This window comes from Nomascus leucogenys, chromosome 2 (assembly GCF_006542625.1).
Source record: "Nomascus leucogenys isolate Asia chromosome 2, Asia_NLE_v1, whole genome shotgun sequence".
NCBI classification, from domain to species: domain Eukaryota; kingdom Metazoa; phylum Chordata; class Mammalia; order Primates; family Hylobatidae; genus Nomascus; species Nomascus leucogenys.
In genome coordinates this window covers 5,492,906-5,614,801 of record NC_044382.1, presented here as the reverse complement: position 1 = coordinate 5,614,801, position 121,896 = coordinate 5,492,906, and the positions used below count along the sequence as shown (strand labels likewise).

The 121,896-nt window shown below is 43.0% G+C and overlaps 2 protein-coding genes and 1 pseudogene across 3 annotated transcripts; 2 read left to right on the top strand and 1 right to left on the bottom strand.

The window, feature by feature from the left end:
• The first annotated feature begins 814 nt into the window (after positions 1-814).
• CREBRF (CREB3 regulatory factor) lies at positions 815-86,549 on the top strand. 2 transcript variants are annotated; one of them, XM_030825010.1, is made up of 9 exons: positions 815-942; positions 26,674-26,878; positions 32,862-32,987; positions 37,093-38,179; positions 55,383-55,577; positions 57,593-57,782; positions 59,363-59,436; positions 69,510-69,632; positions 80,928-86,549. In XM_030825010.1, exons 2-9 carry the CDS (start codon positions 26,870-26,872, stop codon positions 81,041-81,043), a joined length of 1,920 nt encoding a protein of 639 aa, XP_030680870.1. In that variant the 5' UTR covers positions 815-942; positions 26,674-26,869; the 3' UTR covers positions 81,044-86,549. The 2 variants fall into 2 exon arrangements, with proteins under 2 accessions (XP_030680870.1, XP_030680874.1); XM_030825014.1 differs by having other exon boundaries at positions 850-942; positions 26,674-26,892.
• On the bottom strand, positions 31,395-32,847 carry LOC105739269 (annotated as a pseudogene).
• A 5,574-nt stretch (positions 86,550-92,123) lies between the features above and the next one.
• On the top strand, positions 92,124-111,688 carry BNIP1 (BCL2 interacting protein 1). The gene is made up of 6 exons (XM_030825002.1): positions 92,124-92,232; positions 94,479-94,571; positions 102,115-102,206; positions 106,032-106,133; positions 107,243-107,361; positions 111,028-111,688. The coding sequence occupies exons 1-6, from the start codon at positions 92,149-92,151 to the stop codon at positions 111,222-111,224; spliced, it is 687 nt and encodes a 228-aa protein (XP_030680862.1). The 5' UTR covers positions 92,124-92,148; the 3' UTR covers positions 111,225-111,688.
• The last annotated feature ends 10,208 nt before the right edge of the window (positions 111,689-121,896 follow it).

Here is a 121,896-nt window from a genome sequence, read left to right as displayed (position 1 = left end):
TGACCTCGGGCAAGTAACTTAACTCCTCTCAGCCTTAATTTTCCTGACTGAAAAATGGATATATTACTACTGCATGTGCTTGCAGGGAAAACTAATTGAGACGATAAGCCCACCATATAGTACTCGTTCAATAAAGGGACGCTGTTGTTATTAAGAGGATCAGGAAGTGCAAGAAAACGACCATGTGTCACGGAGGTTTGTTTGTCTAGGCGCTTCTGTAATAGTGGCATTCTGGTTGTACCGTATACGGGTCTCTCTCTCAAAGGTGCACGCAGTCTGACTGATCCCTGTGTCTCGGAATCCGTGCTAAATAAATATTGAGTCGGTGAATGAATGAACGAACGACAAAAGGCAAGGTTTGTCTCTCAATTAAGACGTTCAGATGGGGAGGCGGTCCATTACCCAGGACATGGATACAATCCCCCTACTAATCAAGTTAGCCACTTCAAGTTTCAGTGAACTTAAACTACAAAATGGGCAAACGGACACCTTATGCCTCACAGCGCAGTTCTGAGATCTGATAAAACGCTGGATTTGAAGCCTCTGTAAAAAGGAACACCCTCTCCCAACCTGGGCGTGCTGCCGGGTATCGCAGACTGCCCACGCCCACACTGCAGAGGCCGGCGCCGAGCCCCCGCCCCGCCCTCTCTTCCTGGTTTTTCCCGGCAACCCGCCCCTCCGGCGACACGTGACAGGGGTGCCCGGCCGGACTCAGCCCCTGATTGGCCGGGCTGTGGAACGCCTCGCGATTGGCCCGAGGCCGGCGGGCCCCCGCCTCCCTCCTCCTCCTCGCCGCGGCCCACGTGAGGGGGGCGAGTCACGCGATTTCCGGGAACCCGTCAGGAAGGACATAAACAAAACAAACCCGAGGCAGCATGGAGAGGGGCCGTGGCCCCTGCAGCGGAACCGGACCCAGTCCCTGAGCCGCCCCTACACCCACAGGTGAGAGCCGCCACCCGCTGCCCGGAGCCCCCAGGGGCCTGGGCTGGGGGACGAGCGGAGCGGGGGGCGGAGGGCCGCTTGCCTAGGAGGCAGCAGCGGTGGGGCTCTGGGCCGGGCCGGCGCGGGGCGGGGGCCGGGACCACGGCTGAGTGCTAGGGCGCGCGGGCCTTGGGCCACCGCCTGCAGGTCACGGGGGCTCCGCTCCCCTCCCCCACCCCCGGCCCGGGACGGTTACATAAAAGCGCGGGGCGGCGGTAGATGGGACTCGCGGGCGGGCAGTAGGCTAGGCCGGGGATGGGCAGCGCCGGGCGTCCGTCCTGCCGGGCCGCCCGGCCCTTCCCTGCTGCCTCCGAGCCCGGGGCCGCTGCTGCCGGCAGTCGGCCTGTCAGAGAAGAGAGCGGGTGGGAGGGGCCCGGGAGGGGAGGGGAGGCGAGACTGGCGGGGGAGGAGGGGAGAGAGGGGCGTGTGAGGAAGGGCCGGGGCCGCGGAGGTTGGAGCCAGGCTGGCAGGAGACGAAGAGGCGCGGGCTGGGGCTAGGGGGGTCCGAGCAGGGCGTCTCGGGTGTAGCCGCTCCCCCTTCTGTCCCCGCCTCAGAGGCGACAGGCGAGGGGCCTCCCTCCCGGGATTTGTTTATATGTCTTCTCAAAGCAGCTTGAAGCGGCTTAGGGGCGGAGCCGTCAGAGCTGAGTGGCAGGTTCTGGCGTCCAATGGAGCGGGCGGATGGAGACTTTTGCACCAATGGGCGTGGGGGAGGCGGTGCCGCGGGGGCCACTAATTGGTTAGGCTGTGCCGGAGGTGGGCCGGGCGGGGCAGCCATGTTAGATGGGAGGGGACCAGTGGTAGTGGGTCACTGAGGGGAGGAGACAGGGCAAAGGGCGAGGGAGCCGGGCCGGGGGTGTTTCGGGTGTCCGAAGGCGAGTCCGATCGGACCAGGAAGTAGCTCAGGGGAGCCTGACCTCGACCCGCCTTTCTCCTCACACGAGCTGAGGAGGCAGGGAAGTACCGAGGGCAGTCAAGCCTCCCCTGGGGGTGGTTCCTGGGACTAGATGGAGCTCAGTCTCTGGATTCTCCCTCTTTCTCGGCCCTATGCTTCCTGACAAACCTGGCCGCCAAACCCTGTAATCGCCCTCCTTTAACCCAAGAAAGCAAACCTTTCTGCCGTTTCTGAGCTGGCTTGAGCCTTAAGACTACCTTAAGGAGGTACTTGGATAAATAGCGGTCCGAATTTCTGTACCAGGCCTCAGATAAGAGACAGGCAGTGAAGGGGAAGTTTTGCTTTTCTGAATTTTGTAAAAGAAAACGGGACTAGAAAAGCCGAGAAAGTTGAGGGCTGGGCGGGGTTTCTCTTTTTTTTTTTTCTCATCAGGATGCCTTTTAAAGATTAGGCTCCGTGCTTGTCCTAGTCTTAGTAATAATTTGCCCCTCTTGCTAACATAAGTTGGTAGTCCACATTAATCAGCTTCTTGAGGAAACTGAGCCCAGAGGAAGTTATTTAGTTTCGAAGCTTCTTTGGGACTTTTCTTGCGAATACCGTGCAGGTGAAAAATAGGATCAAGGCCTGGAATTTCTTTTTTTTTTTTAAAAAAAAAGCAGAAAACAAGACTTCTGTGTAAATCTTGTGATCTGTCGTAAACTAGTTGTCACTTGATTGTACTTTTAAATATCTTTAATTTTTTAATCCAAGATACGATATACACCAGAGGCAAGGAAAAATGGTATGAATAATTCGAAAATAACTTATTTTAATCTAATTGTGTTATGATTATTTTGGCATCCTTTTGGCCTTGTTAAATGCTTAATTTAGGTTTGTGTTTACACCGGATTACAACCTGTGGCTACGTTGGTATTGTCAAGGATACCAAGCTATTGATGCATCTTTGGTTAAGTACTTAGGCGTAGGAACATGCCTTAGATAGATCAAGCAGGGGCTAATCAGAGTTAGCTGTATTAAGAATTTGCATTATCTTCTATTTTATTAGCTGGAGAAAAAGAATAATTGGTAAATGATTCATCATTTTTTTTTTTTTTTTTGAGACGGAGTCTCGCTCTGTCACCCAGGCTGGAGTGCAGTGTCGAGATCTCGACTCACTGCAAGCTCCGCCTCCCAGGTTCACGCCATTCTCCTGCCTCAGCCTCCCGAGTAGCTGGGACTACAGGCGCCCGCCACCACGCCCGGCTAATTTTTTGTATTTTTAGTAGAGACGGGGTTTCACCATGTTAGCCAGGATGGTCTCGATCTCCTGACTTCGTGATCCGCCTGCCTCGGCCTCCCAAACTGCTGGGATTACAGGCGTGAGCCACCGCGCCCAGCCTCTTTTTTTTAAGATGGAGTCTCCCTCTGTCGCCCAGGCTAGAGTGCAGTGGCACGATCTCGGCTCACTGCAACCTCCGCCTGCCAGGTTCAAGCAGTTTTCCTGCCTCAGCCTCTCGAGTAGCTGGGACTACAGGCGCGTGCCACCATGCCCGGCTAATTTTTTGTGTTTTTAATAGAGACGGGGTTTCACCATGCTGGTCAGGCTGGTCTCGAACTTCTGGCCTCAGGTGGTCCACCCACCTCAGCTTCCAAAGTGCTGGGATCACAGGCGTGAGCTACTGCGCCCGGCCTGATTCATCAATTTTTGTAGTACTTTGGCATGACTGACTCAGTTCTGTTAATAATCATACATAAAAACATAATCCCTGATTATTTGATAAACTTGAATTCTTACATATAACTTTTGCGGTAAATAAGGGTATTAGCTTATTTATCAGTTCTTATTTTTCTTTTCTTTTCTTTTTTTTTTTTTTTTAGGCAGAGATTTGTTCTTGTCGCCCAGGCTGGAGTGCAATGGGAAGATCTTGGCTCACTGCAATCTCCGCCTCCCGGGTTCAAGCAATTCTCCTGCCTGAGCCTCCCGAGTAGCTGGGATTACAGGCGCCCACCGCCACGCCCGGCTAATTTTGTATTTTTAGTAGAGACGGGGTTTCACCGTGTTGGCCAGGCTGGTCTTGAACTCCTGACCTCAGGTGATCTGCCCGCCTTGGCCTCCCAAAGTGCTGGGATTACAGGCGTGAAAAAATTCTTTTTTTTTTTTTTTTTTTTTTTTTATGAGACGGAGTCTTGCTCTGTCGCCCAGGCTGGAGTGCAGTGGCGCAATCTCGGCTCACTGCAAGCTCCGCCTCCCGAATTCATGCCATTCTCCTGCCTCAGCCTCTCCGAGTAGCTGGGACTACAGGCACTCGCCACCACGCCTGGGTAATTTTTTTTTTTTTTTTTTTTTTTAGTAGAGACGGGGTTTCACCGTGGTCTCGATCTGCTGACCTCGTGATCTGCCCGCCTCGGCCTCCCAAAGTGCTGGGATTACAAGCGTGAGCCACCGCGCCCGGCCGAAAAAATTCTTATTTTATCAGGTGGCATTGTGTTTCTTTTGAAACCCTAGCCCTTACAATGCCTTAATTAGTTTAACAGAGAAGTAGAGTGAAAATTAAAATAAAAACTTTTCATTGATACCTAGAATATTCCAGGCAGTTTTCATTGTTGCATCGGTTGATAAAGTCAATCAGCATTGCTTATATAATGCTTTCTTATTCTAAGAATGGCAAATAGATGCAATAGAACTTATTTGGGTATAATTCCTTCATATGACTGGTATATCAGCTTTGGGGTTTTTATATTCAAAAACATAGAAGAGGCTAAATACCTCCCGAAGAGAGTCTGGATGCTCCGTTTACCATCATTCTCTGTCTGTCATGGCAGGTGAAAGCAAGCTTTTATACAGACAATGTTCTACTTAGTTTACAGGGTGGATGTGTGTGGGTTCTAGGATACTAGTGTAAGAAGTAAAGGAATAGCTAGCATGGTTCCTGGTGGTGGTTAACTAAATACAAGTGACAGTGAAGTATAGTAAGTTTGTGTGTTGATTCTATTAATTCAGTTTTTAAAAGATAAAGAGAACTAAAATCACTGTTTGCTTTTAAAGCTTAATTTTCAGTCAAGATCGGCATTTATATATTTATTTTAAAAATACATATATATATATATATATATTTTTTGAGACGGAGTCTAACTGCGTCGCCCAGGCTGGAGTCCGGTGGCGTGATCCTGGCGCACTGCAACCTCCATTTCCTGGGTTCAAGCAATTATCCTGCCTCAGCCTCCCGAGTAGCTAGGATTACAGGCATGCACCATTATGTCCAGCTAATTTTTGTATTTTCAGTAGGGACAAGGTTTCACCAAGTTGGCCAGGCTGGTCTTGAACTCCTAATCTTAAATGATCCGCCCGCATTGGCCTCCCGAAGAGCTGGGATTACAGGTATGAGCCACCGTGCCCCCACTAGTTATGTGATTTTGAAATGAATTAGCAGTCGCTTGTTTCCATGTAGGGTTGAATTTGGATTTTTTTGAGGAACAATTCACTGACACTTTCACCATATTCAGTAGCTCATTTCGGGATAGATAAACTCTTAGACTAGACATAAATTTTTCAGATAATTGGTTCTGATTATTTTAAGACAAGGGTTGACAGCCTTTTTTTTTTTTTTTTTTTGGTACAGGATCAAATTGTTAATATTTAGGCTTTTTCAGCCTTATAATATCTGCCACAACTACTCAACTTTGCAATCTGTAGCATGAAAACAGCTGTAGAAAATATGTTCTACATATTTTTGGGCTGTATTCCAATAAAACTTTATTTACAAGATCAGGCTGTTCCTCTATTTGTGCTTCCACGGCTACAGTTTGTAGCCCCTGTTGTAAGACATCAGTCAGTGAGGTTTTTTGTTTGTTTGTTTGTTTTTTGAGACGGAGTCTAGTTCTGTCCCCCGGGCTGGAGTGCAGTGGCACGATCTCGGCTCACTGCAACCTCCGCTTCCCGGGTTCAAGCGATTCTCCTGCCTCAGCCTTCCGAGTAGCTGGGATTACAGGCGCCTGCCACTGTACCCAGCTAAGTTTTGTAGTTTTAGTAGAGACGGAGTTTCACTGTGTTGGCCAGGCTGGTCCCAATCTCCTGACCTCGTGATCTGCCCGCCTCGGCCTCCCAATGTGCTGGGATTACAGGCGTGAGCCACCGCACCTGGCCCAGTCACTGAGTTTTAAGTACTTAGATGTTAAGGTATTTCAGAATATACAAATAGACACTTTAGGTAAATTTGAGCATTTGCAGAGTGTACACATCTCCTGCCTTGAAGAATTTTTAGTACAAGAGCATATGGCAACATTGTATTTTGTATTTTTACTTCACTTACATATAAATGTTTTCTTGAAAAGCTGTTTAAAGCAAATATTGGTACAAATCCTGTTGATTTTAGAGATGCATTCTGATTGAAAAAACTTTGGCCCTAAGATATATTCAGGATATGGTCCTCCTGAAGTTTCAAAGCACATTTAGCATATAATCCTTAACAAAACTGTATAGCTGTTTCAAGAAATGATAGTCACGTGAATAGTCAACACATGTAGTTCTTATATTCAAATATACAGTTAATTTAGAAGCTATTAAGACATTGAGTGCTCATTGCCTGAGATGCTTGAAGAATTAAAGAGAGTAGGATGCTTTTTCCAGGCCCAAAAAGATACAGGTTACCTCCTCTCTTTTTCCGGTGAAAATGTCAAGTGGTGCTAAGTGCCTAGTGAAGCAGAGATGCCATAATCTAAAAATATAACTGAGAAATACTTAATTTTTTTGATAGCTTTTGCTTTGTTTTTAATGTAATATTTCACCATTTTTGTTGACTTGGACTGGATTTCAAGTGGAAGCATAAAAGTTTAGAAAAGAGAATATATTGACCTTTATGAACTGAGAAACGTGGCCTGCAATCTTGTTTCTAGTTCTAGCTAGCCTAGGGTCTGGCTGGATGACTACAGATAATCTCAGTTTATTAATTTGTAGTGGTAGGGATTAATGATGTTTTCCATCACACAAGGGGATACTGGGAAATTTTTAGTTACCGTATTCTTAAACTCTTGTACTTTGAATATGCTAATATTTCGGGCTGCTTGAAATCACTTCTCAAATCTGGATTCGATTTTCTTCTGGCTTATTTGTCTTCTCATTAAACTGTGAGCTCCTTGAGGTCAGAGTCTGTGTTTTATTTCTATATATTCACTGCCTCACACTGTGCCTGATACCTTTTAGTGCTCTTGAACTGTTTAAATGAATGCATGCATTGCTGAGAACTGCTTATCTGGAAAGTAATAAAGTCTACTATTAGAGATGTTGGGCTTTTCTTAGTTAGAAAGGAGGAATTAATCACCATCTGTTCAAACAAAAAGCCTTCATTCTAAAATTGATCTGTTCTTTTAAGAAAGTTTTTAGAGAAGCTATTTTGATGATGTTTAAAAATCTTCCTTTGTTAATTTGTTTTCAGATGAACTCCATTAGTTAGACTTGTTGAATATTCCTTGCAGGTATTCAAAAAAAAAAGTTGTACTTTGTTCTTTGGATTTGTCCTATTTGTCAAATATGGATGGAATCTCTTATTTCATTTAGGTTTGGGATAATTTTTCGTCTGCATAGTAGGGTCTTTTTTTTAGGAGGGCACTGTAAAATCATTCTTTTTGAGTCTTGCTCTGTCGCCCAGGCTGGAGTGCAGTGGCGTGATCCTGGCTCACTGCAAGCTCTGCCTCCTGGGTTCACGCCATTCTCCTGCCTCAGCCTCCCATAATAGCTGGGACTACAGGCACCCACCACTACGCCCGGCTAATTTTTTGTATTTTTAGTAGAGACGGGGTTTCACCGTGTTAGCCAGGATGGTCTCGATCTTCTGACCTCGTGATCCGCCCGCCTCGGCCTCCAAAAGTGCTGGGATTACAGACGTGAGCCACCGCGCCCGGCCTATAAAATAATTCTTGCTAATAAGTCTGACTCACCTCTGTGTGGTAGGCTAGGATTTGGAGCGAGTTTGATGCAGGGTGCGGCAATAGTATCACCAGCCAAGCCTTATATGCATTTTCACCAATTTATGACTTTTCCTCCAAAATCTATATTGTAACTCTCCTTCCTAAACAGCTTTCTAAACTACTGCTTTCCCTACTTACCCTTGGCAACTTAAATCATCCTACATTCTGTCCTTTCAACCCCAAAACCACTTTTATATCTTTTGGATATTAGTGATTTTGAGAATTTCCTATGAAAGCCTCACAAATTTGCTGATTTCTTTTTCTCTTTTTTTTTTGAGACTGAGTCTCACGCTGTTGCCCAGGCTGGAGTGCAGTGGCGCAATCTCGGCTCACTGCAACCTCCGCCTCCTGGGTTCAAGCGATTTTCCTGTCTCACCCTCCTGAGTAGCTGGTATTACAGGAGCACGTCACCACACTCAGCTAATTTTTTGTATTTTTAGTAGAGATGGGGTTTCGCCATGTTGGCCGGGCTGGTCTTGAACTCCTGACCTCGGGTGATCCACCCGCCTTGGCCTCTCAAAGTGCTGGGATTATAGGCGTGAGCCACCACGCCTGGCCTGCTGATTTCTTTTTCTTAATTTTTAATTTCTTAATTAAAAACAATTTTTGTTCTTTTTGATTTTTTTTTTGAGGCAAGTCTCGCTCTGTCACCCAGGCTGGAGTGCAGTGGTGTGATCTCTGCTCACTGCGACCTTCGCATCCTGGGTTCAAGCTATTCTGCTGCCTCAGCCTCCCAAGTAGCTGGGACTACAGGCACCTGCCACCATTCCCGGCTGATTTTTATATTTTTAGTAGAGACAGAGTTTCACCATGTTGGCCAGGCTGGTCCCGAACTCCTGACCTCAAGCAATCTGCCCACCTCGGCCTCCCAAAGTGCTGAGATTACAGGCATGAGCCAATGCACTGGCCTAAAATTTTTTTCTTAAAGACTAGTGTGGGCCGGGCGCAGTGGCTCACGCTTGTAATCCCAGCACTTTGGGAGGCCGAGGCGGGCGGATCACGAGGTCAGGAGATGGAGACCACGGTGAAACCCGGTCTCTACTAAAAAATACAAAAAATTAGCTGGGCGTGGTGGCGGGCGCCTGTAGTCCTAGCTACTCGGAGAGGCTGAGGCAGGAGAATGGCTTGAACCCGGGAGGCAGAGCTTGCAGTGAGCCGAGATTGCGCCACTGCACTCCAGCCTGGGCAACAGAGCAAGACTCCTTCTCAAAAAAAAAAAAAAAAAAAAAAAAAAAAAAAAAAAAGACTAGTGTAATAGTAAAGCTTGCTATTTTTTTTGTCCTCCAGTTTTTTTTTAGATTCTTGTTGTACATATGTTTTCTTCAGTATAATGTTTTGTCCTGAGGGTTTGAGGTGCTCCTTTTATAAAAGCAGTTTCTTTTTTGGCTGCTGATGGAATTGCTGCCTTTTCTATTATAGGTTAGTCATTTACTGAGAAATTTAAAGCATTACAAAAATAAAACGATATGGGGAGGAATTAGGGGTAGGGTGGGTGTACTTTTGAAAAGATTCACTGTAGAATTCCTTAAAACAGCAAGGCTTCTAGCATCCTAGTGGTATGGTATAAATGAGGTGGACTCATGCAGTTTTTGTTGTTGTTGTTTGAGACAGGGTCTTGCTCTGTCACCCAGGCTGAAGTGCAGGGGCACGATCATGGCTCACTGTAGCCTTGACTTTCCAGGCTCAAGCAATCCTCCTGCCTCAGCCTCCTGAGCCTCCTGAGTATCTGGGACTACAGGTGCACACCACCACACCTGGCTAATTTTTTTTTTTTTTTTGAGACAGAGTCTCGCTCTGTCGCCCAGGCTGGAGTGCCATGGCACAATCTCGGCTTACTGCAGTCTCCACCTCCCGGGTTCAAGCGATTCCCTTGCCTCAGCCTTCCGAGTAGCTGGGATTACAGGGATGCGCCACCATGCCCAGCTAATTTTGTATTTTTAGTAGAGTCGAGGTTTCTCCATGTTGGTCAGGCGGGTCTTGAACTCCCCACCGCAGGTGATCTGCCTGCTTTGGCCTCCCGAAGTGCTGGGATTACAGGTGTGAGCCACTGCGCCTGGCCCACCTGGCTAATTTAAAAAATTATTTGTAGGGCGAGAGTTTTACTATGTTGCCCAGGCTGGTCTTGAACTCCTGAACTCAAGTGACCCTCCTGCCTCAGCCTCCCAAAGTGTTGGGGTTACAGGTGTGAGCCACTGTACCTAGCTGTACAGTTTTTAAACTGCTTTTTAGTAAGGTTTTCATCTTTACCTTTGAATCCTCTACTAGAGTTGCCCATAGACTAGGAGAGGAGATACACATTGCAGCCCAATGTTACGATGGTTTTTCAGAACAAAATGTTCTGAAATATGGAAGAAGGACTGCTAACTCTGCCTCGGGAAAGTTGAATATTCATTGAAAAAGTGGTGTTTGAACTTAGTTTTGAAGATTAGTGAAGGAGGCATTCTAGTACAGTTGAAGTATAAAAGATGTGTAGTGTGGGGTTGGCTATGAGATGGTTTGAGCTAAGGCAGAGGTGGGAGGGAGAATGGAAGAGGAGGAAACTGATTTCTAAGATTTAGGAGGAAATAGCTTTTTTTGCTTTCACTTTGTCCTCTAATTCTCTTCAGTCTGTTCTATGCTGTCAGGCCTCCAGTCTCTTTTCTCTGTAGCTCCCTGTACCTCTCTGACTTTGGTTGATTGTTTTTTTTCCCCTAGTATTTCATTTTTCTTTTAGTCCCACCTTTTCTAATGTGTTGGTACTAAGGTACCTTTCATTCTGACTCTATTGGTCTCTTGTGTTTATTTCACCTCCCACCGTGCCTCCCTCTCTCTCTTTATTCTCTTTGGGTTATATTTCTTTTCTTTTCCTTCTTCTTCTTCTTCTTTCCTTTTCTTTTCCTTCTTCTTCTTCTTTTTTTTTTTTTTTAGACAGGATCGTGCAGTGGCACAGTCGTGGCTCACTGCAGCCTTGACCTTAGGCTCAAGTGATCCTCCCACCTCAGCCTCACGAGTAGCTGAGACTACAGGTGTGTGCCACCATCCCCTGCTAATTTTTTTTGTAGAGGCAGGGTTTCCCCACATTGCCCGGGCTGGTCTTAAACTCCAGGGCTCAAGCCATCCACCCGCCTTGACATCCCAAAATGTGCGATTACAGGCGTGACTAACCGCACCTGGCCCCTTTGGGTTTCTCTTTGCCCCTACCTTTCCTTTTTATTTGCTTTTATTTATTTATTTATTTTTTTGTGATGGGGTTTTGCTGTGTTGCCCAAGCTGGCCTCAAACTCCCAGTGTCAAACAATCCCATCTCAGCCTCCTGAGTACCTCAGGCTACAGGTGTGTGCCACCTCTCATTATCTTTTATTTAAAAGCAAAACAAAATAAATTCTTCCACACTATCTGCTTATTTTACATATAAATAGCAAAATAAGTTGATTCCCTCTTGGGAAATCTTGTAAGATCAACTAGCTTTTGATACCTGTTCAAAGACTAATTATCCATTTTTGTGAATTTCTTTTTATGAAACATTTTCCTTTGTATTCAAAGATGCTACTTCTTAAAAGGCCACAGTGTAGAATATGACTGCCTATGTGCCCTGTTTTCTATTTCTTATGCACCTACAAATTGTTCGATAACAAAAGTCCAATTCACCTTTTTCCTAAAGCTTTTCCAAACTTTCCCAGGTAGTAATATTCTCGGTAGTTGTCTATTATTTTGTAAACACCTCTTTTTAAAATTCAGCTTTATTGAATTATAATTTATGTAAAAGAAAATTCAACCAATTTTGAGTTTTGACAAATACATGCTGTCATCTAACCACTGTTATATCTCTAACATTTTTATCACCGCAGAAAGTTCCTCATGCCCCTTTCGTTCAGTTCTCCTGCCCTCGCCCTTGGCTGCAGTCACTGATTTGCTTTGTATCACTATTGTTTTGTATTCTCTGGAATTTCATATAAATCTTTTGGTAGAATGTGTTGTCTTTTGAGTCTGACTTCTTTTAGTTAACATTGATTTTGAGATACTCATATTGTGTTGTACATTCATTGAATCTTTTTGTTTTTTTGAGACAGGGTGTCATTCTGTTGCCCAGGCTGAGTGCAGTAGCGTGATAATGGCTCATTGTATCCTTGATCTCCTGGGCTAGAGTGATCCTCCTTCCTCAGCCTCATGAGTATCTGGGACTACAGGTGCCATCATCATGCCTGATTAATTTTTGATTTTTTGTGGAGATGGGGTTTTGTCATGTTTCCCAGGCTGCTGGTCTGGAACTTTTGGTTGCAAGCAGTCCTCCTGCCTTAGCCTCCCAAAGTGCTGAGATTACAGGTGTGAGCCACCTTTCTCAGCCTGAGCCACCGTGCTCGGCCTGAGCCTTTGTCATTGTATGGACATACCACAATTTATCTGTTTACCAGTTGGTAGACATTTGCATTGCTTCCAGATTTTAGGCTATTATAAATAAAACGGCTTTGAATATTCATGTACAAGTCTTTTAGATACCTTTTTTAACATTCATTACATTTTATTTGGAAGTTGAGTTGCAGAGCTGTCAAGAGTGAACACCCAACGTTCATAAATAGGCATTTTGCTAGTTCTGTGGTTTTGAGCATCTTTCAGCTTAGATTCATAACCTGTAAAATGGGACTGGGTGGAGATTCAAGCAAGCTAGAGAGCACAGGCCAATTTAAAGAGGATACCTCTTTCTTTAGTTCCAGTGATCATCTTTCTGGGAATATATACCCAATGTCAGATCTAGTTTTTTCCCCCAAAAGAGTAGTATTTGAGATCAGACATCAAATTTTATATGAAATTTCATGTGAAATTTAAATACTGGTAGTTACAATTTCAAAAACACTAATGGAACTGATTTGCAACTGAACACAACTGATTTGTGGGCGTTGATTTCTTGCTGCAGTACAGTTTGAGACCTCGGCTTTAAATCTTCAGTTAATTGGCCGGGTGCCGTGGCTCACGCCTGTAATCCCAGCACTTTGGGAGGCCGAGGCGGGTGGATCAAGAGGTCAGGAGATCGAGACCATCTTGGCTAACGCGGTGAAACCCCGTCTCTACTAAAAATACAAAAAATAAGCCCGGTGTAGTGGTGGGCGCTGTAGTCCCAGCTACTCGTGAGGCTGAGGCAGGAGAATGGCGTGAACCCAGAAGGTGGAGCTTGCAGCGAGCCGAGATCGCTCCACTGCACTCCAGCCTGGGCGACAGAGCGAGACTCCACCTCAAAAAAAAAAAAAAAAAAATCTTCAGTTAATTTTGTCTTCTGTTTTAAAATGTATATCCTCCCAGTAGAGTGCACTTGTTAGGTCCTTTTTACCTTAGTTTTATAGCTTAGCATAATAACTTGCTGGTTGTCAAAATTCCCAAGTTAAAAACTAACGAGTTACTGTAAATTTTATTCTCTCGTCTGATTGGAAGGATATTAAGAATACTGACTGCCTGATGGAGGAGTGGAACTAGGTTCTGGTTACTCTATGTACTTCTCCTTCTCTGATAGCTGCTGATTATATTCAGTGCTATGTTTTCTCAGCAGTTGGAATAATCTGCCTCCCTTGTTTGATTTATCTCAACACTTTTGAGACAAGTATGGTATAGATTAAACTCTGCGTGTCTCTTTGTTAGAAACTATGCAAGGTGTTACAGATATACACATGAATTTTATATCATTCTATTTCCTCAAATTGTCCAGAACCATTTGGTGAAGCCAGTATAATGAACTATGAAAACGTGATAAATTATATGTAATTGTTTGAACAATAAAGAGCAATAATCTTTCTAAAGAGGCCTTTTCCCCTTTATCTGCCTTTTCTTTATTGTGTATATGACTAGTTTGCAGCTTTATGAATGACTTTGTGAGTCTAGAGATTCTTTTGCTGATTAAACCAGCATAATTGACATACACCCTCATAAGACTGGGGGCAAGGGTGTTAAGTGTCCTGTGTTGCCTGAGTATCCCATATTCACCCTGGTTCTAGCTTGGTGGAATGTGGAATTTAGACAATTTAGGATTTTGAGTGGGCCAGGCGCGGTGGCTCACGCCTGTAATTCCAGCACTTTGGGAGGCTGAGGCAGGCGGATTGCCCGAGCTCAGGAGTTCGAGACCGGCCTGGACAACGTGGTGAAACCCCATCAGTACTGAAAAAAAAAAAGATTGGCATGGCGGCGTGTGCCTGTAGTCCCAGCTACTTGGGAGGTTGAGGCAGGAGAATTGCTTGAACCTGGGAGGCGGAGGTTGCAGTGAGCTGAGATCACGCCACTGCACTCCAGCCTGGGCAACAGAGGAAGACTCCGTCTCAAAAAAAAAAAAAAAAAAAAAAAGGATTCTGAGTTGAGTTTGTTTATACTTTAATAGCAGCAACATCCCAGGAGTATCACATACCAAGGAATAGATCTGAGAATAAAAATAGGCACCATTTACTGAGTGTCTGCTTTGTGCTAGGGCTAGATACTTTATATGTTATTTTATTGTGAATCACAGTATCCCCACAAAGTAATAGGGAATTCTTGCATTTATACATAAAGTAAAGCAGATAAGAGTCTGGAATGAAATTTTTTTTTTTAATATATATTTTTTTGAGACAGAGTCTCACTCGGTCACCCAGGCTGGAGTGCAGTGCCGCAATCTCTACCTCCCAGTTTCAAGCAATTCCCCCATCTCAGCCTCCTGAATACCTGGGAGTACAAGTGTGCGCCACCACACGCGGCTAATTTTTGTATTGTTAATAGAGATGGGGTTTCACCATGTTGGCCAGGCTGGTCTCGAACTCCTAACCTCAAGTGATCCATCCACCTTGGCCTCCCAAAGTGCAGGGATTACAGGCCTAAGCCACCATGCCTGGCCTTGAAATTCAAAATATTCACTCACAATGCATTACCTTTTACCTAGAGTTTGTTCCTCATAAAACAAGCTTTTTAGGAATGTTAGAGCCAAAGAGGCACCGAGCTTTTTCAGTGTTAAAAGAGATGACTGCAAAACCATGTTCAAATAACCTCTGTACTGGCTATTATATAGTTTATGCTGCTGGTATAGCCTGTTTCACAGTAGGAAGGAATTTGAAAATTATCTCTAGTATATTTCATGCTGCTTTTGAAAAGGTGCCAACTCTGAGAAAGGAGGAAGGAAACTTTTTTTTTTGAGACAGAATCTCTCCTGTAGTCTAGGCTGGAATGCAGTGGCATGATCTCGGCTTACTGCAACCTGCACCTCCCTAGTTCAAGCAATTCTCATGCCTTAGCCTCCTGAGCAGCTGGGACTACAGGTGTGCGCCACCACGCCTAGCTAATTTTTGTCTTTTCAGTAGAGACAGGGTTTTGCCATGTTGGCCAGGCTGGTCTTGAACTCCTGACCTTAAGTGATCTGTCTGCCTTGGCCTCCCAAAGTGCTGGGATTATAGGCAGTGAACCACTGTGCCTTGCCCTTACAGTGAATTTTGAAGAAGAGCTCAAATCCTTGCTAACAACAGCATCAAAGTTGTTAGAGTGTGTGAAGAACGTCTGGTGTCACTGGAATCCTGCTGTGTGCTCCAGTGCATTCTCGCTTGCACCACTGCCTGTTTTTATGCCGCTGCCATTAATTGTACTGTTCTCTTTTTAACATTTTATAGATTTCTGCAGAACAGCTTAGAAAACAAAGTGATTCTTTAAAACTTAAATCTTTAACATCCTGCATAAAATATTTTGTTTTAATATGGTGAGTTTATCTTCCTGCTTTGTAGTTTAAAATATTAAAATAAAATAATGATGAGGCAAAGAACAATATAACATGTATTGGTCCAGTGCCTGAATTCAGTTGATTTAAATTAAATTTAATTCTACTTCTTCCTCTATCCTCTCTTCCCTAGATAATAATTATGTCAGGTCTTTAAAATGGACTAAAATTTAAATATCACTCTTCTTGGAAATTAAAAAAAATTCAGGAGTACAATTTTTCATATTTTTACTATATGATACCACAGTGCTTCAAGACTCAGTTTAACAAACTAAGATGCTTTGGAGCACATAAAAGATGCCCAATAAATCTATATTGAATAATTGACTTTTTTGTAATGTCCTCATTGTGAAGAGCACCACACCTTTGATTCCTTATCCAGAAGGACATATGGTCTTAGGGGATTTCCCATTCATTTTCAGCCATCTCTTGTGTGGATGACTGCTCGGAAAGGCATTGCTTTTGGCACTGTAGTGAAATAGATGTGAGATATGATGGTCATTCTCAAAGATGTCACAATCTGGTAGTGGAAGCAAGGGAATAGGAGAGAAGAGGAAAAATATGAGCTAAGACATGAAGGTCAGAGTCTCACTACTGGAAGTTCTTAGTGGAGTGAAGTGGGATTGTAACTATCTTGAGGATTAGGGGAAATGGTAAAATCAGTCTAATATTAGACTTAAGAGTAGTGGAAGACAGAGTTGGAAAGATAGTGTCATTGTGTATGAGTATTTTTGTTTGTTTGAGATGGAGTTTTGCTTTTGTTGCCCAGGCTGGAGAGCAGCGGCATGATCTCGCAGCACTGCAACCTCTGCCTCCTGGGTTCAAATGATTCTCCTGCCTCAGCCTTCTGAGTAGCTGGGATTACAGGTGTGAGCCACCACACCCAGCTAATTTTTTGTATTTTTTTTTTAGTAGAGATGGGGTTTCATCATGTTTGCCAGGCTGGTCTCACACTCCTAACCTCAGGTGATCCACCCGTCTTGGCCTCCCAAAGTGCAGGGATTACAGGCATGAGCCACCGTGCCCGGCCTTGTTTTTGTTTTTTTAAGAGTCTAGGTCTCTCACTTTGTGGGCCAGGCTGCTCTCAAACTCCTGGGCTCAAGTGATCCTCCTGCCTCAGCCTCCCAAAGTGCTGGGATTACAGGTATGAGCCGCTTGTGTCTGGCCTAAGGTCTGAGTAGTTTGGACATTATCCAAGAAACGTATGGGAGTTGCCGATGACTTTGGAGCACAATGTTAATATGACGTGTGGTAGGTTAGAAAGAATAATTTTATCTTATATTAATAATTATTTTAGGCTGGGCGTGGTGGCTCATGCCTGTAATCCCAGCACTTTGGGAGGCCAAAAACCCTCTCTACAAAAAAAAAAAAATGCAATAATTAGCCAGGCATGGTGGCATGTGCCTGTATTCCCAGCTACTCGGGAGGCAGAAGTGGGAGGGCTGCTTGAGCCTGGAACGTGGAAGTTGCAGTGAGCTGAGATCACTCCACATCACTCCAGTGTAGGTGGCAGAGCAAGACCCTGTCTCAAAAAATTTTTTAATAATTTTCATTAATTTTTAATAATTATTAAATTTAAAATTTTTCCTTTTTTTAAAGAGACAGAGTCACACACTGTTGCCCAGGCTGAAGTGCAGTGGCACAATCATAGCTCACTACAGTCTTGAACTCCTGAGCTCAAGCCATCCTCCTGCCTCAGCCTCCTGAGTAGCTGGGACTATAGGCACGTGCCACCATGCCTAATTTTTTTATCCTTTTTTTTTTTTTTTTTAAGACAGTGTCTTGCTCTGTCGCCCAGGCTGGAGTGCAGTGGCGCAATCTGGGCTCACTGCAAGCTCTGCCTCCCGGGTTCATGCCATTCTCTCGCCTCAGCCTCCCTAGTACAGGTGCCTGCCACCACACCCAGCTAATTTTATTTTTGTATTTTTAGTAGAGATGGGATTTCACCGTGTTAGCCAGGATGGTCTCAATCTCCTGACCTCGTGATTTGCCTGCCTCGGCCTCCCCAAGTGCTGAGATTACAGGTGTGAGCCACAGCGCCCGGGAGGCTCTGTCGCTCAGGCTGGAGTGCAGTGGTGCGATCACAGCTCACTGCAAGCTCTGCCTCCTGGGTTCACGCCATTCTCCTGCCTCAGCCTCCTGAGTAGCTGTGACTACAGGTGCTGGCCACCACGCCCGGCTAATTTTTTTTGTTTTTTAGTAGAGACGAGGTTTCACCGTGTTAGCCAGGATGGTCTCCATTTCCTGACCTTGTGATCTGCCTGCCTCAGCCTCCTAAAGTGCTGGGATTACAGGTGTGAGTCACCGCGCCCAGCCGCCTGGCTAATTTTTACTTTTTTTTTTTTTTTGTAGAGACGGGGTCTCATGATGTTTCCAAAACCGGTCTCGAACTCCTGGCCTCAATTCGTCCTCCCGCCTCGGCTTCCTAAAGTGCTAGGATTATTGGCATAAGAATAATTTTAAAATGGGGCATAAGAACTCAAGAGAGGGACAGGAGGATAGAGACAGGAAGACTGTAGGGCAAATATTAGAATGGTAAATATAAGATGATGAGGACCAAGTAAGGGTTGAAAAAGAGGGAAGGGCCCGAGGCGGGCGGATCACGAGGTCAGGAGATCGAGACCACGGTGAAACCCCGTCTCTACTAAAAATACAAAAAATTAGCCGGGCGTGGTGGTGGGCGCCTGTAGTCCCAGCTACTCGGAGAGGCTGAGGCAGGATAATGGCGTGAACCCGGGAGGCGGAGCTTGCAGTGAGCCGAGATTGTGCCACTGCACTCTAGCCTGGGCGACAGAGTGAGACTCCGTCTCAAAAAAAAAAAAAAAAAAAGAAAGAGGGAAGGGCAAAGTCAAACAAATGCATTTGTGCTCAGTACAAGGTAAGTGATTTGTATATCTTTGTTAAAAAGAATTGGTATGATTTAACAAAGTGAGTAGGGGAGGAGAATTTAAAGAGTGAAGGCTGAAATCAGCCTTCTATCCCGGAATGTCAGAGAGCGATAGTATTATTGACAGAATAGGAATGTTTGGATGGGGAGATGGCATGTTGTATCTGAGGTGATGGAATGTGAACATGGAGATATCCACATCTCAGATGATAGAGCTCATGCATGCCCATGTTTAGGTTCAAAATGTAGATTTGCGAGTCCTTTAGAAATGATCTCTGAGGCCCAAAGAGTAGAGATAGTTTTTGTGACAATAGGTTTGCGACAATAGGTTTGCTTGGAGGCATCCATTTACTCAATGACCTTGGACAAATCTCTTACCCTTGCTGTACTTTTTATTTATTAATGTAAAAAGGGTTGGACAGGGATTGGGGGAGAGTGGTTATCCTGATACCAAGACTATATTACCTAGATATTTTATCAAAATACTGGTCCTTGTTACTTCACCAAGTTGTTTTATCAAATGACAGGGTATAGAAATATACTTTAATCTGTAAACAGCTACACAGATACATACAAACTGAATATTTTGTTCCCAGTGGTAATCAAAGTTGGCTGGGATTAGAAATTCATCCTCTGGCCGGGCGCGGTGGCTCACGCTTGTAATCCCAGCACTTTGGGAGGCCGAGGCGGGCGGATCACGAGGTCAGGAGATCGAGACCACGGTGAAACCCCGTCTCTACTAAAAATACAAAAAATTAGCCGGGCGTGGTGGCGGGCGCCTGTAGTCCCAGCTACTCGGAGAGGCTGAGGCAGGAGAATGGTGTGAACCCGGGAGGCGGAGCTTGCAGTGAGCCGAGATTGCGCCACTGCACTCCAGCCTGGGCGACAGAGCGAGACTCCGTCTCAAAAAAAAAAAAAAAAAAAAAAAAAAAAAGGAAATTCATCCTTTGGTTCTGTCTAAAATTGTTCCGTGCTCTTATTCTTGTGCTCTGAACAACTTAATTGACAGATATCAAGGCTGCAGAAAGCCTCCAATACCTTGCAATTGATAGTTTTCAGAAATAAAAAGTAGTCCTTCCCATTCAACTCAGATTAATCCAGACACTTGCTTTCATAGTCTTTTTAGGGCCGGGTGCAGTGGCTTACACCTGTAATCCCAGCACTTTGGGAGGCCGAGGCGGGTAGATCACGAGGTCAGGAGATCGAGACCATCCTGGCTAATATGGTGAAACCCCGTCTCTACTAAAGATACAAAAAATTAGCCGGGCGTGGTGGTGGGCGCCTGTAGTCCCAGCTACTCGGGAGGCTAAGGCAGGAGAATTGCTTGAACCCGGGAGGCAGAGGTTGTAGTGAGCCGAGATCGTGCCACTGCACTCCAGCCTGGTGACAGAACGAGGCTCCGTCTAAAAAATAAAAAATAAAAATAAATAAATAAATACATGAATAAATAGTTTTCTTTTTGGCCGAGCGCAGTGGCTCATGCCTGCAATCCCATCCCTTTGGGAGGCTGAGGCGGGTAGATCACCTGAGGTCAGGAGTTCGAGACCAACGTGACCAACGGGAAAACCCATCTCTACTAAAAATACAAAATTAGCCGGGTGTTGTGGCACATGCCTGTAATCCCAGCTACTTGGGAGGCTGAGGCAGGAGAATGGCTTGAACCCTGGAGGTGGAGGTTGCAGTGAGCTGAGATCACACCATTGCACTCCAGCCTAGGCAACAAGAGCGAAACTGTCTCAAAAAAAAAAAAAAAAAAAGTCTTCCTTATTGGTTCCCAAAGAGCTTTGACTAAGCTCCCATATGTTGTCCCTGTAACCCAAAGATTAAAGTTGGATAGGAGCCTTTGGAAAGGAATTGAACAAAATTGTAACTGAGAGTTCTTCTGTCTTCCTCTAACATGGCATTCTAAGGAGAGATCACTTTTGAGATTTAGTATATCCTCTTTGCTTTTTAAGATTTTCAGTAAAAGGTGGTTTTTTAGTTATTTTGTTTAATTATATTTTTTGTGGCAGACCCAATTCACCTCCCATATTTTTTATTTTTTAAAATTTGTATTTTTTTTTATTTTTTTATTTTCCGAGACAGAGTCTCACTCTGTTGCCCAGGCTGGAATGCAGTGGTGTGATCTCAGCTCACTGCAACCTCCACCTCTGGGGTTCAAGTGATTCTCCTGCCTCAGCTGCCCAAGTAGCTGGGGCGACAAGTGCGCACCACCACGCCTGGCTAATTTTTGTATTTTTAGTAGAGAGGGGGTTTCACCATGTTGGCCAGGCTGGTCTCGAACTCCTGACCTGACGTGATCTGCCTGCCTCATCCTCCCAAAGTGTTGGGATTACAGGCGTGAGCCAGTATGCTGGCCACCTCCCATATTTTAAAAACTCTCTGAGTGCGAGGATAAAAAAGACTATTGGATTGATCAGGTATACAGAGTTTGCAAGGTGGTATCTAGGAAAATGATCTTTTTTCACCTAATCTGAGGGAAAAGGTACACCTTCTTCTTCCTTACTTTCCTCTTTTCCCGTTGTCCTTCCTTAAAGACTAGCAGCAGCAGAATTTGGAAAATAAATAATGGGCATGTTTTGCTAATAATCGTGACAAACTATAATAATCTGTTTTGAATTTTACTTGCCTATTTCTAAATTTTGGAGTCTAGAGAACTGCTATCAAAGGATAAAATATAGTGATTCACCTGTAGTTTTGGTTACAGGTTTCATATTACATAATAAAGGGAAAACTTGAGCTCCACCTTTCCTCCAGTGTATTCCTTGCATAGGCAACCTCTGCTGCTTAAATATTTTGGAGACTTTGGGATATCTGATTTCAACTGTACCGTGAAACAGGTAGTGGCTTGACTTAGTAAGCATCTGAAGGACTGTTTTGTTCTACTCTTGCAGAGTAGAGTAGTTTTCAAAAGGAAAGGAAAGGAATTGTTGAGTGGGACCTATGAAGTATAGCAGGATGGATAGAATATGAGGCAGATGGGTCCTAGTTTGCTAAAGAGCTTGGGTAGTCTGATAAGTTGTCTTTCTTGCCAAAGAAGGGAGTCACATGGAGTATACACATTGTATAACCTTTTTAGTCACCAAGGTTGCCTGTCCTTCCTGCCTCCCTGTTTCCTTGCCTCCTTGCCTCCCTTCTTGACTTCCCTTCCTTTCCCACCTCCCTGTCCACAGCCCTCCCTTCCCCTGCCTCTCTTCGTTTCCCTTTCCTTCATTCTTTCCTGCCCTCCTGCCTACTTCCCTGCCTCCTTTCCTTTACCTCCTGTCTTAGTCTGTTTTCTGTTGCTATAACCACAGATTGGATAATGGATAATTTTAAAGAAAAGAGATTTATCACTGGGCATGGTGGCTTATGCTTCAAATCCCAGCATTTTGGGAGGCCGAGGCAGGAGGATCGCTTGAGCCCATGAATTTGAGACCAACCTGGGCAACATAATAAGACTGCATCTCTCCAAAAAAAAAAAAAAAAAGTAATTAAGTAAAAAGTAAAAGAAAAGAGATTTATTTGGCTCATAATTCTGAAGACTGGAAAGTCCAAGAACATGACACTGGCATCTGTTGAGGGTCATCCCATAGTAAAAGGCGAGAGGGTGAGAGCACGTGAGACAGAGGAAGTTGAGCTGAATTCATTTTTTCTATCAAGAGCCCACTCCTGTGTCCAGTGGTAATGTCATTGATACCTACCTCTTAAAGGGTCCACCTTCCAATACTGTTAGGATGGCAATTAAATTTCAAACATGTTTTGGAGGGGACATTCAAACGTAGCATCTTCCTTGCCTGTCTTCCTTTCTCTCGTTTCTTCCTCTTTCAACTTTACTGAGGATTAAGCCTTAAGATAAATGATTTATTTATTTATTTATTTATTTATTTATTTATTTATTTTTGAGACGGAGTCTCGCTCTGTCGCCCAGGCTAGAGTGCAGTGGCACAATCTCGGCTCACTGCAAGCTCCGCCTCCCGGGTTCACGCCATTATCCTGCCTCAGCCTCTCCGAGTAGCTGGGACTACAGGTGCCTGCCACCACGCCCGGCTAATTTTTTGTATTTTTAGTAGAGACGGGGTTTCACTGTGGTCTCGATCTCCTGACCTCGGGATCCGCTTGCCTCGGCCTCCCAAAGTGCTGGGATTACAAGCGTGAGCCACCGCGCCCGGCCAGGAGAAATGACTTATTTAGCCAGGCATCAGTGGCTCACACCTGTAATCCCAAAACTTTAGGAGGCCAAGATGGGCGGATCACCTGAGGTCAGGAGTTCGAGACCAGCCTGGCCAACATGGTGAAAACCGGTCTCTACTAAAAATACAAAAAAATTAGCCAGGTGTGGTGGTACTGCATGCCTGTAATCCCAGCTACTCAGGAGGCTGAGGCACAGCAATTGCTTGAATCCAGGAGGTAGAGGTTGCAGTGAGCTGAAATTGCACCACTGCATTCCAGCCTGGGGGACAGAGTCAGTCTCAAAAAAAAAAAAAAAAAAAAAAAGATTAGTGTTTAGAACAGTTTCTGCCTCTTAGAATTGTGGATCTGGAACAATTTAAAGACAACAGAGAGAGGAACAAGACCTCTGGTCACATGAAAGAAATGAGCATGAACCAGCAAAGATTAGGAAAGATCAAAGTAGACCACAGTATATTAACTACATAGCAGTATAAATTTATTGGCTTTTTTTTTTTTTTTTGAGACAGTGTCTCACTCTGTAGCCCAGGCTACAGTGCAGTGGCATGATCTCGGCTCACTACAACCTCTGCCTCCCAGGTTCAAGCGATTCTCCTGCTCAGCCTCCTAAGTAACTGGGATTACAGGCGCCCGCCACCATGTCCAGCTAATTTTTTGTATTTTTAGTAGAGACAGGGTTTCACCATATTGGCCAGGCTAGTCTCGAACTCCTGAACTCAACTAATTCGCCCACCTTGGCTTCCCAAAGTGCTAGAATTACAGGATGGGCCACTGCGCCTGGCCTGTATTCAGGCATTTCTTACCTAAAAAACTTAAAAAAAATTTTTTGTGGTAAAATATACGTAAAATTTACTATTTTAACCATCTTTAGCTGTACAATTTTATGGCATTAAGTACATTGACAGTGTTGTGTAACCATCACCACTGTCTATTCCTGAACACTTTTTTTTTTTTTTTTTGAGACCGAGTCTCACTCTGTTGCCCAGGATAGAGTGCAGTGGCATGATCTCAGCTTCCTGCAACCTCTGCCTTCCAGGTTCAAGCGATTCTCCTGCCTCAGCCTTCCAAGTAGCTGGGACTACAGCTATGAGCCACCATGCCTGGCTAATTTTTGTATTTTTAGTAGAGACAGAGTTTCACCATGTTGGCCAGGCTGGTCTCGAATTCCTGACCTCAAATGACCCACCTGCCTCAGCCTCTCAAAGTGCTGGGATTACAGGTGTGAGCCACCACCCCCGGCCTCCAGAACACTTTTATCATCCCAAACAGAAACTGTGTACACTTATTAAACAAAAACTATCCCAGCCCTTAGTAACCTCCATTCTACTCTCTTTCTCTATTCTAAGCACTTCATAAAGCCTAATCATACAATATTTGTCCTTTTGTGTCTATTTTACTTACCATAATGTTTTTAAGGTTCATTTTTGTTGTAGTGTGTATCAGAATTTCATTCATTTTTATGGCTGAATAATATTCTGTTGTATTTGCCATATTTTGTTGATCCATTCATCTGTTTGTGGACACTTGAGTTGTGTTTACCTTTTGGCTTTTGTGCATAATGCTGCCATGAACATGAGTGTACACATACCTGTTTGAGGCCCTGCTTTCAGCTCTTTTAGGTATATACCTAGGAGTGGAATTGCTAGATCATATGGTAATTGGATTTCACTTTTTGAAGAAATACCAAACTGTTTCCCACACCAGCTGCAATCCTACCAGCAAATGCACGAGGGCTCTGATTTCTCTATATCCTTGCCAATATTTGTTATTTTCCACTTTTTGGATAATACTCATCCTAATTGGTGTGTCAAAAATGTTTTAACATTTACTCTGATGAATGTTAGATGACTTGGAAGAGCTACTTACTGTTGTGAGGAACCAGTTTCCTTAAGTTACTGAAAGGGGGCAATGGCTTAAGCCAGTTCCATATAAAAAGAGAGCTGCAGGGATTCTGGCCATCATATACAACATCTCCTTATTCATAAAATACTCTCATTTACAAAAAGGTTTATATATTATTAATGTATAATAGATATATATTTATTATTCATAAAATACTCTCATTTACAAAGAGGTTTATATATTTCTTGATGTGAAGTTTTTCTTTTCTTTTTTTTTTTTTTTTGAGACGGAGTCTCGCTCTGTGGCCCAGGCTGGAGTGCAGTGGTGCGATCTCGGCTCACTGCAAACTCCGCCTCCCGGGTTCACGCCATTCTCCTGCCTCAGCCTCCCAAAGTGCTGGTGAGTATTTTTAGGTAGAGATGGAGTTTTGCCATGTTGGCCAGGCTGGTCTTGAACTCCTGACCTCAAGTGATCCACCTGCCTCAGCCTCCCAAAGTGCTGGGGTTACAGGCGTGAGCCACTGCGCCAAGCCGACCCTATTGCTAGTAAGGTTAATTTTTCAGATTTTAAAGGATATCAAACTTTTCTCCCAGATCCAGGTTTTATGCCAAGGTTTTGGTCCACTTTGTTGAACACATGACATGAATTAGATGCCTTTTGGGAGGCCTAAGTCATAGGTCTAGAAAAAGTGACTGACCTTCTTTCTCATAGGAATCAGGGGAGAGAATTAGGGCAATGACTACATACCAGTTGGAGGACGATGGCATGAGGTCACATAAGGAGAAACTGCACAAGAACAGGCCTTTGGCAGGAACAGGGAGCAATCTAGTTATACTGTAGCACTGAATTGAAAAGCATAGTTAACTCTGTTTCTAGGTGGGCACTTGACATTGTTTCCTAGGTTAGAGCAGTGAGCTGGGAACGACAGCCTACTGGAGGGGAGAGTGCAGCAAAGATCCAGAAAATGGAAATTGTAGTCAGTTTATTAATCTAATCAAGTAGAACAATGATTGAGTCCCTGGGCGTGGTGTTGCTTGCCTGTAATCTCAGCTACTCGGGAGGCTGAGGCAGGAGAATCACTTGAACCCAGGAGATTGAGGTTGCAGTGAGCCAAGATTGGGCCACTGCATTCCAGCCTGGGTGACAGAGTGAGACTCTGTCTTTAAAAAAAAAAAAAAAGGAAATTAATATAATGTGCCACTCTAACCCTCTAGCCCAGACAATGTGCTGACCTCAGAAGGCAAATTCAGTGTAAATTGACTGTTTACCAATAAAAGAAGTGACACTGCTTCTAGACTGAATTAGATCAAGGATAGGACAGTGGTTCTCAAACTTTAGAGAGGACCAGAATCACCTGGGGGGCGTATTAAAAAACATTGCTGGTACCCATTCCTAGAGGTTCTGTTTTGATTCTGCATTTTAAACAAATTTTTAGGTTGATGCTGATGTTAGTACTGCTGATCCTTGGATCATACTTTGAGACCCACTGATCTTGGACAAGAAAATGAAGCGAGTATAACTGTTTAGTTCCTCCTGGTTAAAGTCTTCATGGAGAAGGGAAAAAACACTAACATTTTTCCTGTGCCAGATGATTTGTAGTCATTGTTTAACTTAACCCTTGAAACCACTCTGCAGAGCAGTCCCCAGGCCCATTTTTCCTCAAATATACACCTGTTAAAAACTTGCTGGAATAATTCTTCTGTCAATGACAGCTTATACTTCTAACTGAAAGAATAATTTTGGCATATACCATTACAAATGTGATTTTATTTAATGTAGAGGATATGTTAAGTTCCATTGCTGACTATTATGTATTCATTACTCTTCTGTTTACTTATGAGAGAGATAAAATGTAGATTAATTTAGCAGTAATGATTATACAATAGATGGAATTAAATTTTGAGATATGTTTTCTCATTAAGAACATAAAGTGAATGAGAGCTTGACTTTAAAAATCAATGTATTACATCTTTCAGATCACAGAAAAAATGAGCCTATGTTAATTTTGTGTGTGTTTTTTTTTAATGTTGCCAATTGGTTATTGACCAGCTCTATTTTAGAAAAATACAAGAGGAGGAATGGTAAATTTCCAAATAGTAAGTATTAAGATGTGACCAAATCCTTGATAACTCAACCATAAGACTTACTCATTTAAAGCACAGTATTCTCTGCTAATATTGTTTTTTCAAAAGTCAACTTTTTTTTTAAACATCAACTTGTTTTTCCTGGAACTCAGTGAAGTTACTTTGTGTTGTTTGACAGACAGCATCACACAGAATTATTAAAAAAAAAAAAAAAGCAGTGATCCAAGCAATTGAATTGGAAGCACTCTGGGGAAACCTGCTGTTTATTGTAAAAATCATCTTCGATCTCGGAATTGAAAGTAAAGCTGGAAAGGAATTTACAAACGAGAAAAAAAAGAAGTTTGGAATCGGATTCACAGGATCTGGGCTTGGAAATGCCTCAGGTAAATCATACAGAGTAGGTGCAAAGTTTTATATTTTCCCACTACAGAAAGTCAATACCATTGACTCTTAAATGAATCTTAACACAGCTTTGCATACTACCTTTTTGTGATATCTTATTTCTGATCTCAGCTAGTTTTGAGTACATGTTCTTCCTTCCATTGGCTTCTATTTCTTACTTTGCTATCACTTGAAGTTTAGTGAGTTCTACATAGGTAGTATGATGAATAGGTAGAAGGTGGACAGATCTGCTGGCTTTATGGGGCAAAACTAACTCACCTGAAAATTCGTCTGCCACAGCAATCCCATTTCTGTCTCCTCACTCTTCCTATTTCCCAATTCTTACCTTTCATTTATGCTAGCTGAATTTAGAAGTAATTAAGAGGAAACAGTGAGAGACTTCAGGCTCCCTCCCCCAACCCCTCTCATCTCTCTCTTTCTCAGACACACACACATACCTATGTGTGCACATGTAAATATCTCCCCACAAAATATATCTAAGAATGATTGTATCTGTTTATATTATGGCAGCTACTCTGAATTGATCAGTTTTGGTTTGAGGCAATCACTGAGACAATCAATGAAGCCCTGTTAGTCCCCATTCTGCTTATCTAAACTCCTTTTCTTCTCCAGTGTTTAGCTCTTGCCCCTCCCCTGTTTGTTTCAGTGCTGGGGAGAAACCTAGAAGTAATGAGTGGGCGGGGACTCTTGGGTGGCTTTTTGTGTTGCCATACTGAGCTATCCCTTGAGCACAGGGAATCAACAATTTGCTGGGATTGTCTGGTGACTCAGAGACAGGCAGAAGAGGCAAAGAAAGGGGACTTGGTAATGGATATTGAAAAGACCAGCGGCCGGCTGGGCACAGTGGCTCACGCCTGTAATCCCAGCACTTTGGGAGGCCGAGACAGGCGGATCACAGGTCAGGAGATCAAGACCAGCCTGGCCAACATCGTGAAACCCTGTCTTTACTAAAAATACAAAAATTAGCTGGGTGTGGTGGCACGCGCCTGTAATCCCAGCCACTCGGGAGGCTGAGACAGGAGAATTGCTTGAACCTGGGAGGTAGAGGTTGCAGTGAGCCAAGATTGTGCCATTGTACTCCAGCCTGGGGACAGAGCGAGCTCCGTCTCAAAAAAAAGAACAGCTGCCTACTGCCACCCCAACCTCTGTGACAGATGGACTGCATATACCCTTTTAGAGTGGTTGCCCTTTCGAGGTTTAGTTTTGTTTTGTTTTTTTGAGCCGGAGTCTCGCTCTGTCATCCAGGCTGGAGTGCAGTGGTGCAATCTCGGCTCACTGCAAGCTCCGCCTCCCGGGTTCACGCCATTCTCCTTCCTCAGCCTCCTAAAGTAGCTGGGACTACAGGTGCCCACCACCACGTCCGGCTAATTTTTTGTATTTTTAGTGGAGACGGGGTTTTACCGTGTTAGCCAGGATGGTCTCGATCTCCTGACCTCGTGATCCGCCCGCCTCAGCCTCCCAAAGTGCTGGGATTACAGGCGTGAGCCACCGTGCCCGGCCGAGGTTTAGTTTTATATTTATTGAGTACTTGAATTTGGGGCTTAAATTTTAAACTTATTTTCTCAAGCTAACTTTTTCTAGGAAGAAAGGTTCTGCAGGCCTGGAAATGTTGGGGGAAGATAAGAGAAAGAAAAAAAATAAGATGGGACTTACCAATGAAGAAAAATACGATGAGAGAGTCTATGAAAAGTCCAGTTTGTGAAAGATAGAAAGTATATGAAAAGAGTAAGCAAATAGATTACTACCATTGAAAAACATTTCTGCAGAAACTTGCAAAAAAAAAAAAAAGAAAAAACTGAAAAAGAGAAATTTTTGGCCGGTTGGCAGTGGCTCACTGTAATCCCAGAACTTTGGGAGGCCAAGGCGGGCGGATCACTTGAGGTCAGGAGTTTGAAACCAGCCTGACCAACATGGTGAAACCCCGTCTCTACTAAAAATGCAAAAATTAGGCCAGGCGTGGTGGCGCGCACCTGTAGTCCCAGCTACTCGGAAGGCTGAGGCAGGAGAATCGCATGAACCTGGGAGGCGGAGGTTGCAGTGAGCCAAGATCACGCCACTGCACTCCAGCCTGCACGACACAGCGAGACTCTGTCTCAAAAAAAAAAAAAAAAGCCGGGTGCGGTGGCTTGCACCTGTAATCCCAGCACTTTGGGAGGCCGAGATGGGCTGATCACTTGAGGTCAGGAGTTAGACCAGCCTGGCCAACATATAGTGAAACCCCATCTCTACTAAAAAATATAAAAATTAGCTGGACGTAGTGGCGCCTGCCTGTAGTCCCAGCTACTTAGGAAGCTGAGGCAGGAGAATCGCTTGAACACTGGAGGTGGAGGTTGCAGTGAGCTGAGATCATGCCAACAGAGCGAGACTCTGTCTCTCCAAAAAAAAAAAAAAAAGAAATTTTTTATTCTTTCTCGTTCTCTTTCTTCATCTCAGATTTCAAAGTGAGGCCTTTCTATTATTTAACCCACTTTAGGAGGGTGAGCCCAGACTTGACTCTGGAGGGATTTGTATAGATGTTAAAATGTAAAAAGAAGATAGAGAAAAAACAAGAAGGAGAATTAATGGTGGGTCCCAAGTCTTTTTTTTTTCCCCTTTACTTACTATTGAATGGACTGTGCCCTTTTCGGGAATCAGGATTAAGGCTACAGAGTTCATGCCCAAGTTACTGGTCTTACCAAGGAGATTTTTGGGTATTTAGTTGATTCTGTTTCCATTACCTTCCTGCAGGCATTGGTTGTACTAGACAGTGATGCCCAAATTGTCTTCCAGGTTGCTTTAGAAAATAAGACATGGGACTCACTTAGCAGCACAGAGTGAGAGTGATTTGCTGTATCTGCAGACCCCAGGAAAAGACAGGGAATTCTCTACTGATAGTTAAAATAGTGTTGTTAGACAAGGATTTGAAGAAATGTTATATAGCTAAGTGAAAGTACTCGATAGGTGCTGTATGGTGACTGGTGGCTAAATAAGCTTTACTTTCTAGAAGATATTAATTGCTGCTCTATATTTTTTCAATTTTTTTTGACAGGGAAAACATTTGTTTAAATTACAAACTCATTTATTTGGTGTATTTCAAAGGTGCAATACTTTTCTTCATGTATCAGTGAAAGAAGTTAGAAATTAACTTCCCAAAAAATCAGCAAATGGCAGACAAATGTCTGTGAAAGTCACAGTCACATATAGTGTGGCCTAGAAAACAGAGGGGCAAGACAGGTTCCACTCACTTTCATGAGTTTCATCAAATACTGGATCTACTCAAGGGTGGAAAGAAAAGGCAATTTTCAAAAAGGAGTATGTTATTAAATGAGGCATTTACTACACTCCTTCCTGAGAGCACCAGATGGGGAACATGTTTTCTAAACTAGATCTAGGAAGTGGATCCATCCTCCTCCCCTTAAGCGCTATCTACTGGTTAATGAATTAAAAAGCAAGACTGAAAAACAAACCGCACACACACTCCCCTCAAAAAAGAGGAGGAAAAAAACAACAACAACAACACACCAAGTTGTCCCAGATTACTCTCCAGGGTGGAACCAGGGAACAGCTTCAACAATTCCAATTAGTTTGTTACAGAGTCATCCATAAGCATGCCTTGCTTTTAAACAAATAATAAAAGAGTTTTAAAACAACAAAACAAAAACTAGTACTAATCACTTTTCTGACAATACACAATTACTCAAAATTAACTAGTACTGGGAGGCAGAAGGGGGGACCATACCTATGGGCCTTGTCCCACACAAGTGCATGTGGGTAGGTACACGGCCTTTGTCATTGTTGTAAAAACGAATTTTTTTTCATTTTTATTTTTATTTATTTATTTTTGAGACAGAGTCTCACTCAGTCGCCTAGGCTGGAGTGCAGTGGCACAATCTCGGCTCACTGCAAGCTCCACTTCCTGGGTTCACGCCATTCTCTTGCCTCAGTCTCCCGAGTAGCTAGGACAACAGGTGCCCACCACCACACCCAGCTAATTTTGTCTTTGTATTTTTAGTAGAGACGGGGTTTCACTGTGTTAGCTAGGATGGTCTTGATCTGCTGACCTCGTGATCCACCTGCCTTGGCCTCTCAAAGTGCTGGGATTACAGGTGTGAGCCACTGCGCCTGGCCTATTTTTTATTTTTTGAGATGGAGTTTTGCTCTTGTTGCCCAGGCTGGAGTGCGATGGCACAATCTCGGCTCACTGCAGCCTCCACCTCCTGGGTTCAAGCGATTCTCCTGCCTCAGCCTCCTGAATATCTGGGATTACAGGTACGTACCACCACACTTGACTAGTTTTCGTATTTTTAGTAGAGACAGGGTTTTGCCATATTGGCCAGCCTGATCTCGAACTCCTGACCTCAGGTGATCCGCCTGCCTTGGCTTCCCAAAATGCTGGGATTACAGGCTTGAGCCATTGCACCCAGCCTGAATTTTAATTTTTAATCTTTAGTTTGATTTAAACACTGCTTTTAGTATGATGTCGACACCAGCTGTGCAGAAAGGGCGCTAGAGAGATGTTCATAGCAGCACACACCTGTGGCTCTTCTTCGATTCGGGAGGCCCCAGGGCAGCCAATATTGCATCGTCAAATACGTTCTTTTTTTTTTGGAGACGGAGTTTTGCTCTTGTTGCCCAGGCTGGAGTGCAATGGCGAGATCTCAGCTCACTGCAACCTTCGCCTCCAAGGTTCAAGCGATTCTCCTGCCTCAGCCTCCCGAGTAGCTGGGATTACAGGTGCCCGCCACCACGCCTGGCTAATTTTTGTGTTTTTAGTAGAGACAAGGTTTCACCATGTTGGCCAGGCTGGTCTTGAACTCCTGACCTCAGGTGACCTGCCCACCTGAGCCTCCCAAAGTGCTGGGATTACAGGCGTGAGCCACCGCGCCTGGCTGTCAAATACATTCTTTAGGGCTTTCTGTGTGAGTGTAGAACACTCCACATACCTGATAGCCTTCAGGTCATGGGCCAGCTTTTTAGCAGTCTCCAGAGTGATAGGCTTCTGTTTGTTCTTGGCAAGTTTCTCAATGGTAGAGGGGTCATCTCTGAGATCAGTTTGGGTCCCAACAAGCAAGAAAGGAGTCTTTGGTACAGTTACCTCAGGCACCTACTTTTTTTCACATTTTCTTTTTTTTTTTTTTTTTTTTTTTGAGACGGAGTCTCGCTCTGTCGCCCAGGCTAGAGTGCAGTGGCGCAATCTCCGCTCACTGCAAGCTCCGCCTCCCGGGTTCACGCCATTCTCCTGCCTCAGCCTCTCCGAGTAGCTGGGACCACAGGCGCCCACCACTACGCCCGGCTAATTTTTTTGTATTTTTAGTAGAGACGGGGTTTCACCGTGGTCTCGATCTCCTGACCTTGTGATCCGCCCGCCTCGGCCTCCCAAAGTGCTGGGATTACAAGCGTGAGCCACCGCGCCCGGCCTTTTTCACATTTTCAAATGAAGATGGAGAGACCACTGAAAAACAGACTAGAAATACATCTGTTTGTGGATAACTCAGCGGTCATAATCTGTCATAATCCTTTGCCCTGCAGTATCAAAAATCCAAGAGTGTATGGTTCTCTACCAATCGTAACTGTGACTGCATAGTTGTCAAAAACTACATTATTCCGATGGAAATTTGTTTGTTGTGTAGGATATCAGGAGACATGTTTTACCAACAGCACCATCACCCATAACACACTTAATTGTCTGCATTGCTGAAATAGTTTTGTATCCACTTTAAATATTTCACATCTCATGTTGACCTCAGCTTCTCCACCAGGGCGTTAGCAGCAGTCTATTTTTTCTATTTTTAGGTATTTTCCTAATTTAAGTCTACAGTTCAGTGTTAGCCAAAGCTCTTAAATATTACTATACAGTAGAAAAAAAGTATAGAAATGTTTTCTGAAAAGAATAAGTTACTTAGTGGGGGTGGGGTTGGGGCTCATGTGATAAATTGGTCTCAAAGTAGTCTTTAACTTTCTAAAATAAAAATCACTCTGTTGTAGCCTAGTGTAAGCGGAATGGATCCGCCTTTCGGGGATGCCTTTCGAAGCCACACCTTTTCGGAACAAACTCTGATGAGCACAGATCTCTTAGCAAACAGTTCAGATCCAGATTTCATGTATGAACTGGTAAGCAGCATTTTCTTGGTTTTGGTCTTGATTGATTTGGGGTAAAAGTTTGTGGGAGAGTTTTTTATTTATAAATGCCTGAAGAAAAAAAAAAAGATGTGCTTGGGCCAAGTTTGATTCTTATGATTATACCTAGGGTAATTTTATTTACATTTATTTTTATTTTTATTTTTTTGAGACGGAGTCTCACTCTGTTTCTCAGGCTGTAGTGCAGTGGTGTGGTCTTGGCTTACTGCAATCTCCACCTCCCAGATTCAAATGATTCTTCTGCTTCAGCCTCCCAAGTAGGTAGGATTACAGGTGTGTGTCACTACATCCAACTAATTTTTTTTTTTTTTTTTTTTTGAGACAGAGTCTCGCTGTGTCGCCCAGGCTGGAGTGCAGTGGTGCGATCTTGGCTCACTGCAACCTCCATCTCCTGGGTTTAAGCAATTGTTCTACCTCAGCCTCCCAAGTAGCTAGGATCACAGCCACTTGGCACCATGCCCAGCTAATTTTTGCATTTTTAGTAGGGACAGGGTTTCACCACGTTGGCCAGGCTGGTCTCGAACTCCTGACCTCAGGCTATCCACCTGCTTCGGCCTCCCAAAGTCCTGGGATTACAGGCATGAGTCACTGCGCCCAGCTTAATTTTTGTATTTTTAGTGCAGACGGGGTTTCACCATGTCAGCCAGACAGGTCTTGAGCTCCTGACCTCAGGTGATCCACCCACCTCAGCCTCCCAAAATGCTGGGATTACAGGCATGAGCCATTGCACCTGGCCTACATCTAGTAATTTTAAAAGTATGCAGTTGTTGGCTGGGCACGGTGGCTCACACCTGTAATCCCAGCACTTTGGGAGGCCAAGGCGGGCGGATCATGAGGTCAGGAGATTGAGACTATCCTGGCCAACATGGTGAAACTCCGTCTCTGCTAAAAATACAAAAATTAGCTGGGCATGGTGGTGTGCACCTGTAGTCCTAGCTACTCGGGAGGCTGAGGCAGGAGAATTGCTTGAACCAGGGAGTCAGAGGTTGTGGTGAGCCAAGATCGCCCCATAGCATTCCAGTCTAGCAGACTGGAGTCTCAAAAAGAAAAAAAAGGATGCAGCCGGGTGTGGGCCTCATGCCTGTAATCCCAACACTTTGAGAGGCCGAGGCGGGTGGATCACCTGCCTGAATTTTAATTTTTAATCTTTAGTTTGATTTAAACATTGCTTTTATTTATTTATCTATTTATTTGGGACAGAGTCTCGCTCTGTACCCCAGGCTGGAGTGCAGTGGCACAATCTCGGCTCACTGCAACCTCTGCCTCCCGGGCTCAAGTGATTCTCCTGCCTCAGCCTTCCGAGTAGCTGGGATTACAGGCATGCACCACCACGCCTGGCTAATTTTTTGTGTTTTTAGTAGAGATGGGGTTTCACCATATTGGTCAGGCTGGTCTCAAACTCCTGACCTCGTGATCCACCCACCTCGGATTCCCAAAGTGCTGAGATTACAGGTGTAAGCCACTGCGCCCGGCCTTAAACATTGCTTTTAGTGTGATGCCGACAGCAGCTGTGCAGAAAGGGCTCTGGAGAGATGGTCATAGCCACACACACCTGCAGCTCTTCTTCGATTCTGGAGGCTCCAGGGCAGCCAATATTGCTTCATCAAATACATTCTTTTTTTTTTTTTGAGATGGAGTTTCGCTCTTGTTGCCCAGGCTGGAGTGCAATGGCGCAACCTAAAATTAGCTGGGTGTGGTGGTGGGTGCCTGTAATCCCAGCTACTCAGGAGGCTGAGGCAGGAGAATCGCTTGAACCTGGGAGACGGAGGTTGCAGTGAGTGGAGATTGCGCCACTGCACTCCAGCCTGGGCAACAAGAGCAAGACTCTGTCTCAAAAAAAAAAAAAAAAAAAAGAATGTATCAAAAATAGTAAGAGATTATCTAAATATCTTCAAATCTAGTTTTTGGTAAAGATAATGGGCTTTTCAGCTGGAAAACATTGAGCAAGGCATATGAATGACATAAAGAATGTGGCACAAAAATAGCAATTCCAAACAGGATCTGCATATACTTATCATTTATTCTTGAGGTAAATAGACACTGAAAATTCATAAGGAAAACATTTTAAAAACAGTTTTAATTACATAAAATTGAAATAACACAAAAATATATAAAAACTGGAAAAACTGAGTGCTCAAATGCATAAATCTACTAAAAATTATTGAATTATCTACTTAATATAGGTTGGTTTTACGGTATGTGAAATTATACTTCAGTAAAGCTGTTAAAACATACATAGACAGGCTGGCACAGTGGTCATGCCTGTAATCCCAGCACTTTGGGAGGCTGAGGCAGGTGGATCACGAGGTCAGGAGTTCAAGACCAGCCTGGCCAAGATGGTGAAACCTCATCTCTACTAAAAATACAAAAAAATTAGCTGGGCCTGGTGGCACGCACCTGTAATCTCAGCAATTTGGGAGAGTGAGGCAGAGAATTTCTTTTTTTTTTTTTTTTTTTTTTTTTTTTTTTGAGACGGAGACTCACTCTCTCACCCAGGCTGGAGTGCAGTGGCGCGATCTCGGCTCACTGCAAGCTCCGCCTCCCGGGTTCACGCCATGAGGCAGAGAATTTTTTAAACCCGGAGGAGGAGGTTGCAGTGAGCCAAGATCGCGCCACTGCATTCCAGCCTGGGTGACAGAGTGAGACTCCATCTCAAAAAAAAAAAAAAACCATACACAGACAACACGCACACACACACACCAAAAATTAAAGAAAAAAAAATAACTCTGGAAGACTGAAAACTTCCTCATTTTCTTCCTGTGCCTCCACCTTCCAAAACTTTTACCAAAACATAACTAACAGGTTCTTTTCTATGCATATGTAAACATATGTATATAGTTTTTTGTATATACTTTTTAATTGGATAATATAGATAACAGTTTTCTGTAACTTTCTCTTTTAAAAATAAAATATATGGTGGGCAGTCTTTCATATTTGTACATTAGAGCTATGCTGCATTCATTTCAATGGCTGCAGAGTCTTAACTGATACTTGAAATTGACATCTCCAGTGGCACACGCCTGTAATCCCAGCAATTTGGGAGGGCAAGGTGGGCGGATCACTTGAGGTCAAGAGTTTGAGACCAGCCTGGCCAACATGGTGAAACCCTGTCTCTACTAAAAAAAAAAAAAAAAAAATCATCTCTAAAATTCATGAGGAGTATTTTACTCTGCCTGCCCAAGTATTGTTATAAGGTCTTGCAAAAGATCATACCATTCTGTGGCTGAATTCCAACTCTCTTTGAATTGCTCTTTGCCTCTATATTTAAGTTCCCACTAAAAAGATATCTTCTTCTGTAATGAGGGTGTCTTTATTATTTTCATTGTTAATATTTTAAATTCTTCTCTCTCGCATAGCACATTATTTGCTTTTTAATTGAAGTGTCTCCCCCTGCCCCCACCCTACCACCGCTAAGGAGATCCCCAAATCCTTCTAAGATAAGGAAATGTAAACTTTTTTCAGGCAGAATTTTTTTTTTTTTTTTTTGGAGACGGAGTCTCGCTCTGTCACCCAGGCTGGAGTGCAGTGGCACGATCTCGGCTTACTGCAAGCTCTGCCTCCTGGGTTCACGCCATTCTTCTGCCTCAGCCTCCCGAGTAGCTGGGACTACAGGCACCCACCACCACACCCGGCTAATTTTTTGTATTTTTTTAGTAGAGACGGGGTTTCACCCTGTTAGCCAGGATGGTCTTGATCTCCTGACTTCGTGATCCACCCGCCTCGGCCTCCCAAAGTGCTGGGATTACAGGCGTGAGCCACCGTGCCCGGCCTCAGGCGGAATGTTTATGGTCAACTCAAGAGCCCTTGATATTTGGATCATACCTGAGCCTCTCAAGGGACACACTTTCCCTCTTTTTTTAATTTAATTTTTAATTGTTTTTTGTTTGTTTTATTTTCATTCTACTTTTTCTTGCCCAAGGAAATGATGGCATTATATGAAATGATAAAGCATCATGTCAGTAGCCTTTATGTTAAAACAGACCAAAAGTCAAGTATTGATTTATCAGTTTGACATATGGAGGCGAATATTTCCTTCCTGAAATATGATGTGCAATTTCTTTTTTAAAACCTTTCTCAGGATAGAGAGATGAACTACCAACAGAATCCTAGAGACAACTTTCTTTCTTTGGAGGACTGCAAAGACATTGAAAATCTGGAGTCTTTCACAGATGTCCTGGATAATGAGGGTGCTTTAACCTCAAACTGGGAACAGTGGGATACATACTGTGAAGACCTAACGAAATATACCAAACTAACCAGCTGTGACATCTGGGGAACAAAAGAAGTGGATTACTTGGGTCTTGATGACTTTTCTAGTCCTTACCAAGATGAAGAGGTTATAAGTAAAACTCCAACTTTAGCTCAACTTAATAGTGAGGACTCACAGTCTGTTTCTGATTCCCTTTATTATCCCGATTCACTTTTCAGTGTCAAACAAAATCCCTTACCCTCTTCATTCCCTGGTAAAAAGATCACAAGCAGAGCAGCTGCTCCTGTGTGTTCTTCTAAGACGCTGCAGGCTGAGGTCCCTTTGTCAGACTGTGTCCAAAAAGCAAGTAAACCCACTTCAAGCACACAGATCATGGTGAAGACCAACATGTATCATAATGAAAAGGTGAACTTTCATGTTGAATGTAAAGACTATGTAAAAAAGGCAAAGGTAAAGATCAACCCAGTGCAACAGAGCCGGCCCTTGTTGAGCCAGATTCACACAGATGCAGCAAAGGAGAACACCTGCTACTGTGGTGCAGTGGCAAAGAGACAGGAGAAAAAAGGGATGGAGCCTCTTCAAGGTCATGCCACTCCCGCTTTGCCTTTTAAAGAAACCCAGGAACTATTACTAAGTCCCCTGCCCCAGGAAGGTCCTGGGTCACTTGCAGCAGGAGAGAGCAGTAGTCTTTCTGCCAGTACATCAGTCTCAGATTCATCCCAGAAAAAAGAAGAGCACAATTATTCTCTTTTTGTCTCCGACAACTTGGGTGAACAGCCAACCAAATGCAGTCCTGAAGAAGATGAGGAGGACGAGGAGGATGTTGATGATGAGGACCATGATGAAGGATTTGGCAGTGAGCATGAACTGTCTGAAAATGAGGAGGAGGAAGAAGAGGAAGAGGATTATGAAGATGACAAGGATGATGATATTAGTGATACTTTCTCTGAACCAGGTATTATAATGCTTGCAAGCTTACCAGACCTTTGTATTACTATTTTGAAATAGAAAGGTTTTTGTTTCTATTTTGTTTGGATAATTTCTTTATTTTAGTTTGGGAATTAAATGACTTAAACCTTGACTTGTATATGTAATTGGTTTTTCTATTCAAATAGCTCTAAAATGATCGCTTTTGCTCACATAGGGATTCATAAGCTGATTCCTTGAGGGCTTATTTTTTATTATTTTATTTCTTATTTTTAAAATTAAAATAGAGATGGGAGCTTGCCACTGTGCCCAGCTGAGGACTTAATGTATCTTATGTTAAGTGACCTGTTTTGTCACTCTCTTGAGCATTTATGCAAAGACACCAGTAATTTATTGGTTTAAAAAATATTCCTGTTTAGGGCCAGGCGCAGTGCCTCACGCTAGTAATCCCAGCACTTTGGGAGGCCGAGGTGGGTGGATCACCTGAGGTCACGAGTTAAAGACCAGCCTGGCCAACACGGCGAAACCCTGTCTCTACTAAAAATACAAAAATTAGGTGTGGTGGCACGAACCTGTAATCCCAGCTACTCCGGAGGTTGAGGCAGGAGAATCACTTGAATCCAGGAGGCTGAGGTTGTGGTGAGCTAACATCGCGCCATTGCGCTCCAGCCTGGGCAACAAGAGTGAAAGTCTGTCTCAATAACAACAAAAAATAATAAATAAAAATATTACTGTTTATACATGTGTCTCTCTATTATAGTTGAGATAAGTTAGGAGTATATAGAATGTTGAACCAAGTGATGATGGTTTATACTACTCATGCCAATACCCAACAAAGTCTATTTATGAATAATGTAAAAGAGAGCATTTTCTTTGTGTCTGCTAACATTTTAATTTACATCATATTTTCCTATTTAAGAAAAATACATGCTGTAATTTGGTGAGCATGAAGGAGACTCTGCTTTATTTATATACAGCGCATATAAATAAAAGGGACAAAGAAAATGAAATCTCTGGGGGGAACTGGTTCACTTTAGCATTTACATGCTTGGGCTTTTGGCGCTGTTGGCTTGTGCAGTTTATTTATAAAAATAGTATTGCCAAGTGGCACATGGTTGAAAATGCACAAAGAAGTAAAGATCTTCAAATTTAAGCTAAAGTTATTTTCTTCAAAAATATTGTTGGTACTAACTCTGCATGAAAACTAAGTTATTATTATAAAAAAAACTATCAAAGAGAGCCCTTTTATAATGATGATTGCTGGAATTTCAGGCAGTATAAACATAGATATTTAATTTTCTGAAAGGCGTTTAAAGCATAATACCTATATTGTAACTAATGAAACATTATTATTACTAAAAGAATTTTTCCTTTGGTGAAATCTTTCTATTACACAAATGCTTAGATTTATGCATTTGACACAAACAAATTTTTTGATTTGGGTGGAGTTTCAGGTAAGTAAAAGGTACTTGAATATGGAAGAAAAGGGTTTGTGCCTTCTTCATTGGTTTACTGTACAACTCTATATGGTCTAGGTAGAATAATTGTCTTTTTACAATACATACAGGAAAATTTTTCTCTTGGCAAGTGAATAAAATCTGCTTTGAGATGTTTCAAGGAGACTTGACTTTGTAGGTAGGGGTAATTTATATAACTCCCTGCACTTGGAAGATCATAGTGCTGTTCATGAGTGGTCCTTAAAGCCTTGACAGGTCGGTCCTGTTGCTTTGAGTCTCGTATTTAGGAGTAGGGGAAGGGTGAGACAGAGAGGGTGAGTAATTAAGGGAAATGGCAAACGTGGGGAAGGAAATGCCTTTAGCAGCTGGTGCTTAAAGGAATATATAGATCAGAAGGAGTCAGTAAATCCTACCATCACCAAGGCAGCAAGGACTGTATTATCTACCTGACTTTTGATTGTAGTTTTGCTTTTCTTTGACTTTTTCCCCCCAACTTTATTGAGGTATGTTTGGCAAATAAAAATTGTATATGTTTAAAGTGTACAACATGTTTTTACATATGTATACGTTGTGAAATGACTACCAAAATCAGGCTAATTAACATACCCATCACTTCACATAGTAGGGTGGTAAGAACATTTAAGATCTACTCTCTTAACAAATTTGGCCTACACAATACAGTTGTTGTTGTTGTTTTTGAAACAAGATATGGCTCAATTGCCTAGGCTGGAGTGCAGTGGCACAATCTTGGTTCACTGCATCCTCTGCTTCCCTGGCTCAAGCCACCCTCCCACCACAGCCTTCCAAGTAGCTAGGACCACAGGCGTGCGCCATCATGCCCAGCTAATTTTTGTATCTTTTGTTGAGATGGGGTTTTGCCATGTTGCCCAGGCATGTCTTGAACTTGTGAACTCAAGCCACCTGCCGGTCTCAGCCTCCCCAAAGTGCTGGAATTACAGGCGTGAGCCACCACACCCAGCCCAGTATTGTTATCTGTAGTCACAATGCTATATGTTAGATCTCCAGAGCTTATTCATCCTGCATAACTGAAACTTTGTACCTTTTGGCCAACATCTTCCCATTTCCCCCACCCACCAGCCCCTGGCAACCTCCATTCTACTTTCTACCCTCTGATCCTGAGTTTGACTTTTTTTCTAAGATTTCGCATATAAATGAGATCATGCTGTATTTGTCTTTCTGTGCCTGGCTTATTTAACTTAGCATGGTGTCTTCCAGGTTCATCCATGTTGTCACAAAGACAGGATTTCCTTTCTTTTTAAGGCTGAATAATATTCCTGTGTTTGTGGGCATGTGTGTATAACTCTCACATTTTCTTTATGTATATATTCATTGTTGGCCCCTTTGTTGATTCCTTATCTTGGATTATGTGAATACTGTTGCAATGAACATGGGAATGCAGATATCTCTTCAAGATACTGACTTTATTTATTTTGGCTGTATCCCCAGAAGTGGGATTGTTGGATCATATGATCGTTCTATTTTTAATTTTTTGAGGAACTTCCATGCTGTTTTCCATAATGACTGTACCAATTTACATTCCCACCAATAGTTTACAAGAGTTCTCTTTTTTCCACATCCTCAACAACACTTGCTTTCATTTATCTTTTTGATAATAGCCATGCCGACAGGTATGAGGTGATATCTCATTGTGGCTTTCGTTTGTATTTCTCTGATGATTAGTGGTATTGAGCATGTTTTCATATACTTGTTGGCCATTTGGATGTCTTTTTAAAAATGTTTATTCAGGTCCTTTGCCCATTTTTTAATTGGATTGTTTTCTTGCTATTACATTGTTTGGGTTCCTTGTATATTTTGGATATTAACTCCTTATCAGATGTATGGTTTGCAGATATTTTTCTTTCATTTCATAGGTAGTCTCTTCACTCTGTTAATTGTTTATTTTGCTCTGTGGGAGCTTTTTGGTTTGATGCAATCTCATTTGTTTATTTTTGCTTTTGTTGCCAGTGCTTTTGGAGTTATATATTTAAAAAATCATTGCCCAGACCAATGTCAAGAATCCTTTTTCATGTTTTCTCCTAGTATTTTTATTGTTTAGTTCTTATGTTTAAGTCTTTAATCCATTTCAAGTTGATTTTTTAATATGGTATGAGATAAGGGTCTCCAATTTCATTATTTTGCCTTTGAATATCCAGTTTTCCCATAACCATTTATTGAAGAGACTATCCTTTACTTATTGTTGTTTCTGGCACCTTTGCCAAGGATTAATTAATTGGACATAATGTGGGAATTTATTTCTGGGCTCTCTGTTTCATTGGTGTATATGTCTGTTTTTATGCCAGTACCATATTGTTATAATTACTATAGCTTTTTTTTTTTTTTTTTTTTTTTTTTGAGACAGAGTCTCGCTCTGTTGCCCAGGCTGGAGTGCAGTGGCGCGATCTGGGCTCACTGCAAACTCCGCCTCCCGGGTTCACGCCATTCTCCTGCCTCAGCCTCCCGAGTAACTGGGACTACAGGCGCCAGCCACCATGCCCAGCTAATTTTTTTGTATTTTTAGTAGAGACGGGGTTTCACCGTGTTAGCCAGGATGGTCTCGATCTCCTGACCTCGTGATGTGCCTGCCTCGGCCTCCCAAAGTGCTGGGATTACAGGCGTGAGCCACCGTGCCCAGCCTATGGTGAAGTCTTTAGGGTTTTCTAGATACAAGATCATGTCATCTACTGAGACAATTTCTTTTCCTATTTGGATGCCTTTCCTTCTTTGTTTTCTTTTTTCTTTTCTTTTTTTTTGAGAAGGAGTCTCACTCTTTCACCCAGGCTGGAGTGCAGTGGCGCGATCTCGGCTCACTGCAGGCTCCGCCCCCCCGGGGTTCACGCCATTCTTCTGCCTCAGCCTCCCACGTAGCTGGGACTACAGGCACCCGCCACCTCGCCCGGCTAATTTTTTGTATTTTTAGTAGAGATGGGGTTTCACCGTGTTAGCCAGGATGGTCTCGATCTCCTGACCTCGTGATCCCCCCGCCTCGGCCTCCCAAAGTGCTGGGATTACAGGCATGAGCCACCGCACCCGGCCTCCTTGTTTGTTTTCTTTCTTTCCGTGCCTCCCTTCCCTCCCTTCCTCTCTTCCCTCCCTCCCTCCATTCCTTTTCTCTTTCCTTTTCCCTTCCCTTCCCTTCCCTCCCCTCCCCTTTTTCTGTCCAGTCCCTCCCCTGCCCTCCCCTCCCCTCTTCCCCCTTCTCCCTCCCCTCCCCTCTTCCCCCTTCTCCCTCCCCTCCCCTCTTCCCCCTTCTCCCTCCCCTCCCCTCTTCCCCCTTCTCCCTCCCCTCCCCTCCCCCCTCCCCTCCCCTCCCCTCCCCTCCCCTCCCCTCCCCTCCCCTCCCCTCTCCTCTCCTCTCCTCTCCTCTCCTCTCCTCTCCTCTCCTTTCCTCTCCTTTCCTTTCCTTTTGCATAATTTCTCTAGATAGGACTTCCAGTATTATCGATATATATGGAATAGTAGTTGAGAGAATGGGCATCCTTGTCTTGTTCCTGGTCTTAGAGGAAAAGCTTTCAGGTTATCATCACTGAGTATGATGTTAGCTATGCGTTTGTCATGTGTGGCCTTTATTATATTGAGGAATGTTCCTTTTATATGTAATTTGTTAAATTTTTTTTATCATGAAAGCATGTGGAATTTTTTAAAGCAAATTCTTTCAGATCTTGAAGCATGTTGAATTTTGTCACATGTTCTTTCCATATCTATCGAGATGATCATATTGTTTTTATCCTTCAGTCTGTTAATGTGGTATATCATTGATTGATTTGCATATATTGAATCATCCTTGCATCTCAAAGATAAATCCCACTTAATCATGATGTATGATCCTTTTAATGTGCTGTTGAATATGGCTTGCTAGTATTTTGTTGAGGATTTTTGCATCCATGTCCATCAGGGATACTGGCCTGTGATTTTCTTACCTCGTGTGTTCTTGTTTGGTTTTGGTATCATGGTAATACTGGCCTCATAAAATGAGTTTGGAAATGTTCTCTCCTCTACATTTCTTTGGAAGTATTAGAGAAGGATTGGTATTAATTCTTCCTTCAATATTTGGTAGAATTTACTAGTGAAGGTCGGGCGCGGTGGCTCACGCCTGTAATCGCAGCACTTTGGGAGACCAAGGCGGGCGGATCACGAGGTCAGGAGATCGAGACCATCCTGACTAACACGGTGAAACCCCGTCTCTACTAAAAACACAAAAAAATTAGCTGGGCGTGGTGGCGGGTGTCTGTAGTCCCAGCTACTCTGGAGGCTGAGGCAGGAGAATGGCGTGAACCTGGGAGGCGGAGCTTGTGGTGAGCCGAGACCGCGCCATTGCCCTCCAGCCTGGGCGACAGAGCGAGACTCCGTCTCAAAAAAAGAAAAAGAATTTACTAGTGAAGTCAGCAGGCCCTTGGCTTTAGTTCATTGAGAGTTTTTGTTTGTTTGAGATGGAGTCTTGCTCTGTCACCCAGGCTGGAGTGCAGTGGCATGATCTTGGCTCACTGCAATCTTCGCCTCCCGGGTTAAGTGATTCTCCTACCTCAGCCTCCCCAGCAGTTGGGACTACAGGCACTCACCACCATGCCTGGCTAATTTTTGTATTTTTGGTAGAGATGAGGTTTCGTCATGTTGGCCAGGCTAGTCTGGAACTCCTGACCTCAGGTGATCTGCCCGCCTCGGCCTCCCAAAGTGCTGGGATTACAGATGTGAGCCCTCGTGCCCGACCGACAGTTTTTGATTACTGATTCAGTATTCTTTCTTGTTATTGGTTTGTTCAGCTTTTCTATTTTTTTCATGATTCAGTCTTGGTATGTTTCTAGGAAGTTATCCATTTCTTCTAGGTTATTCAATTTGTTAGTGTATAATTGTTTACAGTAGTCCTTAATGATTCTTTGCATTTCTGTGGTATTAAATCTGATTTCTCCTCTTTCATTTATAATTTTATTGAGTCTTCTTTTTTCTTAATTTAGCTAAAAGTTTGTGAATTTTGTTTTCATTTCAACAAAAAACTCTTCATTGATCTTTTCTATTTTTTTTAGTGTCTAATTCATTTATTTCTGCTTTGATCTTTGTTATTTTCTTCCTTCTGCTAACTTTGGGTTAGTTTGTTCTTCTTTTTCTACTTCCTTGAGGTGTAAAGTTTGGTTGTTTATTTGAGATCTTTTTTTTTTCCTTGATGGTAGGTATTTATTACCGTAAGATTCCCTCTTGGATTTGCTTTTGCTTTATCCCGTAAGTTTTGATATGTTATGTTTCCATTTTTGTTTGTCTCAACATATTTTTGTATTCCTCTTTTGATTTCTTCTTTGACCCATTGGTTGTTCAGGAGTGTGTTGTTTAATTTCTATATATTTGTCAATTTTCCAATTTTCCTTTTTTTTCGGAGACGGAGTCTCGCTCTGTTGCCCAGGCTGGAGTGCAGTGGCGCGATCTCGACTCACTGCAAGCTCCGCCTCCCGGATTCAGCCATTCTCCTGCCTCGGCCTCCTGAGTATCTGGGACTACAGGCGCCCGCCACTACGCCCAGCTAATTTTTTGTATTTTTTAGTAGAGACGGGGTTTCATTGTGTTAGCCAGGATGGTGTCGATTTCCTTCTGATTTCCTTCTGATTTCTAGTTATACAATTGCCAAAATATCATACTTGGTATTATTTCAGTCTTCTTAAATTTGTTAAGTAAGACTTATTTTGTGGCCTAACATATGATCTAAACTAGAGAATGTTCTGTTTGTGCTTGAAAAGAGTATATATTCTGCTGCTGTCAGAGGGACTGTTCTATATATGTCTGTTAGGTCCATTTGGTCTGAAGTGTTATTCAAATCCATTGTTTTCTTAATTGATATTCTGATGACCTATCCATTGTTGAAAATGGAGTGTTGAAGTCCCCTATATTACTGTCTGTTTTTTCCTTTAGTTCTATTAATATTTGGTTCATTTACTTAGGCACTTTGATATGGGAGTACATATATTTACTATATAACCTCTTGATAAATCAACAAACCCTTTATTATTATATAAAGACCTTCTTTGTCTTGTGACAGTTGTTAATCTTTTTACTGTTTTTTTTTTTTGGAGACAGAATCTTACTCTGTTACCCAGGCTGCTGGTGTGCACCAGTACTATCACAGCTCACTGCAGTCTCAACTACTTGGGCTCCAGCAGTACCACTGCTTCAGCCTCCTGAGTAGCTGGGACTATAGGTGTGTGCCACCTCTTGTGACAGTTTTTGATTTAACATCTATTTTGTCTGATATAAGTATAGCCAGCTCTGTCCTTTTTGGTTGCCATTTCCATGGAATATCTCTTTTCATTTCTTCACTTATAGCTTACATGCATCCTTTTTATTTTTTTGAGACAGGGTCTTACTCTGTTGCCCAGGCTGGAGTGTAGTGGTACAATCACTGCTCACTACAGCCTTGACCTGCCAGACTCAAGCAGTCTTCCCACCTCAGCCTCCCGAGTAGTTAGGACTACAGGCATGCACCCCCATACCCAGCTAATTTTTGTATTGTTTATAGAGATGAGGTCTCCCTATGTTGCCTAGGCTGGTCTCGAACTTCTGGGCTCAAGTGATCTGCCTGCCTTGGCCTCTCAAAGTGTTGGGATTACAGATATGAGCCACTATGCTTGGCTATATGCATCCTTAAAGCTAAAGTGATTTTCTTGTGGGCAACATAGAGTTGGTTCTTGGTTTTCTATTCATTCAGCCACTCTGTATCTTTTTACTGGGTATTGATAGGTAAGGATTTACTGTTACCATTTTGTTAATGTTTTCTGACTGTTTTATAGTCCTTTTGTTACTTCCTCTCTTGCGCTCTTCCTCTGTGATTTGTTGTTTTTTTGTAGTGGTATGCTTTGATTCCTTTTTCTTTATCTTTTGTGTTATCTATACTACAGATTTTTCTTTGTGATTACCATGGGGCTTACATAAAACACAAGTCTTTTTTAAGCTGGTAATAGTTTAACTTCGGCTATGTATAAAATCTCTACACTTTACACTTTTTATTGATACCACAGTTAACATCTTTTCATATTGTGTATCCCTTAAGAAATTATTTTATATATAGCTTTTTTTTTTTTTTTTGAGACAGAGTCTTGCTCTGTCATCCAGGCTGGAGTGCACTGGCACAGTCTTGGCTCACTGCAACCTCCTCCTCCCAGGTTCGAATGATTCTCCTGCCTTAGCCTCCCAAGTAGCTGGGATTATAGGCACCTGCCACCACGTCTGGCTAATCTTGTGTGTGTGTGTGTGTGTGTGTGTGTGTGTGTGTGTGTGTGTGTGTATATTTTTTTTTTTTTTAGTAGAGACAGGGTTTCATCATGTTGGCCAGGCTGGTCTCGAACTCCTGACCTCAAGTGATCTGCCCACCTCAGCCTTCCAAAGTGCTGGGATTACTAGTGTGAGTCACCACGCATAGCCAAAATTATTTTATATGTAGTTATTTTTAATGCCCTTTTAACTTTTATACTAGCATTAAAAGTGTTTTGCATACCACCGTTACAGTCTTAGAGCATTCTGAATATGACTGTTCTTATTTTTACACAGTGAATTTTATACTTTCATGTTTTCTTTTTTTTTTTTGAGATGGAGTCTCACTCTCTCGCCCAGGCTGGAGTGCAGTGGCGTGATCTCGGTTCACTGCAACTCCACCTCCTGGGTTCAAGCGATTCTCCTGCCTCAGCCTTCTGAGTAGCTGAGATTACAGGCGACCACCACCATGCCCGGCTAATTTTTGTATTTTTAGTAAAGACAGGGTTTCACCATGTTGGCTCGGCTAGTCTCAAACTCCTGACCTCAGGTGATCCACCCACCTCGGCCTCGAAAAGTGCTGGGATTACAGGCGTGAGCCACCGCCGCCCCCTCCCCCACCATATGTTTTCATGCTGTTAGTTAGCATCCTTTCATTTCAACTTGAAGAACTCCTATTAACATTTCTTGTAAAACAGTCCTACTGGTGATGAACTCCCTCAGCTTTTGTTTTCTGGGAAAGTCTTTTTTGTTTTCCCTTGAGAGAGAGGGTCTCACTATGTTACTCAAGCTGGTCTTGAACTCCTGAGCTTAAGCAATCTTCCTAGTTCAGTCTCTTGAGTAGCTGGAACTACTGATGTGCATCATCATGCCCAACTTAGGAAAGCTTTTATTTATTTTTTTCGTTTGTGAAGGACAGCTTGCTTGCTGGATATGGTGTTCTTTGTAGGGTGTTTTTTTTTGTTTGTTTGTTTGTTTTTTTTCTTGAGACAGGGTCTTACTCTTGCTCAGGCTAGAGTGCAATGGCGTGATCCCAGCTCACTGCACCCTCAATATCCTGGGCTCAAGCAATCTTTCCACCTCAGCCTCCCAAGTAGCTGAGGTATATGCCACCACATCCAGCTAATTTTTGTATTTTTTTGTAGAGGTGGGGTTTTACCATGTTACCCAGGCTGGTCTTATACTCCTGGGCTGAAGCATTTTACCCGCCTTGGCCTCCCAGAGGGCTGGGATTACTTGCATGAGCCACCATGCCCAGCCTAGTGGTTTTTTTTCTTTCAGCACTTTGAATATGTTATCTCACTCTCTTCTAGCCTTTAAGGTTTCTGCTGAGAAAACCACTGACAGTCTTATGAGAGTTTCATTGTATATGACAAGTTGCTTTTCTCTTGCTGCTTTCAAAAGTCTCTTTGTCTTTGACTTTCCAGAATTTGATTATAATGTGTCTTAGTGAAGTCTTTTTTTTTTTTTAAGATGAAGTCTTATCACTCTGTCACCCAGGCTGGAGTGCACTGGCATCGTCTTGACTCACAGCAACCTCTGCCTCCTGGCTTCAAGTGATTCTCCTGCCTCAGCCTCCTGAGTAGCTGGGATTACAGGCGCCCACCACCATACCTAGCTAATTTTTGTATTTTTAGTAGAGATAGGGTTTCACCATGTTGGTCAGGCTGGTCTTGAACTCCTGACCTCAGGTGATCTGCCCCCATTGGCCTCCCAAAGTGCTGGGATTACAGGTGCGAGCCACCGTGCCCGGCCTGTCATTATTACTTTAAATAAGCTTTCTGCCCCTTTCTCTTTCTTTACTCTTTCACTATTCCTATAATGTGCATTTCATTTTGCTTGATGGTGTCCTATAAATCCTGTAGGCTTTCTTTATTCTTTTTCATTCCTTTTTCTTTTTGTTCCTCTAACTGGATAATTTCAAATGACCTGTCTTGGAGCTCACTGCTTCTTTCTTCTGTTCGATCAAGTCTTCTGTTGAATTGCCCTATGGAATTTTTCAGTTTAGTCCTTGTGTTCTTCAGCTCTAGATTGCATTTAGTTGTCTATGTTCTCTTGTTGCTCACTGAGCTTCTTTAATACAATTATTTTGAATTCTTTGTTAGGAAGTTCATAGATGTGCATTATTTTGGATCAGTTGCTGGTGCTTAATTTTCTTCCTTTGCTAGTGTCATTTGTCCCTGATTGTTTGTGATCCTTATGGCCTTGAATTGGTGTCTGTACATTTAAACATGTGGGCACCTCTTCCAGTCTTTATAGACTGGCTTTGCCAAGGAAAGCCCTTCACTTGTCAGGTCATCTAGAGGTTCTGGGTGGGCTTCCTGAAGGGCTTTGCAGGCAAGTTTGCTCCTGGAGTCCTTGGGTAGGCTAGCCTATTGCTGGAGTCAGTGGGCAGGTAGGCCTGAGGCTTGGGTCTGTGGAGGTCATCCTGGTGCCTGGAACTGTGGAAGCAGGCCTGGAGCCTGGATCATTTGGGGTCAGTCTGAAACCTGGGTCCATAGGAGCTGACCTGGCAGTGGGGTGGGCTTTGAGTCTGAATCCACAAGAACTTACTTGGCACCTGTATCTGTGGGAGTGGACTTGGTCCTGACTCCACAGGCACCAGCGTGGCTTGGGGGTCTATTGGGGCAGGCCTGTCAACTAGGACTGTGGGTGTGAGCCTGGAGTCCAGGACTCCAGGGATGGATGGGCCCTGAGTCTAGGTCTGCAGCTGCTGGCTTGGTGCTGGGGTAGACCTGTAACCAGGTTCTGTTGGGGCTAGCTTGGGTCCATGGGAACCATTTTGGAGCTTGGGGCCATACTTTTCTTTGACCTTTAACTCCACTCTAAATTCATCCTTGATCCCTTGACTTCATTCCCTCTGGATGTGTTGAGAGATAAGGAGGTCTGTGAAGGGAGATCACATGGTTAATTGATCGCCATTTTTATTTTCTCATCCCTTTGACTGTCACAGGGAGGCAGAACTAGTCACATGTCACATTTTCTTCCCTTGACCCTTGTAGGAGAAGCCTTATTTGTTAGCATGTTGCTCTTACATAACAAGACAGTGGCTTTATACATTAGCTGGCATTTGGCAGGGTCAAGTTCTCTTCTTGGACCTATTTGACAATTATCCCAAATTTGTGGATGGCATTTAATTAATTCACTTTCAGTTGACTTGAAGTAAAACCCTTTTGGTTAATGTTATTTGGACAGTTCTCACAAATGTTAATGAGCAGCATGCTTTCACCACAAAATTGTGTTAATTTTGTGGTATTATTTGGGCTTTATTCACATTTGCTAGTAAAATTTTCTCCTTTTCCTAGAAGAGCTAAACAAGTGACTTTCAAGATGCAAAAGTGAGTTACTGGTGAGAAACGGGAAGAAATTCTTTGTAGCAAAAGAGTAAGGATAGCTATAGTTTCTTCAGTGCTAGTTTAGGGTGGATTGATTGGTTTAATTTATAGCTGACAGTTTACAAAGGCCCTTTTGTGATGACTAGCTCCCTTGATGCTGTTTCTTGGCACTTGGCTACAACAGTTCATGAGCCTACAAAGTTTCAGGAAAGGTGCAAAATGGAGTTTTAGTCTATTTTCTGGATTGGCTCCCAAATTTTAATAGAGCCTTTTCTGTGGACAGGCTACAACTGTTTGGGGTCATGAAATTACATGATTGTAAGGCTAAGAATGGGCTCCCAGAATGAGAATTTGTTTTGTAATTTTCACTAAACATTTTCACAGTTAACTTTACCAGCTTATTGACAGTAGTCTGTACTAACCAGAGATGTGTGATTGAAATTTTAGGCAGTAAATGTGGTATTTGTTACTTTTTTTGGTAATCCTGTCAGATAGGAATGAGTTAGATCAGTATGATGATCTATCACATGAAAAGAAAAGGGAAAGATCTTAATGGGAAACGTTGCATTAAACAAAATCATGGATTTGTTTTAAAAAATTTTGAGTGCCTACTTTTGTGGCAAGCACTGTGTATATTAGGTATTGGCTATACAGAGATGAAAAAAGTAGACATCTTCATGGAACTTAGTGTTAAGTGGGTTTATTTACTGTGATGATTTCTTAGTCTTTTAACATGTCTATGTGTACTGTGATTTGGCAAGAGAGATATGCAGGATGAGAGATTTTAAAACTTACCTGACTGCAGAATTCACTTCAGGTAAAACCATATCTTATGGTAACAGTGTTCTTCAGAACCTAGTTTGAGAAATATTTAATGACCCTAAATTCAAGACCAGTGATCTTGGGGCATAATTTTTTTTCATTCTGTGTGATCATTGAATACAGTCTCTGTATTGAAAGGTGGGTGGTGGCTGGGTATGGTAATTCATGCCTGTAATCTTAGCACTTTGGGAGGCTGAAATGGGAAGATTGCTTGAGCCCGAGTTCGAGACCACCCTGGGCAACAAAGGGAGACTCCTGTCTCTACAAAAAATACAAAAATTAGCCCAGTGTAGTGGTGTGTGCCTGTAGCCTTAGCTACTCAGGAGGCTGAGGTGGGAGGATTGCTGGAGCCCAGGAGGTCGAGGCTGTAGTGAGTTGTGATCACACTGCTGCATTCCAGCCTGGGTGACAGAGCAAGTCACAGTCCGAAGAAAGGAAGATGGCTTTAGGCAACAAATTCAGAGAGAGAGAGAGAGAGTGTGTGTGTGTGTATATATGTTTGTGATGGTGAATTTATGGTGTATGCTATTAGAAAATATTATATTAAGTCAAAGAAAACTGATGGCTTTTAAATACTTCTGGGAAAAAGGCTGAAGACCTATAGGTAATAAAACTAGTAACTAATTTGGGTGGGACAGAAGAAATAAAAAAATCTTCATGATTCTTTAAACTTGAAATATATGCAGGAAAAAATCTATTCAGATCATTTAATTAGGCATAAGAAAAGTGGGAAGCCCTGAGACACCTTGAGTTGTGGGGCCTGACTTAGTCCCAGCTGTGCCAAATCATATTAAGTCTCCATGAGCATTGTAGTTCGTATAAATGGAGCTAACAACCTCCTTCCTAACCAGGGACAGTGATTTGCCAGAGATCCAGGCCCCCACAGAGAGGCAAAGGTAGTTACTATCTAAGGGAGTATATCAAATAAAGTATCCAGGAGGATGGTATGTGTATATATATGTGTGTGTGTGTGTGTGTGTGTGTGTGTGTACACACACAGCTGAAGAAGCTGTATATAAATTTTTTTTCTCTTATGCTTTGGGCTGGGATAGGCTTAAGTGTGGAACACCCAATTACTGACATTGATAGGAAGGTGGGAGTGTTTTGGTTGGTGCATCTGCCTGTGTTGAGGTGTTCACAGTCAAACTAGGGTAATCTTGTGAGCCAGTAATTTTTGCCTACTTAGTGTAACAAGGGCCTTTTTATTATTTATTTATTTACTGGGACAGAATCTTGCTGTTGTTGCCCAGGTTGGAGTGCAGTGGTATGATCTCGTCTCACTGCACTCCACCTCCTGGGTTCAAGTCTTCTCCTGCCTCAGCCTCCTGAGTAACTGGGATTACATGTGTACGCCACCATGCCCAGCTGATTTTTGTATGTTTAGTAGAGATGGTTTCGCCATGTTGGACAGGCTGGTCTTGAATTCCTGACCTCATGTGATCTACCCACCTCGGGCTCCCAAAGTGCTGGGATTACAGGTGTGAGCCACCATGCCTGGCCATGAGGGCCTTTTTATTTATTTATTTTTGTATTTTTAGTAGAGGTGGGGTTTCATCGTGTCAGCCAGGATGGTCTCGATCTCCTGACCTTGTGATCCGCCTGCCTCGGCCTCCCAGAGTGCTGGGATTACGGGCATGAGCCACCGTGCCTGGCCACAAGGGCCTTTTTAAAGTCCATTTCTGTCGGCAACATATGGCCCTTGCATCTTTTCCAAAACTAGGTTGATAACTAGAACAAAATAAATCCTACAATTTGAAAAGAAACATAAGCATAAATAAATAGGCCAAAGCCATTGCTTTATTCTAATATAGTTTTTAAAAATTAGACTTCTAGAAATGATTGTGTCACTCAACTTGTGCATCATTTTTTAAGAAGAGCCTAAGGGGCCTGGCGTGGTGGCTCACACCTGTAATCTCAGCACTTTGGGAGGCCGAGGCGGGTGGATCATGAGGTCAGGAGATCGAAACCATCCTGGCTAACACGATGAAACCCCGTCTGTACTAAAAAATAGAAAAAATTAGCCGGGCGTGGTGGTGGGCACCTGTAGTCCCAGCTACTCGGGAAGCTGAGGCAGGAGAATGGTGTGAACCTGGGAGGTGGAGCTTGCAGTGAGCCAAGATCGTGCCACTGCACTCCAGCCTGTGTGACGGAGCAAGACTCCATCTCAGAAAAAAAGAGCCTAAGGGTCACCATCACACTGCTTGCTGTTTTGTTTTAAACTACCACGTGTGTACTAATAAAATGCTGTTAACACCAGCAGTGCTACAAAAGCTTGTCTTAACTCTTGCTCAGAAATCATTCTGCTTTCCAAATTGATTCTGTTTTTTAAAGTCATGTTTATTGTGGTATAATTTTCACAGTAAAATTCACCCCTCTTACAGTGTACACGTCTATGAGTTTTGACAAATCATGTAATCATGTAACCACCACTAATACAGAATAGTTTGATCACCCCCCAAAATTCCCTATTTTATGTTATGTTATGTTATGTTATGTTATGTTATGTTATGTTATGTTATGTTATTGAGATGGAGTCTTGCTCTTGTTGTCCAGGCTGTAGTGCAATGGCACAATCTTGGCTCACTGCAACCTCTGCCTCCCGGATTCAAGCGATTCTCCTGCCTCAGCTTCCCGAGTAGCTGGGATTACAGGCACCCACCACCATGCCCGGCTAATTTTTGTATTTTTAGTAGAGATGAGGTTTCGCCATGTGGGCCAGGCTGGTCTCGAACTCCTGATCTCAGGTGATCCGCCCACCTTGGCCTCCCAAAGTCCTGGGATTACAGGCGTGAGCCACCGCACCCGGCCCCTTATGTTCTTTTATAGTCATCCCTTTCCTCCACTGCCAATCCCTGGCAACCACTGTGTCCATATAGTTTTGCCTTTTCCAGAGTAGTATATAAATGGAAGCATGCTCTTGATTCATTCTTTGTCTGGAGAAAACTTAGTTCCTCAAAGCAAACATATCATCACCTTCTTATGTTTTCAGGAAGGAAAAATGACCATTTTACTTATGGTCAATGCTGCCCAAGTTTTCCTGGTTACCTTAGGTTTGGATTGTGTACATTCTTTGCACAGCCCATTCCCTCTTGTTCATGTACCTAGCATTAATGATGTGGAGTACATCAGAGGTGGCCATTCTCTGAGGGTATTTTAGATTTATAGGTCATTCAATACTGGGTCTGACCAACAGTTCTAGCAACTCAGAATTAAGTATTTTCTGAAACTTCCTATTAGGAAAATCCCCCCTTCTTAAACAGTGATGTTAATACAAATAGCTTTCAATAAAATATTAACTGGAATAGGCATATAAGTTTTTTTATCTGATAGGCAGTGTGAGAACTGTCATCTTTTATACTTTTCCAAAAGAAGTAGGGTGACAGGTAAGAAGAAAACTAATGCTGCCACATAGAATTCTGCCCAGTAGAACACCATCATAGAAATGTATACAGCCGGGCTAGGCATGGTGGCTCATGCCTGTAATCCCAGCACTTTCAGAGGCTGAGGCCAGAGGACTGCTTGTGAACCCAGGAGTTTGAGACCAGCCTGGCAACATAGTGAGACCTCTGTCTCTACAAAATTTTTTTTTTTTTGGAGACAGAGTCAGAGTCTCATTCAGTTGCCCAGGCTGGAGTACTGTGGCACAATCTCGGCTCACTACAACCCCTGCCTCCTGGGTTCAAGTGATTCTCGTGCCTCTGCCTCCCAAGTAGCTGGGATTGCAGGCGTGCACCACCATGCCCTGGCTAATTTTTGTATTTTTTAGTGGAGACAGGGTTTTGCCATGTTGGCCAGGTTGGTCTCAAACTCCTGACCTCAGGTGATCTACCTATCTCGGCCTCCCAAAGTGCTGGGATTACAGGTGTGAGCCACCACGCCTGGCCTACAAAAAATTTTTTTAAAATTAAAAAAAAAAGAAAAAGAAAAAAGCGTATATAGCTTTCTGTCTGAGATGTTTCAGATACATAAATATTAGAAGGAAGACATTTAAAAGTCATAGTTTATGTATCTAAGTACCATTATCTGATGGTACTTTTGATATTCCTATAGCTATCCTGTAATTGTTCTCTTGATCCTGTTTGAAGGTAATAAAAATAGTATCGTATACTAACTTATAAAAACTAAAGAGAAACCCAAGGAAGATGAACAGTGTAGTTATCTATGTTTATTAATCTTGGAATGTTTTATGAGTTAGAGATTTACATATTAAAAGTTCTCTTATAGACCTGGTTTTTTATCTTTGACATACCAATGATGTTTTCAGATGCAAGGAAATTACCAAGTCACAAATAGAAGGGATCTTTTCGTTTGTTCTGATTGATTTATTGAAATTTATGGAGCTTATAAATTGCGGGACCTTTTTTTTAAGGCTATGAAAATGATTCTGTAGAAGACCTGAAGGAGGTGACTTCAGTATCTTCACGGAAGAGAGGTAAAAGAAGATACTTCTGGGAGTATAGTGAACAACTTACACCATCACAGCAAGAGAGGATGCTGAGACCATCTGAGTGGAACCGAGATACTTTGCCAAGTAATATGTATCAGAAAAATGGCTTACATCATGGTAAGAGGGTATTGGGTATTGCAGTCAGATATTTAGTGTCACTTTAATTAAGTTGAGATGCTAATCCATAATGCTTACTACCTGTACCTAGGCATTTAACCCTTCCTAGCAAACTGGAGATGGGGACTGTAGAGCTGCTACGTTTGCATGACTACTCACAAATAGCTTTTACCAGTGTTAAGAGTCCTTACATAAGCGGGGAGGAAGGACTGTCTAAACATTATTTCATTTCTAGTCCCTTCTTAATCTACTTACCCCATCCAGGAAATGACCAGGAGGCTGCTGGTTTCTGACCTGTCACAGTTGGTATAACCAGAAGGGTTGAGGAGAAAGTGAACGGGCTCTCTTGCATTCTTTTTTTTTTTTTTTTTTTTTTTGAGACAGAGTCTCACTCTGTCGCCCAGGCTGGAGTGCAGTGGCGCAATCTCGGCTCACTGCAAGCTCTGCCTCCCGGATTCACGCCATTCTCCTGCCTCAGCCTCTCCGAGTAGCTGGGACTACAGGCGCCCGCCACCACGCCCGGCTAATTTTTTTGTATTTTTTTACGGGGTTTCACCATAGTCTCGATCTCCTGACCTCGTGATCCGCCCGCCTCGGCCTCCCAAAGTGCTGGGATTACAAGCGTGAGCCACCGCGCCCGGCCATCTTGCATTCTTGTCTAATCCGCAGATGTAAATGGGGGGACTGGAATTCAAATGGTAATGGGGATAAAAGGGCAAGGAAAGAAAAGAAAGGGAGGATGGTTATGGAGAAAAGGAGTAGTAGAGAAGAGTCGAATACCTGTAGTAGGAATCAGAAGTTTATAATCTTAGGTAGGTCAGGCCGTGTGCTGCAGCTCATGCTTGTAATCCCAGCACTTTGGGAGGCTGACATGGGAGGATCACTTGAGTCCAGGAGTTAGAGTCTGCAATGAATTGTGATTATGCCACTGCACTCCATCCTGGGCGATAGAGTGAGACCCTGTCTCTAAAAAAAAATTTTTTAAATGACAGTCTTAGGTAGGTCAAATTTTTTATTGTGAACTCAGGAAGCTGTGATTAAGTAGAATTTATTCTGCACAAATGTTATTTTTTAATTAATCCATAGTTTCTAGTTCTTCTGCTCTGAATAAAAAAAATTAATACAAAGTCTTTACTGAAAAAAGTGGGGAGGGGAACTACTAGTAAGTGTGATGGTCAGTAAACAGGTTATTCACTCATCATACAGATGTGAGTTGCTAAGGATTTTTGAGGACAAGAATTCCATCTGATGTATGTTTGTGCCTCATTTTCCTTTTCCACTAGCAACCAGGTGTACTATATTGTCTCTCAGTAAATAATTACCAAGTTTTTGCCTTCAGATAAGTTTTCTACTAGAAATGAAACATTAAGTCCAGTCAATAATCCCAAGTAGCATATGAGTACTAGGGAAGTTGTAGGAGTTCGGAGGACAGAACCATCCCTTTTGCCTGGAGAGATAGACCAAGACCCCTTGAGTCTTCTATAATGTTATTTATCAAAGCAACAAAAGAAGAGCTTTTAAACAAGGTTATGCTTACTTGTTGGATTTTCAAGTTCAATACAAAAATGTGTACGTCTGACAATTTTCAGATGTAGTATCAGAAACATCTTGGTTTGGGTAAAATCTCCAACCTCTTTTCTAACTATATATTATACCCTAGTCCTGATTTTGGTGTTTAGTTGAACTCATACTCATCCTGAGATTTGAGATGCTTAGTATGCCATGCAAATAATGAAGAATCTGTCATGCTGGGACTAGAAGCCTAGGGTAGGGAATAACTTGGAAAAAGTTAGAACTCTGCCATATCACCCCCATTTCCTGCAGCCACAAGATGGGAAGGAGAGGAGGCCAGCCCTTCTAGGATAGATTGTTAAACATGCTAAGACTTCTGAAACATGCCAAGACTTCTGAAAAGAAAAGGTAGTGGTGGGAAGTGGTTAAAAATGTGGCCGTGAAAAATGTGTCTCTTGTTAATTAAAGTGATCTAACTTAAACTTATTTTAAACTGTTTATAGGAAAATATGCAGTAAAGAAGTCACGGAGAACTGATGTAGAAGACCTGACTCCAAATCCTAAAAAACTCCTCCAGATAGGCAATGAACTTCGGAAACTGAATAAGGTGATTAGTGACCTGACTCCAGTCAGTGAGCTTCCCTTAACAGCCCGACCAAGGTCAAGGAAGGAAAAAAATAAGCTGGCTTCCAGGTAAATGCTAATAATGTTCACTCGTGAAGAAAGTTTAGGAGGTGAGGTTAGGCCCTAAGTGAGTTTTTATAGAAGGACAACAAAGAAACTGTATTTTTCTTTTATAAATTCTACAATGAGAATATTATAATTTTTCTTTTGAAAGTAGAAGACGGTATTTTTGTTTTACGGAAAAAGTTTTTAAGAGGGGAGAGATGAATGGACTCTGGTGCATTATGTTGTAGTATAACAATAAAAAATTTTTTCATAGCTTTATTTTTTGTTTGCTTTTTTAGTAAGTCAGAGTTATTGAGCTATAACTTACAGTAAAATGTATACCTTTTAATGTATACTTTTATGAGTTTTGACAAACATATCCAATCATATAACCACCACCACAATCAAGATATTGAACATTTTCATCATCTTAAAAAGTTTCCTTATGTCTCTTTGTAAAAGCAAACCCCTTCCTGCACCCATCGCCCCTCAAAACCACTGATCTATTTTCTGTCTCCACAGTTTTGCCTTTTCCAGAATGTCATGTACATGGAATATATTGTATGTATGTAGCCTTTGATTGAACCTGTCTTCCTTTTTTTTTGGAGATAGAGTCTCACTCTGTCACACAGGCAGTGGCCTGATCTTAGCTCACTGCAACCTCTGCCTCCAGGGTTCAAGGGATCTTCCCACCTCAGTCCCCTAAGTAGCTGGGATTATAGATGTGACCCACCATGCCCAGCTAATTTTTGTATTTTTTGGAGAGATGGGGTTTCACCATGTTGCCCAGGCCTCCCAAAGTGCTGGGATTACAGGCGTGAGCCACTGCGCCCAGCTGAATCTGTATTCTTTCACTCAACATGACACATTTGAGATTCATCCATATTGTTGCCTGGAGTAATAATTTGTTCCTTTTGGTTGCTGAGTTGTATTCCTTTGGGTAGGGATATACTACAGTTTATCCATTCACCAGTTGAAGGGCATTTGGGTTGCCTCCAGTTTTTGGCAATTATGAATAAAACCACCATCAGCGTTCACTTACACATGTTTGTATGAATATATTTCCATCTCTCTTAGGTAAATATCCAAGCATATATGTTTAGAAGAAACTGACAATTCTCCAAAGTAGCTATATGTACTGTTTTACATTCCTACTAGCAACACATGAGGGTTCCACTTGCTTCACATCCTGTACAACTTTTGGTATTATCAGTTTTTGTTTGTTTTTATTTTTGTTTTTTAGCCACTTTAATAGGTGTTTGCTGATATAGCTTTATTTTTCAATGTGTGCTAAATTTTTAAAAATCGATTTGCATAAATGATTATGTTGTGTTTTCTGGTAACTCAGTTATTTGATAAACGTCAGTAGGCAGCGGTTTTGGATTGCTATTAGAAAATGAAAGATGAATATTCACTTAAGAAAGCAGACTGGGCGCAGTGCCTCATGCCTATAATCCCAGCACTTTAGGAGGCCAAAAAGGAAGGATCACTTGCAGCTAGGAGTTGGAGAGTAGCCTGGGCAACATAGCGAGACCCCTTCTCCACAATTAAAAATAATAAACTTAAGAAAAAGAAAGTGAACTAACTGCTCCTTCCTTTCACAGAGCTTGTCGGTTAAAGAAGAAAGCCCAGTATGAAGCTAATAAAGTGAAATTATGGGGCCTCAACACAGAATATGGTAAACCTAAAGTTTTAAGAAGTTGATTAACCACCTATTGATTTGCTGACCACTCTCTCTTTTCTTTGGTTTGTGATTTGCTTTCCCTGTATTCTGCCTAGTTTTTGGCTAGCCTCCTGTTATCTGTTCACTAAGCCACATGCTCGCTTTCCTTCAGTCTTGTCCTCCTTTTAATATAAGTTTCTGTACTGGTGACTTCCCAATCCACATCTCATCTTTACACTAACAAGCTGATCCACATTGTGACCATGGTAATTTATTTATTTATTTTTTTCTGTAAAAGATTTAGAAAGTTTTGGCTGGGCGTGGTGGCTCACGCTTGTAATCCCAGCACTTTGGGAGGCCGAGGCAGGTGGATCACGAGGTCAGGAGATCGAGACCACGGTGAAACCCCATCTCTACTAAAAAATACAAAAAATTAGCCAGGCGTGGTGGCGGGCGCCTGTAGTCCCAGCTACTCGGAGAGGCTGAGGCAGGAGAATGGCGTGAATCCGGGAGGCGGAGCTTGCAGTGAGCCGAGATTGCGCCACTGCACTCCAGCCTGGGCAACAGAGGGAGACTCCTTCTCAAAAAAAAAAAAAAAAAAAGAAAGTTTTACTAGTAAATTAAGAATAGGCAGCAAAAACAACCTGCACTTCTCGAAAGATCACGATAATTTCTTCCATTTTATAATGGTGTTACTGGATTAGCCAGTTTTGTTAACTGATTTTAATATTTTCCCTAAATTGAATAATGACATTTTAGGCTTCGTATGAATAATTTAGACCTGTGTTTTTCAGATTTGGTTGCTCATTGGAATTGTCTGTGTACTTGGTTAAAATACACATTTCTAGGCTTCTCTGCAGATCTTCTGAATTAGAAGTGTACAAGTAGAACTCAAGAATCCATATTTTTAACACTTATCAGATCATTCTCTTTTTGTGTGTGTGAGACAGGATCTTACTCTGTTGCCCAGGCTAGAGTGCAGTAGTGTGATCACAGTTCATTGCAGCCTCTACCTTCTGGGCTCAGGTGATCCTCCCACTGCAGCCTCCTGGGTATCTGGGAATACAGGAGTGCGCTACCACGCCTGGCTAATTTTTTGCATTTTTCATAGAGGTGGGGTTTCTACTGTGTTGCCCAGTCTGGTCCCAAATTCGTGGGCTCAAGCAATCTGCCTACCTCAACCTCCCAAAGTGCTGGGATTACAGGCATGAGCCACTTGGGATTACAGGCATGAGCCGCTGCACCCAGCCAAGATTATTCTTTTTTTTTTCTTTTTATTTTGAGACGGAGTCTCACCCTGTTGCCCAGGCTGGAGTGCAGTGGCGCGATCTCGGCTAACTGCAACCTCTGCTTCCCAGGTTCAAGCAGTTCTCCTGCCTCAGCCTCCCGAATAGCTGGGACTACAGGCCTGCGTGCTACACCCGGCTAATTTTTGTATTTTTAGTAGAGACAGGGTTTCACCATGTTGGCAAGGCTGGTTTTGAACTCCTGACCTCAGATGATCCACCTGCCTTGGCCTCCCAAAGTGCTGAGATTACAGGCATGAGCCACTGCACCCAGGCCAAGATTATTCTTAATGGAACCATTCTAGCACTTATTCAGGAACTGCTGGCTTTGATCTAAACCAAAGTGCTTCTCGGCATTTCACATTGTAGCACATGTAGAAAATTACCATCTCTGAGGCATCATGGAATATAAAAAGAGTAGGCTGCTCATGGGAGGAGGTCCCGATGAGCTGAGGGGATAATTATCTTAACACATCTAGAACCCTTTTACAGCACTTCAGGGGTATGGGAAGCTCTGGTTTTGATCTTCTGTGATAAGAACACCTCCCTTCTCCCTTATTTTGTTTAAGCCTGGTGTTATAAGAGTTAGTGTATTCCTTTGCCTCAAAAATTGTCCTCTTCAATGTGCAGTTCTTTTGGGCAAGTTGAATCTGAAAGTGAAGCAGTGTGAACAACGACCAATTATTTGTTTCTAGCGGTTTTCTTAAGTTTAGCATGTCTGGCACATAGGCGTTCAATAAACTGTGCAGTTTTTCTTAATCCTTTATCTTGATTATTTTGTTTCCTTTGGTGAGGGCAGAAAAAGAATTTCCAACTGTAAGGTTTTCAACTTATGAAATGAACTTGTGTTTTATTTAATAGCCACTCAGTAAATGAATTAGATAAAATAATTGTTGGTGTGTTGAAATGCAAAGCTATCCATTTTCCTATTGTTCTTTCTTACTATTGAAACATTGTGGCCTTGAGCTCTGTTAATGGTGCCCTGGCCTCCTCCTAGATATCTGGAAGTCACTCTGTTACTTCTTTGTGGAACACTTATTATCCATTACCTATCAGCCCAATAGTTTCTAGAATTTGTGATTTACAATTTGAAAAAGATTCTGAGACTTGAGAACGTAGGCTTACCAACTTTATATTTTGCCAAGTGGAAACATTAAAAAGAAAATCATCTACTGTTACTATAATTTCATATAAGGAAGGATATTTTAGTATTAAAAATTTGAGAAGGGCATAATCTCATAATAGAAAATAAATTTAGATTTATGAAAAATGTACTCTGTTGTCTTTATCATTTTTAATATGTCATGAACTGGCATTGTTCCAGGGACTAGCTTCAGGGGCCCACTATACTACTCATCTCATCCTATCCCACCAGACTTCCTTCTATTGATTCCTCCTGCCAAAGCTCACTGGAGACTGCTGTGTGAATCCTGTGGAAACTTGTTGACTCAGAATGAGAAATAGAACTGTTAGCTCTTCACCCTGACTGACGTATTTTGTCCCTAAGAAAAGCTATATGGAAACATTAAAACCAGAAAATCCCTTGATGAATATGGCATCAGAGGAGGAGGATCTGTTTATGAGTTGAATGTTTGGACTCAATTTCCGAGAGCCAGGTGCTTCTATTTCCTAAACCAGAGGTTTGTGGTAGCATGAGAGCCCTTTCCCTTTTCTCTCCCTGCCCCATAATGTGCTTGGACACTGTCAAGGCTTGAGAAGAGCTATTCTGCTCAGTTTTACTTTAGATTTTATAGTGTTTTTTCTTTTTCTTTTCTTTTCTTTTTTTTGGAGACAGAGTTTCACTCTTGTTGCCCAGGCTGGAGTGCAATGGCGTGATCTCGGCTCACCACAACCTCCACCTCCTGGGTTCAAGCGATTCTCTTGCCTCAAGCCTCCCGAGTAGCTGGAGTTACAGGCATGCACCACTACGCCTGGCTAATTTTGTATTTTTAGTAGAGACAGGGTTTCTTCATGTTGGTCAGGCTGGTGTCGAACTCCCAACCTCAGGTAATCTGCCTGCCTTGGCCTCCCAAAGTGCTGGGATTACAGGCATGAGCTACCGTACCCAGCCCCTGAATGTAGTTTAAAATTGTCCCTCTCACTTTCCTCTTCAACTGCAGTTTAGATTGGCCCCTTTTCAGTATTGCTAGATGAAGAATAACAAAGCACTGGTTTTTACACCAGGCATTGTGGCATGCTTCTGTAATCCCAGTTACTCAGGAGGCTGAGGTGGGAGGATTGTTTGAGACCAGCCTGGATGATAGAGAAATACCCCATCTCTTTAAAAACAGAACAAAAACCTCAAATCACCAAGAGGTAGAGATTAATTTCAGACTATAGGAATCCTGTGTGCTGAAATAAAAAATGTGTTTTCCTCACAGCTTTACCGAGGTATAATTGAAGTACAGTACCTCTACACATTGAAAGAGTATAATTTGATTGGTTTGTATATGCATACATATGTGAAACAATCAAGATAATGAATATTTCCATTACCTCCAAAAGATTCCTAGTGCCCCTTTGTAAGTCATTCTGCTCTCCACTCCTATCCCTGGATAGCCTCAATCTGCTTTCTGTCACTATAGAGTAATTTACATTTTTCTAAGATCTTACATTAATGGAATCACAATATGTTTACATTTTTGCCTGGCTACTTTCACTCAGCATAATTACTTAAAAATTCCTCCATGTTGTTACCTGTATTAATAGTTAGATCCTTTTTATTGCTAACTAGTATTCCATTGTATGGATGTACTACAATTTATTTATCTCTTCACCTGTTGATGGATACTTAGGTTGTTTCAAGTTTTTGGCTGTAACCACGGGGCTATGAGTATTTGTGTACAAGTACTCATATGTAGACATATGTTTTATTTTCTGTTGGTTAAATACCCAGATGTAGAATGATTGATTCATAAGATAAGTGTATATTTACTTTTATAAGAAACTGCGAAACTGTTTTCCAGACTGACTGTGCCGTTTTGCATTCTTAAAAGCAGTGTAGGAGGGTTCTAGTTGGTCCACAGCCTTGCCAACACATGGCAGGGCCTATCTTCTTATTTTTACAAATCTAATGGGTGTGTGATGGTATCTCATTGTGGTCTTAACTTTTCATTTCTCTGATTAATAACATTGAGCCTCTTTCCTGTGCTTATTGGCTGTTCATGTTTTCTTTTGTGAAGTGTCTGTTCAAATATTTTGCCATTTAAAAAAATTGGTTTCTCTTCTAAAGTTTCTTTATTCTGGGCCGGTCGCAGTGGCTCATACCTGTAATCTTAGCACTTTGGGAGGCTGAGATGGGTCGATCACCTGAGGTCAGGAGTTCGAGACCAGTCTGGCCAACATAGTGAAATCCCGTCTCTACTAAAAATACAAAAAATTAGCCAGGCTTGGTGGTGGGCACCTGTAATCCTAGCTACTCATGGGGCTGAGGCAGGAGAATCACTTGAATCCGGGAGGTGTGGTTGCAGTGAGCTGAGATTGTGCCATTGCACTCCAGCCTGGGCAACAAGAGTGAAACTCTGTCTCAAAAAAAAAAAAAAAAAGTAAGTAAATAAATAAATGTTCTTTATTCTGGATATAAGTTCTTTGGCTTGGCTTTTTGCTTTCCTCATTGGCATCTTTTCCTTTCCTTTTCCTTTTTCTTTTCCTTTTTCCTTTCCTTTTCCCCTTTCCCTTTCCTTTCCTTTCCTTTCCTTCCTTTCCTTTCCTTTCCTTTCCTTTCCTTTCCTTTCCCTCTTCCTCCTTCCCTCCCTCCCTCCCTCCCTCCCTCCCTCCCTCCCTTCCTCCTTCCTTCCTTCCTTCCTTCCTTCCTTCCTTCCTTCCTTCCTTCCTTCTCTCTCTCCTCTCTCTTTCTCTGTCTCTCTCTCCCTCTCTCTCTCTCTTTCTATCTCCCTCTCTTCTGCTCCCCTCCCCTCCCTCTCCTTCCATCTTTCTATCTTTCTTATCTTTCCTCACTCTGTTGTCCAGACTGGAGTCCAATGGTGCGATCTCAGCTCACTGCAACCTCTGCCTCCCGGGTTCAAGCGATTCTCGTGCCTCAGCCTCCCAAATAGCTGGGATTACAGGAGTGCACCACCACACCCAACTGATTTTTTTTTTTTTTTTTTTTGAGACGAAGTCTCACTCTGTTGCCCAGGCTGGAGTGCAGTGGCACCACCTTGGCTCACTGCAAGCTCCGCCGCCTGGGTTCACGCCATTCTCCTGCCTCAGCCTCCTGAGTAGCTGGGACTACAGGCGACTGCCACCACGCCCAGATAATTTTTTTTGTATTTTTAGTAGAGACAAGGTTTCACCATGTTAGCCAGGATGGTCTCGATCTCCTGACCTCATGATCCGCCTGCCTCAGCCTCCCAAAGTGCTGGGATTACAGGCGTGAGCCACGGCACCTGGCCTGATTTTTGTAACTTTAGTAGAGACAGGGTTATGCCATGTTGGCGAGGCTGGTTTTGAACTCCTGGCCTCAAGTGATCCACCCGCCTCGGCCTCCCAAAGTGCTGGGTGGGATTACAGGCATGAGCCACCACGCCTGCCCCTCATTGGCATCTTTCAAAGATCAAACATTTTTAATTTTGATGAATCAATTTGTCAGTTTTTTTTACATTTCATGATGTTTTGTGTTGTAAGAAACCTTTGCCAACTCCAGCATTTACAAATCTTTTCTTGTATTTTTTTTTTTCTTAGCATTTACATAGTTTTAGGTTTTGCATTTAGGCTTATGATCTATTTTAGGTCAATTTTTGCATATGGTATAAGGTAAAAGATGATGTTCATATTTTCCCATATAAATATCTGGTTGATCAAGCACCATACATTGAAAAGACTTTCCCTTCCCCATTGAATTGTTTTTGCACCTTTGTTCAGTCAATAGACCATATATTTATGGGTTTACTTCTAGATATTGTATTCTGTTTCATTGATACATTTATCTTCCTTTATGTGGATACAAAACTTTTTTTTTTTTTTAATAGAGATGGGGCTGGGCATGGTGGCTCATGCCTGTAATCCTAGCACTTTGGGAGGTCAGTTGGGAGGATTGCATGATTGCTTGAGGCCAAGAGTTCAAGACCAACCTGGCCAACATAGTGAGACCCCTGTCTCTATTTAAATTATTTATGAAAAAGAAAAAAGATTAAAAAAAAACATAGATGGGGTCTCGCTGTCTTGCCTCAAACTCCTGGGCTCAAGCTGTCATCCCATCTTGGCCTCCCAAAGAGCTGGGATTACAGGCATGAGCCATTGCGCCCAGTCATGTAGATAGAAAATTGTCTTGATCACTGTACAGAACTGTCTTGATTACTGTAAATCTTTAAGTCAGGTAGGGCTAGTTCTTGTTAGACCTCCAATTTTGCTCTTTTTATTTAAATCTGTTTTGGCTATTACAGGTCTTTTGCATGTCTATATAGATTTTCAAATTACTTTATCGCCTTTTACAGAAAAGCTTACTGGAATTTTAATTGGGATTGCTTTGAATCTTTAGATCTATTTGGAGAGAATTACTGTCTTAAAATGGAGTTTTCCAATCCATGGACCTGGTATCTCTATCTAGCTAAGTCTTCTTTAGTTTCTGTCTGCCATCTTTTACAGTGTTCAGTGTAGTGCTTGAACATCTTTTATTAGATGTAGTCCTGAGTATTTTATGCTTTTTAGTGCTTCTGTAAATGGAATTGCTTTTGAAATTTTATTTTTGAGTTCTTTGGTATTAATATATAAAACATATTTTTGTGTATTACTCTTAGTTCCAGTAGTAGGTATGTAGATTCCCTGGGATTTTCTGCTGGCAGAGTCCATCATCTGCAAATAGGAATGGTTTTATTTCTTCCTTTCTGATCTTTATGGCTTTTGTTTTTCTGCCTTATCAAAATGTCTAGAACAGCCACAATATTAAATAGAGTGGTGATTGCCTTGTTTACAATCTCAGGGGAAACATTTTATCTTAGGTATGATGTTTGTGTTGTGCTTTTTTGTAGATGAGATGCCCTTTATCATTTTGAGAAAATTTCCTTCTATTTCTAGTTTTGTTTATTATGAATGGGTGTTGATTTTTTTGCATCTATTGGAACAATCATGTATTATTCTCTTTTATTTTGTTAATACATCACATATTCACCTGTTAAAGTGGCCAGTTACATTTGTTAATACTTGGATGTTAAGCCAACCTTGCATTCTTGGAATAAACACTACTTGGTTATGATATATCTTCCTTTTTATATTGGAATCTATTGCTAATATTTCATATTATTCTATTCTTATATGTTGGATTCCATTGTTAATGCTTTGTTAAGGATTTTATGTCTACATTCAAGAGGGATATTGGTCTATGATTTTTATCTTCTTTTTTTATAAGGTTTTAGTATTAGGGCTATACTGGCCTTGTAGAATTAATTGGACCATGATCTCTCTTTCTTTTTTGTTTGACAAAGTTTTATAAGATCAATTTTATTTCTTCACTGTATTTATGATAGAATTTGCTATTAAAACCTTCTAGGTTCTTTTTTTGGGGAAGATATTTGGTAATTTCAATTCTTTACTAGAAAAAGCTATTCAGATGCTTTATTTCTTCTTGTATGGATTTTCTTTTTCTTTCTTTCTTTTTTTTTTTGAGACAGTGTCTCACTCTGTTGCTCAGGCTGGAGTGCGGTAGCACGATCTCAGCTCACTGCAACCTCTGCCTCCCAGGTTCAAGCAATTCTCATGCCTCAGTCTCCTGAGTAGCTGGGATTACAGGCATGCGCCACCATGCCTGGCTAATTATTTTTATTTTTAGTATAGATGGGGTTTCACTGTGTTGGCCAGGCTGGTCTGGAACGCCTGGCCTCAAGTGATCTACCTGTCTCGGCCTCCCAAAGTGCTGGGATTACAGATGTGAGCCACTGTGCCTGAGCCTCTTCTTTTTTTTTTTTTTTTTTTTTTTTTTGAGACGGAGTCTTGCTTGTTGCCCAGGCTGGAGTGCAGTGGTGTAATCACAGCTCACTGTAACCTCTGCCTCCCAGGTTCAGGCGATTTTCTTGCCTCAGCCTCCTGAGTAGCTGAGATTACAGGCACCTGCCACTAAGCCCAGCTAATTTTTATATTTTATTAGAGATGAGGTTTCGTCATGTTGGCTAGGCTGGTCTTGAACTTCTGACCTCGGGTGATCCACCTGCCTGGGCCTCCCAAAGTGCTGGGATTACAGGCGTGAGCCACCGTGCCCGGCCTTCCTGGCTTCTTATATGGATTTTAAATTGTGTTTTCAAGAAATTTGTTCATTTCACCCAAGTTGTTAAATTTGTTAGCACCATAGTTTCTTATTATCCTTTTAATATCTATAGATTCTAAAGTGATAACACCTTTGTCGTTACAGATATGAGTGATTGGTGTTGTCTCTTATTTTTCATGATGGATCTACCTGGGTGGGGGGTTGTCAGTATTGTTGATCATTTCAAAGAACCAGCTTTTGGCTTTGTTAATTTTCCTTATTGTGTATTTGTTTACTGTTACATACATTTCTGCTCTTTATTATTATTTCCCTCCTTTACTTACATTGAGTTAACTTGCTTTTTTTTTTTTTTTTTGAGACAGAGTCTTGCTCTGTCACCCAGTCTGGAGTGCAGTGGTGTGATCTCGGCTCACTGCAAGCTCTGCCTCCTGAGTTCACGCCATTCTCCTGCCTCAGCCTCCTGAGTAGCTGGGACTACAGGCACCCACCACCACACCCAACTAATTTTTTGTATTTTTAGTAGAGACAGCGTTTCACCGTGTTAGCCAGGATGGTCTCTATCTCCTGACCCTGTGATCCTCCCGTCTTGGCCTCCCAAAGTGCTGGGGTTACAGATGTGAGCCACCGTGCCCGGCCTTAACTTGCTTTTTGTTCTGTTTTGTTTTAAAGCTTTTCAAGGTGGGGAAATCTGTTTTTAAAGCTTTTGTTTTTGAGGGACTTGGTTTGATTTATTTAATAAATATTTACTAAGGTCCTATGATTCAATATAGCAGGCACTATCAGGTCTTAAAGCAATGAAGACAAGTAGGGCAAGTTGCTTACAGGATAGTGGACATCGATGCATGTCTACAGTGTGTTGTCTTTTTTCCTTGCCGTTTTTTTTAGTTGGGTGGGGGGGTCTCACTGTGGTACCTAGGCTGGAGCACAGCGGCTATTCACAGTCACCATCCTAGTGCAACTGCCTGCAACTCCTGGGCTAAAGCCATTCTCCTGCCTCAGCCTCCCAAGTAGCTGGGACTACAGGTGTACACCACCACACCTGGCTATGGTGTGTTATCAAAAGTGCATACCCAGTAATCTTGAGGGTTTTTTTGTTGTTGTTGTTTGATGCTGTTGTTGTTGTTTTTTGAGATGGAGTCTTGCTCTCTCGCCCAGGCTGGAGTGCAGTGGCAAGATCTTGGCTCACTGCAACCTCCACCCCCTAGGTTAGGGTAATTCTCCTGCCTCAGCCTCTGGAATAGCTGTGACTATAGGCACATGCCACCACACCTGGCTAATTTTTGTGGTTTTATTAGACACAGGGTTTCACTGTTTGGCCAGGCTGGTCTCAAACTCCTGACCTCATGCAATCCACCTGCCTTGGTCTCCCGAAGTGTTGGGATTACAGGTGTGAGCCACTGCACCTGGCTAATCTTGAGATACTTTTAAAAAACAAGTGCCACATCATTTGAAATTAAGTCTCTTTGGATAGGAGCTGCTTATAATCATCACTGCTTAATGCTTTCTTACACATTCTCCATTTCTTAATTATCTGTTATTACATAATTAAAAGGAAAGTCTTTCATGATAGTGACATATTCCAAGTGTTTTGTTCTGTCTTACAGATAATTTATTGTTTGTAATCAACTCCATCAAGCAAGAGATTGTAAATCGGGTACAGAATCCAAGAGATGAGAGAGGACCCAACATGGGGCAGAAGCTTGAAATCCTCATTAAAGATACTCTCGGTAAGAAGAATACGAGATAAATTCATAACAATTAATAACATGTATAAGATGTACAATTTAAGGGGATATTAAAAGTTCTTTTAGTTTAAGGAAAAACTCAAGTGCTCTCATTGTAATTACTCTCCTTTATGAGTAATTTTATCTTTTGAGATTTAGTGTTCATAAACATGTGTTGCAGGTGACCACAATTTGTAATTTAGACTTAATCATGAAACTATTTTAACATTTAAGAAAAACAAACTTCTAGCAACTTTAACCTTTCATGGAGGACAAAAGGTCCCAGAGCTGTCAAGCCTGCAGTTTGCACTTTAGTGTAGAGATTCTTACTTGTTTTACTCAGTAATGCATTTCACAGGATTCCCACAAACTTGGCTCTCTGGTTTCCCATCCCTGAACAGATTGCACAATGTGGGGAGGATCAGAGAGGCAGGGATCTAGACGTCAGGCCAACTGAGAGCCGACAGGGGGGAAGAGAGAGCTAGCTAGTATAGACATAGACATGAGAATCAGCTCAGCTGCTATAGGAGAAAGTCACTGACAGACAGTAGCATCCAAGGCATCCAGCATTATACGACCCACGAAAACCCCCAAAATTAAATTTACACAATAAAAGGTCAAATGTTTTTCTTGAACAAAACTATATTTATATTGAAAACAATCCGGTGAAGAGTAGACCCTAAACGCCAGTATTTTCCTCAGCAATCACTTACCTCCTGCTTCCATATGGATTAATTCTGTGCTTGACTTTTTCTTCAAATGGGTTGGTGCTATTTTAATTTTTTATGTATTCTTTCATAGCCTTTCTTTCTTTTCTTTCCTTTTATTTTTAAAAGCATTTTTATTCTTCCTTTATTAGCTACAGGGGGAAATTTAACATTACAAGAAAAAGTTATTTTTACCTTTTTATTTTTTAATGTAAACATCTATATGTTTGGTAAGCTTATGTACTCCTTTACACTTGAAAGTCAGTTTTACCAGGTATAAAATCCTCAACTCGTATTTTCTTTCCTTGAGTATCTTGAATATGAGTCTCCATTTTCTTTTGGCATAAAGTGTTGCTGTAGAAAAGCTAATACTGGCTGGGTGTTGGTGGCTCATGCCTGTAATCCCAACACTTTGGGAGGCCAAGGCGGGCGGATCACTTGAGGTCAGGAGTTCGAGACCAGCCTGGCCAACATAGTAAAACCCTGTCTCTACTAAAAATACAAAAATTAGCTGGGCATGGTGGCAGGCGCCTATAATCCCAGGTACTTGGGAGGCTGAGGCAGGAGAATCGCTTGAATGCAGGAGGGGTGGAGGTTGCAGTGAGCCAAGATTACACCACTGCACTCTAGCCTGGGTGACAGAGCAAAACTGTCTCCAAAAAAAAAAAAAAAAAAAAAAAAAAAAAAGGAAAGAAAAAAGAAAAGCCAATATTGACTAATTATTTTTTCCTTATAAGTACTTTGCTGTTTTTGCCTAGGTGCCAAAAGGATTTTTTCTTTAAATACCAGTAATTTTACTAGGTTATATCTAGAGTTGGTCATTTTTATTTGACATTTTTATGTTTATACTGTGTTCTTTCAATATGTACTTTCAAATGTTTTTAGTGTTTGATCTGTTCCCTTGCTTTGCTTTTCTTCTGTAGGGACTCTTATTATCTATAGATTGGCTCTTTTTGGCCCATCTTTAGTATTTGTCTGTCTTTCTTTTCTCTTTTCTTCTTCTTCTTTTTTTTTATTTTTTTTGAGACAGTGTTTTGCTCTGTCACTCAGGCAGTAGTGCAGTGGCACAATCTTAGCTCACTGCAGCCTCCATCTCCCAGGTTCAAGTGATTCTTCTGCCTCAGCCTCCTGAGTAGCTGGGATTACAGGCACCCGCCACCACACTTGGCTAATTTTTGTATTTTTTAGTAGAGGTGGGGTTTCAACATGTTGGCCAGGCTGGTCTCGAACTCCTGACTTCAAATGATCTTCCTGCCTTGTGTCAGTTTTTCTTGAATCATTTTTATCTCTTCATTTCTAACATTATTTCTCCTTTTTACCTTCTGTTTCTCTTAAAGCATTTGCTGTCATTACTTGCTGATCTTAGGTTCCTTTTAATTTCAGGAATTTTCCCCTGTATTTCTAATTCTTTTCTGAATTCTGTCACCTTATTTCTTAGTTATTCTATTTCTGATTTATGTTCTTTCATGTGTCGTGCCATTTTCTTTCTTTTATTCTCTTTTTTCTTAGAAAAAGTTGTGGGATTCTGACCTTGATACTTCTCTGTTGTTCGTATATATGTGAAATTAGTTCCTCTGAACTTTTAAAAGAAGGTTTGGTTCAGAATAGCTTTTCTTTTTTCACAGAGTCTCCGTTTTTCAGTTAACATTTAAAAACATGGTGTCTGGGCGCGGTGGCTCACGCCTGTAATCCCAGCACTTTGGGAGGCCGAGGCAGGCAGATCACGAGGTCAGGAGATTGAGACCACCCTAGCTAACATGGTGAAACCCCGTCTCTACTAAAAATACAAAAAAATAGCTGGGCATGGTGGCACGTGCCTGTAGTCCCAGCTACTTGGGAGGCTGAGGCAGGAGAATTGCTTGAACCCAGGAGGCAGAGGTTACAGTGAGCCAAGATTGCACCACTGCTTTCCCGCCTGGGCGACAGAGCGAGACTCCTTCTCAAAAAAACAAAACAAAACAAAAAAACATGGCACGCCAGATTTGGTGGCTTTTTCCTGTAATCCCAGTCACTTGGGAGGCTGAGGCAGGAGGATCGTGTGAGGTCAAGGTTCTAGACCAGCCTGGGCAACATGGCAACCCATCTCTGAAACAAAAACAAAAAAATGGCACCTGGCTTTCTGAGATTTCTTGTTCTGCTCTCCTCCCTCATTTTATTTGGACCATCTCTGTTTCATATCTTTAGTTCCTTTCTTGCTTGATTTTAATTTCAACCCCAGGGTTTTTTGTTTTGTTTTGAGACAGAGTCTCACTCTGTCGCCCAGGCTGGAGTGCAGTGGTGTGATCTTGGCTCCCTGCAGCCTCTGCCTTCCAGGTTCAAGCGATTTTCCTGCCTCAGCCTCCCCAGTAGCTGGGATTACAGGCACTCACCACCATGCCCGGCTGATTTTTGTGTTTTTACTGGAGATGGGGTTTCACCATGTTGGCCAGGCTAGTATCAAACTCCTGACATCAAGTGATCTGCCCGCCTTGGCCTCCCAAAGTATTGGGATTACAGGCCTGAGCCACTGCACCTGGCCAGTTTTTTTTTTTTTTTTTTTTTTATCACGGCTTGCTCCTGTCCTGCAAGAGTCCTGGCTGGTCCATTTTCAGAGTTCACAGAGGCTCAACTGTGGGCCCCTTCACTTCTGACTGTGGGCTCCTTGTACTCACCTCGTATTCAATATTGGGTTGGAGAAAATCCCTCACAGCCTTAGCTGCAGTTCTCAAGTTGACTCCGCTGTACTTGCCAGTGGGTAACCTATTGGCTATTTAGAAATTTTTTTTTGTTCTCATGTCCATTACTTCCTTTTGGCCCATCCACATAAATATTGATAAATATTGATAATGCTGTTGCCATACATGTCTTAAAGTTTTTGGTAGTTTTTCCCACCTTCTTGAATGTTCCTAGGGATACCTTATCACTTGTAAATATTTTTCATGGGTTTATGGTTTTGCCATTTAGTTGCTCTGTTTTTATATGGGGAAATGAAGATTAAAAATCTGTGTGGTGGCTGAGCACAGTGGCTCATGCCTGTAATCCCAACACTTTGGGAGGCTGAGGTGGGAGGATCGATTGAGGTCAAGAGTTCGAGACCAGCCTGAACCTGGAAGTTCAAGGCTTCAATGAGCAGTGATTGCACCACTGCACTCCAGCCTGGGCAACAGAGTGAGACCCTTTCTCAAAAACAACAACAACTATACAGCTGTCTTCCCAGAATTTGCCCCTGGACCAGTTTAAATGGGTTGGAGTTTTTTTTTTTTTTTTTTTTTTTTTTTTTTTTTGAGACAGTCTCCCTCTGTCACCCAGGCTAGAGTGCAGTGGCACTACCTTGACTCACTGCAACCTCCGCCTCCTGGGTTCAAGTGGTTCTTATGCCTCAGCCTTCTGAGTAGCATGTGCCACCATGTGCAGCTAATTTTTGTATTTTTAATGGAGACGGAGTTTCACCATGTTGGCCAGGCTGGTCTCAGAGTCCTGACCTCAAGTGATCTTCCCGCCTCAGCCTCTCAAAGTGCTATAGTCATGAGCCACTGAGCCTAGCTGAGTTTATTTTTCTTTTCTTTCTTTCTTTTTTTTTTTTGAGATGGAGTCTCGCTGTGTCACCCAGGATAGAGTGCAGTGGCACAATCTCGGCTCACTGCATCCTCTGCCTGCTAGGTTCAAGCGATTCTCCTGTCTCAGCCTAGCAAGTAGCTGGGACTACAGGCGCATGCCACCGCACCCGGCTAATTTTTGTATTTTTAGTAGAGACGAGGTTTTACCATCTTGGCCAGGCTGGTCTCAAACTCCTAACCTCATGATCCACCCACCTCAGCCTCCCAAAGTGCTGGGATTACAGGCGTGAGCCACTGCGCCCGGCCTGAGTTTTTTTCTTTTTTTTTTTTTTGCCTTCTGTCATCATGTCATCTTTTTTTTTTAATTTTTTTATTGCACACAAAACAATAAACATTTTCTAAAAGTACATACAAACAAAAAGATGCATATCAAACATATTAGGATGGTTGCACATGGGAAGACGGGGAATAGAAATGATGGGTGGGAATTAAAGAAAATAAATGAGAGAGGGACTTTGTATGGATCAATGATAATAACTCAGTCCTCTATTTGACAAAGAAGAAGGAGAAGGAAGAGGAAGAAAAAGAAAGTGGGATAAAGGATCAGAAAGGGAGGAAAATAGAAAAAATTAGAGTATGACTCCAGGGTAGACCTGTTTTGTTGTTGCTTGGTTGGTTTGTCAGTTGTATTTTTCATATGTTTCGCCATGTTGGCCAGGCTGGTCTCGAACTCCTAGCCTCAAGTGATCAACCCGCCCCGGCCTCCCAGAGTACTGGGACTACAGGCGTGAGCCACCATGTCTAGCCCCCACATTGCTTCTGGCCTCTGTGGTAGATCTCCCAGATGGGGCGGCCAGGCAGAGGTGCTCCCCACATCCCAGATGGGGCGGCCAGGCAGAGGTGCTCCTCACTTCCCAGACGGGGCGGCCGGGCAGAGACGCTCCTCACTTCCCAGGCGGGGCGGCCGGGCAGAGACGCTCCTCACTTCCCAGGCGGGGCGGCCGGGCAGAGGCGCTCCTCACTTCCCAGGCGGGGCGGCCGCGCAGAGGCGCTCCTCACTTCCCAGGCGGGGCGGCCGGGCAGAGGCGCTCCTCACTTCCCAGACGGGGCGGCCGGGCAGAGGCGCTCCTCACTTCCCAGACGGGGCGGCCGGGCAGAGGCGCTCCTCACATCCCAGACGGGGCGGCCGGGCAGAGGCGCTCCTCACTTCCCAGACGGGGCGGCCGGGCAGAGGCGCTCCTCACTTCTTCCCAGACGGGGCGGCCGGGCAGAGACGCTCCTCACTTCCTAGACGGGGTGGCGGCCGGGCAGAGGGGCTCCTAACTTCCCGGACGGGGCGGCCGGGCAGAGTCGCTCCTCACATCCCAGACGATGGGCGGCCGGGCAGAGGCGCTCCTCATAACCCAGACGGTGGGCGGCCGGGCAGAGACGCTCCCCACCTCCCAGACGGGGCGGCGGCCGGGCAGAGGCTGCAATCCCAGCACCCTGGGAGGCCAAGGCAGGCGGCTGGGAGGCGGAGGCTGCAGCGAGCCAAGACCACGCCACCGCACTCCAGCCCGGGCAACTCCAAGGACCGAGTGAGCGAGACTCCGTCTGCAGTCCCAGCACCTCGGGAGGCTGAGGCGGGCAGACCACTCGAGGTCAGGAGCTGGAGACCAGCCCGGCCGACATGGCGAAACCGCGTCTCCAGCCAAAGGAGAAAAACCAGGGAGGGGTGGTGGCGCGCGCCGGCAATCCCAGGCAGCCCGCAGGCCAGGGCAGGGAATCACGGGAGCCGGACGCAGGGAGTCTGCAGTGAGCCGAGTGTAGTCCAGCGTGAGCCACAGAGGGAAGAAAAGAAAGAAGAAAGCAAGAAGGGAGGGAGGGAGGAGGGAGGGAGGGAGGGAGAGGGAGGGAGGGAGGGAAGGGAGGGAGGGAAGGAAGGAAGGAAGGAAGGAAGGAGAGTTTATTTTTCTTAAAGGTAATTTCTCTGTCAGGTTACAAATTCTTCTGGAGTCATTTTTGATAATTTACGTATTCCTGAAAAATTACTTCCTCCTGGGCCTCAAATTTCTTAAAAGTGAGCAAAGCATTTTTGTTTGATTTTTTATTTCTTCTGTATCTGTTGTTAGTGTTCCATTTTCATTTCTTATTTTGTGTCTGTTCTCCCTTATTTCTTGATTCATTATAGGTTATTCGACTTTCTCCCCCCAAAACCAGCTCTTAACTTACCAGTTCTAATTTCTTGAGTTGTTAGATGCTTAATTTTTTTTTTATTCTTTCTTGACCATTCATGTAAATAACAGCCTTTGAATTTTCTTCTTAGAGCTACTTTAGCTGATTTAAATTCTGACGTAAGTTCTGATTTGTCATTTTTATTGTTTTCTGAATACTTTGAAATTTTAGGTTTGATTTACTCTTTAACCCAAGAATTCTTTGAGAGAGATTTAAAATTTCCCCCAGCAGGTAGGGATTATTGTTTTCTAGTTTTATTACTGACCTCTAGTTTTTTGTGGATTTATTGAGATTTTCTTGGTTGCCTAATATAAGATTACAGTTTTTAATGTTCTGTGGGAGTTTTAAAAGAAGATGTATTTTCTATTTTATAATAAGATTCCCACATATTGACTAGGTATTTTTAATTAAGCTTTTTCTTTTTTTGGGGGGGGCAGGTGGCAGTCCATTTACTCTGTGTAGAACTGAGAAAAGTTCCCAGTAATGTATTTCAGTTTCATCTCATATTTTCTGTGTTTTTGCTTCTGAATGTCAGGATGTTTGAATAGTATTTATTAGTACTAAATCTGCATTATGAATTACAATTTTGATCATCACGAAGTACACTTCTTGTCTGGTATTATGAGTGCAGCTTTCTTATATTTGTTTGGTATTGTTTATAATATTTATATTTGTTTGGTATTCCTTTGTCTACTCTTTTATTTTCAATCCTTCTGAATCATTTTATATTACTTACACCTTTTTAAAACGTTTTAGCCAGGTGCAGTGGCTCATGCCTATAATCTCAACATTTTGGGAGACCAAGGTGGGAGGATCACTTGAGCCCAGGAGTTCGAAGCCAGCTTGGGCAACATAAGGAGACCCCATTTCTAGAAAAAAAAAAAGTACAAAAAATTAGCCAGGCATGTTGATGGAAGCCTGTAATCCCAGCTTCTCAGGAGGCTGAGGCGAGAGGATCACTTTTGCCCAGGAGATGGAGGCTGCAGTGAGCCAAGATTGTGCCATTGTACTCCAGCCTGAGTGACAGACCTCATCTCAAAAAAAAAAAAAAAAAAAAAAAAAATTTTAGTTAAATTAAAATTTAGCTTAATTTTAATTCAGATATCAGAGAATTTTTTCTTAGTTTTTTTTTTTTTTTTTTTTTTTGAGACAGAGTCTCGCCCTGTCGCCCAGACTGGAGTGTAATGGCGTGATCTCGGTTCACTGTAACCTCCGCCTCCCAGGTTCAAGCGATTCTCCTGCCTCAGCCTCCTGAGTAGCTGGGATTATAGGCATATGCCACCACACCTGGCTAATTTTTGTATTTTTAGTAGAGATGGAGTTTCACCATGTTGTTCAGGCTGGCCTCAAACTCCTGACCTCATGATCCACCCACCTCGGCCTCCCAAAGTGCTGGGATTACAGTACAGGAGTGAGCCACCGTGCTTGGCCTAGATTTTTTTGTGTAGCATGTATTTGGATTTTCTTTGTTATTTATTCTGGAGGTTGTACTTTAATAGGTGAGTTTAGCTCAGTTTTAAAAATATTGATCTATGTTTGGTTTTAGTGCTGTCATCAAAAGATCTGCTAGAGTTTGTTTATGTGGCCTTTTTTTGCCTTTATATGATCCATTATGGTTTCACTTTTGTTTGTATCCTCTGATAATTTGCAAAGCTTTGTGTTTTTACCTTGTGAGTTGGCTTTTAACTGTAACATAAAATGTATACTTATTTTGTCTGTCAACTTTTCATTTAAGATTTTAATCCTATAGAAAAGGAGAAAGAATTCTATGATGAACATATATGTTTCGTTCAACTAGATTCACCAATTGTTTTCGTTGTTTTTTAAAATTCATTGCTTTTTTTTTTTTTTTTAGAAACCAGTCTCGCTCTGTCACCCAGGCTGGAATGCAGTGGTGCTATCATAGCTCACTGCAGCCTCCAACTCCTGGACTCAAGCGATCTTTCAGCACCAACTCCCAATTATCTAGGACTACAGATGTGTGCCACCATGTCCAGCTAATTTATTTATTTTTATTTTTATTATTATTTTTGAAATGGAGTCTCACTCTGTCTCCCAGGCTGGAGTGCAGTGGCGTGATCTTGGCTCACTGCAACCTCTGCCTGGCAGATTCAAGCGATTCTTCTGCCTCAGCTGACTCCCAAGTCACTGGGTGTACACCACCATGCCTGGCTAATGTTTTTGCATTTTTAGTAGAGAGAGGGTTTCACCATGTTGGCCAGACTGGTCTCAAACTCCTGACCCCATGTGATCCACCCACCTTGGCCACCCAAAGTGCTGGGATTACAGGCATGAGCCAGCTCACGTGACCAGCAGCAAACTTATTTTTATGTTTGTAGAGACGAGTTCTTGCTGTGTTGCCCAGGCTAGGCTCAAGTGATCCTTCCGCCTCAGCTTCCCAAAGCACTGGGATTATAGGCATGAGCCACCCCACCCAGCCCTCATCAGTTGTTAATATTTTGCTACATTTGCTTTATTTCTACCTCTATCTACATGTATATTTTGGACAGGGAATATTTGAAAATAACTCGTAAAAATCATGATTCTTTATCTCTAACTATTTTAGCCTGTATTGCTTGAAAACAAGGACATTGTCTTAGCCACAATGCCAGTGTCACATCCTAGTGCTTCAACATTGATATAATATCTAATATGGAATCCATTTTCCCAGTTGTCTCAATAATGTCCATTATAGCATTTTTTTGGTTTTGTTTTTTTGTGTGCGATCCAGTCGAGGATCATGCATTGCATTTAGTTATATCTCTTCTTTTGTTTTCTTTAGTCTACATCAGTCTCCTCCCCATCTTATTTTATTTTTATGAAAAATCCAGGTCTTGTAAAATGTCTCAACATTTGGATTTATCTGTTTCTTCATGACTAAATGCAGTTAGATTTTCTGGTAAGAATGCATCATACATCCTTTTCATTCCATCAGTCAAGAGGCACTTAATATCAGATTGTCTCATTTGGTCATGCTAAGTTTGATCACATGGTTAAGCTTGTGTGTGTGTATGTGTATATATATATATGTGTACGTATATATACATGTATATACGTGTATATACACACACACGTTTTTTTTTTTTGGAGATGGAGTCTTGCTCTGTCACCCTGGCTGGAGTGCAATGGTGCAATCTCAGCTCACTGCAGCCTCTGCCTCCTAGGTTCAAGTGGTTCTCCTGTCTCAGCCTCCTGAGTAGCTGGCATTACAGGTACCTGCCACCATGCCCAGCTAATTTTTGTATTTTTAGTAAAGGCAGGGTTTCAACTTGTTGGCCAGACTGGTCTCAAACTCCTGACCTGTGCTCTGCCCACCTCGGCCTCCCAAAGTGTTGGGATGACAGGCCTGAGCCACCACGCCCGGCCAATATTTTTTATGATATCTTTTGTCTTCTTCCTATGAGCAATGACAAATATATTTCTTTCTTTCTTTCTTTTTTTTTTTTTTTTTTTGAGATGGAGTTTCACTCTTGTTGCCCAGGCTGGAGTGCAGTGGCACAATCTTGACTCATTGCAATCTCCGCCTCCTGGGTTCAAGCAGTTCTCCTGCCTCAGCCTCCTGAGTAGCTGGGATTACAGGCGCCCGCCACCATGCCTGGCTAATTTTTTGTATTTTTCGTAGAGACAGGATTTCACCATGTTGGCCAGGCTGGTCTCAAACTCCTGACCTCAGGTGATCTGCCTGCCTTGGCCTCCCAAAGTGTTGGTGTTACAGGTGTGAGCCACTGCACCCGGCTGACAAATTCTTTTTCCTTTCCCTCCCCTCCCCTCCCCTCCTCTCCCTTTCTTTTCCTTGCTTTTTTTTTTTTTTTTTTTTTTTTTTTTTTTGAGACAGAGTTTCACTCTTGTTGCCCAGGCTGGAGTGCAGTGACACAATCTCGGCTTGCCGCAACCTCCACCCTCCGGGTTCAAGCGGTTCTCCTGCGTCAGCCTCCCAAGTAGCTGGGATTATAGACATGTGCCACCACACCTGGCTAATTTTGTGTTTTCAGTAGAGACGGGGTTTCTCCATGTTGGTCAGGCTAGTCTCGAACTCCCGACCTCAGGTGATCTGTCGACCTCAGGTGATCCGCCAACCTTAGGTGATCCGCCTGCCTCAGCCTCCCAAAGTGCTGGGATTACAGGCATGAGCCACCGCGCCTAGCTGACAAATATATTTCTATTCCCATCCTTTTTATTTTTCTTAATACTTTAAAAAATGTGCTTATACCTCTGTTATTTGATTTACTGATTTTATCTTTTGGTCTTACTATGGAAGATGAGGAAGATGAGAAAATCTACATACTTATGCTGCTCCCACCTTTCTCCCTCTTCTCTTCCAACATTTCTTATTCATTCATTCACTTTTTTAAATGAAGAAAAGGAAACTTAAACTGTATCCAGTAATTATAAAAATGACCCAAAACATCCTGCAGGTCTGTATTTTCAGTTTCATGGGTGAAACCCACCCATGGGACTTGGTGAGTTTAGAGTAATTGGAAGAGACTGGCTGAGAGAACAGGGAAAAACCAGGGCATGGGAAGCAGTGCCTGCTGGCAGGCTTTGGGTTTGGGTTTGGACTGTTATTTGGGCTGTTACACTTGTCATCTACCTCACTTTAAATGTTGGTTTATGATTTTTCATGGCTATTCTTGGTTTGACTCTTCTAATCTTAAAATTTTAGACAGTAATATGAAGGGTAGCATTGTTTTCTGAGCTGCAATAACAAGTGCCAGGGAATTCATTTGGGACCAGTATCAAGCTGAGGGCCACACCTGAACCTCAGTTGTTACCAGCTCCTTCCCTTCCCTTCATGGCCTTCCATTTCTGTGTCTAGATGTGCCTTTTATTCTTCTCTTCAGGTCTACCAGTTGCTGGGCAAACCTCAGAATTTGTTAACCAAGTGTTAGAGAAGACTGCAGAAGGGAATCCCACTGGAGGCCTTGTAGGATTAAGGATACCAACATCAAAGGTGTAATCAGCCTCATTGGACCACTGGTCAGAAATGTCTGCGTTTTGTCACGTTATCCATTGTAAATTTTCATTCTGTTTTGCATGTCAGTTAGCATTATGTAAACATTTACAATTAGGTTACATTGTTTTAATAACTAAGTAGCATAAGTGAAGCATGATCCAAAATACTTGATTATTGCATTTTCAGAGCATAAACCATGATTAAAACTGCTACTGGCATCAGAATTGAAAATCATACGTTTAAGTAAATGTTTAGATACAGATTACAAAAATCTGTTAAAGCAAAACATTTTGGAGGAGTGAAATAGTAAAATGCCAAGTATTGTGGCAGATTTATGCTCTGAACCACACAAAAAAATTGAGGAAGCGTTTTTTTAAACAGTCAGTTTAAATTGTTTTTAGAATTACTGCTTTTTGTTCTAATTTTCCACAACCATTAATCTCACTTGAATATGGCACACCCAGCACTTGTGCCTGTGGGCCATATTAGATGTTCATTGTCAGAGCTCAAGATGATATATATAAATATATATATATATATATATACACACAAATGTCTGTGCAAGTAAGAAAAAAAAAGCATATTCTTTGTGCCTTGTATTTTGGGGAAACTATAAAACTGGTAATATTTTGTATGATGAAAACCCTAATGAGAAAAAACAAGATATATAGATGGAAAAATTATGGGGTTTAAATGTTTTTTGTTCCAACTCTTTTTCAGATTTTTTGAATGTATATAGGACTATGTTGAAATGTAGATATATGCCACAGAGTCTGTGTATTGTATAAAAAACAAAACAAAAAAACAACAAAAAAAAGATGGCTTTAGAAAACTCATATTTCGGTACTTGACCGGAAGAAGACAAATACTTGCACATTATTGCGATTGTTTTATTTTTTGTACCAAAGACAAATGCAACTGATATGGCAAACTGCCAGTCTAAGTAAAGTTTTGCACAGCTTACATGATACTGTATGAATGTATGAAAAAAAGGAGAAAAAAAAGAAAAAAAAAAGGTCAGGGTTAGGGATCTTACTGAACTGTGAATTTTATTTCTGTTTGGGTCCAATTATCTACAGAAGGAGCATCCATACATACAAATATTATTTTGCTGTTCCTCTAGTTCGCTTCCATAGTAGATAAGTTGGTGGCCATTTAGATGTCTTTTATTTCTGCACTTATTGTAGGAAATTTTAATATATTTCATTTTAGTAAGCTATTGGTAAAATAGTTTTTGACTTTGAAAATTAAAATGTTTATTTAGCTTATTGTAGTATACTTCCACCAGACAACAAAATAGATTATTTTTATTGTATTATGTATATATATATATGTAAAGAAAGAAAAAAGCTAAAAATATCTAATTCTTTAGTTGCCACTTTTCCAATTGATGTATTATTGTGCATGTAATATTTTCAAAGATCAACACAGGCTTAAAACAAAAACAATTTATAGATTTTTATATTTTTGTACAGGTATTTTCAAACTAGCTTCTTCAAACTTAACATGTGACTTATTCTTCTATAGTTTCTAGAATTGAGAAACATTAACACGTTTAGTTTTTAGGTGCTCTTTTTTGCTCATATAAAACAGCTTCATTAGTCAGTGTGTTAACTGTGTTCAAGCTTTACCTCTTGATGAGAAATTTCTTATGTCAAGGCAGCATTATAAACCTTCCCCCACAGATTTTTCCATCCTGTCTCTCTTAACTGTTTTATTCTTAAATCTTGTGTTTTGAACTCTGAAAACTGGTGGCTTAAAAACTAAAAAAAGAAAAAAAGCATATTTAGCAAGGAAAAAAATACCAAAAATTTCAGGCATAGCTGCTGGAAAAATATTTCTCCATTACCCACTGTAGGATTTATTTTTTAATTATACTTTGACTATAAAGTGTCAAAGTATAATTTGTTCTTTTCTTTTACTTTGATGCCCCATTTGTAAGCTATAGCATATGAAGCTATAGCTTGTGAAGGTTTGATCTAGAGCACCCAGTAACAAATGAACAATGTTGCTTACCTGCTTCTTTGACATCTTAAAAAAGAAATCCAAGGAGGATTGTAAGGATTGTCTTACCACCGTAGCTGAACTGTGATGCACAAGATTTTTCTATGTGTTTGGTGGAAATGTACCTGGTTAATACATTCATGCTAAACAGATGATAAGCTCAAGTGTAATGGTTTAATAGAATGTAAGTTCATCGTTTAAAGCTTTTCCTTTTTAGGTGGGAGAAGGCAAAGCACAGGCTTGCAAGTTGGAAGTATATGAAGTCTTGACAGAGTGTCTGGTAAATTGAAAGTGTTTCAAACTATGGCAGTTTTGCAATCAGGTGAAAATCACCTCATGATATTCAGCTGATGAGGTTTATAAAATTGCCCCTTTCTAGCTGCTCTGTTAGGAATTCTGGTTTTTGATACTTTTTTCCTGTCTGAAAACCAGAATTTGATTTTTTGGTCTTGCATTTCAAAAAAAAAAAGACTTTGAATCTGTTTAGTAGATTCCATATTCTTGAGTTTCAGTGTTTTATATGTACTACTTAAGTTAAATAGTTAAAAGCTTTTAAATAGTTGAGCTTTTTAATGTTGACACTTTATTTTGTACCTATTTATATATGTATGTATATCTTAGAAAAGCACTTTGTTAAAAAAAATTGCATTTTATATGATTCCTGCCATTTGCTGCTAAATCTGGGCTGGTCAGAATGCTGCAGCGATACTTGATCTATATAAAAACCTGGCAGTAAAATGTAGAGTGAAAGTTAAATCCTCTTGCTGTTTTAACTTTATCATAAAGATGACATAGGCAAGCTGTGCAGCTTTACATTTTAACCAGGGGACTCTGTGGCATTTAAAACCGTCTAGAAATGGTTGTACTTTAATGCCAGTAATAATCTGCTTCCTCTATTGTCATTAAAATATATACGTTTAGTGTATCACACAAACCAATCTTATAAGGGTAATGTAAAAACCCCAACAATTGTACATGTTCTGTTTTTGAAAATTGTGGCATGTATTTTTGGGTGAAGATCATTAGAGAAGAGTTCTCTAAAGGTTTTCTGTGTTCATACATGGTATACAGATAGCTCATAATGAAGTCCAGAATCTTACTTTAAGTGAAGGCATTGTGAATTCACCTCAAGTAAACCCATTGTTCCAAAGCAATTATAAACTTTGACTCTAGTACTACTATGATTTAAAAAAAACAAAAACCTTTTTTCTTAGTTTCAGATACACTGGATTCTTTATAGAGTTTGTCTCCATATGAAAGCATGCTGTCCAGTCGCTCTTGTTAAGATCTTGTCTGAGTTTTGAATTGGGTGCCACACTTTTCCAGTCAATATAATTGCTTGTTCTACTGTACCATGTATGATTCTTGTCCTTTCCTATATCCTTCATGACAGATTATGATGTGGCTTTATATTGTGCCTTACTTGTACATTTAAAACTAAACGTCTTCATTCCCTTCCACTTCCTACATCTTTAACTTTGACCTTTTTGGTAAAAGAATCAGAACTATTACAAAAGCATCATGAAGGATTTCAGATGGGTATGGTTTCAAATTCCCTGTCTTTATAGTTATTTTATATTTGTATGAAAGACCAGTTTTGGATGGTCTTTGAATATAAGGGGGAAGGATTAGCAGTAATTTCACTACATCCCTTTTCTCTGACTTTCATGCATTTCTCATACATCTTCTTTCTGATGCTTGACTTTATTTGCTTCCTAGCAATAGTCTGCATTTAAAGAAAGGTGTGTTCAATTCATCAGCTTGAAATTGACTATTTCATTTTTCCAGGATTTTTTAGGAGAAGAGTACCCATTTTGTTTTATAAAAACAGATGACAAGTCTCTTTAAAAGAAACAGAAGTACAGTACTTTTGAAATACAATGCTGTTAGTTTGGATTTCTTTTTATATATATATATATAATATTCATACAATGATCTGATGTTTGCCTTCATTAATAAAGCTGTTAGTTTATTCACCAAAATGTCAAGAATGGATGTGCTTTTCTTTATTCCACACATTTAAAAAAATTTAGCTGCTAAGATTAGTTAATGTTATAAGAAATGAATTCAAGTTGCCTTCAGCAAGAATTAACAAAAACTTATGTTCCCTTTCTTTATATAGTTTCCTAAAATTCTGTTCAAGTATTTTCTAGTTAATTATGTAACAGAATGTTAGCATCTCTCCATATCTTGAAACTTGAATTTTGAGAATGCATTGAATTATGCTTTCAGTGTTAAAGTAAAAGGTTTCAATTATCCTTCTAGTGAAGTCTGTTGTGGAATACCATTTCCCATGGAACTGAGGCCATTTCCACAACTTTGCACAGAACTGCAGTCTTGTTCTTCCCTTCGATCATGACAAATAAGTCTCACACAGTGCCGTAATACTTGTGGATTCTTTTGTAATCTTTGTAATCTTAATAAGGGCATTATGAGAAGACGACTCCATGTTTTTTTAATACTTCAAACACATTGGGATGTAACAATGAATGTCAACTGTAGGAATGGTTGTTTCGTTTTAAGGAATAAGCATGTTGGGGAAAGATGATGAAAATGTACTACTGAAAGTTACACACTTCCATAGGCAAATGGGATTATGTGTTGAAGCATAGTCCTCATGCTTAATAAACTGACTGAAATCGTAGAAATTACACCTAGGAACTGAGCTAGGCCAAATTGCCATTTTTGTTTAGAGAGTTTTGGAGGTAGTAGTGAGGGGATAGAACCTTAAAACTACTTCCAAACAGTATTTTGGAATTGAAGACTTGGTAACTAGTGAAGAACATCAAAGTTGGGTATTTCAATGTGCCAAGTTTGGGTGAACTAGGTTCGGTTTGCCTCTTTCATAACAATGTAAACACAATGGTGTAGTTAATTAAATTCTGGGTGGATAGGAGCAGGACTGATTACTATGTCTTGCCCTTCGCCCTTTGTTTTTTTCAGAACCAAATAACAGAAATGTGTATGTGTGTACTGTATCTGCCTTTCCACCCATTTTTATGACACTGTATTCCACTGCCTGCTTTTTTACCTTCTTTTCCTAGGATTTGTCCTACAGCTTAGTATTGTGGTTGACAGCGATACTAGGGCTGACAGCACAGAAGTCACAAGAGAAGAGTGGAAGGGCAAGAATTCAAAGCATTTGTTCATACAATGTAGCAACCTCTTTTGCATAGTTGCGTAGGATCCTGTTTGTAATGCTATCATAAATATTCTGTAGTTGTTTTTTTTTTCTCTCCCAACTGGAGCTATGACACTTTTTATTGGATTCAGTCTTGTCTCTTGTCTAGAAAGAACTTTACCTTGTTGACGCATGAGCTGTTTAAAAATTATCCTATTAAATGTTGGTTAATAGTTGTGCAGTTTTTCATTTCAGATGGAAAGGCAATGCAAATTTTGCCTTTGTTTTCTGTCACCTTCCCACCCCTGAGCACTTCTAGTCAGATACAGATTCATCAGTGTATGCAACATCCTTTGTAATTTAAAATAAAAAAAGATGAAAAGAGAAGGTTCTGAACTGTTTGCCTCATGTTTTCGCCCTTCCTTTATGTACTTGTATCTTGCTTACCTAGGTAACCATCCGCTCCTCAAGATAACCTATTCCAAAGAAATTCCAAATCACAGAGAGTGGTGAACTGCTGGTCTGCTGCCCCTCTCATGGTAATAATCAAAGAGCTAACATTTTTTTGACACTATAGGTTGATTTTTCAATATTTTAGTGACATTTAGCTATTATATAGAATTATTTGTTGATGTAAGCATTTGCATTCTTCACAGCTTAGAGGATATTCTTATTTCTCCTCTTTGAATCTTTGGGCAAGTGTTCTGCATGGGAAATAAAATATTTTGGGTCTCTCCTGATTTAAACGTTTGTATGTGTTTGTGCGTTTAATCATTCTAAGTAAGTCTCCAAGCTAAGCTGGGCGTATACATAGAGCCTTAAATCCAGAGACCTAAATGAAGGCTTCCATCAGAGTATGTGGCTGAAAGTCAGCCAGCAAATATTTGTTGAACACTTACTCTGCCAGGACCTGTGCTAGGTACTGGGCAATAGAGAGATGAAAGAGAACTCCAGGAACTCACAGCCAGCATGTGAACAGGATTGCAGAACAACACAGGAGCTGTTAGAGATATGCAAAGGGCTCTATGTACGTTAATGTTGCTGAGATGTTTTCAAGGACACAGGTACCACATCCAGTGGCGTATATTAGAGAATTGATAGACTTGTGTTCTTAGTATTCTGGACCCTTGAAGAAACCCTCTTTGTTTCATGTGAGTGACATTGGGGCCATCAGGAAGCAAAGGGGAGGGGCATGGCCTCCCATGGACTGGTTCTGCATCAGGACTTGACCTCTAAAGACCACTGCTCACAGGATCCTCTGTCAAGGTCTTGAGACTGTTAAAGGGCTGGGTGAGCCAGATCAGTATAGTCCTTAGGAAACTAAACCTGTGGATAGCATCCAGTTAGATGGGTCATTCAGCTGGTGAGCTGTTCAGCCACAGTACAGTGGAGAATTTGAAAGAAAGAAAATGGCTGGGAAATGCTGTAATATCCCAGCTAAAAGGTTCAGAGCAGGAAGAAGGTGTTAGAAAGCCCTAGGGGAGCGAGTGACATTCCTTAAGACTCTGCTAGGTGCTTTTTTATTACAGGAAACTCAGCTGCCATTCTCAAGGGCCCAATGAGGCTGGTGGTCATGTCCATTTTACAAAAGAGACTAGACTCAGATGAGGAGACTAGCCCCAGACCTACCTTACATGATTATAGAGCTCCAATTCAAACTCCAGTCAGCTTGCTGCACTACAGAAATAATTCGTATTCATCTTTTTGGGATCAGGCCAAGTCACAGGCAATATTTGGAAGAATGTCTCTGTAGCGGGGGATAAAGGCCTTAGAATCTAAAAACCAAAAAGAATTAAAGCCAAAACCTAGCAGATAAACAAAAGCTGGTCTAAGGATCAGTGGGTAAAGGTGATAAGGGAAGCAAAACAGTTGAGAGGAATCAGTGATTGGGTGTAATGATCACCAGACTGCACATCTGTTCCTCGAAGATGGCTTCTAGCTTAAGGTTTAGGATTGGGTCTCCTTATTGGAAGGAAGTATATTGGAGGGTAGAGAAAAAGGGAGCTTATGTTTTCTTTAGCTGCAGCATGGAGATGCAACTGGGGACTGTTGATTGCATACGAATATCCAACAAGAAGCATGATGTGAAAGACCTGCACGTGCACAGGTCTGCCAACTGCTGGCTTTGGGGCTTCTCTGCTGTCCTAAATAGGGAGCTTCTGTGTGAGTATCCAAAACATTGGAGTGACCTGAAGAAAGTAAACCTCAGTTTCTTTAAAAGGTTTTAACCTTAAAATATTACCAGGAGTAAACTTAACAGAAAACGTATACAAGGCCTAGGATAAAGAAAACTTTGAAAGTACTGTGAAGGACACAGAAGGAAACTGGAATAAATTGAAAGATACACCAAGTTCTTAACACAGGAGCAGTGACATAAAACTAACAGTGCTAAGTTAAATTAAAAATATAATGTTGCTAAAAAGATGTAATGTCATCCTAAGAAAACATACCAAGAGGGTTAAAAAAGAAAGTTTACACAGGGATACAATAGCTGGAAGATGCTGGTAGGCAGTGGGGGTGAGGGGGCAGTGATGCAGGGGACAAGGGGAAGAGGTATTTAATCCTAGCAGATATTAAAAGTCATTATAAAACCATAATAGTTAAAACTGTCATTTTGATGCTGAATAGGCCAGTCAAGCAGAATAGAAGGTCCAAAAGTAGACTCAAATATATACGACAATCTAGTATGGCAAATGTGGCATCCAGAACCAGTGAGAAAAAGGTAGACTCTTCATTAAATAGTATTGGAATAACTGAGTAACCTCCGGAAAAAGTAAAATTGAGTCTATATCTCACACCATAAGCCAACATATATTTCAAAATAGATAATGATCTAAGTGTAAAAAAAAAAAAAAAAGCTACAAAAAACCACCCATAAAAACACTACAAGGAAATGTGGGCAATTCCTTTAAATCCCTGTAATTTGGACCCCGAATCCAGGAATCATAAATGAAGATTGATAAATTCAGTGTCAAACAAGATTAACAAAATAAGACCAAAACACCATAAGCCAAATCAAAGTTCTATAGACTTTTTAAGGCTGTAGATGTCTTTAAAAAAAAAGAAATGAAAACAGAAAAGCTTTGAAACTCATCTCTAAGGACTAATCTTCCTAATATATAGAGTTCCTGGAAACGGATATGAAAAAAACCAACAACCCAATAGAAAAATGAGCAGGCCGGGCGCGGTGGCTCACGCTTGTAATCTCAGCACTTTGGGAGGCCGAGGTGGGCGGATCATGAGGTCAGGAGATCAAGACCACGGTGAAACCCTGTCTCTACTAAAAATACACAAAAATTAGCCGGGCGTGGTGGCGGGCGCCTGTAGTCCCAGCTACTCGGAGAGGCTGAGGCAGGAGAATGGCGTGAACCTGGGAGGCGGAGCTTGCAGTGAGCCGAGATTGCGCTCCAGCATGGGCGACAGAGCGAGACTCCGTCTCAAAAAAAAAAAAAAAAACAAAAGAAAAATGAGCAGACAATAGAATAAATGCAAATAGCTCTGAAGCATAGGTAGAGTTTCTCAGCTTCCTTCATGATCAGAGAAGCGCAAACTAAAGAAGGCATTTTCACCTAATCAGATTGGCAAAACTTCCAATGTTTGTTAACCTATCGTGTTGACAAGGCCACAGGAAACTGGCATTTATGCCATATTGCTGGAGGGAGTATGGATTGACATAATCCCTATGAAGAGGAATTTGGTAATATGTCAGAATTTTTAAATGCATATATCCTTTGACCTAGCAACTCCATTTGCTCTGGGCAAGTCATTATTCCTCTCTGCCCCGTTTTTACCTCACGGAGTTGTTGTGAGAGTTAAGCAAGACACACATGAAGCGCTTAGTACAAAGTTCCTGGCACATAGGAAGTGCTCCCAAAATGTGGGCTAGTAGTAGAATAACAGCAGCTAACGGGCATTGAGATCTTACTATATGCCACATTAGCACACTGTGCTTGGTGCTTTTCATGTATTATCTCATTTAATTCTCCAATCTGTGAAGTAGGCACTATTGATTATCACCAGTTAGCCTCTGAGGAGACGGAGGCACAGGCATGCGAAGTGTGCGGTGGATAGGATTTGAGCCCAGCCAGATGCCAAGCCTGTGATACACTGCCTCGCTATTAGGTGCAGTGGGGTGATGAATACCTTACGAGAGGGTGTGCAGAGGGCTGTAGGGACACAGACAGACAAGCACAGAGCCCCGCTTACAACAGGTGGGGACTATATTGATTTTTTGGAGAAAAGATGGCTTTCAGTAGAAGCTGTGCCACTTTCTTTCTTTTCTTTTTCTTTTTTTTTTTTTTTTTTTGAGATGGAGTCTTGCTCTGTCGCCCTGGCTGGAGTAGTGCAGTGGGGCCATCTCGGCTCACTGCAAGCTCCACCTCCCAGGTTCATGCCATTCTCCTGCCTCAGCTTCCCAAGTAGCTGGGACTACAGGCGTCCGTCACCACGCCCGTCTAATTTTTGTATTTTTAGTAGAGACGGGGTTTCACCATGTTAGCCAGGATGATCTCAATCTCTTGACCTCGTGATCCACCCACCTCAGCCTCCCAAAGTGCTGGGATTACAGGCATGAGCCACCGCACCCGGCCTAGGCTTTGCCACTTTCAAGATAGGTAATCTAGGGTTGGTTGTTTTTTGTTTTAATCTACTCTAAGCCCATCTCTTGATCTGTGATACTAGTGTGGTACAGTTTCAAGGGTGGTTATGAGGATTAAGAGAGATGAACATGGTCGGGCACAGTGGCTCACGCCTGTAATCCCAGCACTTTGGGAGGCCGAGGCGGGTGGATCACGAGGTCAGTTTGAGACCAGCCTGACCAACATGGTGAAACCCCGTCTCTACTAAAAATACAAAAATTAGCTGGGCATGGTGGCGTGCACCTGTAATCCCAGCTACTCAGGAGCCTGAGGCAGGAGAATTGCTTGAACCTGGGAGGTAGAGTTTGCAGTGAGCCAAGATTGTGCCATTGCACTCCAGCCTGGGCAACAGAGCGAGACTCCGCCGCAAAAAAAAAAAAAAAGAGAGAGAGAGAGATGAATGGACTGAATGTTCATTCAGGTCCTAGGCATTTAGGTCCTCACAATCTATGCTTGCTGAAGTGACCTGAACAAAAGCAGATGGAGTGGGGTCGAGTGGGGGAAACGCTTTCTAGGGAGAGGGAACACCACATTCTAAGGCTACACATCCAGAAAGAGCTTGAGCAATCCAGGAAGGGCGCAGGGTGGGGTGGCTGATGGCCGGGGTGGCTGATGGCCTTGAGGACCAGCTAAGAAACTTGGATTATTTACTAGCAAAAATAAAAGAGCCACCATTTGTTGAGGGTTTGCTCTGACATTTCCATCAAAACTACCCTAGCAAGGTAGATTTAATAAATCCAGTTGTATACAAAAGGGAACCACGAGAAGCCATAGAAGGGCTGCATACAGGGAGGTGACTTGATCAATTTCGTGTTTTACAAAGATCCCTCAGATCATGTGTTGGAGTGATAGGAGGTACTCTACTGACCTGCCTTGAACTCCATACTTTAACAAATATATGACGTTTAACATTTCCTCTTTTACTCCACAATTTATACTCACTGTAGAAAATATTAAAAATATAAGAAAGTTTGAAGAAACATAAATTATTACTTGTACTTTCCAGAGACATCTCAATTGATACTTTTCTTTGTCTTTTTTTTCTATGTAAAAAATATATAGTTATTAGAATGCCTGACAGAAGGAAGATGGAAAGAGACCACTGTGAAGCGTTCTTGATATTCCCTCTTCTCTTCCTCTCCATGCTATTAGGGCCATACCAAGAGGAGAGGCTGATTTCCTACACGTGTCAGGGAAAGTCCCAACTCTGCGCAGGGACCCTCGCTTGCCATTTTCGCCAGTCTCTAGGGGGCGCTGCCCGGAGACTGGGCGGGGAGAGAAAGAAGGCGGTGCGAAAATGAGTTTGAATTTGGGCCCTGCCGCTGCCCGTAACCGGCGTCCCCAACATGGCGGCTCCCCAAGATGTCCACGTCCGGATCTGTAACCAAGAGATTGTCAAATTTGACCTGGAGGTGAAGGCACTTATTCAGGTACTGATCCCGGGACCCCTGCCGGGCTCCAGCAGCCCTAACCCAAGCTCTGCTGGTCTGTGAGCTTGGCAGTGTCACTCCCGAACTTTCCCCACTTGGTTTCTCAGACCACAGGCTCCGCCCATGGTCGGCTACCCACCCTGGTCCCCATTTGGTTGTGTCCTCGTGACTGCTGGCCTTGATCCTTTTTCCGGGTGCCGCCGGATCTCCCATCTCCAGAGCACCCCACTGTTCTCCGCCCCTGACTCAGCTACTGCTTCGGGGCTTGGCTTTGCCCCTTCCACCTGCAGCCCTGGTCGTCGCCCCGCCCCTGACCACCTCACAACTTACCTGTCACCCTACTTGGCCCTGCCCTCTGACGCTGCTTCCCCATCCTCCGGTAGCTTCCGGGAGGCAGCTAGCCCCGCCCCCTGCTGGCCAGCTTCCCTGGCATCCAAGGCCACCTGGCACGGGAGGCACCGGGTGAAACGAATGTAACCTGGACCGTAGTTGTGATTTTATGCTTGAGGAAATCGAGTACGGCGCCAAGGCCTAGGTTAGAAAGCAGACCTGGGTCAGTGGCAAAACTGGGACCCGGACTGGGAAAGTCAACCTACGAATAACACCTTAGAGTGTTACCCCGTTTGAACAGATAGGAAATGAAGTGTTTCGCCTTAAGCCATTTAAGGGTAGAGGTAAAATAAACGAGTAGACGTAGGCAAGAATTAGGAATGTAGACACGCTTCCATGAGTTTAGCAAAAAGAAACCAAGAGTTTTAAACCTTGTTTTTTTGTTTGTTTGTTTTTGTTTTTGTTTTTTTGAGACGGAGTCTCGCTCCGTCGCCCAGGCTTGAGTGCAGTGGCGCGATCTCGGCTCACTGCAAGCTCCGCCTCCCGGGTTCACGCCATTCTCCTGCCTCAGCCTCCCGAGTAGCTGGGACTACAGGCGCCTGCCACCACGCCCGGCTAATTTTTGTATTTTGTTTAGTAGAGACGGGGTTTCACTGCGTTAGCCAGGATGGTCTCGATCTCTTGACCTCGTGATCCGCCCGCCTCGGCCTCCCAAAGTGCTCGGATTACGGGCGTGAGCCACCGCGCCCGGCCTAAACCTTGGTTTTTAAAGCTAATCATTTTCAACAAAGTCACTAAACGTTAGATGTAGACTCAGAGTTTGTAACAAGGTGTGGCAAAAAGTGCAGGAAAATAGGGCTCTGCAGATAAACCAGATGCAGGATAAACCAAATTAGATGCAGAATAAACAAATACGGCGCAAAGAAGTGTGATTAAATGAATAAGCCAGAGAAAAAGTGAAATTTGATGCAGATATTTAAAACTTCTTGAACTTCACTTCTCTGATGTATACATTACAAAACTTCTGGGCCAGTTATAGAAAAATAAACAGGTTTCATACAAATGAAATTACATTTTCACATAATCTAATTTGCTTAGGTGTTCTTCTGTACTCTTTCTAACATTTGGGTTCTTGTCATTGCTGATGAGAAAAAGTGATTATAGCTGGATGTATTTCATTCTTACCGTGTTCCAGCAGCTCTGCTAAGTGCTTTACATACATACATAATCTATGATGTTCTATGAGGTAAGTAGTGTTATGATGAGGAAACTGAGACACAGATAATTTAAATAACTTTCCAGGTAACTTTACACAGCTAATAAGTTGCTACAGCCAGTATTTGAATCCACCGGGTCTGTCTCCAGAGCCTGCTGTGAAAGCTGGCACCAGTAATTCTGAACGTACAGCAACAGATTCTAAATCTGCCCTTAAACATGTCTATATAAACACTCTAACTTATCACTAACGGTTTGTAAAATCACACTGGAGAAGTTAATCTCATCATATGATGCCAGATATTTAAACATCCTGATCTTCCAAGTTGGAAGGATCTAAGGTTCTAAAGTTATAGTATCACTTTTGCATGTCCGTTCTTTTTGGGCATACAAGCTGTTTTAAGCTTTTTCATACTGGCCAGGTAATGTTTTGTTAAAATTTAGGCACTAAAAATTAGGTCAAAGCAGTTGTGTTTCTTTCTAGGCTTTTATATTAATTCAACATTAATCTAAAAAGGAATGAGAAAAATGTAAATGATAATGTTTTTGCTTGTGTGGCAGAGGTAAACAGTAAAGATCAGGATGAATTATAGTCAGTACGTTAATATTAGTTGGTTTAAACCAACTCTCTCACTGTATGGATGGTGTCATTTCATTTCATTGCCTTGAGAAAGGCCTTTCATCTGTTCAATGTCTCCTAGGATATCCGTGATTGTTCAGGACCCTTAAGTGCTCTTACTGAACTGAATACTAAAGTAAAAGAGAAATTTCAACAGTTGCGTCACAGAATACAGGTGGGTATTCTCAGAACTGAGATGCTGAGTATCTCAATTCAATCAATGAAGGGGGCTCAGTCCTGGGTATATCCTCTGCTTGAGAGCCGTCTGGCTTCTTCAAACACCAGCTGATGGGAGCAGTAAACACTTAGACAGTGAGTGTGACTTTGTACTAACCTGCTCTCCAGGTAAAAACGAGAAACTTTTGGCTGGGCGCGGTGGCTTACGCCTGTAATCCCAGCATTTTGGGAGGCCGAGGCGGGCAGATCACGAGGTCAGGAGATTGAGATCATCCTGGCTAACACGGTGAACCCGTCTCTACTAAAAATGCAAAAAATTAGCCGGGCATGGTGGCAGGCGCCTGTAGTCCCAGCTACTCGGGAGGCTGAGGCAGGAGAATGGCGTGAACTCGGGAGGCGGAGCTTGCAGTGAGCTGAGATTGAGCCACTGCACTCCAGCCTCGGCGACAGAGTGAGACTGTGTCTCCAAAAAAAAAAAACGAGAAACTTTTGCATGCAGAACACTGCCAGCTGTGTCAACAAGTGGATGGCAGGAACACCATTATCCTTGGAATTTTTGAAATCCTGGGGCCACTTCAAATACTTTCTCTTCTCTACCATTCTTTCTACCCTATTCATTCATTCAGTACCTCAATCCATCGCACTCCTGGGTTTTTTTTTATGCTGTTACTTTGCTTAGCATCTTCCTTATTTCAATAGTCACCAGTCACATCATATACACATTTAGGATGCCTGAATTCAACTATGGTATATGTGCTGTCTCAAAAAACACTAGAAGGTGACAAGTAGCAGTTTTGTTTGTTTTATTTATTTCACATTTTATTCTTATTACATTGGGCTGGGCAAAGAGTTGTGCACCACTGTATAGATTATGTTATTCTGTTGCTTTCATTTTTAAAAATGAAAATGAGGCCAGTAGTTTGAGGACAGCCTGGCCAACATGGCAAAACCCTGTCTCTGATAAATGCAAAAATTAGCTGGGCATGGTGGCACATGCCTGTAATCTCAGCTACTTAGGAGGCTGAGGCAGGAGAGTTGCTTGAACCCAGGAGGCACAGGTTGCAGTGAGCGGAGATCATGCCACTGCACTCTAGCCTCGGTGACAGAGCAAGACTCTGTGTCAAAAAAAAACAACAACATATATATATATATATATTTTTTTTTTAATAGAGATGGATTTTTTGCTCTATGTTGCTTGGGCTGGTAAACTCTTGGGCTCAAGCAATCCTCCTGCCTCAGCCTCTGGAAGTGCTGGGATTACAGGCGTGAGCCCAGACTATTGTGTTGCTTTCAGACAGAATTGGGATTCAGCTTCTAATTGTTTCCAAGTTCAGAATCTAGATCAGAATCAGATGACGAAGACCACTCGTGGGTCTGGGAGCTGCTGAGAAAAAGCCAGGAAACAGGTATGGAGCTGACTATGGAGCGCTCATGTTTCAAGGCTCCCATCTGGGCATCCAAGGATCCTGCATGCAGCTTATGGGTAGAGGGGCCCACAGCAGCCCCTCAAAGTGAACAGGGATGGCACAGGCCCAGGGCTGGAACTCAGGAGTTGGAAGGATGACTGCGTCTGCACACTTAAAAAGATGCTGTCCATCTGTATCCTGGAATCCTGTGTAGGCCCTCTCCATGAGGACAGGAACAGGATTGGCTCCTTCGCCTCCAGTTAGCCTCATGAGTAGTTCAGTAAAAGTCCTGCAAACTTGTCATTATCTGGAGACATTCCTGCCGGCTCCTCTTCATGCCCCTCTACGTGAAACACTAGGCAGTTGCTTTATATTGTTCATGAGTCTTCTTCCTCAGTTATTCAAATTTGAGATAATTGCATTCTTTTAGGGAATTCTGGATCTCCTGGTCACTCCAAGGGTTGATTACTGTTCTGATGGTTTTTCTGGTTTCTTTGTTTCTTCCTCCTTCTTTATTTCCTGAGGGTTTCTAGTAATTTCAGTCTGATGTCTTACGTTCTCCATTTTTATTCCCGAGTTTTCTCCTGGGATCCTTCACTGCAGCCACAGGACCTAATGTTGGGTTGGCAGAGAACTGGCACTTACTCTGCCCTAGTGGGACCTAGGAGAGTCAGGAGGTACCTGAGTGTGGAAACATGCCTGCTCCTTTAGACTTCTGGAGGTCTCTTAGAAGTAGCAGTTCGAATAGTGGAGATGTTTCCGCTGCTGTACCTTTAGTGAGGCTGAGGTGGGTGTCATGGATCTGCCCATCTGTATTAATCTGTTTTCATGCAGCTGATAAAGACATACCTGAGACTGGGAAGAAAAAAAGTTCAATGGACTATGACATGGCTGGGGAGGCCTCATGATCATGGCAGAAGGCAGAGGAGCAAGTCACATCTTATGTGGATGGCGGCAGGCAAAGAGAGAGCTTGTACATGGAAACTCCTGTTTTTAAAACCATCATCTCTCGTGAGACTCATTCACTATCACGAGAAAAGTGCGGGAAAGACCCGCCTCTATAATTCAATCACCTCCCACCAGCTACCTCCCATGACATGTGGGAATTGTGAGAGTTACAATTCAAGATGAGATTTGGGTGGGGACAAAACCAAACCATATCACCATCCCTGGATGGGTCTTGTGGCACCTGGTCTTGTGGTATTGGGGTTTCGTATTAGGCCTTTCTTGCATTGCTATAAAGAAATACCTGAGGCTGAGTAATTTATTTAAAAAAATGGGTTTAATTGGCTTATGGTTCTGCGGGCTGTATGGGAAGCATAGCAGTATCTGCTTCTGGGGAGGCTTCAGGAAGCTTCCAGTCATGGCAGAAGGCAAAGAGGGAGCAGGCATGTCACATGACGAAAGCAGGAGCAAGAGAAAGATTGAGTGAGAGCTCACTTATCACTAAGGGGATGACTTATGCCATTCATGAGGGATCCACCCCCATGATCCAAACACCTCCCACCAGGCCCCACCTCCAACACTGGGGATTACCATTCAACATGAGATTTGGGCAGGGACAAATATTTAGACTATATCAGGTCTAAAGACTTGTGCTTTTTTGGCCAGCACAGTGGCTCACGCCTGTAATCCCAGCACTTTGGGAGGCCAAGGCGAGTGGATCACCTGAGGTCAGCAGTTCAAGACCAGCCTAGTCAACATGGTGAACCTCCATCTCTACTAAAAATACAAAGATTAGCTGGGCATGGTGACCCGTGCCTGTAATCCTAGCTGTTTGGGTGGCCGAGGCATGAGAATTGCATGAACCTGGGACTCAGAGGTTGCATTGAGCCAAGATTGTGCCACTGCACTCCAGCCTTGGTGACAGAGCAAGACCGTGTCTCAAAAAAAAAAAAAAAAAGACTTGTGCTTTTCATATAACATGGCCCCCAAAGCCCACCAGCAACTCTGTTGTTGCTTCACAGAGGAAGACAGTCTGTTCTAAAGCTGGTAGAAAAGCTGGCCAGTTGGACCCCTAAGAAACAGTATGTCTGTGTGTTGTGTTTGTCTACCTCAGAGATTTTCAAGGGCAATTTTGAAAATGTGCAATTTTTGCTATTGGAGTTAACTATATGATTTTCAGCAGCTTCACCATACCTAGCTGATCTCTTCCTGCCTTCATCTCCAGTACTGATTTAATCATCTTAATTTTTTATTTTTGAAAAGATGTTCCTTTTACATGTTTTATGTATGTGTCTGTGTCTGTAAGTATCAACATTCAGTGAAAAGTCTCAGTTATGCCCCAGTTTTGTTTTTTGTTCCACTCTTCCAAACAGGTAACCACTTTTTTTACTGATATATCATTCCAGAGTTTCTCTACTCAAATATTTAAAAAGACAAATTTCTTTTTTTTTTTTTATTTCTTCCCTGTTTCTCATCTAAAAGGTAGCATACTAACACACAGCTTTTAAAAACTTTATACTTTTTTTTTTTTTTTAAGACGGAGTCTGGCTCTGTTGCCCAGGCTGGAGTGCAATGGTGTGATCTCTGCCCACTGCAACCTCCACCTCCTGGGTTCAAGTGATTCTCCTGCCTCAGCCTCCCAAGTAGCTGGGATTACAGGTGTGTGTCACCACACGCAGCTAATTTTTCGTATTTTTAGTACAGACGGGGTTTCACTGTGTTAGACAGGCTGGTCTGGATCTCCTGACTTTGTGATCCGCCTGCCTCAGCCTCCCAAAGTGCTGGGATTACAAGCATGAGCCACCGCGCCCAGTCAAAACTTAGACTGTTAAGTATAATTTTATTATACGTATATTGGAAAATTTTTCCATTTCAGGAATTAGAGACTGTCCTTATTTTTCTTTTACTTTCTTTTTCTTCTTTTTTTGAGACCGGGTCTTGGGCTGTCACCCAGGCCAGAGTACAGTGGCACAATCTCAGCTTACCACAGCCTTGATTTCCCAGGCTCAAGCGATTTTCCTCCTGCTTCAGTCCCCCAAGTAGTTGGGACTACAGGCACGCGCCACCACACCCAGCTAACTTTTGTAGTTTTTATAGAGACAGGGTTTTGCCGTGTTGCTCAGGCTGGACTTGAACTCCTGGACTCAAGCGATTGCCCGCCTCAGCCTCCCAGAGTGTTGGGATTACAGGCGGGAGCCACCACACCTGATCTCTCATTCTTTTCTAAATAGCTGTCATTTTTTTTTTTTTTTTTAGCCAGTTCTCTATCAAAGGGCATTTATTTGGACTGCTTCCACATTTTTTTTTTTAAGCTAACTTATTCCCTGACAGACTTTTCTTCAACTCAGCATGACTTCAACTCTCCAACTACACCTGTTACCTTCAGTATGAGTATTTGTATGTTCTTTTTAAATATCTGGGTGCTCACCCAGTGTTTATTTCCTTCACTCATTAAAATGACCTCACCAATACGTGTACATTTACATATTTATTATGGCACCTAGGAAGGACCCAATAAGCACATGGCCAGTAAATGAATAACCCCATCCCAGTTTTAATCTGCGTTTCTTAAGTATTTATATACTCTTTTTATATCTGGAAATACATACAAGATTCCTGTTTGTTTGCCATTTTTAGCTTTTATTTGAATGTCTTTTTTGTGTATTTCCAACAAGGTCGTGTGATACTAGATAACTGGCCTCATATCCTCAAAACTGGGTGTTCTGCACATGGTAAATCTTGGACATTGACTATGTATAAATATCTGTGTGTTTGTCTTTGTACATTTAGCTCTCAAACTGGAATTTGAGAACTACTCTTCCCCGCCATTCCTTTCTCCAGAACTATCACTGGTTCTCTTTGACAGAACTTCCAGGCAATCTTTTTTTAATTTTATTTTATTATTATTATACTTTAAGTTTTAGGGTACATGTGCACAACGTGCAGGTTTGTTACATATGTATACATGTGCCATGTCAGTGTGCTGCACCCATTAACTCGTCATTTAGCATTAGGTATATCTCCTAATGCTATCCCTCCCCCCTCCCCCAGGCAATCTTTCATGAGTAAATTGTACATTTCTCCCCCCTTTTTAACCCTCCCTTTTTCCCATGTGTTCATTCTTCCATTCAGTGGCTCAGTGCCCAGTCTGTGCTGGGCACAAGGAATATATGTAGTGAATAATGCGAGATACAGCTCTGCTTATGCATAGAATTTACTTTTTTTTTTTTTTTTTTGAGATGGAGTCTCACTTTGTTGCCCGGGCTGGAATGCAGTGGCACGATCTTGGCTCACTGCAATCTCCACCTCCCAGGTTCACGCCATTCTCCTGCCTCAGCTTCCCGAGTAGCTGGGATTACAGGCGCCCGCCACCACGCCTGGCTAATTTTTTGTATTTTTAGTAGAGACGGGGTTTCACTGTGTTAGCCAGGATGGTCTTGATCTCCTGACCTCGGGATCTGCCCACCCCGGCCTCCCAAAGTGCTGGAATTATAGGCGTGAACCACCACGCCTGGCCCATAGAATTTACATTCTAATGGGGAATACAGATTTTAAACAAATAATTATGAAAATAATTGATGACATTTGCAAAACTTTTCCAATTCACAGTTGATTATTTCTTTTATTCTCTACCTCAGCAATATTTGGGGGCATAAATTGAAAGTCGTCTCTGTGCTATTGAAATGGTGGATACACAAACTTGTTCCATACCAGCATGTGCAAATTGATACGTAAATAAGTAAATTAGTATATAAATGAGCAAATACATTGATGTTTCAGATCAATAGCGTGATTGAAGCTAGAACCTGTTTTAATTTGTAAACCAAAAAATGTGACTGGTGTAATGCTATCTTTAATTATAGTCCCTCTTGATGGTTCTATTATCTGAAGTTCTTGGGGTTTAATACTTCTGGGTATGTCTGCTGACCCTCACTTATGGTGGGTTATTTCCTTGGTGTTTGGTTATTTTGGACTGTGAGCACTCATCTTCAGCAGACTTTATCTGAGGGACTTTGTGCAGCTGGGTCGAGGCCAACTCTCTACAGAGGTTTTTGCATTAGCTTCCCGCCAGGTCTCCTGGGATGATCACAAATCTGAGAACATTTTTTTTTTTTTTTTTTAGACAGAGTCTTGCTCTGTTGCCCAGGCTGGAGTGCAGTGGCACAGTCTTGGCTCGCTGCAAGCTCTGCCTCCCAGGTTCACGCCATTCTCCTGCCTCAGCCTCCCGAGTAGCCAGGACTACAGGTGCCCGCCACCATGCCCGGCTAATTTTTTGTATTTTCAGTTGAGACGGGGTTTCCCAAGTTAGCCAGGATGGTCTCGATCTCCTGACCTCATGATCCGCCCACCTTGGCCTCCCAAAGTGCTGGGATTACAGGCGTGAGCCAACGTGCCTGGCCGAGAACACTTTATGTTAATTTCTCTTCATGGAGTTTCACGAACCACTCAGGGAAGATAAATTGAACCCTAGATCAGTGGAAGGAGCAGCTCCCTGGTTGGTTATAAATTCTCGGGGGAGTTTTTTTTTAACCTATTTGGAACTCATAGCAAAAAAAAGGCAGGCATCTATGTTTTCACTCTGTGCTGGTAGATGGATATTTTTCTAGACCATTTTCCTGTGTCTATAACCTTTCGTGGGTTTTAGATTTGTGGTGATCTCAGTTCAACTTACCGACCTCAGCCTCAGATGGCCCAAGGGTTCATTTTTCTGTCCCTACATGAGCTCTCAAACCTTCAAGTGCTCAAACTGCCTATTACTCGTCTTTAATGAAATAGGCACAGAAATTGTGAGTATCTGGAAATGAACAGCAGTTTGATATTTTAATGATATCTAACTGGGGGATCAGTGTGTTCGTATTTCGTCATTGTTTTTCTTTTCATTTAGGGCCTGCCCTAGGTGACAGGAGCAGCACCTCTGACGCCAGGACAGCCATGCATCACTCTCAGGCTGACTGTTCCCGCTCTTGTTCCCTTCTCACTTTTGGGCCGTAGGGGTTTTCCTTACTTTCTTGTGGACTTAGCTATAGATTTAAAAGGATGTGTGTTATATGTTACCTAGCATTCCTAGGTGTTCTGTTTTAAAAGAGTGCTTCAAGTGCTATTGTATGCCCTTGGCAGAAATAGAAATGCTCTTCTGTTTTCTTGTTGACTTTTGAAATCATTTTAACATGGAGTTATTTTTCCTGAAAGGACCTGGAGCAGTTGGCTAAAGAGCAAGACAAAGAGTCAGAGAAACAACTTCTACTCCAGGAAGTGGAGAATCACAAAAAGCAGATGCTCAGGTAGGCAGGACCTGCCCCCACCAGCGGCCTCTGCTGGCTCACTTGTTCCCTGTGAGCCTTGCACGTGTGTTTGCCTGATGGATCTGGTTTAATGCTGACTTAATGGTGTCTTTTTTTTTTTTTTGAGAGACGGTGTCTCGCTCTGTCGCCCAGGCTGGAGTGCAGTGGCCTGATCTTGGCTCATTGTGACCTCTGCCTCCCGAGTTCAAGCAATTCTTCTGCCTCAGCCTCCTGAGTAGCTGGGATTACAGGCACCTGCCATCACGCCTGGCTAATTTTTGTATTTTTAGTAGAGACAGAGTTTCGCTATGTTGGCCAGGCTGGTCTCTAACACTGGCCTCATGTGATTCACCCATCTTGGCCTCCCAAAGTGCTGGGATTACAGGTGTGAGCCACTGCGCCCTGCCAATTGCGTCAGTTACACATGGGTGGAATGTTCTCTCCCAGTCAGTAATTCTCAAGTGGGGGTGAGTGGGGAAGGGATAAATAGGGTCTATCTGAGCAGGTGGAGCTGAGCATAGTTTACAAAAGATGTTTAACATTATACTGTATTGTATATTTTTAATCAAAAAATATGATTGCTTTTGTAATACAGGGTCATTTTTTATCTAAGGATAATTGGTACCAGAAAAAATCTACAGAAGGAAAACCTGCTTAAGGTGAACCAAAATTTAGAAGGTTTTGAGTGGGATGCTATCTAAAATAAAATAAAATAAAATGCAACAAAAACCATAAATTAAACAAAATTGAGGTCAAAAAATAAAACGAAAATTGAGGTTGTAATTGCAGGTGTGTGCTAATCCTTGATTATGTGCCATTTCTTGTTATTGAATTGGGAGAGGTTTAACTTTTCCAATGAAATTGTCAGACAACATGAAACAGTGTCTTTCCCTTCACATTTGACTTTTGTACCAATCATAAAGAGGGTTTTTCCAAACATATTTGAGGTATTTAGATCATTCTCTCTCTTTTTTAAAAATATATTTTCGGCCAGGTGCAGTGGCTGATGCCTGGAATCCCAACACTTTGGGAGGCCGAGGTGGGCAGATCACGAGGTCAGGAGTTCGAGACCAGATTGACCAACATGGTGAAACCCCTGTCTACTAAAAATACAAAAATTAGCTGGGCGTGGTGGCACACACCTGTAATGCCAGCTACTTGGGAGGCTGAGGCAGGAGAATCGCTTGAGCCCGGGAGGCAGAGGTTGCAGTGAGCTGAGATTGCTGCCCTCCAGCCTGGGTGACAGAGTGAGACTCCATCTTAAAAAAAAAAAAAAAAAATTATTTTTATTTTTAAAAAATTAAAAAATTTTGGAAATGAGGTCCCTCTCTGTTGCCCAGTCTGGAGTACAGTCATAGCTTACTGCAGCCTCGAACTCCTGGGCTCAAGCGATCCTCTCACCTCAGCTTCCCAAGTAGTTGGGACTACAGCACACTCCACCGTGCCGGGGTAGATCATTCTCTTTTGAAACCCCTGCTAAGTCATCATTCCCATGGGTTTTCTCTTTGTCTCTTGTTTACTGGTCCACCTCTGCCAGATCTGTATTTGTGGCTTTGCTTCTGATTTGAGCAATTTGCCAGCATCATCTTCCCTGCAAGCAGCTGTGTATGTAACAGTCAGCTGTCAGGAAGACACCGACTGGCAAACACACAGGCACAGGGAGGCCAGTGTAAGCAGGGAGGGCTGTATGAGTGGTGGGCAGTGATCCAGGGCTTGGCTGTTTCACGAATACTTTATGTTTTTTGTTTTGTTTTTTTTTTTTTTTTTTTTGAGAAGGAGTCTCGCTCTGTCGCCCAGGCTGGAGTGCAGTGGCACAATCTCTGCTCACTGCAAGCTCCGCCTCCTGGGTTCACGCCATTCTCCTGCCTCAGCCTCTCCGAGTAGCTGGGACTACAGGTGCCTGCCACCACGCCTGGCTAATTTTTTTGTATTTTTAGTAGAGACGGGGTTTCACTGTGGTCTCAATCTCCTGACCTCATGATCCGCCCGCCTCGGCCTTGCAAAGTGCTGGAATTACAAGCGTGAGCCACTGTGCCCAGCTGACCCTGTCTCAAAAAAAATAAAATAAAACCAAGAAAAAAAAATAACTTTGGCAGTTGAAACAGTAGTTATGCTTGCTTGGGTCATCATGCTTGTCACATCATACAGTGAGTATCTGTTTGCTTGTCTTTTTACCAAATGAATGTGAGGTGGTTGAGGAGAAGTACTGCCCCTCATTCGTCTCTGGATCCCAGGGTCCTAAAAAACCCCCTTGCAAACTGTTTCAAAACGTAATGGATTCTTTAAAGTGGCAGGTGTGAAATGGTGGAGCAGGTGCTCATTAAGACCGTCAGCATAAAGGTGCTATTAGAAAACCACCCTGTCAGTTCATGTACTCTGTGTTTTGATTTTTGAGTATTTCTAGAGATTAGCACAATTGGTTTGAGCTGGCTACATAAGAGTTCTGAAGTACGAGTTTGATTCTTAGACTTAGTTAGCTTTTTTATAGTCTATCAACAACTGTCAACATTTCTTTTTTTTTTTGAGACGGAGTCTTACTCTCATTGCCCAGGCTAGAGTGCAGTGGTGTGATCTTGGCTCACTGCAACCTCTGCCTTCTAGATTCAAGTGATTCTCCTGCCTCAGACTGCTGAGTAGCTGGGATAGCAGGAACCCGCCATCATGTCCAGCTAATTTTTGTATTTTTAGTAGAGACAGGGTTTTAACATGTTGGCCAGGCTGGTCTTGAACTCCTGACCTCAAGTGACCCACCCGCCTCGGCCTCTCAAAGTGTTGGGATTACAGGTGTGAGCCACCACGCCCGATCAACTGTCACATTTCTAACTCCAGGAAGCTGCTCACCAACTTTCCGTTATCACCCACAAGTTAGCGCAGTTGAAGACTGTAGATCAGCCGTGTCAGTCAGGGCTCTGCTAATCCATCATGTTTGTGTTGTTCATGATTGGTCTGTAGTGTGGAAAGAACAACAAACCTTGAAGAAATATTTTGAAAGATTGGCTTTTTGTTTGTGTGTTTTTTTTTTTTTTTATTGAGACGTCTTACTCTGTCACCCAGGCTGGAGTATAGTGGTACCATCACGGTTCACTGCAGCCGCCACTTCCCAGGCTCAGGTGATCTTCGCTCCTCCGCCTCCTGGGTAGCTGGAACCACAGGCATGTGCCACCACCACGCCTGGCTAATTTTTTGTATTTTTAGTAGAGACGGGGTTTCTCCATGTCGCCCAGGCTGGTCTTGAACTCCTGGGCTCAAGTGATCCACCCACCTCGGCCTTCCAAAGTGCTATGATTACAGGTGTGAACCACTGTGGCTGGCCACGATTTTTCATTTCCTACAAAGTATATTAACTCAGCAGCTGAAGGGCCAGAAATGGTTGTTCAAGATACTGGAGATGAGTAAGTAATGGTTTTCCGGGGATGGTACCAGCTAATACACAGGCCATAGCAGTACAGCCTTAGAGGCAACTGGACCGAAGAGGGGCCTTATGTGCCCAGCTGAGAAGTTTGGATGCCTCCCTGAAGTCCAGCCATTGTGGAGCTGTGCACAGAGGAGTGCCATGTTCACAGCCCCTTGGGCTGACGGGGCAGAGGGACAGCTACAGAGCCTCCCCGTGGCGGCCTCCAGGGTCCGGTCAAGGGGTATCAGGACCTGAGCAAGAACAGTTGTTGGGGGACCAGGAGGAGGAAGTGGCAGGAGGTGGGATGGGCTCTGAAGGCCGTGCCTGGTGGCCTTCCCCCGTGTGCCTTTGTTGGTGGGAAGTGCTGTGAATTGAACTGATTTATGGCCTGGTGGAGTGGACACACTCACACATGAACCTTCCAATTCCAGCAATCAGGCCTCATGGAGGAAAGCTAATCTTACCTGCAAAATTGCAATCGACAATCTAGAGAAAGCAGAACTTCTTCAGGGAGGAGATCTCTTAAGGCAAAGGTACCTATTCTTTTATTTTTCTGGGCTCCGATAATAATAGATAACAATTGGCAAGGTGTACAACCCACTGTAGGAAACCCCCTCTTGTTTTCAGCCTGGTGTTTAATTTGATTATATAAGTAATTTTTTTTAAGTTTGAAAGAAATGCGTACTTATTTGTAGTAAATTGGTAAAATAAAGTATGAATTACAAAATTAAAATGTCGAATCTTTTTTTTTTTTTTTTTTTTTTTTCTGAGATGAAGTCTCACTCTTGTAGCCCAGGCTGGAGTGCAGTGGTGCCCTCTCGGCTCACCGCAACCCCTGCCTCCCAGGTTCAAGCGATTCTCCTGCCTCTGCCTTCAAAGTAGCTGGGATTACAGTTGCGTGCCACTGCACCCAGCTAATTTTTTGTATTTTTAGTAGAGACGGGGTTTAACCATGTTGGCCAGGCTGGTCTTGAACTCCTGACTTCAGGTGATCCACCCACCCCAGCCTCCCAAAGTGCTAGGATTATAGGCGTGAGCCACGGTGCCCGGCCGAAAATATCGAATCTTATTACTCATGAACATTTTGGTATATTCTCTCCCTCATTTTTACTTCTACATTTCTTACAAAGTCAAAACTGTACTATACATAAAATTTCATATTCTGCTGTTTCAGCACAAAAGTTGCTCATTAAAAAAAAAAAGCTTTTTAAGCCTAATTCTAACAGTACATAGTATGTAGATTGTATGTTAATACAATCCCCTGTGTGTGTTTGCATTTCTAGTGTTTCAGTAGTGTAAGCAACATACCGGGGTATGTCTTAGAACATGAAGCTTTATCCACATTTTGGATGTTTCCTTTGGAGGGATTTCCAGGGATGAGATGATTGAGTCAAAGGAATGAACATTACCAAGGCTCCTAAACTGGCAAATTGCTTTACAGAAGGCAGCACTGGTTTATGTTCCTACTAGCAGTCCACAGGGGCGTGGGTCTCAGCACACCCTTTCCAGCATTGAATGTGATCATTTAAAATATGTATGCTAATTGGATAGGTAAAACATGGGATCTCATTTGGATATGGGGCCTTCTTGCAGGGAGGCTTTTGTTGACATTCCTCCCCTTTCTCTTCTTCTGAACTTTTAGGAAAACCACCAAAGAGAGCCTGGCCCAGACATCCAGTACCATCACTGAGAGCCTCATGGGGATCAGCAGGATGATGGCCCAGCAGGTGCAGCAGAGTGAGGAGGCCATGCAGTCTCTAGGTAAAGCCGGGCCTAGGGTAGGAAGCTTCTTCCAGAGACACTGCTCTAGGGCCCTTGCCCTGGCACCTCCATGCTGGGCTCCTCCACCACAGCCCACACGAAGTTCACTGACTTGGGTGAGATGACTTGACACCGTGGTCTTATCCAGAGTGGGATGTGCCGCTCATATTTCTCTCTTTTTTTTTTGAGATGGAGTTTCGCTCTTGTTGCCCAGCTTGGAGTGCAATGGCGCGATCTCCACTCACCGCAACCTCTGCCCCCTGGTTTCAAGCGATTATCCTGCCTTAGCCTCCCAAGTAGCTGAGATTACAGGCATGCGCCACCACACCAGGCTAATTTTGTATTTCTAGTAGAGACGGGGTTTCTCAATGTTGGTCAGGCTGGTTTTGAACTCCCGACCTCAGGTGATCCGCCTGCCTCAGCCTCCCAAAGTGCTGGGATTATAGGCATGAGACACTGTGCCCGGCCTGTATTTCTGTTTACTAGAAGACCCCACACCCCCATCAATGTTTCCTCAGGGGGAGCATTCCCAGGGGCTTATGTGAAAAGCAGAGGTCCCCAGCCCCTCTCCTAGAGAGGGTGTTGGCAGGGCTGGGTAAGGGGCCTGGAGTCTGATTTTCAGTGAGGGCTCTGGGGACCCATATGGCCAGGCAAGTTTGGGAATCGTTGCTCCAAGAGATGTTTGGGGAATCGGCTGCTGGTAGGACTGCTAGGACCTCAGTTTACAATTATACTCCCCAACATTATTTTTCCTATGAGTTCCTTTTAAAAGATGTGAATCAGAGGCTATAGGAGAGACTGCTTGAGAACATCTGGTTTCCTCCAATAGTTTTCCCAGAGTGTCTCCTCTGTGATGGAGAAGAGCATCAGCCCTCTCCAGGGTCCTTCAGTATAAGACAACAGCAAAAGGGCGTTTACTCCTTGAAACTCTTTTGGAAGATTGCACACATGGACAAAAGTAGAAAGCATGGTATCCTGAATCCCCTGACCCCTGAGCCCATTGCCCTAGCCAGTCTCGTTTCAGTTCTACCCTCAGCCCATCCCCCATCTGGATTATTTTGAGGCAAATCCCAGACATCGTCCATAAATATCTCAGTACATCTCTCTAAAAGATAAGGGACTCTTTGGGGAAAAAGCAGAAACAACCCCATAACTACAATACCATGATCACCCCTAGAAATTATAATTTTGGACCACTTTTTTTCAGTGCACCAAATAGGCAGAAGCAAAAGGAAAGCAAGCAGGTGACCCCAAGATCACTCCTTGAGTTTGCAGCTTACCTGAACATTTGGGCTCGGAACCAGCCAGGGGCTTCCTCTCAGTGTGTGCTGTGGGAGAGGCCTTGGAGAGAGAGGGAGCAAGGAGACAACTTGGCCTCTGAGTCCAGGGTTCTTATGCTCTGGTGTGGCGACAGGATACTCCCCTGCTAACGCTAACAGTGCGAAGGCGACACAAATGCTCGTGGCTTCTGGGGTGTTGAGAGGGTCCCAGTGTTCTTGGGGCCCATTTTGTAGAAGCGATAGGTATTGAAGAAAAGAGAATACCGTTCTTAACCCCTTCCTTATGCCTCACAAGTTCAGCTTGATTTAAAAGCCTACTAGGACCATAATTTTAAACCAAAAGCTTATTAGGAATATGGTGTCTGGAATTTGCTCCACAATTGCAGGAGTAGTGGGAGTTGGCGGGGAGTAGGGAGCAGGATTTCAGAGGTTGGTGGTTCTTGGTTATGGGTGGTGAGCAAATGGCATTTCATGATATTATGCTGTCTACTCTGTGATGGTTCAAAATTCTCCGTAATAATAAAGTTTAAAAAGAAAGGCCTATTAGGTTTTTACTTAGCAAGATCTCAGGGTTTTGAAATCACAGCAGGCAAGCGTGGAGAAAGTGGGCGGAGAGGGATTCCTGTTCTGTGTTTGTTTTTCTCCTTTTATCTGTCATTTTCAAAACGCTACTGTTTCCTCTGATAATTTATCTTATCTACTTATTAGTTTTTAATTTTGTGAAAAGGTGACACATACAACATAGAGAAGGATAAGAAAACTCTAGCCCAGGACTGCCAGTAGAAACATAACAGGAGCCACATATGTAACTTTAAATTTTCTAGTAGGCACATTTTAAAAAATAAAAAGAAACATAAGAAATTAATTTTAATAAGATGTTTATTTAACCTATTATGTAAAATATTATAATTTCAACGTACAACTAATCTTAAAAATTATCGAGATATTTTACATTCCTTTTTCTCAGATTAAGTCTTTGAAACACTGTGTGGATTTTGGTCAGGCGCGGCTCACACCGGTAATCCCAGCACTTTGGGAGGCCAAGGCGGGCAGATCACTTGAGGTCAGGAGTTTGAGACCAGCCTGACCAACATAGTGAAACCCTGTCCCTACTAAAAATACAAAAAGAAAATTAGCCGGTCGTGGTGGCACATGCCTGTAATCCCAGCTACAGGGGAGGCTGAGGCAGGAGAATCATTTGAACCCGGGAGGTGGAGGTTGCGCTGAGCCAAGATCACGCCACTGAACTCCAGCCTGGGTGACAGAGTGAGACTGCGTCTCAAAAAAAAAAAAAAAAAGAAAAGAAAAACGTTGGTGGGTTTGACACTCACTGACATCTCCTGATATCTCCATTTTCATTAGCCACGTTTTTATATGCACAGCAGCCTCGCATGCCTAGGGGCTGCCATATTGGTCAGCACGGCTCTGGAGAGTACAAAAGGGACACAAAAAAGATCACTCTCTGTTCTGACCTCCAGCTGACCCCTACCTGCCAGCCCTCTGGTCCACTTCCCAGAGGCAACCACTGTAACCAGTGTCTTAAAAAATATCTTGTGATCCTCCAAGCTTTTGTAACTTAAGCAAATGAAATACCATTTATCTCCCTGTTTCTTACCTAAATGGAAACATTTCACAGGCGTTCCTTTATACTTTCCCCTTTCATTTAATGTGTTCTGTTCAATGGCTGTTCTGATGATGCCTCACTATGTTTTGTGGGAGAACCTCGCCAGGTACACCTTCTACCCTCAGTGTCAGGCCCAGATACCCATATTCAGAAATACATCTGACTCTAGGGACAGTGATTCCTTAAGGGATGTGGGCCTCTTCTTAGGTGTCACCTCCTTAAAGCTACAGCCAGTATCCCTGGCCTGAGGGACTGGTATGTGTGAGGGCTTATGGCAGAGCCCGGCACACCCTTGCCCTTTTGAGATCCTGCAAAGAGCCGGTCTGGCCAGCAGATGTCCTGGAGGCTACCCCTCACAGGTGGAAGGTTCTGGTGCGTTCGGCTGCTGCCCCGACACAGACCTCACAGTGCCCGCCCACGATCCCTGGGTTGGTTTTGTGGCTGGTGGTTTCCCTGAGCAGCGTCCATCTGCTTCAGAGAGCTGAGGAGGTGGCTGGGTGAGCAAGCCTCTTCTGCCCTTCTCCCTGGTGACGTTTATGTTCAAGGACTCCCAAACAAACCGCCTCACTCTCTGGAGCTGGTGGGACCTGGGGTGGAGCCTTTCCTCGTCAGCTCCTTGGCTGGTCTCCACATGCTTTGATTCCAGCTCAGAGGAGCTCACTTGAGAATGCTGGTTTTTATCAGCACCCCAGCCAGCAGAGTGAGGTCTTTGGATCTTGAGCTGCAGTCTCTGAGTCGGGCCTCCTTCCTCTTTTGTTTCAGTGACTTCTTCACGAACGATCCTGGATGCAAATGAGGAATTTAAGTCCATGTCGGGGACCATCCAGCTGGGCCGGAAGCTTATCACAAAATACAATCGCCGGGAGCTGACGGACAAGCTTCTCATCTTCCTTGCGCTAGCCCTGTTTCTTGCTACGGTCCTCTATATTGTGAAAAAGCGGCTCTTTCCATTTTTGTGAGATCCCAAAGGTGCCAGTTCTGGCCCTTTCAGCTCCTGTTTCAGGATCTGTCCTCGTTCCTGAGCTCTAGGCTGCTAAGCTGAGCCACACACCCCTCCGTTTGCGCCAGTTGCCTGCAGGTTGGATGGAACACAGTGCCCCGTTTTTCTTCAAGTAGCTGGCTTGTAAAGGGTGAACAGAGCCATGGGAGGCAGGCCTGTCATTGGGATGCCACCCTGGGGACATAACGAACTGCCTCCTTCCCCCATTGTGCACTATGGGAGGCCGCTGTGTGGAGCACTTAAAGTCCAGCCTCCAGGACCAGATGCCCCTCCTGTCTCCTGCTCCCATCGTGCCCTTAAATGCCAGATCTGGTGGAGGGAAGAGAGAAGAGGTAGGAAGAAAGGTGATGAAAACTCATGGTCATTCCTTGAATAAACTTGATTTTATTTAATAGAATAAAATGTATTTGATTTTGTAAGATAGCCCTCTGGGAATGTGTGTTCCTCTTTTCTTTTTTCTTTTTTTTTTTGAGATGGAGACTTGCTCTGTCGTCCAGGCAGGAGTGCAATGGTGCAATCCTGACTTACCGCAGCCTCTGCCTCCTGGGTTCAAGAGATTCTCCTGCCTCAGCCTCCCAAGTAGCTAGGATTACAGGCATGCACCACCACACCCAGCTAATTTTTGTATTTTTTAAGTAGAGACGAGGTTTCTCCGTGTTGGCCAGGCTGCTCTCGAACACCTGACCTCAGGTGATCCACCCGTCTTGGCCTCCCAGAGTGCTGGGATTACAGGTGTGAGCCACCACGCCCGGCCCTCTTTTCTTGATGTCCAGATTTTCAGGACATGAACTTATTTATTTATTCATTCAACAAAGAATTATCATTATTATTTTCTTTCTGTCCCCACCCAACAAGGAACTGTTAAACAGCTGCCACACACAAGGTGTTATAGACACTGCTGAACATTACAAATACATTGGTAAACCAGACATGATTCCTCCCTCAAGGAGGAGCAGAAGGAGACACGGACATAAAATCTCACAGACTATCAGGAAGGAGGGTCCAACAGCCCCTGTTCAACCAGGTATGGCGGCTGATACCTCTAATCCCAGCATTTTGGGAGGCTGAGGCAGGATGATCACTTGAGCCCAGGAGTTCAAGACCAGCTGGACAACATAGCAAGACCCTGTCTGTATTTAAAAAAAACAGAAACAGAACAGAAAACGGCCCTTGTTGGAAGTGGCTCACACCAACATCTGAAAAGGCTGAGATGCCATTCTCTACCACAGCAGCCTGGCCGGGCCTGGGGATGTGCAGTGATTCGGGCTGGCACATGCCTTTCTCTCTGATGTCCAGAGCTAAGTATAACCAAGGAGGGAGAAGCTAGTGAGAAGCTGAGACTGTGTGAGCCTGAGTTCTGTCCAGGCCAGAGGGAGAGGGCCCAGGCTAGGCCAGCCCTAGAGGTGCTGTGTCTTTTGTGCTACAGGCCTGGCTGACCTCAAGCTTGAAATCCCAGCCTCCCCCACTATTTATAGCTGCAGAGGACCTGGGAGGGGCAGCGTGGAGGCTGAAGGGAAAGTGGAAAGAACATGGACTTTGACCCTTGGCCCAAACACTTGGTTTTGAGATTTGGCTCCACTGCTAATGGACCACAGGACCATTGGCAAGTTACCTTATGTTGCTAAGCCTCAGTTTTCCCATCTGTAAAATGGAGGTGATCATCCATATGGGTCCTCATAGAGTCAGGTTGGGAATCCAAAGAGAATATAAAGCAGCAAGTGTAGCTAGCTGTCTTCAGACCAGGCCTGCCATGGCCTTTCCAAATGCTGCCACCCCCAGGGCCCTGGGCACTGAGGTTTCCTGCAGCTGACAGCAGCGGTGCTTCAGGAAAAGCTGGGCCAGGCACCAGCATTCTGTTAGAGGTGTTCGAGCAGAGGATGTCAAGAGTTAAGGCCTCAGTTATAAAGTGGCAGATCATCATGGGACCAAGTTATAAAAAACTAGCTGCACATCTTAGACTAGCTTAATGAGTGGATTCCAAGTTAAAGTGTGGATCTAAGTATAGATCCACACTTTGTGTACACACACACACACACACACACACATATTTTGTAGGCTGTATATCATCCTTAAACAATTCCTGGCCCCAAGAGACACTCAGTGCAGATTGTGCACACATGTGTCTTATTTATAGTCAAATTAAAGCTGAGAATAAAGCACAGATGGGAAATTCCCACTCAGATTCCAGCTGTAAGTGCAGCAGATGGATGTTATCAAGTTAGGATTTTCTTGTCTTAACATTTTTCTTTACTGCTTCCCACTAATTGTCAACATCCTCCTCACAGTATGGAATTGCGTGGGCTCTGTATGCCCTAAACATGCTCCCTTTGACACTTTATTTCTCTTTTACTTGCCTCCTTCTGAAAATAGAGTCGAATGTGACCCATTTTGAAATGTCATTGATAACAACATCTTGCAACCTCCACCAGCCACCAGGGTTAATCCCCAAAGCAGAATGCGGCCCTCTCCATGCTCAACCATGAGGGGGCAGTGTCCACATTTGCTCTGCCGTCTTGCAGTGGGTGTGGTAATCTTCATCGGTCCATTTGAAATGCTCTTATGGATATATATATATATATATATATACACACACACACTGCATATATATGTATATATGTACTGCATGTGTATATGCAATATATATTTATATGTAGGTATCAGATTTTTTTTTTTTTTTTGAGACGGAGTCTCGGTCTGTCACTCAGGCTGGAGTGCAGTGGCGCAATCTCGGCTTGCTGCAACCTCCGCCTCCCGGGCTCAAGCAATTCTCTGCCTCAGCCTCCTGAGTAGCTGGGATTACAGGCACCTGTCACCACGCCCGGCTAATTTTTTTTTTTTTTTGTATTTTTAGTAGAGACTGGGTTTCACCATCTTGGCCAGGCTGGTCTTGAACTCCTGACCTCATGACCCACCTGCCTCGGCCTCCCAAAGTGCTGGGATTACAGGCGTGAGCCACCGCGCCTGGCCAGATTTTTTAAAACATAAATGTATGAAGCTTACCTATATTTTGTTTTTGGAATGTTTCCTAAGTGGCCTTAATTTTCACTGTTAAATAGTAATGCAAGCTCAGATGCTACCTTTTTTTTTTTAGACAGGGTCTTGCTCTTTTGCCCAGGCTGGAGTGCAGTGGTGTGACAATGGCTCACTGCAACCCCTGCCTCCTAGGTTCAAGCGATCCTCCCACCTCAGCCTCCTGAGTAGCTGGGACTACAGGTGTGCACCACCACGCCTGGCTAAATTTTGTTTATTTTTTGTAGAGATGAAGTCTCACTTTGTTGCCCAGGCTGGTCTCAAACTCCTGGGTTCAAGCAATCTTTCCACCTCAGCCTCCCAAAGTGCTGGGATTACAGGAATGAGCCATTGTGCCCAGCTCATCTGTTACATTTTGATTAGCTGATAGTCAAGGAGTTAAAGGTATGGAGCAGCCATCAAGAGATCTTTCATTCAAGAAGTATTTACTGAGCACCTACTATGTACCAGGTACTTGTGTTAGAGCTACACAGTGAACAAAACAAAGATTCTCTGTTGTCATGGACCTTCTGGTGTGTAGGGGATGTTGGGCAGATGATAAACAGTTAATGAAATAAGTGGTTTGGGAAGAGTGGAGCTTATTGATGGTGATCTGGATGGAGAGGTGGGAGCAGGTTTTCAGTGTTAAGCAGAGTGGTCAAGGTTGGTCTCACTGGGGTAGGATTTGAGCAGACTCGAGGCAGGGGAGGTGCGTCCTGGGGACGGTTGAGAGGAGAGGGTTCTGCACAGAGGGAGCAGCTGGAGCAAAGGCCGGGCAGGGGCACACTGGCACATCCCAGGAGGGCAAGCAAGGCTGCGTGGCAAAAGGTGAGTGCAGGGGCTCAGTGACCTCAGGCTGCCAACCTGGAGGCCATCTCCCATCCCTACCCACCCTTTTCTTACCTCTCACAATCGTTGGCCCTGTTGGGCATTGGTTCTTCCAGAAAGCTCCCCAGCTATGTGGTGCCACACTCCCTTGGCTTCCCTCTTACCTCTCTGGCAACTCCTTTCCTATTCAGGCTTAAATGCTTCAGATCTTGTTCCCTTTGTATCAAAGGCAAGGTCATCCATGTTCCTACACTTTGACCATATCTACAGGATGCTCAGCCATAATTCAAAAGTTAAATGTGCAGTGCAGGCCTCCCAGGCGAGCTCCAGACCCTGATCAGCTCCACTGCTGACCCTGATCACTCCACTTGTGGCTGGTGCTCCTCATCCGCCCCACGTTCCTGATTGCTCCCCACCCCACAGCCTGGGCCTTCCCGGGCTTCCCGGGCTTCCCGGGCTTCCTGGCTTCCCTAGCACGCTTCCTATTTTCTCCTTCTTGGGTCTCTTTTCCCTTCATCCAGCCCATCTCCTTGGAACCTGTTTCCCTCCAAACCAGGAGATGAGCATTCACTTTATTTTGACAGATTGGTGTCAACCTTGTTCTGAAAAGAAGGCGTCAATACATTATGTTAGTGCATGTAGGTGGCTGAAAAAAGATAGTGAAGCAAGCTCTGTGTTCTTCCTTGGCTAATGGTGGTCTTCCCTGGGGCCCTGCTGGAGGGTTTGCCCAAGCTGTGTTTCTTCCCTAAGCAAGAGCAGAATAAAAATAGCTGTGGGCTAATCTAAGAGATAGCAGACAGGAGTCTCAGCCCTGTTGTCAGGAATGAAGGGCTCAGCCTGGGGGTGAGGGGAGGGGTGGGTGTTATCACCCCAATGTCCCTTCAGTCCCCAACGGCAGGCCGAGGCTGCTACACACCAGAAGCCTCAGGGCTCGTAGTGTTGGTCAACTTGCATCTTTAATGGGCCACAGTGCCTCAGTCAAAAATGTGGCCTTTGGCGGCAGAGACCTGAATTCTAGTTGTACTCTTCCTGGCCATATGCCGTCAGCAATGGATCGCCTCCTCCACAACAGTTCTGACCTCTTAGCGGTACTGGGATGATCAAAGGACAAGACACACGCCAGGAGCTCACGCAGTGCCTCTCACACAGTGACCCTGGTGGCTGCCACATTCTCTCCCAAACAAAAGCAAAATGGCCTACTACCCCTTTCTGTCTGGGGCTTAACTTTAGGAAAACAGTGCTTAGGCAAAGAAGAAGAGGATGCTGGGGTAGGCAAGAAATCAGGACCCAAAGATGGGGCACAGTTTCCCAAATGGCAAAGGACTGAGAGGGGCAGAGCAGGCCCGGGCAGTTGGCCGTCTTTCCCGATCCATGGAAAAAAAAGTCAATGGGTAGAGTTAGCTTAATGTGCAATGTTCTTTTTTCTTATTCTTAAATCTTTGCTCTTCCCCTCCTTCCCCTGCAATCTTGTTTGCTGGCAAAGAGTACCCCTAGATAAAATGAATCCATAGAATACCAAATGAATTTGATGGAAGAAGGAGCAAATGGTGAATCTGGTTTTTTTTTTTTTATTATTATACTTTAGGTTTTAGGGTACATGTGCACAATGTGCAGGTTTGTTACATATGTATCCATGTGCCATGTTGGTGTGCTGCACCCATTAACTCGTCATTTAGTATTAGGTATATCTCCTAATGCTGTCCCTCCCCCCTCCCCCCACCCCACAACAGTCCCCGCAGTGTGATGTTCCCCTTCCGGTGTCCATGTGTTCTCATTGTTCAATTCCCACCTATGAGTGAGAACATGTGGTGTTTGGTTTTCTGTCCTTGTGATAGTTTACTGAGAATGATGGTTTCCAGTTTCATCCATGTCCCTACAAAGGACATGAACTCATCATTTTTTATGGCTGCATAGTATTCCATGGTGTATATGTGCCACATTTTCTTAAACCAGTCTGTTGTTGTTGGACATTTGGGTTGGTTCCAAGTCTTTGCTATTGTGAATAGTGCCGCAATAAACATACGTGTGCATGTGTCTTTATAGCAGCATGATTTATAGTCCTTTGGTATATACCCAGTAATGGGATGGCTGGGTCAAATGGTATTTCTAGTTCTAGATCCCTGAGGAACTGCCACACTGACTTCCACAATGGTTGAACTAGTTTACAGTCCCACCAACAGTGTAAAAGTGTTCCTATTTCTCCACATCCTCTCCAGCACCTGTTGTTTCCTGACTTTTGAATGATGGCCATTCTAACTGGTGTGAGATGGTATCTCATTGTGGTTTTGATTTGCATTTCTCTGATGGCCAGTGATGATGAGCATTTCTTCATGTGTTTTTTGGCTGCATAAATGTCTTCTTTTGAGAAGTGTCTGTTCATGTCCTTCGCCCACTTTTTGATGGGGTTGTTTGTTTTTTTCTTGTAAATTTGTTTGAGTTCATTGTAGATTCTGGATATTAGTCCTTTGTCAGATGATTAGGTTGCGAAAATTTTTTCCCATTTTGTAGGTTGCCTGTTCACTCTGATGGTAGTTTCTTTTGCTGTGCAGAAGCTCTTTAATTTAATTAGATCCCATTTGAATCTGATACCCTGAATGGTACAAAGAACAAGAGTGCTCCTGGCAGAAAATTCTTAATTTTTAAGAAAGTCATCCTTGGTTTGCAAGAGATGGCTTTTCCGTGGCATTCTCCACTGCCACCTGAACAGGCTTCAGAAGCAATGGATTAAAGGACCAAGAGGGTGTGATCTGTCAGACTCTGCAAACTCCTGCTGCCATCCTGAGGGACCTCGTCCTCCATCCATTCCTATATCTTATTGAGTGTGTACTAAAGCTACACTCTGCTGCATCCTGTGGACAGAAGAGTAAGATCCCACCTGCCTTGCAGAGCCAACAGCTTGTCAGAGATTGACCTGAAGTCAGACAGATACACGAGAGGGTATATTGAGACCCCATAGTGAATTGGATTCCAATTCACTAAACTGAAAGAAAAAAAAATTAAGCTGAAAGTTGAGTCGTGCAAGAAATTGCCTTTCTTCTGGTTCCTAAGCAGATAGCTACAGATAAAAAGTTAAGTATCTCCACAGGTGGCTACTCTATGTTCGCCTTACCCTTATGTAAAGTGCTAATTTACTGAGCACCAGATAATTCATAATTGACCATCCCCCTACCTGCTCCTTCTCCCTTGCAACCTGTGGATGACCATACACCCTCCCTCTTTCCCTTCCAGCCAGCTTTTCCTCTTTAAATATTGAAGCCCTCAAAATCATCCTCGGAGAAAGGCACAGACCACGGACTGTTTCTGTGATTCTGTGTTTTTATCTTCCAGATATGTCCTTAACTTTGGCAAAATAGACCTTTAAATTGATTGAGACCCGTTTCAGATACCTTTTGTTTTACAAAAGCAGTATATGTTCATTGTGGAAAAACTAAGAAATATATTTAACCAAAACAAATTCCTCCCCCAAAAGATAATAGGGAGTCATAGCGCGGCCGGGCACGGTGGCTCATGCCTGTAATTCCAGCACTTTGGGAGGCCGAGGCAGGCAGATCACTTGATGTCGGGAGTTTGAGACCAGCCTGGGCAACATGGTGAAACCCTGTCTCTACTAAAAATAAAAAAAATTAGCTGTGCGTGATGGTGCGTGCCTGTAATCCCAGCTACTCAGGAGGCTGAGACGGGAGAATTGCTTGAACCCAGGAGGCGGAGGTTGCAGTGAGCTGAGATTGCACCACTGCACTCCAGCCTGGACGATAGAGTGAGAAAAAGAAAAAAAGTCATAATCCCATCTAGGGAGAATTACCATTAAGAGTTGGGGGTGGATTATGTATCTTTTTCTTCTTTTCTCCCTCTTCTCCACCTTTGGTGTGATCATAGCTCCGTCTCCTGGGCTCAAGCGATGCTCCAGGCTCAGCCTGCCAAGTAGCTGGGACTACAGATGAGAGCCACCACACCCAGCTAAGTTTTATTTTTTGTAGAGACAGAGTTTCACCATGTTACCTAGGCTGGTCTTGAACTCCCAGGCTGAAGCAATCCACTGGCCTCCACCTAGAATTTTTATGTAACAAACTTTACATAAACTATACAATTTGATGGGTTTTAGAATATGTAAACCACAATCAAGATAATGAGCCTATTCCATGTTCCCCAAAGTGCTTCTGGGACCCTTTGGAATCTGTGTGTCCTCGCTGTCCTCCACCCATTCCCACACTGTCTCCAGATCTCCCTAACCTGCTTTCTATCACCCTAGACTAGTTTACATTTGATCATTTACTATAAATGGATCATACAGGATACACTAGTTTTGGGGGTGTGGCTTCTTTCACTCGGTATAATTATTTTGAGGTCCATGTGTGTTGTTGAATGCATGGATAATTCATTCCGTTTTGTTGCATAGTAATGTTCCACTGCATGGCTGTACCAGCTTGTTTCTCCATTCCCCTGTTGATGGACATTTGAGTTACTTCTGGTTTTTGCTATTACAAGTAAAGCTCATATGAACATCCATGTACAAGGCTTTGCATGGACCTATGCTTTCATTTGTATTCAGTAAAATCCTGGAGCATATTGGTTGAGCCATATGATAAGCATATGTTTAGCTTTATAAGAAACTCCCAAACTGTTTCCAGAGTGGTTGCATCATTTACAGTCCCACTGTGTGAGAAAGTTCCAGTTACTTTATGTCCTTACCAACACTGGTATTGTCAACCTTTTAAATTTTAGCCATTCTGGGCTGGGTGCAGTGGCTCATGCCTGTAATCCCAGCACTTTGGGAGGCCAAGGCAGGCAGATCACTTGAGGCCAGGAGTTTGAGAACAGCCTAGCTAACATGGTGAAACCCTGTCTCTACTAAGAATTGAAAAGTTTGGCCGGGCGCGGTGGCTCACGCTTGTAATCCCAGCACTTTGGGAGGCCGAGGCGGGCGGATCACGAGGTCAGGAGATCGAGACCACGGTGAAACCCCGTCTCTACTAAAAAATACAAAAAATTAGCCGGGCGTGGTGGCGGGCGCCTGTAGTCCCAGCTACTCGGAGAGGCTGAGGCAGGAGAATGGCGGGAACCCGGGAGGCGGAGCTTGCAGTGAGCCGAGATTGAGCCACTGCACTCCAGCCTGGGCGACAGAGCGATACTCCGTCTCAAAAAAAAAAAAAAAAAAAAAAGAATTGAAAAGTTAGCCGGGCGTGGTGGCACATGCCTGTGATCCCAGCTACTCGGGAGGCTGAGGCAGGAGAATCGTTTGAACCCAGGAAACAGAGGTTGCAGTGAGCCGAGATCACGCCACTGCACTCCATCCTAGGCAATTGAGTGAGATTCTGTCTGAAAAAAAAAAAAAAAAAAATAGCCCTTCTGGTGGGTGTGTTGTAGTCTTTATTGTGGCTTTAGTTTGCATTTCCTAATGATAATGATGTTATGTGCTTATTTACTGGCCACATATCTTCTTTGATGAAGTGTCTTGCTATGGTCTGAATGTTTGTGATTTCCTCTCCCTGCCCCAATTAATATGTTGAGATCCTAACCCCCAAGGTGAGGGTAGTGGAAGATGGGGCCTTTGGGAAGTGATTAGGTCATGAGGGTGGAGCCCTCATGAACGGGATTAGTGCCCTTATAAAAGAGGCCCAAAGAGGCCCCAGGGAGACCCCTGACCCCTTCCACCATGCAAGGACACAGCAAGAAGGTGTCATCTAGGAACCAGGAAGTTGGCCCTCGCCAGACACTGAATCTGTCCGTATCTTGCTCTTGGACATCCCAGCCTCCAGGACTGTGAGAAATATATTTCTGTTGTTTGTAAGCCACCCAGTTTATGGTATTTTGTTATCTCAGCTTGAATGGACTAAGATATGTCTTTTCAAATTTTTTTTTTTTTTGAAATGGAGTCTTGCTCTGTCACCCAGGCTGGAGTGCAGTGGTGCTATTTCGGCTCACTTCAACCTCCACCTCCTGGGTTCAAGCGACTCTTCTGCCTTAGCCTCCCAAGTAGCTGGGATCACAGGTGTGTGCCACCACGCCAGGCTAATTTTTGTATTTTCAGTAGAGACGGGGTTTCGCCATGTTGGCCAGGCTGATCTTGAACTCCTGCCCTCAAGTGATGTGCCTGCCTTGGCCTGTCAAACGGCTGGGATTACAGGTGTGAGCCAATGTGCCTGGCCCTCTTCAAATATTTTGACCATTTTTTTATTAGGTTGTTTGGTTTCTTTTATTTTTCTTTTTTTTTTTTTATTATACTTTAGGTTCTAGGGTACATGTGCACAACGTGCAGGTTTGTTACATATGTATACATGTGCCGTGTTGGTGTGCTGCACCCATTAACTTGTCATTTACATTAGGTATATCTCCTAATGCTTTCCCTCCCCATTTCCCCCACCCACAACAGGCCCCGGTGTGGATGTTCCCCTTCTTGTGTCCAAGTGTTCTCATTGTTCAATTCCCATCACATGCGGTGTTTGGTTTTTTGTTCTTGCAATAGTTTGCTGAGAATGATGGTTTCCAGCTTCATCCATGTCCCTACAAAGGGCATGAACTCATCCTTTTTTATGGCTGCATAGTATTCCATGGTGTATATGTGCCACATTTTCTTAATCCAGTTTATCGTTGTTGGACATTTGGGTTGGTTCCAAGTCTTTGCTATTGTGAATAGCGCCGCAATAAACATACGTGTGCATGTGTCTTTATAGCAGCATGATTTATAATCCTTTGGGTATATACCCAGTAATGGGATGGCTGGGTCAAATGGTATTTCTAGTTCTAGATCCTTGAGGAATTGCCACATTGTCTTCCACAATTGTTGAACTAGTTTA

What these genes read in the sequence shown, in the direction of transcription:
- CREBRF (XM_030825010.1), top strand. An exon ending in CAGATTTCATGTATGAACTG is followed by an intron (nt 32,988 to 37,092) that starts GTAAGCAGCATT and finishes AACCTTTCTCAG; the next exon opens with GATAGAGAGATGAACTACCA. An exon ending in GGGCCTCAACACAGAATATG is followed by an intron (nt 59,437 to 69,509) that starts GTAAACCTAAAG and finishes TCTGTCTTACAG; the next exon opens with ATAATTTATTGTTTGTAATC.
- BNIP1 (XM_030825002.1), top strand. Translation starts at nt 92,149, where the DNA reads ATGGCGGCTCCCCAAGATGTCCACGTCCGGATCTGTAACCAAGAGATT. An exon ending in AGGTGAAGGCACTTATTCAG is followed by an intron (nt 92,233 to 94,478) that starts GTACTGATCCCG and finishes AATGTCTCCTAG; the next exon opens with GATATCCGTGATTGTTCAGG. An exon ending in GGAGGCCATGCAGTCTCTAG is followed by an intron (nt 107,362 to 111,027) that starts GTAAAGCCGGGC and finishes CTTTTGTTTCAG; the next exon opens with TGACTTCTTCACGAACGATC.